Genomic DNA, 132,505 nt, shown 5'->3' with positions numbered 1-132,505 from the left:
ATGCAGAGAGAAAATCACATCAAACACTTATCATCAACACAGTAGACCTATAGTACTTTAAAAACTCACCTCACTGTGATGATCAATTTGAAGAAGGAAGTTCAACAGCAGGTTGAAACCGTGTAAAACATGGTTGTTGTGGATGTTGTTTCAAAGCCTAACACAACGAAATGGACAGCGCTTTCTAAGGTGATGATTCATTCAAAACACCCACAACCATATTAGAGCTGATGCATATGCATAGGCTTATGAGCCCAAGACTGAAAGAAAAACCTGAATTAAAATTACGATTGTGCAATTATACAATACACAGCCATACAAATGGCAGAAACACATACAACACAACTGATTTAAGATGTCGTTGGTACATAATTGGTCTAGCCTATACTGCAAAATGTAACTCATTTGAGTAATGGCCTTTGAGTGTGGACTGTATTATTATGCATACTGGATGGACTGGTTACCTGATGCTACACTCCAACATGAGTCTGGGAGAGGACGTATAGCCCTAGGCGATGCTGTTGGTTCATTGATTGTGCAGGGCATCTTACAGTTAGCCTACAATTAGTGCATTTGTATTTTATTTTGAATAGTCTAGTAATTCATTGGGTGACACATTACCTTTAGCTATACAGAATATCTCAGCACCATGCGTTTCCATCTCCTCCTCTCTGTCCTTTATTCGTTTCTCGAGCGCGCAGACGGCCTGTCAACAATTTTGTGAAATATGTTTAGTTGCAAAAACATATTACTATTGATGTTCCCGAACAGGTTTCACTTGGTTTCCCAAATGAAGCACTGGGTAGCTGCAGGAACAATGTTGGAGAGCCCATGGCATACAGAGCCCCTGGCATACAGAGCCCCTGGCATACAGAGCCCATGGCATACAGAGCCCATGGCATACAGAGCCCCTGGCATACAGAGCCCATGGCATACAGAGCCCCTGGCATACAGAGCCCATGGCATAGGCATACAGAGCCCCTGGCATACAGAGCCCCTGGCATACAGAGCCCCTGGCATACAGAGCCCCTGGCATACAGAGTCCATGGCATACAGAGCCCCTGGCATACAGAGCCCCTGGCATACAGAGCCCATGGCATACAGAGCCCATGGCATACAGAGCCCATGGCATACAGAGCCCCTGGCATACAGAGCCCCTGGCATACAGAGCCCCTGGCATACAGAGCCCATGGCATACAGAGCCCCTGGCATACAGAGCCCATGGCATACAGAGCCCCTGGCATACAGAGCCCCTGGCATACAGAGCCCATGGCATACAGAGCCCCTGGCATACAGAGCCCATGGCATACAGAGCCCATGGCATACAGAGCCCATGGCATACAGAGCCCATGGCATACAGAGCCCCTGGCATACAGAGCCCCTGGCATACAGAGCCCCTGGCATACAGAGCCCATGGCATACAGAGCCCATGGCATACAGAGCCCATGGCATACAGAGTTTTGGCGGAATATCACTTCTCGGGCAGCCAGAGCATGCTCTTCAAACAGGAATATCACCTGTCAGGCAGCCAGAGCATGCTCTTCAAACAGGAATATCACCTGTCAGGCAGCCAGAGCATGCTCTTCAAACAGGAATATCACCTGTCAGGCAGCCAGAGCATGCTCTTCAAACAGGAATATCACCTGTCAGGCAGCCAGAGCATGCTCTTCAAACAGGAATATCACCTGTCAGGCAGCCAGAGCATGCTCCTCAAACAGGAATATCACCTCTCAGGCAGTGAGAGCATGCTCCTCAAACAGGAATATCACCTGTCAGGCAGCCAGAGCATGCTCCTCAAACAGGAATATCACCTCTCAGGCAGCACATGACCCACTATATAACTGAAGTAGCCTACAAACCGGGCCGGTAGGAAAGCACATGACCCACTATATAACTGAAGTAGCCTACAAAACGGACCGGTAGGAAAGCACATGACCCACTATATAACTGAAGTAGCCTACAAAACGGACCGGTAGGAAAGCACATGACCCACTATATAACTGAAGTAGCCTACAAAACGGACCGGTAGGAAAGCACATGACCCACTATATAACTGAAGTAGTCTACAAAACGGACCGGTAGGAAAGCACATGACCCACTATATAACTGAAGCAGTCTACAAAACGGGCCGGTAGGTAAGCACATGACCCACTATATAACTGAAGTAGCCTACAAAACGGGCCGGTAGGAAAGTTCGCGGCCTCCATTCGCTATTTGACTGCATACAAAGGACATTTATTTTCCCCCCTGCTCTGTTCCCTCCCATTTGGGCCATTCTAAACTAATGTGGCATATAAATAAAGACAAGATTCAATTGAGAATAGTTTGATGGGTGAAAATATGATCACTTGATGAGAAAACAGCTGTGCAGCCTGAGGCAAGGAACAGAGCACCACTTTTTTGCTACTTTCTCAAATCATCGATAGTCTATAGTCACATTATGCAGCCCATATATGTTTTGATTCTCAGGTGTGTATCATTCACAACTAAAGTTGCCAAATAACTCAAAATCTAGCATACATATAGGACCTGTTTCAAATGATCACTTTTATGCTCAACATAGCTTCTTAATATGCGCACTCGCATGGAGCATAGATAACATAGCACTACAGCAGGCCAACTCATATGGATGCAGTCTATCACAGTGCCATCCGTTTTGTCACCAAAGCCCCATATACTACCCACCACTGCGACCTGTACACTCTCGTTGGCTGGCCCTCGCTTCATACTCGTCGCCAAACCCACTGGCTCCAGGTCATCTACAAGACCCTGCTAGGTAAAGTCCCCCCTTATCTCAGCTCGCTGGTCACCATAGCAGCACCTACCTGTAGCACGCGCTCCAGCAGGTATATCTCTCTGGTCACCCCCAAAACCAATTCTTCCTTTGGCCGCCTCTCCTTCCAGTTCTCTGCTGCCAATGACTGGAACGAACTACAAAAATCTCTGAAACTGGAAACACTTATCTCCCTCACTAGCTTTAAGCACCAGCTGTCAGAGCAGCTCATAGATTACTGCACCTGTACATAGCCCATCTATAATTTAGCCCAAACAACTACCTCTTTACCTACTGTATTTATTTATTTATTTTGCTCCTTTGCACCCCATTATTTCTATCTCTACTTTACACTTTCTTCCACTGCAAACCAACCATTCCAGTGTTTTTTTTATTTATTAAAAAAATATATATATATATTTTATTTTATTTTATTTTTTACTTGCTATATTGTATTTACTTCGCCACCATGGCCTTTTTTATATTTTTATTTATTTATATATATATTTTGTTTGCCTTCACCTCCCTTATCTCACCTCACTTGCTCACATTGTATATAGACTTATCTTTTTCACTGTATTATTGACTGTATGTTTGTTTTACTCCATGTGTAACTATGTGTTGTTGTATGTGTCGAACTGCTTTGCTTTATCTTGGCCAGGTCGCAATTGTAAATGAGAACGTGTTCTCAATTTGCCTACCTGGTTAAATAAAGGTGAAATAAATAAATGTAAAAAAAAAAATCTGTTCTTCGGGAAAAAAAAATTCATATCATAACGTTTCTTTAGACCTGATTAAAATATATAATGGATGTATTGTGATGGTGTATATTACATTTATTTATTATACTTTTTAAAACGTAGATGTTACAAACGCGCCCATCAGCGGCTTGTATGCGTGGAGGCCGACAGATGCTAAACATGTTTCATGTTGTTAATTAACAATCAATTACAGTGAGACCGGCAGTCTTTTGCATGACAATAACCGTCTGACAAAATGTCATGACTGCCACAGCCCTAGTTGAGTCATGTCTGCTAACTTTGTTGTCTCTGGGTGTCTTGTCTCCTCCACCCTCTTCCTCCACAGGCATGTTCCTGGCTGACATCATTGAGAAGTACTTCGTATCGCCGACCCTCTTCAGGGTCATCCGATTGGCTCGAATCGGCCGCATCCTGCGTCTGATCAAAGGGGCCAAGGGCATAAGGACTTTACTCTTTGCCTTGATGATGTCACTTCCTGCCCTGTTCAACATCGGCCTCCTGCTCTTCCTGGTGATGTTCATCTTCAGCATCTTCGGAATGTCCAACTTCGGCTACGTCAAACACGGGGCCGGGATAGACGACATGTATAACTTTGAGACCTTCGGGAACAGCATGATCTGCTTATTCATGATCACCACGTCTGCAGGCTGGGATGGTCTCTTGCTCCCCATCCTCAACTACCCTCCTGACTGTGACCCAACCATGGAGAACCCAGGTGCACCGTCTACAGGCAACTGCGGCAACCCCTCAGTTGGCATATTTTTCTTTGTCATGTATATCATTATTTCCTTCCTTGTCGTAGTCAATATGTACATCGCCATCATCTTAGAGAATTTCAGTGTAGCAACAGAAGAGAGCGCCGACCCGCTCAGTGAAGACGACTTTGAGACCTTCTATGAAATTTGGGAGAAATTTGACCCCGCCGCTTCCCAGTTCATCACCTTCGCAAAACTGGGTGACTTCGCAGACACCCTGGAGCACCCTCTCCGCGTTCCCAAACCCAACACCATCGAGCTGATCGCCATGGACATGCCCATGGTCAGCGGCGACCGCATCCACTGCCTGGACATCCTGTTTGCCTTCACCAAACGCGTGCTGGGCGACAGCGGCGAGCTGGACATGCTACGCACGCAGATGGAGGAGCGCTTCGTGCAGGCCAACCCCTCCAAGGTGTCGTACGAGCCCATCACCACGACACTGCGCCGGCGCCAGGAGGACATATCCGCACGCTGCATCCAGAAAGCCTACCGTGCTCACCTCCTCAAACGGGGCTTCATCTGCAAGCGCAGGCCCAAGACCAAGCTGGAGAACGGAGGGACCAACAACCAGGAGAAGAAAGAGAGCACAGCCTCCACCGCATCTCTCCCCTCCTACGACAGCGTGACCAAACCTGACAAGGAGAAACAGGAGGAGAACGAGGGAGAGAGGAAAGAGAAGGACAGAAATCAAAAAGATGAGCGGGAATCTAAATTTTAGTCAGGCTTCAGTCACTGTCATTATTACAATACTACACACAGCCAGAAGGAACTCTGAGCCCAACAAACAGACAAATGTATAAAAAATATAATTTGTAAGTTTGCAAGCAAATTCTTTTACGAAAACTACAATTTCATTTTTTACAGACTTCAATTTAACACAAAATGAAGGATCGAGATTCGGCATTGGATAGTTAGGGTCAGTTGAAGCAAAACACAGATGGCGGTGTACATGTTGCCCACGATAAGAATTTAGTTAGGACACCATTATTATCACGAAAGGATTTTACTGCCTGATAATACATTTCTTCTTTATTTCTTGGAAATAATGTGAGGAAGAACCACGATAATATAAATAATTATCAATAATAACTCAATAATAGTGTGCCCGCCATTGACATCCTATATATGAATATATATGTTCAGGATCATCGAAAAGAAGGGAGAAACCTCTGCAAACAAGATGGAGGGAGATTTATTGGAGCAAAGAGTCTCTGACTGCCAGAACCCTGTGTGGACGAGCCCCTGCTGCGAAATGTCCACCACTATGGGAGCACCTCAGGAGAGGAACGGGTCGGAACCTATGTTACAGAACCTTCTAGAACTGTTCTACTACGCAGTCTGACATGGTCTCTGTAACATCCACTTCCTGCACTGTCGTTCTTATCAACTTTTAAATACGAAGAATGAACGTTTAGAGAAAGAAAGAAAACAGAACAGCCGACAAAGTTTTTACTTTGTCAGTTTGTGCTGAAAATACTTATATCTTTACATTATTTGAGCAGCAAAAAAAAAGAGAAAAAATAACATTTAGCCCATGTCACACTAGTCTCTTTTCATCTTCTCTCGCTTTGTTATACTAACATTATGAAAAATACATTTTCTACATGGGCTTTCATACTGTCACACTGGGTAGGGGGCACAAGTCAGTGTTTAGACTTGGGCTGAAGAAGGGTGGGGACTCGCTCTGACCGACTGAGTCTCAGATAAATTATTGTGCTCGTTCAATGCATAGATATGACTTGCATGAAGGCATGTTTTGATCAGGAAGCATGCATGATGTAATCATAGTCCACAAGACACTAATTATCTTACTACTCTAATGGCTTGACCATACGTTTGAGGCAGTCCACTGGAAAAATGTTTATGAGAAATATAACTGGAAAATGATTGCTATATATGACACATACATGTCTATATATACAATATTGACGGAATAAAGTGGTGTGACCTACCGTTCACTATAATGTTGCTTTTCAACTGCCAGACCCATCTTTTTATGACGTCCATTGGGATTTTAAGTGAGGATGTAGTTTCACCCTCAGAGGCAAACCTCTATTCTGGCACATTTAAGAAAAACACAAACTATATCTTTTTTTTCTTTTTCTGAGAGGGACAAGCATAGTTGCTGCTGAGTTCTATCAGGAATATATCTTCAGAATGAGAATGAGGATGCAGAGATTTAGAAGACACTTTTCAGACCATTCTAAAGAAACCTAATCTGGGCCTTATTAAGAGACCTTGGTTTTTGCATCAAATGTTTACTACCCTTACCTTTGTTGCTACGGTTACCACCCTTACCTGTGGTCTCCAACCAACTCCCTCTTGTTGTTGTTGTGGCAGTATGAACAGGCAATGTTTGATGCCATATCCTGTATATCCATATCCTGTATATCCATATCCTGTATATCCATATCCTGTATATCCATATCCTGTATATCCATATCCTGTATATCCATATCCTTCACAGATCAATGTCAGTTAAAATTCTAAAATTCTCCTCCAATGCTTTGTCTGTCTGCAGACAGGGAAGAGCGAGACTTGTATCAGTAGGACTGTAGGGGGAGGATGATGGGAGATGTTGAAACAGCTGATATACTGATGCTTCCATAGATCCTTTCTTCTGGTTTTTATTTGATTCACTTCTGTCCTCTGTCACTCAGTCAGTTCCCTGTTAGACTATCGTTCACTGTGACCCAGTGGCACATCGATAGCCTTTTCTAGACACTTTGAGTTGCCAGCTCTGAAGTTTGTAGATGTCCTCTGATGCAATGCAATCCTTCTCAGAAGAAAGTTTGAATTTCAAGCAGTGTGAATGTATGTGGCATAGTAGTTCGTATCCCAGAGAAAAATCTGCCGATTTTGCTCCTGTAAGTCTCTCTGGATAAAACCGTCTGCTAAATGACTAAAATGTAAATGTAAAATGTAGTTCATCTATAAAGCAGCATAGAGACATAAAAGTGACATAGAAGTATGAGTGTACATAGAGGGGACCATGGAGGGTACATAGAGCAGCAGGACATGCTCAGCCACTCCTGGCATGATGTACTAAAGGACTGAAAGACGGTCGGCCATCGAAGGCTTAAGGGTTGTACTGTGGAGAATAGAAATATATCTGATTGGATAGACTTATTCAGGGAGGTGGGGGATGGTATAACAAAGGACCAAAGGAGAGACTTAACAGAACCTCTCCTGGACCCTCCACAGTTTCTAGCCTGACTGCCATGAATGAAAATGATCAGAGAAAGTCAAGATGGCATCCGGAGCAGCAGGGAAAATAGTGCTTATGTCTTCAGCAGGAGTGAGTGCTGAAAGTCCCATGTTTGTCAGTATATCATTGCGCTTTGTGGGACCTCTTCAACACTGTGTATAGTGTGTGGATGTTGGACCCAGGCTTGCATCATCATGTCATGTGCTAGCAGTCTATTATTTGATTGGTCACCTAGCTGTCTGTTTGATAAATTAAGAATCTGCCTGGGGATGCAAGAAGGTCAGAGTGACGTGACCCGTCCAACCGTCGTTTCTCACAGATCTTCTCTGTCTCTGCAGAATAAAATTCAATTAGACTTTTAGCAGATAGGCCTCGTATGATCAACTCGTATCAAGTCATGATTCATGATTCACAGTAGAATCGGGCCTTTAAGAAAATGTAAGGCAGCTTTGAAGCTACTCAAATGAAACGAGAGCGAGCGCTAGGCTAGGCCGGGCCAAAGAGATGATTTAGATCCCTGTGAGTGACAGGCAGGTGAGACAAGTTGAGACATAACAATAACAGTTCCTCTTAAAGGTATTTGCAGTTTTTTTTCTACACAGGAGTGATGTAATGGTCGTTCATCTATACAAACAAACGGATGCCTGGTCAGACAACAACATAGTATCTAGGGACGCACCATTGAAGCCATCATGGTGTGTTGAACACTGCCTGTACCCGTACCTGATATCCCCATGTTTGTCTATTATTACTATCTAGAGGTCTGTTTACAATATGAAGACATGTCTACAGATAACGTCCGTCTGTTTGACTGCTGCACACTTTAAACCAAATACATTCCCGATTTGATCGATCAATGACGTTACAACCATAAGAGCAAACAATGCCATCCAGTTTCAGCCCGTGCTCATTTTGGATGTCATGTTTTAGATGAATGATGTATTGATCAATGAATTTACTTGGAGAAATAAAATGAACAAAAATAAGAAATATACATGTATGTGCTGTGCAGGCTATGATGACACAATCACTGGAAAAGAATGAACTTTTTAAAAGAAACTATAAATAATGTACTATATTATTTTATTTTATCGGCATGCTTTGTTGTGTTTTTTTGTAAATAGTGAATTTTAAAGAGCTACCAGTAATAATCTAAATGAAACAATAACAGTATAGAACAGCTTCCAGATATGCACCTTTGCCACATTTGTTCCTTTTGGGATTTTTTGTTGTTGACACTTTTCACTTTGTTGACGAAAATTGAATGAAATATAGATATTATATAATACACAAAGATATATACATATATGTCTATATATATATGTCTATATGTACAGTGCCTTCTGAAATGATTCAGACCCCTTGACTTTTTCCACATATTGTTACGTTACAGCCTTATTCTACAATTGATTACATCGTTTTCCCCCCCTCATCAATCTACACACAATAACCCTTAATGACATCACAACACCCCTTAATGACATCACAATACCCCATAATGACATCACAATACCCCATAATGACATCACAATACCCCATAATGACATCACAATACCCCATAATGACATCACAATACCCCATAATGACATCACAACACCCCTTAATGACATCACAATACCCCATAATGACATCACAATACCCCATAATGACATCACAATACCCCATAATGACATCACAATACCCCATAATGACATCACAATACCCCATAATGACATCACAATACCCCATAATAACAAAGCAAAAACAGGTTTTTAGAAAATGTTGCTAATTTATTTAAAATAAAAACTGAAATATCACATTTACACAAGTCTTCAGACCCTTTACTCAGTATTTTGTTGAAGCACCTTTGGCAGCGATTACAGCCTCAAGTCTTCTTCTATGACGCTACAAGCTTGGCACACCTGTACTTGGGGAGTTTCTCCCATTCTTGTCTGCAGATCCTCTCAAGCTCTGTCAGGTTGGATGAGGAGCGTCGCTGCACAGCTATTTTCAGGTCTCTACAGAGATGTTCAATCCGTTTTAAGTCCGGGCTTTGCCTGGCCACTCAAGGACATTCAGAGACTTGTCCCAAAGCCACTCCTGCATTGTCTTGGCTGTGTGCTTAGGGTCATTGTCCTGTTGGAAGGTGAACCTTCACCCCACTCTGAGGTCCTGAGCGCTCTAGAGCAGCTTTTCATCAAGGATCTCGCTGTACTTTGCTCCACTCATCTTTCCCTCGATCCTGACTAGTCTCCCAGTCCCTGTCGCTGAAAAACATTCCCCCAGCATGATGCTGCCACCACCATGCTTCACCGAAGGGATGGTCCCAGGTTTCCCCCAGACATGACGCTTCACATTCAGGCCAAAGAGTTCAATCTTGGTTTCATCAGACCAGATAATCTTGTTTCTCATGGTCTGAGAGTCTTTAGGTGCCTTTTGGCAAACTCCAAGCGGGCTGTTATGTGCCTTTTACTGAAGAGTGGTTTCCGTCTGGCCACTCTACCATAAAGGCCTGATTGGTGGAGTGCTACAGAGATGGTTGTCCTTCTGGAAAGTTCTCCCATCTCCACAGAGGAACTCTCGAGTTCTTGGTCTCCTCCCTGACCAAGGCCCTTCGCCCCCGATTGCTCAGTTTGGCCGGGCGGCCAGCTCTAGGAAGAGTCTTGGTGGTTCCGAACTTCTTCCATTTAAGAATGATGGAGGGCACTGTGTTCTTGGGGACCTTCAATGCTGCAGAATTTTTTGGGTACCCCTCCCTAGATCTGTGCCTTGACACAATCCTGTCTCTGAGCTCTACGGACAATTTATTTGACTTCGTAGCTTGGTTTTTGCTCTGTCATGCACTGTCAACTGTGGGACCTTATGTAGACAGGTGTGTGCCTTTCCAAATCATGTCCAATCAATTTAATTTACCACAGGTTGACTCCAATCAAGTTGTAGAAACATCTCAAGGATGATCAATGGAAACAGGATGCACCTGAGCTCAACTTTGACTCTCATAGCAAAGGGTCTGAATACTTATGTAAATAAGGTATGTTTTTATTTTTTTTATAAATGTGCCAAAAAATGTAACAACCTGTTGTCGCTTTGACATTATGAGGTATTGTGTGTAGATTGCTGATGATTTAAAAAAAATATTATCCATTTCAGAATAAGGCTGTAACGTAACAAAATGTGGAAAAAGTCAAGGCATCTGAATACTTTCCGAAAGCGCTGAATATACATATTACAAAATAACACTGTTTGTTTGTCACATTTGATTGATGTGTAACACGTTCAGTCTAAAACTGGTTGGTATTCAGCACCCTACTGTATGTGTTGGGAAATAGCTGATACATTGTCACTGGAGCTGCTGCCATGGATTGTAGCCTGATATTACCATGATGATGAGAGGTTTATGCTACCAGCACATTTCTCACTGTTTTCTGCAAACTTGTCAAACTTTTTTCAACTGCAATAAACAGAAAAGAACAGAAAAGAACATTCACACAGACACACAGCAATTCAACCTGACTAATCAGTCATTTGTCCCAATTAGATAGTCCGTTGGGTGTGACTGCCTCTTCCAGTGAAGATGGCATCTATCCCAACCAAGGCCTAGTATCTACCCATACATCCACAAGGCCTAAAAGACCTAGTATCTACCCATACATCCACAAGGCCTAAAATACCTAGTATCTACCCATACATCCACAAGGCCTAAAAGAACTAGTATCTACTCATACATCCACAAGGCCTAAAATACCTAGTATCTACCCATACATCCACAAGGCCTAAAATACCTAGTATCTACCCATACATCCAAGGCCTAAAAGACCTAGTATCTATAGATACATACAAGGCCTAAAATACCTAGTATCTACCCATACATCCAAGGCCTAAAAGACCTAGTATCTACCCATACATCCAAGGCCTAAAAGACCTAGTATCTACCAATACATCCAAGGCCTAAAATACCTAGTATCTACCCATACATCCAAGGCCTAAAATACCTAGTATCTAAAGATACATCCAAGGCCTAAAAGACCTAGTATCTACCCATACATCCACAAGGCCTAAAAGACCTAGTATCTACCCATACATCCACAAGGCCTAAAATACCTAGTATCTACCCATACATCCACAAGGCCTAAAATACCTAGTATCTACCCATACATCCAATGCCTAAAAGACCTAGTATCTATAGATACATCCAAGGCCTAAAAGACCTAGTATCTACCCATACATCCACAAGGCCTAAAATACCTAGTATCTACCCATACATCCACAAGGCCTAAAATACCTAGTATCTACCCATACATCCAAGGCCTAAAAGACCTAGTATCTACCCATACATCCACAAGGCCTAAAAGACCTAGTATCTACCCATACATCCACAAGGCCTAAAAGACCTAGTATCTACCCATACATCCACAAGGCCGAAAAGACCTAGTATCTACCCATACATCCACAAGGCCTAAAAGACCTAGTATCTACCCATACATCCAATGCCTAAAAGACCTAGTATCTATAGATACATCCAAGGCCTAAACGACCTAGTATCTATAGATACATCCAAGGCCTAAAAGACCTAGTATCTACCCATACATCCACAAGGCCTAAAAGACCTAGTATCTACCAATACATCCAAGGCCTAAAATACCTAGTATCTACCCATACATCCAAGGCCTAAAAGACCTAGTATCTAAAGATACATCCAAGGCCTAAAAGACCTAGTATCTACCCATACATCCACAAGGCCTAAAAGACCTAGTATCTACCCATACATCCACAAGGCCTAAAATACCTAGTATCTACCCATATATCCACAAGGCCTAAAATACCTAGTATCTACCCATACATCCAATGCCTAAAAGACCTAGTATCTATAGATACATCCAAGGCCTAAAAGACCTAGTATCTACCCATACATCCACAAGGCCTAAAATACCTAGTATCTACCCATACATCCACAAGGCCTAAAATACCTAGTATCTACCCATACATCCAAGGCCTAAAAGACCTAGTATCTACCCATACATCCACAATGCCTAAAAGACCTAGTATCTACCCATACATCCACAAGGCCTAAAAGACCTAGTATCTACCCATACATCCACAAGGCCGAAAAGACCTAGTATCTACCCATACATCCACAAGGCCTAAAAGACCTAGTATCTACCCATACATCCAATGCCTAAAAGACCTAGTATCTATAGATACATCCAAGGCCTAAAAGACCTAGTATCTACCCATACATCCACAAGGCCTAAAAGACCTAGTATCTACCCATACATCCACAAGGCCTAAAATACCTAGTATCTACCTATACATCCACAAGGCCTAAAATACCTAGTATCTACCCATACATCCAAGGCCTAAAAGACCTAGTATCTACCCATACATCCACAATGCCTAAAAGACCTAGTATCTACCCATACATCCACAAGGCCTAAAAGACCTAGTATCTACCCATACATCCACAAGGCCGAAAAGACCTAGTATCTACCCATACATCCACAAGGCCTAAAAGACCTAGTATCTACCCATACATCCAATGCCTAAAAGACCTAGTATCTATAGATACATCCAAGGCCTAAAAGACCTAGTATCTACCCATACATCCACAAGGCCTAAAAGACCTAGTATCTACCCATACATCCACAAGGCCTAAAATACCTAGTATCTACCTATACATCCACAAGGCCTAAAAGACCTAGTATCTATCCATACATCCACAAGGCCTAAAAGACCTAGTATCTACCCATACATCCACAAGGCCTAAAAGACCTAGTATCTATCCATACACCCAAGGCCTAAAAGACCTAGTATATATAGATACATCCAAGGCCTAAAAGACCTAGTATCTACCCATACATCCACAAGGCCTAAAATACCTAGTATCTCTCCATACATCCACAAGGCCTAAAAGACTTAGTATCAACCCATACATCCACAAGGCCTAAAAGACCTAGTATCTATCCATACATCCAAGGCCTAAAAGACCTAGTATCTACCCATACATCCACAAGGCCTAAAAGACCTAGTATCTACCCATACATCCAAGGCCTAAAATACCTAGTATCTACCCATACATCCACAAGGCCTAAAAGACCTAGTATCTACCCATACATCCTCAAGGCCTAAAAGACCTAGTATCTACCCATACATCCACAAGGCCTAAAATACCTAGTATCTACCCATACATCCACAAGGCCTAAAATACCTAGTATCTACCCATACATCCACAAGGCCTAAAAGACCTAGTATCTACCCATACATCCACAAGGCCTAAAAGACCTTGTATCTATAGATACATCCAAGGCCTAAAAGACCTAGTATCTACCCATACATCCAAGGCCTAAAAGACCTAGTATCTACCCATACATCCACAAGGCATATTAGGCTTATCTATATACTGTAACCACCCTACACACACTAGGATCTAGTACACCTTTCCACATACACAAGATTTGGTCCAATCAATCTATCTCTCTATCTACCCATAAATACAGCCACACGGTCTAGTCCAATCAATCTATCTCTCTATCTACCCATAAATACAGCCACACGGTCTAGTCCAATCAATCTCTCTCTCTACCCATAAATACAGCCACACGGTCTAGTCCAATCAATCTCTCTCTCTACCCAAAAATACAGCCACACGGTCTGGTAGGCCTAACTACCCATCTCCATCCATACAGCCACACGGTCTGGTAGACCTAACTACCCATCTCCATCCATACAGCCACACGGTCTGGTAGGCCTAACTACCCATCTCCATCCATACAGCCACACGGTCTGGTAGGCCTAACTACCCATCTCCATCCATACAGCCACACGGTCTGGTAGGCCTAACTACCCATCTCCATCCATACAGCCACACGGTCTGGTAGGCCTAACTACCCATCTCCATCCATACAGCCACACGGTCTGGTAGGCCTAACTACCCATCTCCATCCATACAGCCACACGGTCTGGTAGGCCTAACTACCCATCTCCATCCATACAGCCACACGGTCTGGTAGGCCTAACTACCCATCTCCATCCATACAGCCACACGGTCTGGTAGGCCTAACTACCCATCTCCATCCATACAGCCACACGGTCTGGTAGGCCTAACTACCCATCTCCATCCATACAGCCACACGGTCTGGTAGGCCTAACTACCCATCTCCATCCATACAGCCACACGGTCTGGTAGGCCTAACTACCCATCTCCATCCATACAGCCACACGGTCTGGTAGGCCTAACTACCCATCTCCATCCATACAGCCACACGGTCTGGTAGGCCTAACTACCCATCTCCATCCATACAGCCACACGGTCTGGTAGGCCTAACTACCCATCTCCATCCATACAGCCACACGGTCTGGTTGGCCTAACTACCCATCTCCATCCATACAGCCACACGGTCTGGTAGGCCTAACTACCCATCTCCATCCATACAGCCACACCATATCAATGCAATTACAGTTCAACACTTCAACAATGTCTGATACTTTGTGCTTCAAACATCTCTCACCTTTACTTTGAAGGGTTTGTTTCTAATCTAGTGTTATAACTCCTCTCATTGGCATGTGCCTTTTTCAGCTTTTTTGTGTTTTTTTTGGAAGATGATGATACCACACTTAAATGTTTCAAACTGTGGAAGGAGGGAATGGGGTGGTGTGGGTGTGTGTGGGGGGGGGGGGGGGGGGTCGTTAATTTGAAAAGAATGAAGGACAACGTATATCAGGGACTCGAGGCTACCAAACAGCATCATTTGTCCATACGATACGATGAGAGGGGTCAGAACTGATACTGCCGGGGATCAGATTATCTTAACTATTAACAAATACCTGCCTTCTTCTCTTCATCCTCAAGATAGACTTTTGATGTTACCTTACAAAACAGCAATCCAACTCAAAACAGCAATCCAACTCAAAACAGCAGTTTCTTGTGGTCATGTGTGTCACCTTGTGAAAAAGCAGCTTGCCTTCTATATCTCTGTTCTTTCCATCTGAAATTTATTTTTGTATTATTATTAAAATAATGAAATAATGGGGACTTTTCTTTTTTTAGCATATAGATTTATTATTAACTTTTTTATTATTTTTTGCTGAAAAATCAAACATTTCAAACTGTCGTTTATCATTTGAACGCTGTTATATTAAAGATACATACAGTATGGTGTTAGTGATACACAACCATTTGGACTCTTAGTAAGAACTCATGAAAGATTGTCTTCATTTGAACACAAACATTTGTATGACCAATAAAGCAGCCTTCCATTTACAAACTGTATCGTCTCTGGGTTCTTTTAACTGGAGATCAGGATTCACAATATCTCTTCTATGGGAAGACTTCTACAATATTGTGATGTATTTAATCAATGGGTTGATATTCAGAATATTTCAGGATATCTACAGTATAGAAGACTATAATATTGTGATTCTTCACTCATTTTATTTACAGTAGGCAACATTTAAAGCACTTTTGGTGCAAATTTTTATATTAATGTATTTTGATATATATATTTTTTTGACTTTACAATATGACAGGAACGATAGCCTAGCACTTAGAATTAGTAAATGTAATTGAATTCTAATTCAATGCCCTGCACTCTATCGCCCTTCTGTGTGTATTAGCCCATACACTCCTGTGGATGTTATTAGCGTCGGACAACAACAAGGGACATGGAGCTAGGTGTGGTATACAGTAGCTTAGCAGCTAACAGTCCTTTGACTTTCAGCCAGCCCTTTGAAATGTAATGGCTGTATTGAATTTGTTAACAACATCCCCCCCACAGCCATACGACCAAAGAGCATTATGTTTGTGAGTCCATCTGTACAGACATGGTGCTGCTTCTCTCTATGGTTCACTGTAAAGAAACAGTGAGAAATACTGTAGCCCAATGGTCCGGGATTGCTATCACCCCCCCTCAAATGGCACCGTAGCTATTCCCTTTATAGTGCACTACTTTAGACCAGGGCTCAGCACCCTATTCCCTATATAGTGTACTACTTTAGACCAGGGCTCAGCACCCTATTCCCTATATAGTGCACTACTTTTGACCAGGGCTCAGCACCCTATTCCCTATATAAAAGTAGTGCACTATAAAGGGAGTAGTGTGCCATTTGGGACGTAGATCTGTGTGAACAGGTCTGAGAAACTGGATGCTGGGATATGTTGACCAGGAAGTTTTTCTCATCGCCTGAAGGAAGCGGGGAAATACATTTAGGAGGAGATGAAGGACGATGATGATGATGATGATGATGGGGTTGTATATGTCTGATGTAGAAGAGTTAACATCCACACAGACAGTACAGGTCTATTAAGCAGGTAGCCTAGCAGGCAGCCCAGCGGTTGGGCCAGTAACCGAAAGGAAGCTGCTTCGTTTACCCGAGCCAACAAGTTAAACATCTGTCGATGTGCCCTGAGCAAGGCACTTAACCCTCATTTGCTCCAGGGGTGCTGTACTATTATGGCTGACCCTGTAAAACAACACATTACACTGCACCTATCCAGTGTATGTGACAATACAAAATATTTTATTCAATTGTTTTATTGACTCTGTTTATGTGTAGGTGGTACTGTACCCCTCCCATTCTCTCTTTCTCCCTGTCCCCTCTCTCTCTCTCTCTCCTCCTCTCTCCCTCTTTCCCTGTCCCCTCCCTCCCTCTCTCTCCCTCCTCCTCTCTCCTTCCTTGTCCCCTCCCTCCCTTTCTCTCCCCCCTCATTCCTCCTTCTTCCCTGTCCCCTCCCTCTCCCTCCTCATCTCTCCTTCTTCCCAGTCCCTTCCCTCTCTCTCTCCTTTCTCTCTCATTCTCCCTTTCCACTCCCTCCTACTCTCTCCTTGTTATCTCTCTGTCTCCTTGTCCCCTCCCACTCTCTCTCCTTCTCATCTCTCTGTCTCCCTGTCCTCTCCCTCCATCTCCATTTTTTTCACCATCACAAAATGTTCTCGCCATGCCTGGATCGCTCTTGAAGTCACATGGTCTCCCCCTGCTCAGCTCAGCTCTGTTCAGCTTTTCTTCTTCCCCCGCTTCTCCTCTTCTCCTCTCCCCCTCTCCTGTTCTTCTCCTCCCCTCCATCTCTTTCTCTCTGTCTCACAGGGTTTTTTCTATGTGGAATTTTCTCCATTCTTCCAGACAAATATGCGTGTGGAACCCGGTCTTTCTCTTCCTTCGCCTCTCTTTCACTCTGCCAGAGAGAGAGAGCGGCAGAGAGAGAGAGAGAGAGGGAAAGGGAGCGGGAGGCAGTGGTGGAGCGGAACACTGCCGAAAAATGAATGCAGCAGAGCAGACTGACTCTGCAGCCCACTCCCTGCCTGCAGTCCACACACACACACACACACACACACACACACACACACACACACACACACACACACACACACACACACACACACACACACACACACACACACACACTAGGACATTACCACAGCACTGGAACATTACCACAGCACTGGGACATTACCACAACACTGGGACATTACCACAACACTAGGACATTACCACAGCACTGGGACATTACCACAACACTGGGACATTACCACAACACTAGGACATTACCACAGCACTAGGACATTACCACAGCACTAGGACATTACCACAACACTGGGACATTACCACAGCACTAGGACATTACCACAACACTAGGACATTACCACAGCACTGGGACATTACCACAACACTGGGACATTACCACAGCACTAGGACATTAGAATAGCACTGGGACATTAGAATAGCACTGGGACATTAGAATAGCAGTGGGACATTACTATAGCACTGGGACATTAGAATAGCACTGGGACATTAGAATAGCACTGGGACATTAGAATAGCACTGGGACATTAGAATAGCACTGGGACATTAGAATAGCACTGGGACATTAGAATAGCACTGGGATATTAGAATAGCACTGGGACATTAGAATAGCACTGGGACATTAGAATAGCACTGGGACATTAGAATAGCACTGGGACATTAGAATAGCACTGGGACATTAGAATAGCACTGGGACATTAGAATAGCACTGGGACATTAGAATAGCACTGGGACATTAGAATAGCACTGGGACATTAGAATAACACTGGGACATTAGAATAGCACTGGGACATTATAATAGCACTGGGACATTAGAATAGCACTGGGACATTAGAATAGCACTGGGACATTAGAATAGCACTGGGACATTAGAATAGCACTGGGACATTATGATAGCACTGGGACATTAGAATAGCACTAGGACATTAGAATAGCACTGGTACATTAGAATAGCACTGGGACATTACTATAGCACTGGGACATTAGAATAGCACTGGGACATTAGAATAGCACTAGGACATTAGAATAGCACTGGGACATTCCTCAGACACCGCCTGGCATAGAGGTCCTGGATGTCAGGAAGCTTGGCCCCAGTGATGAACTGAGCCGTATGCACTATCCTCTGTATTGCCTTGCGGTCGGAGGCCGAGCAGTTGCCATACCAGGCAGTGATGCAACCAGTCAGGATGTTCTCGATGGTGCAGCTGTAGAACCTTTTAAGGATCTGAGGACCTATGCCGAATCTTTTCAGTCTCCTGAGGAGGAATAGGTTTTGTCGTGCCCTCTTCACGACTGTCTTAGTGTGTTTGGACCATGATAGTTTGTTGGTGATGTGGGCACCAAGGAACTTGAAGCTCTCAACCTGACCAACTTCAGCCTTGTTGATGAGAATGGGGGCGTGCTTGGTCCTCCTTTTCCTGTAGTCCACAATCATCTCCTTTGTCTTGATCACGTTGAGGGAGAGGTTGTTGTCCTGGGACCACACGGCCAGGTCTCTGACCTCCTCCCTATAGTCTCATCGTTGTCTGTGATTAGGCCTACCACTGTTGTGTCATCGGCAAACTTGATGATGGTGTTGGAGTCATGCCTGGCCATGCAGTCATGAGTAAACAGGGAGTACAGGAGGGGACTGAGCATGCACCCCTGAGTGGCCCCAGTGTTGAGGATCAGCGTGGCGGATGTGTTGTTACCTACCCTTACCACTTGGGGTCGGCCTGTCAGGAAGTCCAGAATCCAGTTGCAGAAGGAGATGTTTAGTCCCAGGGTCCTTAGATTATTGATGAGCTTTGAGGGCACTATAGTGTTGAATGCTGAGCTGTAGTCAATGAATAGCATTCTCACATAGGTGTTCCTTTTGTCCAGGTGGGAAAGGTCAGTGTTGAGTGCAATAGAGATTGCATTGTCTGTGGATCTGTTGGGGCAGTATGCAAATTGAAGTGGGTCTATGGTTTCTGGGATAATGATGTTGATGTGATCCATGACCAGCCTTTCAAAGCACTTCATGGCTACACATGTGAGTGCTACGGGTCGGTACTCATTTAGGCAGGTTACCTTAGGGTTCTTGGGCACAGGGACTATGGTGGTCTGCTTGAAACATGTTGGTATTACAGACTCAGTCAGGAATAGGTTGAAAATGTCAGTGAAGACACTTGACAGTCGGTCAGCGCATGCTCGGAGTACACGTCCTGGTAATCTGTCTTGCCCTGCGGCCTTGTGGATGTTGACCTGTTAAAAGGTCTTACTCATATTTGCTACGGAGAGCATGATCACACAGTCATCCGGAACAACTGATGCTCTCATGCATGTTTCAGTGTTACTTGTCTCAGAGCGAGCATAGAAGTAATTTAACTCGCCTGTCACTGGGCAGCTCGCGGCTGTGCTTCCCTTTATAGTCTGTAATAGTTTACAAGCCCTGCCACATCCAACGAGCGTCGGAGCCGGTGTAGTACGATTCAATCTTAGTCCTGTATTGACGCTTTGCCTGCTTGATGGTTCGTCAGAGGGTATAGCGGGATTTCTTATAAGCTTCCGGGTTAGAGCCCCGCTCCTTGAAAGCGGCAGCTCTACCCTTTAACTCAGTGCGGATATTGCCTGTAATCTATGGCTTCTGTTTGGGGTATGTACGTACGGTCACTGTGGGGACGACGTCATCGATGCACTTATTGATGAAGTCAGTGACTGATGTGGTGTACTCCTCAATGCCATCAGAAGAATCCCAGAACATATTCCAGTCTGTGCTAGCAAAACAGTCCTGTAGTTTAGCATCTGCTTCATCTGACCACTTTCTTGTTGACCAAGTCACTGGTGTTTCCTGCTTTAGTTTTTGCTTGTAAGCAGAAGTCACGAGGATAGAATTAGGGTCAGATTTGCCAAATGGAGGGCGAGGGAGAGCTTTGTACGTGTCTCTGTGTGTGGAGTAAAGGTAGAGTTTTTTCCCCTCTGGTTGCACATTTAACATGCTGGTAGTAATGAGGTAAAACATATTTAAGTTTCCCTGCATTGAAGTCCCCGGCCACTAGGAGTGTCACCTCTGGATGAACGTTTTCCTGTTTGCTTATGGCCGTATACAGCTCATTGAGTGAGGTCTTAGTGCCAGCATCGGTTTTTGGTGGTAAGTAGACAGCTACGAAGAATATAGAATGAAACTCTCTTGGTAAATAGGCGAGAAAAACCACAAGACTTCCTTATATTTCATGCACAAGCTGTTGTTTACAAATATATATTAGAACAGAGAAGAGGCGACTTCGGGATGCTGGCCTTCTAGGTAGAGTTCCTCTGTCCAGTGCCTGTGTTCTTTTGCCCATATTAATCTTTTATTTTTATTGGCCAGTCTGAGATATGGCTTTTTCTTTGCAACTCTGCCTAGAAGGCCAGCATCCTTTCAAAAACAAGGACATTTCTAAGTGACCCCAAACTTTTGAACGGTAGTGTACATAGACCACCCCTTGTCTTACGAGAGGCCGCTGTTCTATCCTGCCGAAAAAGCGTAAAACCCGCCAGCTGTATGTTATTCATGTCGTCATTCAGCCACAACTCAGTAAAACATGATATTACAGTTTTTAATGTCCCATTGGTAGTTCCCTCTCTCTTTCTCTCGTGCTCTGTCTCATGGTCCTCCCTGCGTCCTCCTGTGTCTCTCCCCAGGGAGCTGTGTAGGGGAACCTGGGTAGAAGAGGGGGTAGAGGAGGGGGTAGCCGGGAGTTGGGTACAGGATGGGTGTAGTCGGGAGTGGGGGTAGAGGGAGGAGGTAACTGGGAGGGGGGTAGACCTTGCTTCCCCCTCCCCCCTATATCTTCACCCCCTCTGTTCTTCTACCCCCTCCCTCCCACCTGCTCCCTCCCTCCATCTCTCCCTCCTTCCATCAGTGGATAATGCAATTGAATCACCACTAGTCATTCCTTTCTTTAGATATCACTATTCAGCCTTTCTTAGAACAGAATATAGAGTAACATGGATGATAGCCTTCAATAATTCCTGTGGCGGGAAGACATGATTCATGTTTTCAGTGTATTTACTAGGAATGCACATGTTGTTACTCACTCCCCCACACAGCGTTTCTAGGCTAGATTTCCAAGCCAACACCTATGTGATGGTGAGGAGCTGTGGTTCTGTATTTGGTGCCTGGTGTGTCATGTGAAGAGCAAGGCTGCCCCCTACTGGTTAGGTGATGTAAGTGTGCTGAATACTGAATCTAGTGGGCTGTTCTCATATGCTAATTTACCAACAGCCCTTTCGTCTCTAGTGGATCCCATTTTAGATGACCTAATAGGCTATATCTCAATTAATATCCTATCTCATCTCCTTCTCAGTCATATCGGAGGAGGTAGTCTAATTTCCCTCCCCTTGGACCTCCTTCCTCTCCAATGCTTTTTGAGAAGGAGGACTTGAGTACAAGCTCATGTCTCGGTCCCAGCTCGTTTCAATGTGTATCGCGTAAATTCCTTGCTACAGCGCGATTGAAATGTAAAGGTAATTTCCGATTGAGAGGATATATCTAGTGTCTCTGCGAACACGGAAACATTGTGATTGAATAGAACCCTAGATATATAACACATGTAAAACCTACAATAATGTGTAACAGACTCTATCAGACTTTGTTGAAATTATTCAGCTTTCTTCCATAAATACAGATTCAGTTACTAATTTCATGCTCCAAATTAAATACCTCTCACAGTAAATATTTAAATATTCAATTTTCATAATGCAGTATCATCATCCAATATAAACCCTTATTTTAATTTATACAGATGTATACAAACATTTTAGATTTCTCTATCTCTGACCAAACTGTCCTTCCAATTTGATTGATGTGGATTCTGTGGTCCTATTTGAAAACCAAAATGGTAACATGGCTTTTAATGAAGAGTTACCGTAAGTTGTTAGACCTGGAGGTTTACGTTCTGTGGCATTCCAAACTCCATTTCTGTTATTATTTTCATGTTCATATTTCAGATGATCAACTCCTTGCTGTAGAAAATCAGAGCAGCCTGTTTGCACAGAGTGCACAGCCTACAATACAATTCAGAAATAATGTCCAGGATTCTGTGTAATTTACCACAACATAAACCAAAGACAGTTTCCTGTCTTATTTTTTTTATTTCCCGTTGGTAGAAGGTCCTGTTTTATGATACTGTCCATCACAGGAGGTTGGTGGCACCTTAATTGGGGAGGAGAGGCTCGTGGTAATGACTGGAGCGGAATTAGTGGAATGGTATCAAATACATCAAACACATGGTTTCCATGGTTTCCAGGTCTTTGATTCCATTCCATTTGCTCTGTTCCGGCCATTATTATGAGCCGTTCTCCACTCAACAGCCTCCACTGCTGTATATGATGTTAAGTAGCTAGGAAACGTCCTTGTGGCACTTCTGGTGGTGTCTGGGTCTTCTCACACCCCCTCTAGGTTGAGGGGAAGCTCCTTGCATCTACAGGTCAACATGGAAACATCTCTTTCAATTACAATGTAATAACCAAATACTCAACCTAAAAAACGACAGAAAACTAATGTAGATCTTTTGCAATAATTTTGACAAACAAAAGTCAACATATATACCTTAATTATACACAATTCGAGAATATAAGGTAATATCTGCAACAGAGTTATTGACTTTGTTCTGTATCATGTTCTCTACCTATAAAGTACTCCAAAAAAATGTGCCTGCATCATTCTAACCAATCAGGGATCGGAACTTTACTATCATCTTTTTGCAGATAGAACCATCTAATTCTAAGATCACGAATTGTCATATACAGTTGAAGTCGGAAGTTTACATACACTTAGGTTGGAGTCATTAAAACTCGTTTTTCAACCACTCCACAAATTTCTTGTTAACAAACTATTGTTTTGGCAAGTTGGTTAGGACATCTACTTATGCACGACACAAGTAGTTTTTCAAACAATTGTTTACAGACAGATTATTTCACTTATCATGTATCACTGTATCACTGTATCACATCATGTATCACTGTATCACATCATGTATTCACTGTATCACAATTCCAGTGGGTCAGAAGTTTACATACACTAAGTTGACTGCCTTTAAACTGCTTGGAAAATTGCAGAAAATTATGTCATGGCTTTAGCTTCTGATAGGCTAATTGACATCATTCGAGTCAATTGGAGGTGTCCATGTGGATGTATTTCAAGGCCTACTTTCAAACTCATTGCCTCTTTGCTTGACATAATTGGAAAATCAAAAGAAAATCAGCCAAGACCTCAGAAAAAAATTTTGACCTCCACAAGTCTGGTTCCTCCTTGGGAGCAATTTCCAAACGCCTGAAGGTACCGCGTTCATCTGTACAAACAATAGTACACAAGTATAAAAACCAAAAACCCACGCAGCCGTCATACCTCTCAGGAAGGAGACGCGTTCTGTCTCCTAGAGATGAACGTACCTTGGTACGAAAAGTGCAAATCAATCCCAGAACAACAGCAAAGGACCTTGTGAAGATGCTGGAAGAAACAGGTACAAAAGTATCTATATCCACAGTAAAACGAGTCCTATATCGACATAACCTGAAGGCCGCTCAGCAAGGAAGAAGCCACTGCTCCAAAACCACCATAAAAAAGCCAGACTACGGTTTGCAACTGCACGTGGGGACAAAGATCGTACTTTTTGGAGAAATGTCCTTTGGTCTGATGAAACAAAAATAGAACTGTTTGGCCATAATGACCATCGTTATGTTTGGAGGAAAAAGGAGGAGGCTTGCAAGCCGAAGAACATCATCCCAACCGTGAAGGCCGGGGGTGGCAGCGTCATGTTGTGGGGGTGCTTTGCTGCAGGAGGGACTGGTGCACTTCACAAAATAGATGCCATCATGAGGAGGAAAGTTATGTGGATAAATTGAAGCAAAATCTCAAGACATCAGTCAGGAAGTTAAAGCTTGGTCGCAAATGGGTCTTCCAAATGAACAATGACCCCAAGCATACGTCCAAAGTTGTGGCAAAATGGCTTAAGGACAACAAAGTCAAGGTATTGGAGTGGCCATCACAAATCCCTGACCTCAATCCTATAGAAAATGTGTGGGCAGAACTGAAAAAGGAGGAGGCCTACAAACCTGACTCAGTTACACCAGCTCTGTCAGGAGGAATGGGCCAAACTTCACCCAACTTATTGTAGGAAGCTTGTGGAAGGCTACCGAAACGTTTGACCCAAGTTAAACAATTTAAAGGCAATGCTACCAAATACTAATTGAGTGTATGTAAACTTCTGACCCACTGGGAATGTGATGAAAGAAATACAAGCTGAAATAAATCATTCTCTCCACTATTATTCTGACATTTCACATTCTTAACATAAAGTGGTGATCCTAACTGACCTAAAACAGGTACATTTTACTAGGATTAAATGTCAGGAATTGTTAAAAACTGAGTTTAAATGTATTTGGCTAAGGTGTATGTAAACTTCCGACTTCAACTGTATATATATATTCTAACAACATTTATCTTAACCCTGGAGTGAACATCGTTCTGTTCACACTGGTATTTTCAAATCGGAGCAAGACTTTTAATCTAATTCAAACCAGGGTAAAAATGTGAAAACATTGGTGTTGAGCTTGTGCAGAGATGAAAGGGTTTAATATGACTAAATTACTTTGGTACCTTCTGTGTTGGGGAAACCCAGGTTGTTCAAGCTGAATATGTCACCTCTGCACACTGGTAGACACCGACCGATACAACACACATTTAACAGTTGCTTCCCCTCTTTTTATATCCTGTCCATACTATTGCACGGACTACCTACCTGAAACGTACTGTGATGGCTCAGATATAAATTATCTTCATTGTCCTACCTAGAACACATCCATAATGATCCAACAACTATGGTGGATGTGTGAACAGATCAGTGCAGCTTGGCATGGTTCTGCTCGACAGAGTGGTTTGAAAAGTGTACACGGTCAGTCGCATCATCAACAGCTAGCCTGCTTTACGATCCTCGGATTCTGACTGTCTATCTGTGGTGTGCTGCTAGCAGAATGTCAGTGCCCTTACTTCTCTCGGTTGGTGCTGGTCAGCCACTGTATGAAGTCTTTAGCCTTGATCTTATCCAGGTAGTGGGTGTAGTCATTGGTGAAAGTTCCGTCTGAATGTCTTTTGAAGCTGTTGATGCCATTCTGTCCTCTCTGCAGCTCATATGTACGCCACCTGGGAGGAACAAAGCGTGATGAGGGGCCACAGTGTTTAGTCTCCTTATGATGTGCATGTTAATAATTACTTGAATAGAGTCCATTTTTGGAGATTTTAAAACAGAATATTTTTCAATCAGGATATTTCGATTATTAAATTGGAATTTCAATTTACACCCTGGATGAACTGACTGGATTGAAATTACCCAAACACTGATGTTGCAAAGAATCTGCCAGTTAGAATGTTACAGGAAAATAAACCTTCATTATTATTCAGTAATTTCAACTTAGCAAGGTAACTAACTAGATAAGATAGTTAAGATAAGATAATCATTGAGATAATATAGATAAGACAGATAAGCATTGAGATAAGATAATATAAGATAAATAAGCATTGAGATAAGATAAGATAGGTAAGCATTGAGAGTAGCCTAAGGTGTTACCCTGATTGGCTGGCTAAGGCTTTGTCCTCCAGCACCATCTCATCAGTACCAGGACAGAGCAACAGAAGCAGCAGACACCACACTGAACCACACATCCCTGGCTCTGGGTCTGGTCACGTCCCCTCACTGGAGAAACAGGGAGAAGAGCATGAGCAAATCACATTAACCTAGCCTGAGTCTTGAAGACTTGTGTTGGCTCCCCAAGCGAATGCGTAGGCTTTATCCCAGTGGGCTAACACAGTCTTGTGGTTCACAGATGACCCAAATTCAAACCCAGTCGATCAAACAAACATGCAGTCAATGGATGAGTTTTAAACCTGACCTTTTAGAATGTACAGCAGCAGAAGAGGTCCTTGGAAGTCTTCCTCTAGCCTATGTTGCTTGGGTGCATGCAAGAGGAACCGCTGGGTGCTGAAGTCTATTGTAGTGAACACACGGCCCCAAAACCCTATCTGGGAGAAAGAGGTACTCCACACACTACCGTAGCTTCAAGAGACTTTGAGAGAGAGGGGCTTCTTTTCACCAACCACTGGAGATCTGTCATCCTCCCTGTCACTTTATAAGGAGACCAGGTGTCTTCCTGTGACAGCTAGGTCAACTCCCACACTGTTGGATCCACAAGTGGCTCTTAACACTATCCTCAGACCATCGCTCTCTTTTTCTCTCCCTCTTTCTCATTATAGTAGTCCACATGATGCTCTGGAGAGCCCCCCTCTCTCTCTCTATCTCTCGTTTCCCCGTCCCCCTCTCTCATTATGGTGGAAGTTATTGAGTCTTTGGAACCTGTTTGAGGTGACCTCTCCATACAGGTCAATGAGTCAGAGGTTTCTGTCAGTGACAACTGTCACTCATACAGCAGGTGTGAACATGGCACGTAGAGATAGAGATGGATAGAGGACGCACTTGCCGCAAAGCCTCTTTTAGCATGGGCAGCACCGTTTGGACTTCCTCAATGTTAAAGTAGTCAACTTGGTGAGACTTGCAGTGGGTTAAGGAGGGATCACAGAATTCCATCCATGTCACCAGGATGGATCAGACAATTAATTCAACAGAATAATGGCAGTAAATCACCAACCTGGCTTTAGTCCTGTTGAGATGACAAACTCCAGGTGGTGGTATGCACAATTTCAGTTTGTTTATGAACTGTCAATAGACTCAAAGAAATATTTGAAGTGAAGACAGTTAAAATGGAGATGGCGTTCATTATGCTGTCATAGAAGCCATCATAGCAAAGATACAGTCGGTGTGTCCTCTTTCCCATCTCTATGTTGACCTGTCACGCCTACTCCCCCTCTCTGGTGCTCATTGTCGCCGGTTTACTCATTATTACGCACACCTGCCACCATCGTTACGCACATCTGCGCTTCATGAGGCGCATGTGGACTCCATCACCTTCCTGATTACCTCCCCTATATCTGTCATTCTTTTTGGTTCTTTCCCCAGGTGTTATTGACTCTTTCTGTTTCATGTCTGTATGCTTTTCGTGTTTATTGTTTTGTACGATGTTCTATTTATTAGAAAAGTTGCACTTCCTGTACTTGCTTCCCGACTCCCAGCGTACACGTTACAGTACATGACTCCAGCAGCATCAGAGTGTGTAGGTTTAGAGAAGATTATAGTTGAAACCTTTAAATCTTATAATAGTTTCTTCCGACATACGTTCAAATGTAATACATGTCAAACTAAGTACCTGGCCAGTGCGCACTGGCTAGATTTTTGCTCAAGGTGGCGCTGTGAGAACATAGCCGGAAGGTAAGGAGGCACAGTTTCCCCTTGCTGCTCCATAGGCAAGCACCAGGGTCTTGAAGATGATACATGCTTCGACTGGGAGCCAGTGGAGTGTGTGGAGGAGCGGGGTGACATGGGAGAACTTAGGAAGGTTGAACACCAGGCGAGCTGCAGCGTTCTGGATAAGTTTCAGGGGTTTGATGGCCCAAGCGGGGAGCCCAGCTAATAGAGAGTCGGAGTAGTCGAGACGGGAGATGACAAGTGCCTCGATTAGGACCTGCGCCACTTCCTGTGTGAGAAAAGGTTGTACTCTACAGATGTTGTAGAGCAGGAACCTGCAGGAGCGAGTCACTGCGTTGATGTTTGCAGAGAATGACAGGGTGTGGTCCAGGGTCACGCCAAGGTTCTTTGAACTATGGGAGGGTGACACTGTGGAGTTGTTACCCATGATGGAGAGGTCTTTGAGCGGGCAGGCCTTTCCTGCGAGCAAGAGCAGCTCCGTCTTGTCCAGGTTGAGCTTGAGGTGGTGGGCCGACATCTAAGCTGAGATGTCTGCCAGACACGCAGAGATGCTTGTCGCCACCTGGGTGTTAAAAGGGGGGAAGGAGAAGAGTGGTTGAGTGTCATCCTCATAGCAATGATAGGAGAGGCCATGTGAGGATATGACAGAGCCGCATTGCTTTGTGTAAAGAGAAAAGAGGAGAGGGCCTAGAACCGAGCCTTTGGGGACACCAGTAGTGACAGCACGTGGTGCAGACACAGATCTTGCCATGCCACCTGGTAGGACCGACCTGCCAGGTAGGATGCAATCCAGTAGTCGGCAGAGATGGCCAACCCTGAGAGGGTGGAGAGGAGATTCTGATGGTTCACAATAATGCCTTGCAATCTGGAGGGTGGCCTTTTGCTTTCCCCCAATGGTCCAAATGTGGAATTCGTACCCTTACCGATATCATGGACAGTAATGGTTTGAGAACATTCCAAGATTTGAAAGGCACACACACATTACCTGGCCTTTTTCTATATTTACAACATAGGTCAGCTATTCTGGCCTATGGAGTCCCTTGGGAAACCCAACTACCAAACCATCTAATGATGGGATTTATAAATAAATTATCTGGGCTTCCGAAAGGACTGATCTCTATGATATATTCTGAACAAAAATATAAACGCAACATGCAACAATTTCTAAGCTTTTACTGTGTTACAGTTCATATAAGGACATCAGTCAATCGAAATAAATTCATTAGGCCCTAATCTATGGATTTCACATGACTGGGAATACAGATATGCATCTGTTGAAGACAGATACCTTTAAAAAATAACTAGGGGTGTGGATCAGAAAACCAGTATCTGGTGTGACCACTATTTGTCTCATGCAGCGCAACACATCGTCTTTGCATAGAGTTGATCAGGCTGTTAATTGTGGCCTGTGGAATGTTGTCCGACTCCTCTTCAACGGCTGTGCCAAGTTGCTGGATATTGGCGAGAACTGGAACACGGTGTCGTACACGTCGATCCAGAGCATCCTTAACGTGTATAATGAGTGACATGTCTGGTGAGTATGCAGGCCATGGAAGAAATTGGGCGTTTTCAGCTTCCAGGAATTGTGTACAGATCCTTGCGACATCGGGCTGAAACACAAGTTGATGGTGGCGGATTATTGGCACAACAATGGGCCTCAGGATCTCGTCATGGTATCTCTGTGCATTCAAATTGCCATCGATAAAATGCAATTGTGTTCGTTGTCCATAGCTTATGCCTGCCCATACCATAACCCCATCGCCACCATGGGGCACTCTGTTCACAACGTTGACATCAGCAAACCGCTCGCCCACACGATGCCATAGAGGGGGTTTGCAGTTGTGAGGCTGGTTGGACGTACTGCCAAATTCTCTAAAACAGCTTATGGTGGAGAAATTATTTAAATTCTCTGACAACAGCTTTGGTGGACATTTCCGCAGTCAGCATGCCAATTGCATGCTCCCTCAAAACTTGAGACATCTGTGGCATTGTGTTTTGTGACAAAACTGCACATTTTAGAGTGGCCTTTTATATTAGGTGCACCTGTGTAATGATCATGCTGTTTAATCAGCTTCTTGATATGCCACACCTGTCAGGTGGATGGATTATCTTGGCAAAGGAGAAATGCTCACTAAATGCTCATACCTACTGTAAAATATGGTTGTGGATCTTTGATGTTATGGGGCTATTTTGCTTCCACTGGTCCTGGGGCCCTTGTTAAGGTCAACAGCGTCATGAACTTTACCCAGTACATGGACATGTGCCTCTGCAAGGAGGCTGAAGCTTGATAAGTGGATATTCTAGCAAGACAATAACCTCAAGCACACATCAAAATCCACAAACAAATAGTTAGTTGACCACAACATTTACATTTTGCAATGGTCATCTCAGTCTCTGAACTTGAACTCCATTGAAAAGCTGTGGTTTGAATTGAAGAGGCCAGTCCATAAGGGCAGACGAAGGATATCAAGGATCTGGAAAGATGATGTGTGGAGGAATGGTCTAAAACCCCTCCCATAAAACTTTTCAGAAAAAATGGTTCTGAAACCAATAGACAAAATATACACACCGAATATAGACCAAAGGATTTACTCATATTCTACATATAAGATAGATACAGTAAAAACATAACAATTAAACATAATTAGAGAGTATTGTTATTGAGTATTTGAGATGTAGTGGCATTTGACAAACACAGGCGCTTTTGAAGATTTGCCATGGTGTTCTTAAAACATTATTTGGCACTGTTGGTCATTAATTTTAATAATTTTTCAGTATTTAGTTCCTTAGAAAGGTCAAGACCTAGTTTCAATCAGATCAAGCGTCAACTCGCACTAGTCGACACCCACATAGCTGTTGTTTTGGGGGGTGTGTCCAAAACAACGTTTGAGACGTCAAGTTGGGGAGCACCTGCTCTTGTGGTCAATGTCACGAAGCAACACCTTTTCCACCCTCGTTTGAAGTTCAGAAGGATGGCTATGTAGAAAATATAAAATCATGACATCAGTCTTATCGAGGTGTAGATTACATCACACATGCCAGTGTTTGAACTTGTAACATAGCTGCGCAGGATTTCTACTAACGCAACTCAGTGCAGCCAATGACATTGTCCGCAATAGGTATAACACCGGTAGCCGCTTGAGGATTTGACAGCTCTAACGCAGTTCCACCACCGCCAAAACAATAGCTATGTGGGTGTTGGCTAGCGCGGAAATGATTGAATCTGATCTAGTCCCAGGTCTCCTAGTGGTCTCTCAGTTGTGTCGCAGGCTGCAACTCTTCATCTGTCACTCATTAGTCTCCTCTCTACGACCCCAGGGTTGGGCCTGTGATGATGTCAGGGGTTAAGGGTTGTATGAGGTCAGGCCTGGTTCCTGTCACATGACGCAGGACTGCAACAGGCCACACACTCCTCAGCAGTAATTGGGATAAGAGTCAACCCAGATGGCTGTGGTTTACCCACCTCTGTCTCTGTGTATGTGTGCCGTATAGCCTGCAGCGTGAGAAGTACCACAAACAGACAGAAACTCCAGGGTCATATTTATTAGGCACCAAATGGAAGAAAACGTAAAGGACTAATTGGACTTGATCAATAAGAAACCCACACTTCTGTTGCATACCTTAAGGAATAGGACTTATCTGTCAATGCTTAAGTAACGCTTCCCCTCATCCTCCTCCTGCTGCTCCTCCTCCCCTTCCTCATCCTCTTCCTCCTCCCCTTCCTCATCCTCTTCCTCCTCCCTTCCTCTCATTCTCCCCTTGTTTGGAGCTCCTTGCCCCTGGGTCTCATCCACTGTAGCACCAGCAGCTGAGTCTGTACTGAGTTTCTTTGTGTGTTTGTGTGTCAGTTATACATCATTAAAGTGCAATCATGCTTCCTTCCCTCCTGTCTGCTTGGTGCTCCCAGTACATGTCTTCTTTCCCTCCTGTCTGCTTGGTGCTCCCAGTACATGTCTTCTTTCCCTCCTGTCTGCTTGGTGCTCCCAGTACATGTCGTCTTTCCCTCCTGTCTGCTTGGTGCTCCCAGTACATGTCTTCTTTCCCTCCTGTCTGCTTGGTGCTCCCAGTACATGTCGTCTTTCTCTCCTGTCTGCTTGGTGCTCCCAGTACATGTCTTCTTTCCCTCCTGTCTGCTTGGTGCTCCCAGTACATGTCTTCTTTCCCTCCTGTCTGCTTGGTGCTCCCAGTACATGTTTTTCCAGATATTCACCACCAGCTAGCAGTGCTACCCTCCAGCTGGCTCAAGTGCTAGGGAACGGTTTGAATGCACTTAGGCCTCCCCTGGCCAAGGTGAAATAAAAGCTTGGGTCAGTATCTGACCTCTCGAATATTGATGAGGACTTATTTTCATAAGCAATACTACGATTTGTCTGTAAATAAACAAAACAACAGCAGTTTACTGTTCCTAAATATGATATCAACTGACTTTTACTTCCCAACTGTCAAAAGATTCCATCAGAGAGTTTATCAGAGCAGCCGCCAGCCAGGTTGTCGTTCAGGTTTCAGTCTTCAGTAACCTACATCGAAGACACACACACACACATCTCACCAATATGTCAATACCTATAGGCTACCTTATGTTCATTTCAATTGATATAGATATAGATTTTCCAGGAGCACATCACAGTCACAGCATTACCAATTCTGATTCTATTTTATTTCACTACATGCTGGGTGAAATAGGGTGAACATATCCCTGCTGCTTTATCAAGGACAAGATGACTATAAAATATAAGATTTGTTTTTGGCAAACTTTGCTACAGATATAGACCTACCCTCACAACTGTTCATTCTCTTTTATTCTATAACACCAGTTGTATTTGAACTGCCCTCTCCTTGCTCTCTGTTATTCTGTAACATCAGTTGTAGGGGTAGTGTGGTGCTGTAGGAGTAATGTGGGAACTGTAGGGGTAGTGTGGGGACTGTAGGGGTAGTGTGGGGACTGTAGGGGTAGTGTGGGGACTGTAGGGGTAGTGTGGGGACTGTAGGGGTAGTGTGGGGACTGTAGGGGTTGTGTGGGGACTGTAGGGGTAGTGTGGGGACTGTAGGGGTAGTGTGGGGGCTGTAGGGGTAGTGTGGGGACTGTAGGGGTAGTGTGGTGCTGTAGCAGTAGTGTGGGGACTGTAGGGGTAGTGTGGGGGCTGTAGGGGTAGTGTGGGGGCTGTAGGGGTAGCGTGAGGGCTGTAGAGGTAGTATGGTGGCTGTAGGGGTTGTGTGGGGGCTGTAGGGGTAGTATGGTGGCTGTAGGGATAGTGTGGGGACTGTAGGGGTAGTGTTGGGACTGTAGGGGTTGTGTTGGGGCTGTAGGGGTTGTGTTGGGGCTGTAGGGGTAGTGTGGGGACTGTAGGGGTTGTGTGGGGGCTGTAGGGGTTGGGGTAGTGTGGGGGCTGTAGGGGCAGGACTGGTTGCTGCTTTGGCCCTGGGAGTCGCTGTATACCTTACTTCAAAATAGACTTGATTGCTTGCAGCTGGCAGCTCTATCTTACCATGTGTCAAGTCTCTCCTCTGATGTCAACCTCTGATGTCAACATTGTCCAGGCCATGCTGTTCTGCATGGCCTGGAAAATGGAAGTGCAAGAAGCAGCACTGAGCTGGAGAAAGGTGGAGAGAGAGAGGGAAGGGGGAAAAGGTTAGGGGTAGAGGTGGACAGGGAGAGGGAAGTGGGGAGAGGTGAAGCGAAAGAAGGACAGAGAGGGGGGGGGGGGGGGGTCAGGCTACACCTTATTTTCACATACAATGTGAATTAAGAAATGATCCTTTGTTGATGAAATCATTGCGAGGTCTGTACGTTCGTTCGTACGTTAGTCACACTCAATATCAGCACTTGGCCGATTTGGACAAAACTTGGGTGAACGATGTGTCCTGCCATAGAGATCCAGCATTTAAAGAATTACACTGATTGGCCCAAGGCGGGAGCTATAGTAATTAACAGACATTTGATAGCCACATGCGATATCTCATTTGGGCCAATGGGGGGCGCTGCATCATTCTTGGGGGACGTCATGTTAGCTGTTATCTTGTTTTAGTGTGGTTGTTGTTGTTGTCACATTAATATGTTTCATGTTTTTGTGAGGTTGTTGCGAGGCCTCATTGTATCTCTCCTCTCCTCTCCTATCCTCTGTCAGTATTATGAGTTAATATGATGGTGGATCATTAGCATATTTTATTATCTCATTATAAACTCTACTCGCCTAATTACCTCCAATTAACAACAATTATTGACTTCCTGCTTCCTGTTAGCCGAGAACCAATCAGAAGACAACAACAACACTCCATGGGAGGATAGATATTAAGGTCATAGTTCTCACTCTAACACTTAGACTGACACCGTCACCGTGGCCAGGGACAACAGGCCGTGTTTCTGGACGTTGTCTGCTGTACACATTAGAGATCCATTAACACAACAGATCTCCCCTGATCTTCAAACACATCTCGTTATCCATTACCAGACTTAGGCCTATAGTCTGGTTAGTGAAACAATGGTGAGAGCAGCGGTTAGTCTGGTTAACCAGAGACCAATAGCCTTCATGGATTTATAGTAATAAGTGTAGAAAGGGTGGATTAGTAAATGCTGTCTTACAAAGTCTTGGTGTTCTTTGGTATTCTTTGATCAGATGAAGTCAACCACATTGTCATACAAGCTGTAACCAGGCCTATAGCCTTCATGGACTAATACAATTAGTTTGTAATGTCTTAGACATTCTTGGTATTCCTTGGTACTCCTGTGTGGTGTTCACGGCATTCAAGGAACACTGTCTGTTGCTGCCTCGCTTTCAAAACAAGGTGCCATCGCTGCCTCGCTCTCCATCCATGGTGCCATTTCTGCCTCGCTCTCCAACCAAGGTGCAGTTGCTGCCTCGCTCTCCAACCAAGGTGCAGTTGCTGCCTCGCTCTCCAACCAAGGTGTAGTTGCTGCCTCGCTCTACAACCATGGTGCAGTTGCTGCCTCGCTCTCCAACCAAGGTGCAGTTGCTGCCTCGCTCTCCAACCAAGGTGCAGTTGCTGCCTCGCTCTCCAACCAAGGTGCAGTTGCTGCCTCGCTCTCCAACCAAGGTGCAGTTGCTGCCTCGCTCTCGAACCAAGGTGCAGTTGCTGCCTCGCTCTCCAACCAAGGTGCAGTTGCTGCCTCGCTCTCCAACCAAGGTGCAGTTGCTGCCTCGCTCTCCAACCAAGGTGCAGATGCTGCCTCGCTCTCCAACCAAGGTGCAGTTGCTGCCTCGCTCTCCAACCAAGGTGCAGTTGCTGCCTCGCTCTCCAACCAAGGTGCAGTTTCTGCCTCGCTCTCCAACCAAGGTGCAGTTGCTGCCTCGTTCTCCAACCAAAGTGCAGTTGCTGCCTCGCTCTCCAGCCAAGATGCAGTTGCTGCCTCGCTCTCCAGCCAAGATGCAGTTGCTGCCTCGCTCTCCAACCAAGGTGCAGTTGCTGCCTCGCTCTCCAACCAAGGTGCAGTTGCTGCCTCGCTCTCCAACCAAGATGCAGTTGCTGCCTCGCTCTCCAACCAAGATGCAGTTGCTGCCTCGCTCTCCAACCAAGATGCAGTTGCTGCCTCGCTCTCCAACCAAGGTGCAGTTGCTGCCTCGTTCTCCAACCAAAGTGCAGTTGCTGCCTCGCTCTCCAGCCAAGATGCAGTTGCTGCCTCGCTCTCCAGCCAAGATGCAGTTGCTGCCTCGCTCTCCAACCAAGGTGCAGTTGCTGCCTCGCTCTCCAACCAAGGTGCAGTTGCTGCCTCGCTCTCCAACCAAGATGCAGTTGCTGCCTCGCTCTCCAACCAAGATGCAGTTGCTGCCTCGCTCTCCAACCAAGGTGCAGTTGCTGCCTCGCTCTCCAACCAAGGTGCAGTTGCTGCCTCGCTCTCCAACCAAGGTGCAGTTGCTGCCTCGCTCTCCAACCAAGATGCAGTTGCTGCCTCGCTCTCCAACCAAGGTGCAGTTGCTGCCTCGCTCTCCAACCAAGGTGCAGTTGCATAGAAGGGACAATAGAGAGAACTGAAGAGAAGAGAATATTAATCCACTCTTGAAGAACAACGGGAAGTATAATACAAAAACGATTCTAAATGATTATAATTTAAACTAACAAATGTTTGCATTTAACCTTCAGCACTCTTTCTCCACTCACCAACCTCTACAAGGTTACAATTAGGTCTGTTCTGTGTAAGTGTGTTTATGTTTCTAACAGCTGGGGAAACAATTATCCTTGATGGCGGGCTGAAGGACGGCCACTAACCACAGAGCTGTGGGCAGAACACAGCTATACATCATTATTAGACTATTACTAATCATACAGTCAACACCACACACACACACACACACACACACACACACACACACACACACACACACACACACACACACACACACACACACACACACACACACACACACACACACACACACACACACACACACACAGTATTCTACAAGGACTCACACACATCTTATAGCTCAGTTTAGATGTTGACATTACTGCTATCCCTAACCCTATCTTCAACCACAACCTTAACCCTAACTAATAAGTGACTGACCGATTTCAGAGTTAGCTGTTATCGTTACCGATTGCCTTTCAGTTTGGATTGCAGGTTCTTGAAAGATGGCTTACAGAAACTTTAATTCACCATTTTTTGTCACACTTTTTTGTCACACTATATAGAATTTGTTAGATTCACTTGTATATCAGTCAGTTTTTTTATTGATTCAGTCAGTGAAGAAATAGAGTTGAGGCAGTATGGGAAGCGTTGTTGTTTACATAGTGTGACAGGGATGGATGAGCTCAGTGCTCTGGTTTCTCTGGGGGTATACTCTGTGATCCTGCAGCTGTCTCTGGGTCTGCTACTGCTGCTGCTGATGCTGCAGCTGTCTCTGGATCTGCTACTGCTGCTGCTGCAGCTGTCTCTGGATCTGCTACTGCTGCTGATGCTGCAGCTGGATCTTTGAGCTAAGTATGTAAAAAAATATCCAGCAACTCTTGGGAGAACAGTGGAAGAAACTGAGATTTATTTGAACAATAAATCATTATTTTATAAACTTCCATTGACAGTTAGTTGCTGGATAGTTGTTCCATCTTCATCTTCACTGTTCATGTAGCTTGGTTTGAAAGTAGTTTTCTTTTTTTTCTCTTTACTGTCTTTCTGATCCCCAAGAGCACTGAGAGAATGAACACATTCTCAAAACACAAGAACCGATAAAAAAACTGACCAAGACAATATATCTGACTATAATTCTATCCTCTGATTCCTGCTTACAAGCAAAAACTAAAGCAGGAAGTACCAGTGACTCGCTCGATACAGAAGTGGTCAGAACCATCAAACAAGCAAAGCGTCATTACAGGATTAAGATTGAATCCTACTACACCGGCTCTGACGCTCGTTGGATGTGGCAGAGTCTGAAAACTATTACGGATTACAAAGGGAAACGCGAGCCTACCAGACGAGCTAAATGCCATTTCTCACTTCGAGGCAAACAACACTGAAGCATGCACGATAGCACCAGCTGTTCTGGATGACTGTGTGATAACGCTCTCGGTAGCTGATGTGAACAAAACCTTTAAACAGGTCAACATTCACAAAGCCGCTGGGCCAGACGGATTACCAAGGCGTGTACTCAAAGCATGCGCCGACCAACTGTCAAGTGTCTTCACTGGCATTTTCAACGTCTCCCTGACCGAGTCTGTAATACCTACATGTTTCAAGGAGGCCACCATAGTCCCTGTGCCCAAGGAAGGGAAGGTAACCTGCCTAAATGATTACGGCCCCGTGGCACTCACGTCGGTAGCCATGAAGTGCTGTGAAAGGCTGGTCATGGCTCACATCAACAGCATCCTCCCGGACACCCTAGACCCACTCCAATTCGCATACCGCCCCACCAGATCCACAGATCACGCAATCTCTATCGCACTCCACACTGCCCTTTCTCACCTGAACAAAAGGAACACCTATGTGAGAATGCTGTTCATTGACTACAGCTCAGCATTCAACACCATAGTGCCCACGAAGCTCATCACTAAGCTAAGGACTCTGGGACTAAACACCTCCCTCTGCAACTGGATCCTGGACTTCCTGGCGGGCCACCCCCAGGTGATAAGAGTAGGCAACAACACGTCTGCCACGCTGATCCTTAACACTGGGGCCCACCAGGGGTGTGTACTTAGTCCCCTCCTGTATTCCCTGTTCACCCACAACTGCGTGGCCAAACACGACTCCAACACCATCATTAAGTTTGCTGATGACACAACAGTGGTAGGCCTGATCACCGACAACAATGAGACGGCTTATAGGGAAGAGGACAGAGAACTGTCAGTGTGGTGCCAGGACATCAACCTCTACCTCAATGGGAGCAAGACAAATTGGCTGATCGTGGACTACAGGAAAAGGCGGGCCGAACAGGCCCCCATTAACATTGACGGGGCTGTAGTGGAGCGGGTCGAGAGTTTCAAGTTCCTTGGTGTCCACATCACCAACGAACAATCATGGTCCAAACATACCAAGACAGTCGTGAAGAGGGCACGACAAAACCTTTTCCCCATCAGGAGACTGAAAATATTTGGTATGGGTCCCCAGATCCTCAAAAGGTTTTACAGCTGCACCATCGAGAGCATCCTGACCGGTTGTATGACCGCCTGGTATGGCAACTGCTTGGCATCTGACTGTAAGGCGCTACAGAGGGTAGTGCGAATGGCCCAGTACATCACTGGGGCCAAGCTTCCTGCCATCCAGGACCTGTACAATAGGAGGTGTCAGAGGAAAGCCCATAAAATTGTCAGAGACTCCAGTCACCCAAGTTATAGACTGTTTCTCTGCTACTGCACAGCAAGCGGTATCGGAGCGCCAAGTATTGGACCAAAAGGCTCCTCAACAGCTTAAGACTACTGAACAATTAAGAAAATCGTCACCGGACAATTTACATTGACCTCCTCCCTTTTTGTACACTGCTGCTACTCGCTGTTTATTATCTATGCATAGTCACTTCACCCCTACCTACATGTACAAATTACCTCAACTAACCTGTATCCCCACACATTGACTCACTACCGGTACCCCCTGTATATAGCCTCGTTATTGTTATTGTTACTTTTTATTATTACTTTTTATTTTAGTCTACATGGTAAATATTTTCTTATCTTCTTGAACTGCACTGTTGGTTAAGGACTTGTTAGTAAGCATTTCACGGTAAAGTCTACACTTGTTGTATTCGGCGCATGTGACAAATAAAGTTTGATTTGATTGGATTTTGATATCTTGATCTATGCTTTTTTCTGCCAGGTTGGACATGGAGCATGGCGGCAGTAGGTCTACTGCCTAATTACAAATCCATGTTACTGATGTGCCAAAATGTAATTAGTGTTTTGAATCATTAAATGATTTTTTCATCAATTGGAGTGACTTCACTGACCTTAACGTTGAGGTCAGTCCAGGATATGGATGTAGAGTGAGGTAAGAAGGAGCCATGTTGTCATTCCAGCATCTTCTGGAATTGGAACTCTTTAACAATCCAATTGAAATGCGAAATGGGAACACCTGATCCATAACACTTATGTCATGCAAGGCCATGGTTGAGTGATAAATCTTCCGGCACATGTATGAAGCTCCCGACCGGAGTTCAATCCCTGCATCGACCCTTCCCACTGTTTCTCCCACCGGCCTGTATCCTCTTCTCCTGTTATATCTGTCTGAATAAAGTGTCGTAATGTCCTGAAAAAAATGTATTAAAAAATGACTGACAATGCTACAGTTCAATATTGACACATTTCTGTTTAATAGTGTGATACTCTTCTCTTAACATAGTCTTTTCTGAGGTAGACCATTATTACAGTTCAAAAACATTATTACAGTTCAAAAACATTGTTATCAGTTTGAAAACAGACATAAAAAAAACAGACATGAAATCAATACTTCATGTACAATATGTTGCAAAATGAGGTAGAAATGGTTACAGAAAATGTACAAGAACCAAAAACAAAGTCACTGTAATAATAGATTAAAAACAGCTAACAAAAGGCTATTTTGTTGGACAAACTGTTTTCGTATTTTTTATTTCCTCATTGGCTTTATAAAGACAAAACACTGATTACAAACAGGTGTATTGTAGACGTGATGGACTTCAGTGATATGAACACAAAATCCTAACATGCTGCTGCATTGGTGAAACAATTTCTCCACATGTAGGAATCGCATTTGAAACTTTGGCATTATAGCGTTATCCCAGATCAATTCAGGACAGGGCTTTCTCTCTCAGTATTTCTGTTCAATCTGAGACTATTTAGTGACTATCCTCTGACTATTTAGTCATATTGGGTGACTATTCTGTGATAATCAGTTTATCACCAAGTCTTTTTCCAAGAAATCAGTCAGACATTGTGAGCTCATTGTACTTTAAAAGGGCTACCTCACCCAATCATCAATACCTTCTAATGATCTGAGCTGTTCCTGCTAATTAACTCGGACTGATAACATCAAGCATATATGTTTAGCGAGGTAATCCATTAACTAAAAACAACTAAACAACTGACAGAAAAATTAACAAAATAACTATGTTCTTCTAAATCTACATGTTTGACAAACATGGACGTTTTGGGGAATCTGAGCCTGGTGAAATGGCTGAAAGATGTTTAACGAATCACATTGACTAATTGTAGTATAGATATAGGCTGCTATTCATGAACTAAACTCTCATTACCTCTGTTTTAAACTATGACAGTTGGCCTCAAGCCCCAGGCCCTGCCTGATATGCAACACCTCTATCTGAAAGCTAATTATAACAGCCTTTAATGATTATTATCAATTATGTATCTTAATGTAGTTGCATGTAAATGATTACATATTTAACCCATCTCTCAGTACCGTCCTAAGGCTGAGTTCTCCTGCTTAGTTTAAAGATGTATTTTTAGTTTATTAGACTTGGCACCCATGGCACCCTATTCCCTATATAGTGCACTACTTTTGACCAAGGCCCTGGTCAAAAGTAGTGCACTATAAAGGGAATAGGGTGCCATTTGAGACAAAGTGATCAATATGTGCCTGAACCCTGGGGTCAGTGTGTTTGACCCGGCTGTATGGCGTGACTGAAGACACCAGCTGTACTGAGGACACTGGGAGGCCAGAGTGGTGATATATCCAATCAGAGCAATGCCACTCCAAAAGAAGGAGGGAGGGGGGGGGGGTGATACTACCATAATGAGATTGCATTGGTGGGGGGGGGGGGGGGGAAATAAGAACATTACATCATCCTCCAGCGCGCCTCCAGTCTACATAACTATGGTAACAGACCAATATTCACGACATCGCGTCAGTACCGAACTGAACTGAATGACCTCATGTTTCCAGACTGTTGTTAAACAGAGTGGTAGAGATAGCACAACCCTGTGAATAAGTTTTCCTCTGGATCGTCTACATGTTATATCTAGTATATATCTAGCATTCAACTGAAATGTGTCTTGCGCATTTAACCCAACACCTCTGAATCAGAGAGGTGAGGGGGGGCGACCTTAATCGTCATCCACGTCTTCAGCACCAGGGGAACAGTGGGTTAACTGCCTTGCTCAGGGGCAGAACGACAGATTTTTACCTTGTCAGCTCGGGGATTTGATCCAGCAACCTTTCGGTTACTGGCCCAATGGTCTAACAACTAGGCTACTCTCTTTTTATTGTTAGACATCATCTTCAGGTCCATTTTCTGGTCCATTTTCTATTTTCTTCTGTTATATCTTGTCTGTGTCCAGGTTTGAAATATAAGTGTAATTTAAATGTGTGCCTTTTCTTTATATCTTTCAATGAAGATTTGCATCTATTACAATAAAATATGTATATAACATTCCTTTGTGAATAGTACATGTAAACACAATGCTTTGGGTTGATTTGTAAACAGTTTGTCCAACAAAAAATGTGTATTTTCTGTGTTCAACATAACACTTCATAAACACAACCAGCCTTCCGCCAAAAAAATCGACATTCAAATTTAAAAACATGTATTTATATTCATATATAATAATAAAACCATTGATTTTATGGCGTCAAATATCCTGTGAAATACCTGAATTACATTCAATGTTACTCTTTGTAGCATTTTCAAGTTTCTCCCCAAAGGTATATGCACAGACAGCTGCAGTGTGTATGCAACAGGACTCTGTTAGGGTTCTTCTCTTTTTCCTCCCCCTCTTTCTCTCCTCCTCTTTCTCTCCTCTTCCTTCTCTCCTCCTCTTTCTCTCCTCCTCTACTCTCTCCACCAAGACCTGAAGATTGCATACATTCTTTATTTCAAATTTCTGAGGTAAAGACATTTTTCCTGAGCATTTCAAACAAGACTTCCGCCATCTTGCCTTGCTGTGCCTGTCTGTGTTATACGCTATATTAAAGCAACATCCAAGGAGCTGCCATCTTGCCTGGCTGGGCCTGTGTGTGTTATACGCTGTATTAAAGCAACATCCAAGGAGTTGCCATCTTGCCTTGCAGTGCCTGTGTGTGTTATACGCTGTATTAAAGCAACATTCTCAGGAACTGGTGAACGAGGAATGTGTGATAAATCAACATTCAAATAAATGTGTGGACATTATGCTTATGTCTTTGAATTATAGTGTTGTATATTTAAGCAATAAGGACCGAGGAGGTGTGGTATTTGGCCGATATACCACGGCTAAGGGCTGTTCTTAGGAAATACGCAACGCATATTGGCCATACAGTATACCAGAAACCCCCGAGGTGCCTTATTACTATTATACACTGGTTACTAACGTAATTAGAACAGTCAAATTAAATGTTTGTCATACCCGTGGTATACAGTCTCACGGCTTTCAGCCAATCAATATTCAGGGCTCGAACCACCCAGTCTATAATCAAATACAGCCCAGTCTCATGACCAATACGTTCCATTTCAACGTTTTGAAGTTTGATTATAGTAATGGTCAGGATGTCATGATTTTGGTGAGAAGCTATGTTTTAAGTCAATAACACATAAGAGACGATGAGCTACTATTGATATTTTTGGGTAAAAAAAAAAAAAGTTATTAAAATAGATCCTAAGCTCTTTTCACACCCAAATGACCAATAATGATGCTAAAAAAGGTGATAAAATAAGGTAATGAAATCTAAAACACCACAGGAGAGGACTGGTAATGAATAAGGTAATGACATCTAAAACACCACAGGAGAGGACTGGTAATGAATAAGGTAATGACATCTAAAACACCACAGGAGTGGACTAGTAATGAATAAGGTAATGACATCTAAAACACCACAGGAGAGGACTGGTAATGAATAAGGTAATGACATCTAAAACACCACAGGAGAGGACTGGTAATGAATAAGGTAATGACATCTAAAACCCCACAGGAGAGGACTGGTAATGAATAAAGTCCTGAGAGTAGCAGTCAGTCGACAGGGGGTTCTCCCAACCCTGGGTCCTGTTCATTAGGGCAAACGTTTTAAAAAGATTTGCAATGGAAAACAAAAATGTGTGTTCTATGTTGGACGAGTCCAGGTAGTCCTGCCCCTATTCAGTCTGTTTTGCAACGGAAATCGAAAATACGTTTTTCTTATTGGACAAATCCAGGTTGTTCCTTCCCTGTTTCTGTATGTTTTATTTTGTTTGGTGCCTCATGAACAGGACCCTGATTATCCATTTCCTTGGACCATGTCACCTTGACAACACATTACTGATTTATGTCTTGGATAACGAATAACCAGGATCTTTGGATGGAATCCTAACTCACTATCGAGATGCACGTTGCGCTCAACTCGGCTTTGTGTAAAAAGCATCTGGCAGGCCCACGTGGTAGCGCTTGGCGAAGCTCCGATGCACAGCATCCTGGAGCAGGTCCGGCCTACCGGTGGCACACACCATGATCACCAGCCCAGCTCCCGCCGACCCTAACTCCATCTGGGCCTTCTCCAGGGCAGATAGCAACACCTGCCTCAGCCCCTCCTCCTTCTCCATAGCCTCCACCTCACTGAGCAGCACCACGGAGGGCTGCCTCGACCCCGCCACCTGCAGTGTGGCCCCCAGGATCCCCTCAGCCTCAGCCTTGCCTTTAGAGGCTAACATGGCCCCGCTGAGCCTATAGAAGGAGGCCCCAAGCTGGGAGGCCATGGAGCGTGCTAGGGTGGTCTTCCCGCCTCCCCGGGGGCCGAATAACAGAACGGTGGCTGGGGGGCGGACAGCGGGGCTGGGCCTAAGACAGGGCCACAGCAGCTCCTCCTCCAGGGCAGCCTTGACGTGGGTCAGCCCAGCCAGCTCCCCCCATAGCAGGGCCGGGCTACAGTCCAGCACCTCCCCGTTGACTAGATCCAGAAGCCTGCGGTCTGGGCTCTTCAGGCTGCCCGACTCCCCTGGTCCAGACCCAGGCTGGCCCTGGCCATGCAGGGAGGGGAGTTTATTGTTGTGGGCCAGGGAGGAGTGGTGCTGCTGTTGGGTGAAGCCCTGGTTCTCTGACCCCCCTCCTCCTCCTACGTTCTCCCCAGTCATCCCTGCTGGTGGGCTGTAGTCCCCTGCTAAAGCCACCCTGTACGGAGGGGACACGAGGGGCTGGGAGGAGGGCTTACTGGGCTTGAAGGCCTGGGGATCTGTGCTGCCCGCGGTGAAGCCACTGTTTTCTTTATCTCCCACTCTGTAGGGAGAGAGAGAGTCCCCTCCTCCGGGCTTCACTGGGTCGTAGCCTGTATACTTACTGTATCTAGAGCCATCCTCCTCCTCGTCTAATGACATCTCAAACGCCTTCCTCTTCAACCCACCTCCGGATTCCTGGTAGCCGTAGCTACCCCCGACCACGGTGGGACGGGAGGGGAGGGGAGTGGGGGCGGCCAGCCCCGGGGGTAAGTACCCTGCAGAGGGGTGGCTGTAGGTGGGGCCCAGGCCGGGCTGGTGGGGGTAGCTGCTGGGGGGGTAGTTGTAGACCGAGGTGGAGAGGGAGTAGCTGGGCAACAGGGTGGGTGTGGGCTGGAGGGGGTGTTGGAGGGAGGCAGGGGGCAGTGCTGAGGGGGGTTGGGGGCAGTAGCCAGGCGAGACGTAGGTACCGTTGTAGCTGGGGCGGTTGTAGTCACCTGAGTGAGAGCCAGAGGAGGAGCTGCTACCACTATAACAAGACTCTGAGAGGTTACTGTTGACCCCCAACATATTGCTGGCCCCTGGTGGCCCTGCTGATGTGGCCCCGGCCTTCGGGCCCGACAGACCGTCCAGGGACCCGGGATAGAGCCCCTCTGCACTGTGGCTCAGGGGCCAGGGTTCCAGCTCAGTCTTGAGGCCAATAAGGCCCCCGAAAGCCCCTGGCTCTGGGTAGGTCCCTACAGTGGGCCCCGGTGGACGGTCGTATGGCAAGTCTAGAACATCACAGTACTTCTCTGCGTAGCTCTTCAGCAGGTTGGAGGCGGTGAGGGCTGAGATGTCATCATTGGCCCAGGCGTAGCCGTGGGCGGAGCCACCTCGGCCGTGGGCGCGGCCAGCGGCGTAAAGCTCAGACTTGTGGGCCGGTGAGGAGGTGGTGGAGGACACATCCAGGTGCTGCTCAGGCCACTGGCTGAGGGACTGGGCATGCTCCGGGTTCCAGTGCATCTTATACAGGCCTGGAGGAGAGGACACAGACAGAGAGACACCACGTTATATACTGTAAGGCGCTGCTTAAAAACTCAAACGCACCGGTAGAATTGTCAAACGTTTGCCTGCTGGGCCAGACGGATTACCAGGACGTGTACTCCGAGCATGCCCTGACCAACTGGCAAGTGACTTCACTGACATTTTCAACCTGTAATACCTACATGTTTCAAGCAGACCACCATAGTCTCTGTGCCCAAGAACACCAAGGTAACCTGTCTAAAATGTACCCGCAGCACTCACATCTGTAGTCATGAATTGCTTTGAAAGGCTGGTCACGGCTCACATCAACACAGTTATCCAGGAAACACTAGAACCAACTCCAATTTGCATACATCCCCAACAGATCCACAGATGACGCAATCTCTATTGCACTGGTGCGGGCTGTGTTAGTAGTGGTGTGGGCTGTGTTAGTAGTGGTGTGGGCTGTGTTAGTAGTGGTGTGGTCTGTGTTAGTAGTGGTGTGGTCTGTGTTAGCACTGGTGCGGGCTGTGTTAGTAGTGGTGTGGTCTGTGTTAGTAGTGGTGTGGGCTGTGTTAGTAGTAGTGTGGGCTGTGTTAGTAGTAGTGTGGGCTGTGTTAGTAGTGGTGTGGGCTGTGTTAGTAGTGGTGTGGGCTGTGTTAGTAGTGGTGTGGGCCGTGTTAGTAGTGGTGTGGTCTGTGTTATTAGTGGTGTGGGCTGTGTTAGTAGTGGTGTGGTCTGTGTTAGTAGTGGTGTGGGCCGTGTTAGTAGTGGTGTGGTCTGTGTTAGTAGTGGTGTGGGCTGTGTTAGTAGTGGTGCAAGCTGTGTTAGTAGTGGTGTGGTCTGTGTTAGTAGTGGTGTGGTCTGTGTTAGTAGTGGTGTGGTCTGTGTTAGTAGTGGTGTGGGCTGTGTTAGTAGTGGTGTGGTCTGTGTTAGTAGTGGTGGGGGCCGTGTTAGTAGTGGTGTGGTCTGTGTTATTAGTGGTGTGGTCTGTGTTAGTAGTGGTGTGGTCTGTGTTAGTAGTGGTGTGGTCTGTGTTAGTAGTGGTGTGGTCTGTGTTAGTAGTAGTGTGGACCGTGTTAGTAGTAGTGTGGTCTGTGTTATTAGTGGTGTGGTCTGTGTTAGTAGTAGTGTGGTCTGTGTTAGTAGTGGTGCAGGCTGTGTTAGTAGTGGTGTGGTCTGTGTTAGTAGTAGTGTGGGCTGTGTTAGTAGTAGTGTGGGCCGTGTTAGTAGTAGTGTGGGCCGTGTTAGTAGTGGTGTGGTCTGTGTTAGTAGTGGTGTGGTCTGTGTTAGTAGTAGTGTGGGCTGTGTTAGTAGTGGTGTGGTCTGTGTTAGTAGTAGTGTGGGCCGTGTTAGTAGTGGTGTGGTCTGTGTTAGTAGTGGTGTGGGCTGTGTTATTAGTAGTGTGGGCTGTGTTATTAGTGGTGTGGGCCGTGTTAGTAGTGGTGTGGGCTGTGTTAGTAGTGGTGTGGTCTGTGTTAGTAGTAGTGTGGGCTGTGTTAGTAGTGGTGTGGTCTGTGTTAGTAGTAGTGTGGGCCGTGTTAGTAGTGGTGTGGTCTGTGTTAGTAGTGGTGTGGGCTGTGTTATTAGTAGTGTGGGCTGTGTTATTAGTGGTGTGGTCTGTGTTAGTAGTGGTGTGGTCTGTGTTAGTAGTAGTGTGGGCCGTGTTAGTAGTGGTGTGGTCTGTGTTAGTAGTGGTGTGGTCTGTGTTAGTAGTGGTGTGGGCTGTGTTATTAGTAGTGTGGGCTGTGTTATTAGTGGTGTGGTCTGTGTTAGTAGTGGTGTGGGCTGTGTTAGTAGTGGTGTGGTCTGTGTTAGTAGTAGTGTGGGCTGTGTTAGTAGTGGTGTGGTCTGTGTTAGTAGTAGTGTGGGCCGTGTTAGTAGTGGTGTGGTCTGTGTTAGTAGTGGTGTGGGCTGTGTTATTAGTAGTGTGGGCTGTGTTATTAGTGGTGTGGTCTGTGTTAGTAGTGGTGTGGTCTGTGTTAGTAGTAGTGTGGGCCGTGTTAGTAGTGGTGTGGTCTGTGTTAGTAGTGGTGTGGTCTGTGTTAGTAGTAGTGTGGGCCGTGTTAGTAGTGGTGTGGTCTGTGTTAGTAGTGGTGTGGTCTGTGTTAGTAGTGGTGTGGTCTGTGTTAGTAGTAGTGTGGGCTGTGTTAGTAGTGGTGTGGTCTGTGTTAGTAGTAGTGTGGGCTGTGTTAGTAGTAGTGTGGGCCGTGTTAGTAGTAGTGTGGGCCGTGTTAGTAGTGGTGTGGTCTGTGTTAGTAGTGGTGTGGTCTGTGTTAGTAGTGGTGTGGGCTGTGTTAGTAGTGGTGTGGTCTGTGTTAGTAGTAGTGTGGGCCGTGTTAGTAGTGGTGTGGTCTGTGTTAGTAGTGGTGTGGGCTGTGTTATTAGTAGTGTGGGCTGTGTTATTAGTGGTGTGGGCCGTGTTAGTAGTGGTGTGGGCTGTGTTAGTAGTGGTGTGGTCTGTGTTAGTAGTAGTGTGGGCTGTGTTAGTAGTGGTGTGGTCTGTGTTAGTAGTAGTGTGGGCCGTGTTAGTAGTGGTGTGGTCTGTGTTAGTAGTGGTGTGGGCTGTGTTATTAGTAGTGTGGGCTGTGTTATTAGTGGTGTGGTCTGTGTTAGTAGTGGTGTGGTCTGTGTTAGTAGTAGTGTGGGCCGTGTTAGTAGTGGTGTGGTCTGTGTTAGTAGTGGTGTGGTCTGTGTTAGTAGTGGTGTGGGCTGTGTTATTAGTAGTGTGGGCTGTGTTATTAGTGGTGTGGTCTGTGTTAGTAGTGGTGTGGGCTGTGTTAGTAGTGGTGTGGTCTGTGTTAGTAGTAGTGTGGGCTGTGTTAGTAGTGGTGTGGTCTGTGTTAGTAGTAGTGTGGGCCGTGTTAGTAGTGGTGTGGTCTGTGTTAGTAGTGGTGTGGGCTGTGTTATTAGTAGTGTGGGCTGTGTTATTAGTGGTGTGGTCTGTGTTAGTAGTGGTGTGGTCTGTGTTAGTAGTAGTGTGGGCCGTGTTAGTAGTGGTGTGGTCTGTGTTAGTAGTGGTGTGGTCTGTGTTAGTAGTAGTGTGGGCCGTGTTAGTAGTGGTGTGGTCTGTGTTAGTAGTGGTGTGGTCTGTGTTAGTAGTGGTGTGGTCTGTGTTAGTAGTAGTGTGGGCTGTGTTAGTAGTAGTGTGGGCTGTGTTAGTAGTAGTGTGGGCTGTGTTAGTAGTAGTGTGGGCTGTGTTAGTAGTGGTGTGGTCTGTGTTAGTAGTAGTGTGGGCCGTGTTAGTAGTGGTGTGGTCTGTGTTAGTAGTGGTGTGGGCTGTGTTATTAGTAGTGTGGGCTGTGTTATTAGTGGTGTGGTCTGTGTTAGTAGTGGTGTGGTCTGTGTTAGTAGTAGTGTGGGCCGTGTTAGTAGTGGTGTGGTCTGTGTTAGTAGTGGTGTGGTCTGTGTTAGTAGTGGTGTGGGCTGTGTTATTAGTAGTGTGGGCTGTGTTATTAGTGGTGTGGTCTGTGTTAGTAGTGGTGTGGGCTGTGTTAGTAGTGGTGTGGTCTGTGTTAGTAGTAGTGTGGGCTGTGTTAGTAGTGGTGTGGTCTGTGTTAGTAGTAGTGTGGGCCGTGTTAGTAGTGGTGTGGTCTGTGTTAGTAGTGGTGTGGGCTGTGTTATTAGTAGTGTGGGCTGTGTTATTAGTGGTGTGGTCTGTGTTAGTAGTGGTGTGGTCTGTGTTTGTAGTAGTGTGGGCCGTGTTAGTAGTGGTGTGGTCTGTGTTAGTAGTGGTGTGGTCTGTGTTAGTAGTAGTGTGGGCCGTGTTAGTAGTGGTGTGGTCTGTGTTAGTAGTGGTGTGGTCTGTGTTAGTAGTGGTGTGGTCTGTGTTAGTAGTAGTGTGGGCTGTGTTAGTAGTAGTGTGGGCTGTGTTAGTAGTAGTGTGGGCTGTGTTAGTAGTAGTGTGGGCTGTGTTAGTAGTGGTGTGGTCTGTGTTAGTAGTGGTGTGGTCCGTGTTAGTAGTAGTGTGGTCCGTGTTAGTAGTAGTGTGGGCCGTGTTAGTAGTAGTGTGGGCCGTGTTAGTAGTAGTGTGGTCTGTGTTAGTAGTGGTGTGGTCTGTGTTAGTAGTGGTGTGGTCTGTGTTAGTAGTAGTGTGGTCCGTGTTAGTAGTAGTGTGGGCCGTGTTAGTAGTAGTGTGGGCCGTGTTAGTAGTGGTGTGGTCTGTGTTAGTAGTGGTGTGGTCTGTGTTAGTAGTAGTGTGGGCTGTGTTAGTAGTGGTGTGGTCTGTGTTAGTAGTAGTGTGGGCCGTGTTAGTAGTGGTGTGGTCTGTGTTAGTAGTGGTGTGGGCTGTGTTATTAGTAGTGTGGGCTGTGTTATTAGTGGTGTGGTCTGTGTTAGTAGTGGTGTGGGCTGTGTTAGTAGTGGTGTGGTCTGTGTTAGTAGTAGTGTGGGCTGTGTTAGTAGTGGTGTGGTCTGTGTTAGTAGTAGTGTGGGCCGTGTTAGTAGTGGTGTGGTCTGTGTTAGTAGTGGTGTGGGCTGTGTTATTAGTAGTGTGGGCTGTGTTATTAGTGGTGTGGTCTGTGTTAGTAGTGGTGTGTTCTGTGTTAGTAGTAGTGTGGGCCGTGTTAGTAGTGGTGTGGTCTGTGTTAGTAGTGGTGTGGTCTGTGTTAGTAGTGGTGTGGGCTGTGTTATTAGTAGTGTGGGCTGTGTTATTAGTGGTGTGGTCTGTGTTAGTAGTGGTGTGGGCTGTGTTAGTAGTGGTGTGGTCTGTGTTAGTAGTAGTGTGGGCTGTGTTAGTAGTGGTGTGGTCTGTGTTAGTAGTAGTGTGGGCCGTGTTAGTAGTGGTGTGGTCTGTGTTAGTAGTGGTGTGGGCTGTGTTATTAGTAGTGTGGGCTGTGTTATTAGTGGTGTGGTCTGTGTTAGTAGTGGTGTGGTCTGTGTTAGTAGTAGTGTGGGCCGTGTTAGTAGTGGTGTGGTCTGTGTTAGTAGTGGTGTGGTCTGTGTTAGTAGTGGTGTGGTCTGTGTTAGTAGTAGTGTGGGCCGTGTTAGTAGTGGTGTGGTCTGTGTTAGTAGTGGTGTGGTCTGTGTTAGTAGTGGTGTGGTCTGTGTTAGTAGTAGTGTGGGCTGTGTTAGTAGTGGTGTGGTCTGTGTTAGTAGTAGTGTGGGCCGTGTTAGTAGTGGTGTGGTCTGTGTTAGTAGTAGTGTGGTCTGTGTTAGTAGTAGTGTGGTCTGTGTTAGTAGTAGTGTGGTCTGTGTTAGTAGTAGTGTGGTCTGTGTTAGTAGTAGTGTGGTCTGTGTTTGTAGTAGTGTGGGCCGTGTTAGTAGTAGTGTGGGCTGTGTTAGTAGTAGTGTGGTCTGTGTTAGTAGTAGTGTGGGCCGTGTTAGTAGTGGTGTGGTCTGTGTTAGTAGTGGTGTGGTCTGTGTTAGTAGTGGTGTGGACCGTGTTAGTAGTGGTGTGGTCTGTGTTAGTAGTGGTGTGGTCTGTGTTAGTAGTGGTGTGGTCTGTGTTAGTAGTGGTGCAGGCTGTGTTAGTAGTGGTGTGGGCTGTGTTAGTAGTGGTGTGGTCTGTGTTAGTAGTAGTGTGGGCTGTGTTAGTAGTGGTGTGGGCTGTGTTAGTAGTAGTGTGGGCCGTGTTAGTAGTGGTGTGGTCTGTGTTAGTAGTGGTGTGGTCTGTGTTAGTAGTGGTGTGGTCTGTGTTAGTAGTAGTGTGGGCCGTGTTAGTAGTGGTGTGGTCTGTGTTAGTAGTAGTGTGGGCCGTGTTAGTAGTGGTGTGGTCTGTGTTAGTAGTAGTGTGGGCCGTGTTAGTAGTGGTGTGGTCTGTGTTAGTAGTGGTGTGGTCTGTGTTAGTAGTGGTGTGGTCTGTGTTAGTAGTAGTGTGGGCCGTGTTAGTAGTAGTGTGGGCTGTGTTAGTAGTAGTGTGGTCTGTGTTAGTAGTAGTGTGGTCTGTGTTAGTAGTAGTGTGGTCTGTGTTAGTAGTAGTGTGGTCTGTGTTAGTAGTAGTGTGGGCCGTGTTAGTAGTGGTGTGGTCTGTGTTAGTAGTGGTGTGGTCTGTGTTAGTAGTGGTGTGGGCTGTGTTAGTAGTGGTGTGGTCTGTGTTAGTAGTGGCACAGGCTGTGTTAGTAGTGGTGTGGTCTGTGTTAGTAGTAGTGTGGTCTGTGTTAGTAGTGGTGTGGTCTGTGTTAGTAGTAGTGTGGGCTGTGTTAGTAGTAGTGTGGGCTGTGTTAGTAGTAGTGTGGTCTGTGTTAGTAGTGGTGTGGTCTGTGTTAGTAGTAGTGTGGTCTGTGTTAGTAGTAGTGTGGGCTGTGTTAGTAGTAGTGTGGGCCGTGTTAGTAGTGGTGTGGTCTGTGTTAGTAGTGGTGTGGTCTGTGTTAGTAGTGGTGTGGTCTGTGTTAGTAGTGGTGTGGTCTGTGTTAGTAGTAGTGTGGTCTGTGTTAGTAGTGGCACAGGCTGTGTTAGTAGTAGTGTGGGCTGTGTTAGTAGTAGTGTGGTCTGTGTTAGTAGTGGTGTGGTCTGTGTTAGTAGTGGTGTGGTCTGTGTTAGTAGTGGTGTGGTCTGTGTTAGTAGTGGTGTGGGCTGTGTTAGTAGTAGTGTGGGCTGTGTTAGTAGTAGTGTGGTCTGTGTTAGTAGTGGTGTGGTCTGTGTTAGTAGTGGTGTGGGCTGTGTTAGTAGTAGTGTGGGCTGTGTTAGTAGTAGTGTGCTCTGTGTTAGTAGTGGCACAGGCTGTGTTAGTAGTAGTGTGGGCTGTGTTAGTAGTAGTGTGGTCTGTGTTAGTAGTGGTGTGGTCTGTGTTAGTAGTGGTGTGGGCTGTGTTAGTAGTAGTGTGGGCTGTGTTAGTAGTAGTGTGGTCTGTGTTAGTAGTGGCACAGGCTGTGTTAGTAGTAGTGTGGGCTGTGTTAGTAGTGGTGTGGTCTGTGTTAGTAGTGGTGTGGTCTGTGTTATTAGTAGTGTGGGTTGTGTTAGTAGTGGTTTGGTCTGTGGTGTGGTGATGGCGATGATAGTATGGACCCTATAGACCCTATGGAGGAGGAGAGAGAGAGGAGGGAGAGAGACAGATAGGGGGGAGAGGGACTTCTACGCCATTAAAAGGAACATCGTGGGGGGAGAGGGAGAAACAGAGAAACAGAAAGAGAGAGAGAGGAGGAGAAACACTGAGAAAAAGAGAGAGAGAGAGAGAGAGAGAGAGAGAGAGAGAAGGAGAAATACTGAGAAAAAGAGAGAGAGAGCGAGAGAGAGAGAAGGAGAAACACAGAAAGAGAGAGAGAGAGAGAGAGAGAGAGAAAAAGAAACAGAGAGACAAAAGAGAGAGAAGGAGAAACACAGAAAGAGAGAGAGAGAGAGAGAGAAGGAGAAACACTGAGACAAAAGAGAGAGAGAGAGAGCGAGAGAGAGAGAGAGAAAAAGAAACAGAGAGATATGAATTTTGGATTTATTAGGATCCCCATTAGCCGACACCAATGGCAACAGCTAGTCTTACTGGGGGCCGACGTATAACGAAAAGACATTACAGAGAAAAGACTTTAGAATATAACATACATTTAAAAACATGAACATGTAGTGTGTGTGTGTGCATCTATCAGTTACACATACTGTACATGGCAATACAAACACACAAAAAGTAGGTCACATCGGAGAGAGGCGTTGTGCCACGAGGTGTTGCTTAATTTGTTTTTTTAAACCAGGTTTGCTGTTCACTTGCGCTGTGTAAGACGAAGGGAATTCCATGCACCCATGGCTCTGTATAATACTGTACATTTTCTTGAATTTGTTCTAAACCTGGGGCTTGTGAAAAGACCCCTGGAGGCAAGTCTGGTAATTGTTTGTGTCAGTACTGTGTGTAAGTTGACTATGCAAACAATTTGGAATTTCCAACACATTAATGTTGCCAATAAAAACAAGAAGTGGCGCAGTCAGTCTTTTCTGAACTAGTATTAATATCAGCCTCTGATTACAATGAAGAGCAAGACGTGCCACTCTGTTCTGGACCAGCTGCAGCTTAACTAAGTCTTTCACTGCAGCACTTGGTCATATGACTGGACAATAATCAAGATAAGATAAAACTAGAGCCTGCAGGACTTCCTTTGTGGAGTGTCTTTATTATGCACAGAAAAAAAAGTATCTTTATTATGCACAGACCTCTACCCATCTTTACAACCATTGAATCAATATTTATTGACAGTTTACAATCTACGCTAACGCCAAGCAATTTAGTCTCCTCAACTTGTTCAACAGCCACACCATTCATTACCAGAGTCAGCTGAGTTCTAGAACTTAGGGAATGATTTGTACCAAACACAGTGCTCTTAGTTTTAGAGATATTCAGGACTAGTTCATTTCTGGCCACTCATTCCAAAACAGACTAAAACTCTTTGTTAAGGGTTTCAGTGACTTCATTAGCTCTGGTTGCTGATGCGTATATGGTTGAATCATCAGCATACATGGACACACATGCTTTGTTTAATGCCATTGACAGGTCATTAGTAAAAATAGAAAAGAGTAGAGGGCCTAGAGAGCTGCCCTGTGGTACACCACACTTTACATGTTTGACATTAGAGAAGCTTCCATTAAAGTAAACCGTTTGAGATCTATTAGATAGATGGCTCTGAATCCACGATATAGCAGTTTGAAAAGCCATAACACATATGTTTTCTCAACAACAGGTTATAGTAAAAAATATCAATGGCTGCACTGAAGTCTAACATCACAGCTCCCGCAATCTTATTATTATCACTTTCTTTCAACCAATCATCAGTCATTTGTGTCATTGCAGTACATGTTGAGTGTTCTTCACTATAAGCATGCTGAAAGTCTGTTGTTAATTTGTATTGTTTTTGGTCAGACACTATTTTTTTCAACAGTTTGCTAAGAGCTGTTAGAACCAGTAAAGGCCACTTTACCACTCTTGGGTAGCAGAATGACTTTGGCTTCCTTCCAGGCCTGAAGACAAAGACTTTCCTCTAGGCTCAGATTAAAGATATGACAGATAGGAGTGGCTATGGAGTCAGCTAACATCCTCAGTAGCCCTCCATCTAAGTTGTCAATGCCAGGAGGTATGTCATTAATGATCGATAACAATACTTTTTCCACCTCTCCCACACTAACTTTACATAATTCAAACTTTCAATGCTTTTCTTTCAGTATAATTTTTTTTATGCATGAGTACGATGGCTCACTGTTTGTTGTTGGTATTTCCTGCCTAAGTTTGCCCACTTTGCCAATGAAGTAATCATTCAAATAATTGGCAACATCAAATTGTTTTGTGATGAATAAGCCATCTGATTCGATGAAATTCTGCCCATAATTTCATTTAAAGTACTCCAAGGTTTTTCCCCATCATTCTTTATATCATTGATATTGGTTTCATAATACAGTTTATAATTTTTTGTTGTTGAGTTTAGTAACATCATTTCTCAAGTTGCATTAAGTCAGCCAGTCAGATGTGCAGCCAGACCTATTAACCTCTCCTTTTGCCCCATCTCTTTCAACCACACAGTTTTTCAGTTCCTCATCAATCCATGGAGCCTTAACAGTTCTAACAGTCAGTCTCTTAACAGGTGCATGTTTATCAATAATTGGAAGAAGCAATTTCATAAATTAATCAAGTGCAGCGCCTGGATGCTCCTTACTAATCACATCAGACCAGCAAATATTTTTAACATCATCCACAGAAGAGTCACATCAAAATCTTTTGTATGATCTCTTATTCACTATTTTACGCCCAGCTGTTGGGACTTTGGCTTTCCTGGATATAGCCACTATACTGTGATCACTGCATCCAGTGGTTACGGATACAGCTTTAGAACAAAGTTCTCCAGTATTAGTAAACATGTGATCAATACATGTGGATGATCTTGTTCCTGTAGTGTTTGTAACCCTCCTGGTAAATTGATTAATAACCTGAACCAGATTACAGGCACTGGTTACAGAGAGAAGCTTCCTTTTGAGCGGACAGCTTTATGAAAACCAGTCAATATTCAGGTCCCCAAGAAAGTAGACCTCTGTTTACATCACATACACTATCAAGCATTTCAAACATATTATTTAGATACTGACTGTTAGCACTTGGTGGACTATAGCAACACCCCAAAAGAAAAGGCTTTAGATGTGCCAAGTGAACCTGCAACCACAACACTTCAATAACACTTGACATAAGATCTTCTCTAAGCATTACAGGGATATGGCTCTGAATACACTGTATACAGCAACACCTCTCCCATAAGCATTCCTGTCTCTTCTGTAGATGTTATATCCTTGTATTTATACTGCTGTATCATCAAATGAATTATCTAAGTGTGTCTCAGAAACGGCTAATATATTCATGTTATCTGATGCTAATATATGAAGTTATTGATTTCATGAACCTTATTTCTAAGACTACATATAATAATATGGGCTATTATCAGCCCTTTCCTGGGTCGCTTATCAGCGATAGACATAATATGGAAAAGAGCAAACAAAGCAAGAGAAAAAAATATACATTCAGCAGTCCATTAGACAGTTGGTGTGTGTAAGTGTGTGTGCGTGTGTGCGTGTGTGCGCGTGTGCGAGTGTGTGTGTGTGTGTGTGTTTGCGTGCGTGTGTGTGTGTGTGTGTGTGTGTGCTACGAGGTTGAAGCTACGAACCCATAGGCTTGGCTCTCATCCCTTCCAGGCTTTTGAGAAGGAGGGTGGACAATGAGCCTGTCATAGTGGATATAAGCAATGTCCCCACAGCTAGCTTTTCCTTGAACCTCAGGAACTTGACCACTATCGGACTGGGCCTATCACCTGGGCCTATCACCTGGGCCGGTGGTGGGTTTTCCAGTCCTGTGGGCGTGCTTCACCTCAATCTTCCTGTGGTCCATCTTCAGTTTCTCCAGGATACTTTCCCTCACTTTGTCCTCAGACTCCGTCCAGGCCTCATGTGGAGATTCTGCAATTCCGTCCACAACCATGTTGTTCCGCCTTGATTACCCCTCGAGATAGTCTGATTTCTTTGTCATTGTTATCATGGATTCACATACAGAACTGATGTCCTCTCTCAATGATTTCTGTCACCTTGCCGTTCTCCTGTTTAAACTCATTGAGCTGACCCTGGGAGAACTGCAAACTGGTCTTCAGGTATGGACCTCTCTGGTCAGGTCCATTCTTTTATTAGTTGACTGCACCGGTATTTGGACAAAACACTTGAAGCTATTTTGTTTTTGTTGTAACAACTGCTTGTAGAACTATTTTTGTTCATTTGAAAGATCCTTCACCTGTGATCGAGAGATACCACTGTCCTCAACGGTACTCCCACCGGCTTTGGTGTTTGTCATGGTAACAACAGTAGGTTATGCTGTTAATCCTCGCAGTTTCAGACAGGGCAGGTCGCTGGGAATATTGAAAACAACAACAACAACAACAACAAAAATATCAGGCGTCTAGACAGCCACAAGCCCGAGACAATCCTCTGTCCCAGCTACAAAGGCTAACCTCCCGCGGGCTGCGCTCAAGCCCTCAGGACAACCCTGGTAGCTTGATAGGCAGCTAGCTAGCAGCTAGGCTAGCTGCTATACCAAACAGCTTCTCAGACCCGGCCTTGGTCAGCAGGATCACTGGACAAATAGTAGCGTCCCAGCAACTGATGCCAACCATGTCGCTGGATCCAAACTCAAAAGGGAGCTAGCTATAACCAAACTTTTTCAAATGACTTTCAAAACTTTCCAAAACAACAAACCGAGCTCTTCCTCGTCTCGCGTTCAACAGGAAGTGACGACAGGAAGTGAGAGAGAGAAAAAGAAAGAAAGAGAAAGAGTAAGAGAGAGAGAGCGAGAGAAAGAGAGAGAGAGACTAAGTGAGAGAGAAAGACTGAGAGAGAAAGAGAAAGATTTTTTTTACTCAGGTCATTCCCATCGGTAGCAGGCAGCAGGACTAAACCAGGCAGCAGGACTAGACCAGGCAGCAGGACTAGACCAGGCAGAAGGACTAGACCAGGCAGAAGGACTAAACCAGGCAGCAGGACTAGACCAGGCGGCAGGACTAGACCAGGCAGAAGGACTAAACCAGGCAGCAGGACTAGACCAGGCAGCAGGACTAGAACAGGCAGCAGGACTAAACCAGGCAGCAGGACTAGACCAGGCAGCAGGACTAGAACAGGCAGCAGGACTAGAACAGGCATCAGGACTAAACCAGGCAACAGGACTAGAACAGGCAGCAGGACTAAACCAGGCAGCAGGACTAGACCAGGCAGCAAGACTAGACCAGGCAGCAGGACTAGACCAGGCAGCAAGACTAAACCAGGCAGCAGGACTAGACCAGGCAGCAAGACTAGACCAGGCAGCAGGACTAAACCAAGCAGCAAGACTAGACCAGGCAGCAAGACTAGACCAGGCAGCAGGACTAGACCAGGCAGCAGTAGGCAGTTTGTTAGCCGCCTAAGGCTCAATAATGGAGCCAGTGTGTGACAGAGATGGATGGGAGCCCAGGGGAACTCATAAACCTGCAGTGGACAGAGGGAGGGAGTTGTCCTCTAGTTGCTCTCTCTCTGTCTGATTCTGTAATTAGATTTAGTTCTGTAGAGCAGCAGCGTTTCTATTCCCTCCACAATAACCTGAACAGGTTTTAATCTACATGTCTGCTAGTCCCAGATTAATCCACCGTGGACCCAAGGTAGGCACATGGAGGGAGGATGCTAAGATCAGCAGGAGGAAATCAGGACAATGTAGATGGACTAGTGGGTTTTAGTTATGTAGTATTTCAGGCTGTCACGCCCTGACCTTAGAGATCCTTTTTATGTCTCTATTTTGGTTTGGTCAGGGCGTGAGTTTGGGTGGGCATTCTATGTTTTGTGTTCTATGTTTTCTATTTCTGTGTGGTTGGCCAGGTGTGGTTCTCAATCAGAGGCAACTGTCTCTCGTTGTCTCTGATTGAGAACCATACTTAGGTAGCCTTTTCCCACCTGTGTTTTGTGGGTAGTTGTTTTCTGTTTTGTGTCTGCACCAGACAGAACTGTTTCGGTTTCGTTCGTTCTCTTTGTTGTTTTTTTGTAATTCAGTGTTCAGTTTTATGAATAAATCATGAACACTTACCACGCTGCGCTTTGGTCCACTTCTTCTTCAGATGGCCGTTACACAGGCACAGAGACCTCTCAGTGAACTGTTCATAATCACACAAGATTATTGGTAAAAAAAAACGTTTAGAAAAGTTATAGGCAGTAACAACTACAGTATTATGAAACAGAGATTCTCTCAGTCTCAGCTGTTTTGGATGCTTACTGAGAGAAGATATCTGCTTTACTGTGTGAATGGAAGAGTATGCAGCCCAGTCCGGCAGACAAATGACCAATTGACCTCATGGGTGGAATGTTATTTCTATAATTAATAATTCATTTTAAAAAACTGCAGAAAATCCAGTGTTTCTATGTCAAACGGTTTTGTTATATATCAGTGTTCTGTGATGTATATAAAGTGTAATATTGGGATACAAACTCTAAATGTAATACATTTCAACTCTATATCTGACATGGTACAGGTGTCTTCTTTTTTTAAAGACATAACCATGTGTGTGAGGTGTATACTTTTGTTTCAATGTAGATTTGTTTAAGACTACCAAGAAACACTCTGTGTGACTCTGATTTAGCCCACTGCAGTTAAAGGGAAGGTTCACCCGTTTTGAATGTTATATTGTTTTTGTGAACTTCTGAGTGATATTCTATCTATTTTCTGGGTCATTTCATGTTATGTGTATCTGAGTTATTGGCGTTCAAGCAGGCAGAAATCAGTCCGGTGTGACGTAGCACCGTGATAAAGTCTCTCTCATTACACTGGAAGTTAATAGGAATATGACTTTCAGATGGTGAAAACGTCTATCATACATGTCAGATTTCAATACTGGCCAATGTCATAACTCAGGAGGACATTTTCTCTTGAATTAGCCATTGATCATATTTTTGCGAAATTCCTACCTTGAGAAATGTTTTATTTAACAGAGGATCTAGGACATGTTTCCTATTTGTCTGCCTCTTTAGTCCAGGGTGCATTGCATGGTGCCGTTGCCAGAGATATTATAGAAAGGAGATAGGAATTCAATGAATGAAGGAACGCATAACACCCCACCCAGCAGACTGTCGACTAATCGCGTTCACGTTGTCATGCTGCGTCACGTGTTGCTAAGCTAATCATCACGCACTCCCTTCTCAAAGTCAGTGTATATGTCGAGAAACGTGCCTTTTCCCCTCGTATGTACGGTGTCACGATTCCAAAGCAATACGATACTACAGATGGCAAGTTCATTATCTCACATCTCGTAAAAGATTTGTAATGTTGTACTTCTTGTTGACAAAATGTCTATTTGTTTTTTGAGCTAGCACCCAATAGACTCCCATTAACTCCTTAAAGGAGAGCTCCCCTTGTCCCAGAATCAGCGAAGATGAAGGGGAGGAAACAGGTTAAAGAAGGATTTTTAAGCCTTGGGACAATTGAGACATGAATTGTGTGCCAGTCAGAGGGTGAACGGGCAAGACAAAAGATTTAAGTGCCTTTGAATGGGGTATGATAGTAGGTGTCGGGCGCACTGGTTTGAGGGTGTCATGAACTGCAACGCTGCTGGGTTTTTCTTGCTCAACAGTTTCCCATGTGTGTCAACAATGGTCCACCATCCAAAGGACATCCAGCCAACTTGACACAACTGTGGGAAGCATTGGGGTCAACGTGGTCCAGCATCCAATGGACATCCAGCCAACTGGACTCAACTGTGGGAAGCATTGGGGTCAACGTGGTCCAGCATCCCTGTGGAACGCTTTAGACACCTTGTAGAGTTGAAAGCAACTCAATAGTAGGAAGGTGTTCTTCATCTCTTGTAAAAAGAAAGTCCTTCCTCAATATCTTTACTACATCTTCACATGGCAGTGCACCCTGTGCAGGATGGCTGATAAGGAACTTCTGGGTGTTTGCATACTTGCCTATGCGTGTGTGTGTGTGTGTGTGTGTGTGTGTGTGTGTGTGTGTGTGTGTGTGTGTGTGTGTGTGTGTGTGTGTGTGTGTGTGTGTGTGTGTGTGTGTGTGTGTGTGTGTGTGTGTGTGTGTGTGTGTGTGTGTGTGTGTGTGTGTGTGTGTGTGTATATATGTCCTCTCTCAGCCCCCTTAGAGAGGGAAGAAACAGATGTTCCCTACTGACCGTTTTAGTAATACTGTCTCTGAGTCTCTCCAGTCATTGTGATAGCTGCTCGTCCACCATACATCCTCTCTGGTCCCTCGGCCCTGCCGTGTGTGCGTGTGTGTGTCGTCCACCACTCGGACCATCCTGTTGGCTCTGAGACAAAGCCTAGAGGATCCCATTGTCAGCAAGCTGCCTGAGGTCTAATTATGGAAATCTTATTAATCTATTCAGCAGCAGCTAGCCCTCTGACAGCCTTTGTTCCTGCAAGGGATTTATTGAAGGACCTGTGTGTGTGTGAGTGTGTGTGTGTGTGTGTGTGTGTGTGTGTGTGTGTGTGTGTGTGTGTGTGTGTGTGTGTGTGTGTGTGTGTGCGTGCGTGCGTGCGTGCGTGCGTGCGTGCGTGCGTGCGTGCGTGCGTGCGTGCGCGTGCGTGCGTGTGTGTGTGTGCTGCGGCCTCCTTTTGTAGGGTAGAGGAGCCTCCTCAACTGATATTAGCTTTATTTGGGGAGGCAAAGAGGAGAGGGTTTTAAGAGCTGAGGAGTGTCAGGTAGGTGGGTCAGGGTCATATTCACTAGACACCAAACGGAAGAAAACACACCAAAATGAGTTGGGACTACCTGAACTTTATTTTGCAGTTGCAAAATATTTTTCCATGGTTTGTTACATGTGCTCTAATCACAGGGCCATTCATTGATCTGGTATTCCTCATTTCCCTAGGGCACAATGGCTTGACTGAGTGAAACTGGGAGCTTTAGAGTCGTGATGGTGGACTGGAGCGGAACTCTCAGTCAGTGTGTTGTGGTTTTCTCTGAAGCAGAGATTGAAACTTGAGCTTGGCAGGGAACCTAGTGCTGGAGTGTCCCGGTGCTGTTACACTGCTCCCCTGGGGCTCTCCCTCCTCTCCTCTTCTCCCTCCTCTTCTCCCTCCTCTCCTCTTCTCCCTCCTCTTCTCCCCCCTCTCCTCTTCTCCCTCCTCTCCTCTTCTCCCTCCTCTCCTCTTCCCCCTCTCCTCTTCTCCCCCCTCTCCTCTTCTCCCTCCTCTCCACTTCCACCTATCATCTCCGCTGGCCGCAGAGGAAAGGAGGGGAGAGGAGAGGATGGACAGGAGAGGAGAGAGGAGAAGAAGCAGTTTCTAAACAACAATAGCTCTCCCTGGATCAATCCAGTCAGCCTGTATTCAGGGAGAGAGAGACACAGTCTACCTCCACCCCCACCTTACCTACCAAACCCTGTAAACTAGCTACTTCCTTTACCACCCCCACCCAACCCATTAAAACCCTGTAAACTAGCTATGTCCTGCACCAACCCCATCTTACCTACCAAACCCTGTAAACTAGCTATGTCCTGCACCAACCCCATCTTACCTACCAAACCCTGTAAACTAGCTATGTCCTGAACCAACCCCAGCTTACCTACCAAACCCTGTAAACTAGCTATGTCCTGAACCAACCCCAGCTTACCTACCAAACCCTGTAAACTAGCGATGTCGTCCACCACCCACACCTAACCCACCAAACCCTGTAAACTAGCTATGTCCTGAACCAACCCCAGCTTACCTACCAAACCCTGTAAACTAGCGATGTCGTCCACCACCCACACCTAACCCACCAAACCCTGTAAACTAGCTATGTCCTGAACCAACCCCAGCTTACCTACCAAACCCTGTAAACTAGCTATGTCCTGAACCAACCCCATCTTACCTACCAAACCCTGTAAACAAGCTATGTCCTGAACCAACCCCACCTAACCCACCAAACCCTGTAAACTAGCTATGCCCTCCTCCACCTCCACCTAACCTACCAAACACTCGTAATCAAATGTTTGCAGAGTGCATGAAGCCTCTCTCCCTACAAACTCAGATGTGGGTTGAAGAGCTGTTTATTAAATCAGGGGCGCAACTTTGGTTTATCCAGTCGGAGTATCACTCCAAACAGCCTACCCGACCGCTCGGAGATGTCCGCATGGTCCTTAAGCACACCGTTGACTTGTTTTGTATCACATTCCAATGATTCAACATTACAATGATCACATTCCAATGATACAACCGGTGGGGACAAAAATGTAATTTCAGACATGTCCCTCCGTCCCCTGTGGAAGTTGCGCCCCGGTATTAAATGGACAGTATCTTTCTTTGATGTACCAACTAACTTATTCCTCTCAATTCTGCCGGGGCGGCAGGTAGCCTAGTGGTTAGAGCGTTGGGCCAGTAACCAAAAGGTTGCTAGATTGAATCCCTGAGCTGACAAGGTAAAAATCTGTCATTTTGCTCCTGAACAAGGTAGTTAACACACTGTTCCTAGGCTGTCATTGTAAATAAGAATTTGTTCTTAACTATAAATGTCACTCTGTCTGTGTGTCTGTCAAGCAGATGACAGACATTCCCTGGGAGAATTTACAGCTCAAACATGTTCTGAGACGGTCTGAATGATCCTAACAGTTTGTTCCCCGCAGCCCCAAACAGAACACTACAGAGGGAGAAGAGTCCAGTCCAGTTCTTTATAGATTGTAACTCACTGTGGACTAGAGGTATTTATGGAATTCAAATTGGACAATCTGTTTCTGAAACAGTCACATTTAAACCATCTGAAGCACAATGCTCTGAGCTCAAACTGTGTGCTGGAAATGTAAATCACTTGTACAGAGATACACAGATGAGAGAGAGACATTGTAAGTGAGAGTGAGAGATAGTGAGAGAGAGAGAGAGAAAGGGTAAGAGAAAGAGAGAGAAAGGGTAAGAGAAAGAGAGAGAGAGAAAAGGGTAAGAGAGAGAGAGAGATAGTGAGAAAGGGTAAGAGAGAGAGAGAGAAAGGGTAAGAGAAAGAGAGAGAGAGAAAATGGTAAGAGAGAGAGAGATAGTGAGAAAGGGTAAGAGAGAGAGAGAGAAAGGGTAAGAGAAAGAGAGAGAGAGAAAAGGGTAAGAGAGAGAGAGAGATAGTGAAAAAGGGTAAGAGAGAGAGAGAGATAGTGAGAAAGGGTAAGAGAAAGAGAAAGGGTAAGAGAGAGAGAAAGGGTGAGAGAGAGAGTGAGAGAGAAAGGGTAAGAGAAAGAGAGAGAGAAAAGGGTAAGACAGAGAGAGAGATAGTGAGAAAGGGTAAGAGAGAGAGAGAGAAAGGTTAAGAGAGAGAGAGAGAGAAAGGGTAAGAGAGCGAGAGAGAGAGATTGAGAGAGTGAGTGTGACAGAGGCTGTATTTGCCCTGACAAATTACAAATGTGTGGCTTAGATACAGCAGTTTGGCCACCCAGTGTGTTGGTCATTTAACTACTGTAATGTCTTCCGTCAACACCCAGTGTGTTGGTCATTTAACTACTGTGATGTCTTCCGTCAACACCCAGTGTGTTGGTCATTTAACTACTGTAATGTCTTCAGTCAACACCCAGTGTGTTGGTCATTTAACTACTGTAATGTCTTCAGTCAACACCCAGTGTGTTGGTCATTTAACTACTGTAATGTCTTCAGTCAACACCCAGTGTGTTGGTCATTTAACTACTGTAATGTCTTCAGTCAACACCCAGTGTGTTGGTCATTTAACTACTGTAATGTCTTCAGTCAACACCCAGTGTGTTGGTCATTTAACTACTGTAATGTCTTCAGTCAACACCCAGTGTGTTGGTCATTTAACTACTGTAATGTCTTCCGTCAACACCCAGTGTGTTGGTCATTTAACTACTGTAATGTCTTCAGTCAACACCCAGTGTGTTGGTCATTTAACTTCTGTAATGTCTTCCGTCAACACCCAGTGTGTTGGTCATTTAACTACTGTAATGTCTTCAGTCAACACCCAGTGTGTTGGTCATTTAACTACTGTAATGTCTTCCGTCAACACCCAGTGTGTTGGTCATTTAACTACTGTAATGTCTTCAGTCAACACCCAGTGTGTTGGTCATTTAACTACTGTAATGTCCTCAGTCAACACCCAGTGTGTTGGTCATTTAACTACTGTAATGTCTTCCGTCAACACCCAGTGTGTTGGTCATTTAACTACTGTAATGTTCTCAGTCAACACCCAGTGTGTTGGTCATTTAACTACTGTAATGTCTTCCGTCAACACCCAGTGTGTTGGTCATTTAACTACTGTAATGTCTTCAGTCAACACCCAGTGTGTTGGTCATTTAACTACTGTAATGTCTTCCGTCAACACCCAGTGTGTTGGTCATTTAACTACTGTAATGTCCTCAGTCAACACCCAGTGTGTTGGTCATTTAACTACTGTAATGTCTTCAGTCAACACCCAGTGTGTTGGTCATTTAACTACTGTAATGTCTTCCGTCAACACCCAGTGTGTTGGTCATTTAACTACTGTAATGTCTTCAGTCAACACCCAGTGTGTTGGTCATTTAACTACTGTAATGTCTTCAGTCAACACCCAGTGTGTTGGTCATTTAACTACTGTAATGTCTTCAGTCAACACCCAGTGTGTTGGTCATTTAACTACTGTAATGTCTTCAGTCAACACCCAGTGTGTTGGTCATTTAACTACTGTAATGTCTTCAGTCAACACCCAGTGTGTTGGTCATTTAACTACTGTAATGTCTTCAGTCAACACCCAGTGTGTTGGTCATTTAACTACTGTAATGTCTTCCGTCAACACCCAGTGTGTTGGTCATTTAACTACTGTAATGTCGTCAGTCAACACCCAGTGTGTTGGTCATTTAACTTCTGTAATGTCTTCCGTCAACACCCAGTGTGTTGGTCATTTAACTACTGTAATGTCTTCAGTCAACACCCAGTGTGTTGGTCATTTAACTACTGTAATGTCTTCCGTCAACACCCAGTGTGTTGGTCATTTAACTACTGTAATGTCTTCAGTCAACACCCAGTGTGTTGGTCATTTAACTACTGTAATGTCCTCAGTCAACACCCAGTGTGTTGGTCATTTAACTACTGTAATGTCTTCCGTCAACACCCAGTGTGTTGGTCATTTAACTACTGTAATGTCCTCAGTCAACACCCAGTGTGTTGGTCATTTAACTACTGTAATGTCTTCCGTCAACACCCAGTGTGTTGGTCATTTAACTACTGTAATGTCTTCAGTCAACACCCAGTGTGTTGGTCATTTAACTACTGTAATGTGTTCCGTCAACACCCAGTGTGTTGGTCATTTAACTACTGTAATGTCTTCAGTCAACACCCAGTGTGTTGGTCATTTAACTACTGTAATGTCTTCCGTCAACACCCAGTGTGTTGGTCATTTAACTACTGTAATGTCCTCAGTCAACACCCAGTGTGTTGGTCATTTAACTACTGTAATGTCTTCAGTCAACACCCAGTGTGTTGGTCATTTAACTACTGTAATGTCTTCCGTCAACACCCAGTGTGTTGGTCATTTAACTACTGTAATGTCTTCAGTCAACACCCAGTGTGTTGGTCATTTAACTACTGTAATGTCTTCAGTCAACACCCAGTGTGTTGGTCATTTAACTACTGTAATGTCTTCAGTCAACACCCAGTGTGTTGGTCATTTAACTACTGTAATGTCTTCCGTGGTATTGGATTGGTTCTCCACACCTTGTTATTGGATTGGTTCTCCACACCTTGTTATTTGATTGGTTCTCCACACCTTGTTATTTGATTGGTTCTCCACACCTTGTTATTTGATTGGTTCTCCACACCTTGTTATTTGATTGGTTCTTCACACCTTGTTATTTGATTGGTTCTCCACACCTTGTTATTTGATTGGTTCTCCACACCTTGTTATTTGATTGGTTCTCCACACCTTGTTATTTGATTGGTTCTCCACACCTTGTTATTGGATTGGTTCTCCACACCTTGTTATTGGATTGGTTCTCCACACCTTGTTATTTGATTGATTCTCCACACCTTGTTAATGGATTGGTTCTCCACACCTTGTTAATGGATTGGTTCTCCACACCTTGTTAATGGATTGGTTCTCCAAACCTTGTTATTTGATTGGTTCTCCACACCTTGTTATTTGATTGGTTCTCCACACCTTGTTAATGGATTGGTTCTCCACACCTTGTTATTGGATTGGTTCTCCACACCTTGTTATTGGATTGGTTCTCCACACCTTGTTATTTGATTGGTTCTCCACACCTTGTTAATGGATTGGTTCTCCACACCTTGTTAATGGATTGGTTCTCCACACCTTGTTAATGGATTGGTTCTCCACACCTTGTTATTTGATTGGTTCTCCACACCTTGTTAATGGATTGGTTCTCCACACCTTGTTAATGGATTGGTTCTCCACACCTTGTTAATGGATTGGTTCTCCACACCTTGTTAATGGATTGGTTCTCCACACCTTGTTAATGGATTGGTTCTCCACACCTTGTTAATGGATTGGTTCTCCACACCTTGTTATTTGATTGGTTCTCCACACCTTGTTATTGGTTTGGTTCTCCACACCTTGTTATTTGATTGGTTCTCCACACCTTGTTAATGGATTGGTTCTCCACACCTTGTTATTGGATTGGTTCTCCACACCTTGTTAATGGATTGGTTCTCCACACCTTGTTATTTGATTGGTTCTCCACACCTTGTTATTGGATTGGTTCTCCACACCTTGTTATTTGATTGGTTCTCCACACCTTGTTAATGGATTGGTTCTCCACACCTTGTTATTGGATTGGTTCTCCACACCTTGTTATTTGATTGGTTCTCCACACCTTGTTAATGGATTGGTTCTCCACACCTTGTTATTGGATTGGTTCTCCACACCTTGTTATTTGATTGGTTCTCCACACCTTGTTATTTGATTGGTTCTCCACACCTTGTTATTGGTTTGGTTCTCCACACCTTGTTATTGGATTGGTTCTCCACACCTTGTTATTTGATTGGTTCTCCACACCTTGTTAATGGATTGGTTCTCCACACCTTGTTAATGGATTGGTTCTCCACACCTTGTTATTGGTTTGGTTCTCCACACCTTGTTATTGGATTGGTTCTCCACACCTTGTTATTTGATTGGTTCTCCACACTTTGTTATTTGATTGGTTCTCCACACCTTGTTAATGGATTGGTTCTCCACACCTTGTTAATGGATTGGTTCTCCACACCTTGTTATTGGTTTGGTTCTCCACACCTTGTTATTGGATTGGTTCTCCACACCTTGTTATTTGATTGGTTCTCCACACCTTGTAATTTGATTGGTTCTCCACACCTTGTTAATGGATTGGTTCTCCACACCTTGTTAATGGATTGGTTCTCCACACCTTGTTATTGGTTTGGTTCTCCACACCTTGTTATTGGATTGGTTCTCCACACCTTGTTATTTGATTGGTTCTTCACACCTTGTTATTTGATTGGTTCTCCACACCTTGTTATTGGTTTGGTTCTCCACACCTTGTTATTTGATTGGTTCTCCACACCTTGTTAATGGATTGGTTCTCCACACCTTGTTATTGGATTGGTTCTCCACACCTTGTTAATGGATTGGTTCTCCACACCTTGTTATTTGATTGGTTCTCCACACCTTGTTATTGGATTGGTTCTCCACACCTTGTTATTTGATTGGTTCTCCACACCTTGTTAATGGATTGGTTCTCCACACCTTGTTATTGGATTGGTTCTCCACACCTTGTTATTTGATTGGTTCTCCACACCTTGTTATTTGATTGGTTCTCCACACCTTGTTATTGGATTGGTTCTCCACACCTTGTTATTTGATTGGTTCTCCACACCTTGTTATTTGATTGGTTCTCCACACCTTGTTATTGGTTTGGTTCTCCACACCTTGTTATTGGATTGGTTCTCCACACCTTGTTATTTGATTGGTTCTCCACACCTTGTTAATGGATTGGTTCTCCACACCTTGTTAATGGATTGGTTCTCCACACCTTGTTATTGGTTTGGTTCTCCACACCTTGTTATTGGATTGGTTCTCCACACCTTGTTATTTGATTGGTTCTCCACACCTTGTTATTTGATTGGTTCTCCACACCTTGTTAATGGATTGGTTCTCCACACCTTGTTAATGGATTGGTTCTCCACACCTTGTTATTGGTTTGGTTCTCCACACCTTGTTATTGGATTGGTTCTCCACACCTTGTTATTTGATTGGTTCTCCACACCTTGTAATTTGATTGGTTCTCCACACCTTGTTAATGGATTGGTTCTCCACACCTTGTTAATGGATTGGTTCTCCACACCTTGTTAATGGATTGGTTCTCCACACCTTGTTATTGGTTTGGTTCTCCACACCTTGTTATTGGATTGGTTCTCCACACCTTGTTATTTGATTGGTTCTCCACACCTTGTTATTTGATTGGTTCTCCACACCTTGTTATTGGATTGGTTCTCCACACCTTGTTATTTGATTGGTTCTCCACACCTTGTTATTTGATTGGTTCTCCACACCTTGTTATTTGATTGGTTCTCCACACCTTGTTAATGGATTGGTTCTCCACACCTTGTTATTTGATTGGTTCTCCACACCTTGTTATTTGATTGGTTCTCCACACCTTGTTAATGGATTGGTTCTCCACACCTTGTTATTGGTTTGGTTCTCCACACCTTGTTATTGGATTGGTTCTCCACACCTTGTTAATGGATTGGTTCTCCACACCTTGTTAATGGATTGGTTCTCCACACCTTGTTATTGGATTGGTTCTCCACACCTTGTTAATGGATTGGTTCTCCACACCTTGTTATTGGTTTGGTTCTCCACACCTTGTTATTGGATTGGTTCTCCACACCTTGTTATTGGATTGGTTCTCCACACCTTGTTATTTGATTGGTTCTCCACACCTTGTTAATGGATTGGTTCTCCACACCTTGTTAATGGATTGGTTCTCCACACCTTGTTATTGGATTGGTTCTCCACACCTTGTTAATGGATTGGTTCTCCACACCTTGTTAATGGATTGGTTCTCCACACCTTGTTATTTGATTGGTTCTCCACACCTTGTTATTGGATTGGTTCTCCACACCTTGTTATTGGATTGGTTCTCCACACCTTGTTATTTGATTGGTTCTCCACACCTTGTTATTTGATTGGTTCTCCACACCTTGTTATTTGATTGGTTCTCCACACCTTGTTATTTGATTGGTTCTCCACACCTTGTTAATGGATTGGTTCTCCACACCTTGTTATTTGATTGGTTCTCCACACCTTGTTATTTGATTGGTTCTCCACACCTTGTTATTTGATTGGTTCTCCACACCTTGTTATTGGTTTGGTTCTCCACACCTTGTTAATGGATTGTCAACATTGCAGAACCAATTACATTTTTGAAAACTTAAGTTGACCGTTTTATTTGAGAAAATAAAGACAAATGTCAAGGTCAAAATGATTGACACCCTGGATCTAGTACTTGGTTGAAAAAAACAGCAATCTCCCAGCCAAACCACAACTGTGCTTCACCATAGAAACGCCAGTCTCCCAACCAAACCACAACTGTGCTTCACCATAGAAACGCCAGTCTCCCAACCAAACCACAACTGTGCTTCACCATAGAAACGCCAGTCTCCCAACCAAACCACAACTGTGCTTCACCATAGAAACGCCAGTCTCCCAACCAAACCACAACTGTGCTTCACCATAGAAACGCCAGTCTCCCAACCAAACCACAACTGTGCTTCACCGGACAGCAGTGTCACAGAGAGAAACAGACGGACTGCATGGAATCATTGATCTAAAAATCACCTAGCATCCCAATTAACTACTCTAACACAATGAAGTACTCTAACACAATGAAGTACTCTAACACAATGAAGTACTCTAACACAATGAAGTACTCTAACACAATCAACTACTCTAACACAATGAAGTACTCTAACACAATGAAGTACTCTAACACAATTAACTACTCTAACACAATGAAGTACTCTAACACAATGAAGTACTCTAACACAATGAAGTACTCTAACACAATCAACTACTCTAACACAATGAACTACTCTAACACAATCAACTACTCTAACACAATGAACTACTCTAACACAATGAAGTACTCTTACACAATGAAGTACTCTAACACAATGAACTACTCTAACACAATGAACTACTCTAACACAATGAAGTACTCTAACACAAGGAAGTACTCTAACACAATGAACTACTCTAACACGATGAAGTACTCTAACACAATGAAGTACTCTAACACAATGAAGTACTCTAACACAATGAACTACTCTAACACAAGGAAGTACTCTAACACAATGATTGTGTTGCAGTTTTAAAGCTTCTCTGCTCCTCTGTAGTTTGTCAGACAGTATTAGAAAACCTTTCATTTATTGGTAAGATCTACTACCGTAAGTTCATATCGAAGTCCATGTCACAGACAACACTGCATTGCATAGTAAGAACCTCATACCAACGGTTAAGCATGGTGGTGGTAGTGTGATGGTTGGGGGTTGCTTTTCTGCCTCAGGACCTGGACGACTTGCCTCCATAGAAGGAACCATGAATTCTACTCTGTATCAGAGGACTCTACAAGAGAATGTCAGGCCATCCTGCCATCTGTCTGTGAGCTGAAGCTAAAGCGCAGCTGGGTCATGCAGCAAGACAATGATCCAAAACACACAATCAAGTCTACATGAATATTTGAAGTTTTGGAATGGCCTAGTCAAAGTCCAGACCTAATACTAATTGAGATGTTGTGGCAGGACTTTCAAGCAGTTCAAACCACAAATGTCTCTGAGTTACAGCAGCTCTATATATGGAAGAGTGGGCTGAAATCCCTCCACAGCAACATGAGAGACTGATCAAATGTCTCTGAGTTACAGCAGCTCTATATATGGAAGAGTGGGGCAAAATCCCTCCACAGATGTGAGAGACTGATCAACAACTACAGGAAGTGTTTGGTTGCAGTCATTACAGCTAAATGTGGCATCACCAGTTATTGAGTGTCAGGAGGCAACTACTTTTTCACACAGGAGAATTGGGTGTTGCATAACTTTGTTTCTGAAATAAATGAAAAAGTATGTAATTGTTGTGTTATTTGTTCACTCAGGTTCCCTTTATCTAATATTAGGTTTTGGTTGAAGATCTGATAACATTCAGTATAAAAACAGATGCAAACGTACAGAAAATTAGAAAGGGGGCAAATACTTTTTCACGGCCCTGTAGGTGACAGACAGTGTGACGACTCATATGGTTTTCTCTCAGCTTCCCAGAAGGTTGCTGCTTATGCTGATGCTGCTGCAGATGAACAGAAACATCTAAACACTGGGACCTAAAAATACACACTGTGCAGGAGGGTTGGTCGATTCCATTTCCTGTCAGTTCCAATTCCAATTCAGCTCAATGCTTTTCAATGAGGAAAATCTGGATATGGAATTTGGTTGACTTTTTAATTTACTGGAATTGAAATGGAATTGACCCCAACCCTGCTGTGCAGCTACTATTCAATATGAAATGGATAAACAAAATAAAATGACATGATTAAAAATGACAGTATTTGATCTTAATGAATGTTCCTACAGCAGTTTGTTTTGAATGGAAAAGCACTTAAGTACTTCCTGGTTTTTGTTTAAACGTTGATTAAAACACGGAGAAATACTGCTGATATTGTGTGTGCAGCAAAAGTGAATCTCATGTATGATCGTCAGTCTGTATTTCACAGTCTCCATTTCAACGCTCTCTAAAAAACTCTAACTCCTCTGAAGTAAATATCTTAGATATGTCACTGTGCTTCGTGCTTGTAGTTTAGGAAACAACTGTTCCCATCCCCCGTGCCTGCTGCCCTGCTACACTAACCTAACGCACGTCCACAAATGGTCAGCCACTTATCCCCCCTCCCCTTTAACAAAAACAGGGTCCCTATATATATATATATGTGTGTGTGTGTGTCCACTAATATATCAAAGAACAGCTGCCTGAAGGCTCTGTGATGACAACTCACCCCTTCCATCTGTCTCCCTCCTCCTCCTCCTCCCTTATTCTCAACCCTCTCTTCCCCCTACAGTCTTTACCTCTTCCTCTCCTCTACAGCTCTGCTCTATCTTTTCCTTCCAATCTCCTCTCTCCCCCTCCTTACAAGCTATCTATTTCTTTCTCTCCCCCATATAATCTATCCCTCTCTCCCCCTCTTTATAATCTCTCTCTCCCCTCTTTATAATCTTGCTCTCTCTCTCTCTTTCTCTCCTCTCTTTATAATCTATCTATATACCTCTTTCTTTCTCTCTCTCCCCCTCTTTATAATCAATATCTCTCTCTTTCTCTCTCTCCCCCTCTTTATAATCAATATCTCTCTCTTTCTCTCTCTCCCCCTCTTTATAATCTTTCTCTCTCTTTCTCTCTCTCTCCCTCTTTATAATCTCTCTCTTTCTTTCTTTCTCTCTCTCCCCCTCTATAATCTGTCTCTCTCCCCCTCTTTATAATCGATATCTCTCTCTTTCTCTCTCTCCCCCTCTTTATAATCTATCTCTCTCTTTCTCTCTCTCTCCCTCTTTATAATCTCTCTCTCTTTCTTTCTTTCTCTCTCTCTCCCTCTTTATAATCTCTCTCTCTTTCTTTCTTTCTTTCTTTCTCTCTCTCCCCCTCTTTATAATCTCTCTCTCTTTCGTTCTCTCTCTCCCCCTCTATAATCGGTCTCTCTCCCCCTCTTTATAATCTCTCTCTCGCTCTCTCTCTTTCTCTCCTCTCTTTATAATCTATCTATATATCTCTTTCTTTCTCTCTCTCCCCCTCTTTATAATCTGTCTCTCTGTTCTCCTTTTCTCTCTCCCCTTCTTTATAATCTCTCTCTCTCCCTCTTTATAGTCTATCTCTCTGTTCTCTATCTCTCTCTCTCCCCCTCTTTATAATCTGTCTCTCTGTTCTCTATCTCTCTCTCTCCCCCTCTTTATAATCTGTCTCTCTGTTCTCTATCTCTCTCTCTCCCACTCTTTATAATATATCTATCTCTCTCTTTCTCTCTCTCCCCCTCGTTATAATTTATATCTCTCTCTCTTTCTCTTTCTCCCCCTCTTTATAATTTATATCTCTCTCTCTTTCTCTCTCTCTTTCTTTCTTTCTCTCTCTCTCCCTCTTTATAATCTATCCTCTCTCTGTCCCTTCCCTTTGGTCTGACCACATGGACACCATCTCTAGGATGTGTTGTTGCTCTGACCACATGGACACCAGCTCTGGGATGTGTTGTTGATCTGACCACATGGACACCAGCTCTGGGATGTGTTGTTGATCTGACCACATGGACACCAGCTCTGGGATGTGTTGTTGCTCTGACGACATGGACACCAGCTCTGGGATGTGTTGTTGCTCTGACCACATGGACACCAGCTCTGGGATGTGTTGTTGCTCTGACCACATGGACACCAGCTCTGGGATGTGTTGTTGCTCTGACCACATGGACACTAGCTCTGGGATGTGTTGTTGATCTGACCACATGGACACCAGCTCTGGGATGTGTTGTTGATCTGACCACATGGACACCAGCTCTGGGATGTGTTGTTGATCTGACCACATGGACACCAGCTCTGGGATGTGTTGTTGATCTGACCACATGGACACTAGCTCTGGGATTACATCCGGCGCCGAAAAGAGATGGCCGCCTCGCTTCGCGTTCCTTGGAAAATATGCAGTATTTTGTTTTTTTATGTGTTATTTCTTACATCGGTACCCCAGGTAATCTTAGGTTTCATTACATACAGTCGGGAGGAACTACTGAATATACGATTAACGTCAACTCATCATCATTCCTACCAGGAATATGACTTTCCCGAAACGGATCCAGTGTTTTGCCTTCCACCCAATACAATGGATCTGATCCCAGCCGGCGACCCTGTGCGACGCCGTAAAAGGGGCAAACGAGGCGGTCTCCTGGTCAGGCTTCGGAGACGGGCACATCGCGCTCCACTCCCTAGCATACTACTCGCCAATGTCCAGTCTCTTGACAATAAGGTTGATGAAATCCGAGCACGGGTAGCATTCCAGAGAGACATCAGGGATTGCAACGTGCTCTGCTTCACGGAAACATGGCTAACTCAAGAGACGCTAACGGAGTCGGTGCAGCCAGCTGGTTTCTTCATGCATCGCGCCGACAGAAACAAACATCTTTCTGGTAAGAAGAGGGGCGGGGGGGTATGCCTTATGATTAACGAGACGTGGTGTGATCATCATAACAACACACAGGAACTCAAGTCATTCTGTTCACCTGATCTAGAACTCCTCACAATCAAATGTCGACCGCATTATCTACCAAGGGAATTCTCCTCGATCATAATCACAGCCGTATATATTCCCCCCCAAGCAGACACATCGATGGCCCTGAACGAACTTTATCTGACTCTTTGTAAACTGGAAACCACACACCCTGAGGCTGCATTCATCGTAGCTGGGGATTTTAACAAGGCTAATCTAAAAACAAAACTCCCTAAATTCTATCAGCATATCGATTGTGCTACCAGGGCTGGAAAAACCCTAGATCATTGTTATACTAATTTCCGCGACGCATATAAGGCCCTCCCCCGCCCCCCTTTCGGAAAAGCTGACCACGACTCCATTTTGTTGATTCCAGCCTACAAACAGAAACTAAAACAACAAGCTCCCGCGCTCAGGTCTGTTCAACGCTGGTCCGACCAATCTGATTCCACGCTTCAAGACTGCTTCGATCACGCGGATTGGAATATGTTCCGCATTGCGTCCAACAACAATATTGACGAATATGCTGATTCGGTGAGCGAGTTCATTAGGAAGTGCATTGACGATGTCGTACCCACAGCAACGATTAAAACATTCCCAAACCAGAAACCGTGGATTGACGGCAGCATTCGCGTGAAACTGAAAGCGCGAACCACTGCTTTTAACCAGGGCAAGGTGACCGGAAGCATGACCGAATACAAACAGTGTAGCTATTCTCTCCGCAAGGCAATCAAACAGGCTAAGTCCCAGTACAGAGACAAAATCGAGTCGCAATTCAACAGCTCAGACACAAGAGGTATGTGGCAGGGTCTACAGTCAATCACGGATTACAAAAAGAAAACCAGCCCCGTCGCGGACCAGGATGTCTTGCTCCCAGACAGGCTAAACAACTTTTTTGCCCGCTTTGAGGACAATACAGTGCCACTGACACGGCCCCCTACCAAAACCTGCGGGCTCTCCTTCACTGCAGCCGAGGTGAGTAAAACATTTAAACGTGTTAACCCTCGCAAGGCTGCAGGCCCAGACGGCATTCCCAGCCGCGTCCTCAGAGCATGCGCAGACCAGCTGGCTGGTGTGTTTACGGACATATTCAATCAATCCTTATCCCAGTCTGCTGTTCCCACATGCTTCAAGAGGGCCACCATTGTTCCTGTTCCCAAGAAAGCTAAGGTAACTGAGCTAAACGACTACCGCCCCGTAGCACTCACTTCCGTCATCATGAAGTGCTTTGAGAGACTAGTCAAGGACCATATCACCTCAACCCTACCGGACACCCTAGACCCACTCCAATTTGCTTACCGACCCAATAGGTCCACAGACGACGCAATCGCAACCACACTGCACACTGCCCTAACCCATCTGGACAAGAGGAATACCCATGTGAGAATGCTGTTCATCGATTACAGCTCAGCATTTAACACCATAGTACCCTCCAAACTCGTCATCAAGCTCGAGACCCTGGGTCTCGACCCCGCCCTGTGCAACTGGGTCCTGGACTTCCTGACGGGCCGCCCCCAGGTGGTGAGGGTAGGTAACAACATCTCCACCCCGCTGATCCTCAACACTGGGGCCCCACAAGGGTGCGTTCTGAGCCCTCTCCTGTACTCCCTGTTCACCCACGACTGCGTGGCCATGCACGCCTCCAACTCAATCATCAAGTTTGCGGATGACACTACAGTGGTAGGCTTGATTACCAACAACGACGAGACGGCCTACAGGGAGGAGGTGAGGGCCCTCGGAGTGTGGTGTCAGGAAAATAACCTCACACTCAACGTCAACAAAACAAAGGAGATGATTGTGGACTTCAGGAAACAGCAGAGGGAGCACCCCCCTATCCACATCGACGGGTCAGTAGTGGAGAAGGTGGAAAGTTTTAAGTTCCTCGGTGTACACATCACGGACAAACTGAATTGGTCCACCCACACAGACAGCGTCGTGAAGAAGGCGCAGCAGCGCCTCTTCAACCTCAGGAGGCTGAAGAAATTCGGCTTGTCACCAAAAGCACTCACAAACTTCTACAGATGCACAATCGAGAGCATCCTGTCGGGCTGTATCACCGCCTGGTACGGCAACTGCTCCGCCCACAACCGTAAGGCTCTCCAGAGGGTAGTGAGGTCTGCAGAACGCATCACCGGGGGCAAACTACCTGCCCTCCAGGACACCTACACCACCCGATGTCACAGGAAGGCCATAAAGATCATCAAGGACAACAACCACCCAAGCCACTGCCTGTTCACCCCGCTATCATCCAGAAGGCGAGGTCAGTACAGGTGCATCAAAGCAGGGACCGAGAGACTGAAAAACAGCTTCTATCTCAAGGCCATCAGACTGTTAAACAGCCACCACTAACATTTAGCGGCCGCTGCCAACATACTGACTCAACTCCAGCCACTTTAAAAATGGGAATTGATGGAAATTATGTAAAAATGTACCACTAGCCACTTTAAACAACGCCACTTAATATAATGTTTACATACCCTACATTACCCATCTCATATGTATATACTGTACTCTATATCATCTACTGCATCTTGCCATCTTTATGTAATACATGTACCACTAGCCACTTTAAACTATGCCACTTTATGTTTACATACCCTACAGTACTCATCTCATATGTATATACCGTACTCTATACCATCTACTGCATCTTGCCTATGCCGTTCTGTACCACCACTCATTCATATATCTTTATGTACATATTCTTTATCCCTTTACACTTGTGTGTGTATAAGGTAGTAGTTGTGGAATTGTTAGGTTAGATTACTTGTTGGTTATTACTGCATTGTCGGAACTAGAAGCACAAGCATTTCGCTACACTCGCATTAACATCTGCTAACCATGTGTATGTGACTAATAAAATTTGATTTGATTTGATTTGGTTTGTTGTTGATCTGACGACATGGACACCAGCTCTGGGATGTGTTGTTGCTCTGACCACATGGACACCAGCTCTGGGATGTGTTGTTGATCTGACGACATGGACACCAGCTCTGGGATGTGTTGTTGCTCTGACCACATGGACACCAGCTCTGGGATGTGTTGTTGCTCTGACCACATGGACACCAGCTCTGGGATGTGTTGTTGATCTGCACACATGGACACCAGCTCTGGGATGTGTTGTTGATCTGACAACATGGACACCAGCTCTGGGATGTGTTGTTGCTCTGACCACATGGACACCAGCTCTGGGATGTGTTGTTGCTCTGACCACATGGACACCAGCTCTGGGATGTGTTGTTGATCTGCCCACATGGACACCAGCTCTGGGATGTGTTGTTTTGGGTTAGCACACAACACAAAAAAGCAAAAAAAGCTCACTTTAACTGATTGTTGTGTAACAACAAAAATATGAATATAACGTTGTTACCAGTGTAGTTACAATGTTACTACACAGATATCGGAGCAACTCAATGATGTTGTGATGTGTTTTACCATACCTATGCTTTTACATTACAAATGGTCAGCTAACTGCATAACTGATGAAGGTAGGTGTGTGGTAATTGACTAATTAGTCACCATAGCGTGAACTGTTCTGGCTGAATTCTGCTGTCTCAGGACCGTTGTGAACTCTGAGTGTATCTTAACTGGGCCCTTACTGGTAGTGGAGATGTCCTTAATGAGCTGATGAACCCAGGGAGAGGGAAGCCTGGTTGTGCTGACATAGACCTAGGTGCCCCAACCCTACCTGATCTCTGGACATAAAGACACTCATACACATGCAAAACCACACAAAATGAAAGAACAGACACATTAACATATGTGCACACACACACACACACACACACACACACACACACACACACACACACACACACACACACACACACCATCCCCCTCACCATCTCTATCTCCATGCTGCCACAGCTGTACCCCTCACGATCTCTATCTCCATGCTGCCACAGCTGTACCCCTCACCATCTCTATCTCCATGCTGCCACAGCTGTACCCCTCACCATCTCTATCTCCATGCTGCCACAGCTGTACCCCTCACCATCTCTATCTCCATGCTGCCACCGCTGTCCCCCTCACCATCTCTATCTCCATGCTGCCCCCGCTGTCCCCCTCACCATCTCTATCTCCATGCTGCCACAGCTGTACCCCTCACCATCTCTATCTCCATGCTGCCACAGCTGTCCCCCTCACCATCTCTATCTCCATGCTGCCACAGCTGTACCCCTCACCATCTCTATCTCCATGCTGCCACAGCTGTACCCCTCACCATCTCTATCTCCATGCTGCCACAGCTGTACCCCTCACCATCTCTATCTCCATGCTGCCACAGCTGTACCCCTCACCATCTCTATCTCCATGCTGCCCCCGCTGTACTCCTCACCATCTCTATCTCCATGCTGCCGCCGCTGTACCCCTCACCATCTCTATCTCCATGCTGCCCCCGTTGTACCCCTCTCCATCTCTATCTCCATGCTGCCACAGCTGTACCCCTCACCATCTCTATCTCCATGCTGCCACAGCTGTACCCCTCACCATCTCTATCCCCATGCTGCCACAGCTGTACCCCTCACCATCTCTATCTCCATGCTGCCACAGCTGTCCCCCTCACCATCTCTATCTCCATGCTGCCACAGCTGTACCCCTCACCATCTCTATCTCCATGCTGCCACAGCTGTACTCCTCACCATCTCTATCTCCATGCTGCCACAGCTGTACCCCTCACCATCTCTATCTCCATGCTGCCACAGCTGTCCCCCTCACCATCTCTATCTCCATGCTGCCACAGCTGTACCCCTCACCATCTCTATCTCCATGCTGTCACAGCTGTCCCCCTCACCATCTCTATCTCCATGCTGCCACAGCTGTCCCCCTCACCATCTCTATCTCCATGCTGCCACAGCTGTCCCCCTCACCATCTCTATCTCCATGCTGCCACAGCTGTACCCCTCACCATCTCTATCTCCATGCTGCCACAGCTGTCCCCCTCACCATCTCTATCTCCATGCTGCCACAGCTGTCCCCCTCACCATCTCTATCTCCATGCTGCCACAGCTGTCCCCCTCACCATCTCTATCTCCATGCTGCCACAGCTGTACCCCTCACCATCTCTATCTCCATGCTGCCACAGCTGTCCCCCTCACCATCTCTATCTCCATGCTGCCACAGCTGTCCCCCTCACCATCTCTATCTCCATGCTGCCACAGCTGTCCCCCTCACCATCTCTATCTCCATGCTGCCACAGCTGTCCCCCTCACCATCTCTATCTCCATGCTGCCACAGCTGTCCCCCTCACCATCTCTATCTCCATGCTGCCACAGCTGTACCCCTCACCATCTCTATCTCCATGCTGCCACAGCTGTACCCCTCACCATCTCTATCTCCATGCTGCCACAGCTGTACCCCTCACCATCTCTATCTCCATGCTGCCACAGCTGTACCCCTCACCATCTCTATCTCCATGCTGCCACAGCTGTCCCCCTCACCATCTCTATCTCCATGCTGTCACAGCTGTACCCCTCACCATCTCTATCTCCATGCTGCCACAGCTGTACCCCTCACCATCTCTATCTCCATGCTGCCACAGCTGTCCCCCTCAACATCTCTATCTCCATGCTGCCACAGCTGTACCCCTCACCATCTCTATCTCCATGCTGCCGCCGCTGTAAACCCTCACCATCTCTATCTCCATGCTGCCGCCGCTGTAAACCCTCACCATCTCTATCTCCATGCTGCCACAGCTGTCCCCCTCACCATCTCTATCTCCATGCTGCCACAGCTGTACCCCTCACCATCTCTATCTCCATGCTGCCACAGCTGTCCCCCTCACCATCTCTATCTCCATGCTGCCACAGCTGTCCCCCTCACCATCTCTATCTCCATGCTGCCACAGCTGTACCCCTCACCATCTCTATCTCCATGCTGCCCCCGCTGTCCCCCTCACCATCTCTATCTCCATGCTGCCACCGCTGTCCCCCTCACCATCTCTATCTCCATGCTGCCACCGCTGTCCCCCTCACCATCTCTATCTCCATGCTGTCACAGCTGTACCCCTCACCATCTCTATCTCCATGCTGCCCCCGCTGTCCCCCTCACCATCTCTATCTCCATGCTGCCACAGCTGTCCCCCTCACCATCTCTATCTCCATGCTGCCACAGCTGTACCCCTCATACCCCTCCTCTCCAACCGGGTCCTCTCACTATAGAAGAAAACACCTGCTCTGAAAATCCAGGACACACAGAACACACAAGTGCTTTCCTTTTTCAATATGCCTAAACTGTCGACCAGTTTGACACTCTCGCTTTATAGAGAGACCAACCTAGGGCACAATGAGAAACAGAGATTCTTGGCAGATATACGTGGGAGCCATGCTGTAACCTAGTCCTATGGGGGGCCTTGTAAAAGTCAGCTCGGCCCTCATGAGTCAAGTCAGCCCGGCCCTCATGAGTCAGTAATTTACAGAGAGGATAGAAAACAAGAAAACAAGAGTGAAGGAGAATGAGAGAGAGAGACCGAGACAGAGAGAACGAGAGAATAACGAAACGAGAAAACGAGAGAGGAAAGACAGACAGAGAGTGGGTTCACAGAAAGGAGAGTTACAAAATCTGCTGGAGCTGAAGGCTTGAAGCTGAAGGCTTAAAGCTGAAGGCTTGGAGCTGAAGGCTTGGAGCTGAAGGCTTGGAGCTGCCCCACTCTACTCTAAGTCAGGCCAGGCAGGCACATGTGTGTCGGTGTGTTGAAAAGAAAAGGTATCCCTCCACCAGCAGTGGGGGCCCCCAGCAACAAGGGTTAGGGCACTCCTGGGCTACCGGCCTGGGACTGATTTAGGAGCCTGTTTGAAGTGCAGATTACAGATTCTTTGCACCAAATCCCTCCAGGAGTATCCATGGACCCTGGAATCTCTCTCAGGTTTCATTCAGGTCCGGCCCTAGCTGGCAGGCCCAACTTGGGGTCTTCTGGATGAGAGATAGAGAGCCAGGAGCCAGGGGGTAGGAACAACGGCCGGACGGACACACAGAGGGGACATGAGGGAACAGATGAGGTGAATAGAAGGTAAGCTCTCTATGAGGAAAGAGTGTATCTCAGCTCTGTGTGTGTGTGTGTGTGTGTGTGTGTGTGTGTGTGTGTGTGTGTGTGTGTGTGTGTGTGTGTGTGTGTGTGTGTGTGTGTGTGTGCGTGCGTGCGTGCGCGCGCGCGCGCGCGTGCGTGCGTGCGTGCGTGCGTGTGTGTGTGTGACTTAGCAGTGCTTTGAGTCAGAAGTAACATAAGAATGTAGAAATATTTATCGTCCCCACAAAGAAAATTCTGACATGTAGGTGAGATTGTTCACATGTACATTAACCTTCCGTTTCACATGATTTGTGTCCAGAAGAATCGTGATGAAAGGGTTAATTAAATAACAAAAGCAGGAGTGTCACAATGAACGCTGAGAGAGAGAGACTAAAATACTATAAAGAATGCAGTGTTTTAGTAACAGGGGGAGAGGTAGGGAGAGAGAGAGAGAGAGAGGGGGAGAGGTAGGGAGAGGGGGAGGGGGAGAGGTAGGGAGAGAGAGACACCTCTCGCTCTGTGTCAGTGGTCTCAGATACCATAAGCACGGTGACTAACTCCACTGTGTGTGCTCTCCTATGATCTCACTGTCCAGAAAGAGACACACTAGCAACCTGTTACCAACACTTCACACCATTCACAACCACAGCAGTACACAACACAACAGTTATTCTAATGAAACAACCTCAAGCTATAGCTACAGTACAAGAAAACCTGTAGTGTGTGTGTACAGGCAGAGCCAGCCGAGACCATTTCAGACAAAGCCCAGGATCTGGTGCGTTGAAGGAGTCCAGTGAAGGAAAGCAGTGTTCCGGAGTCTAGAGGCATTCAAAGGTATTCTAAACATCCCACCAATACTTTGTGACATTCTTGGATCTACATGTTCTGAAGAGAGCAGAGGAGACTGTTGATTGGTCGGTCAGTATGTATGGTCTGCCTGATGGAAGTCAGTTCACAACAGTTCCATCAGTTCACAACAGTTCTATCAGTTCACAACAGTTCCATCAGTTCACAACAGTTCCATCAGTTCACAACAGTTCCATCAGTTCACAACAGTTCTATCAGTTCACAACAGTTCCATCAGTTCACAACAGTTCTATCAGTTCACAACAGTTCCATCAGTTCACAACAGTTCCATCAGTTCACAACAGTTCCATCAGTTCACAACAGTTCCATCAGTTCACAACAGTTCCATCAGTTCACAACAGTTCCATCAGTTCACAACAGTTCCATCAGTTCACAACAGTTCCATCAGTTCACAACAGTTCCATCAGTTCACAACAGTTCCATCAGTTCACAACAGTTCCATCAGTTCACAACAGTTCCATCAGTTCACAACAGTTCTATCAGTTCACAACAGTTCCATCAGTTCACAACAGTTCTATCAGTTCACAACAGTTCCATCAGTTCACAACAGTTCTATCAGTTCACAACAGTTCCATCAGTTCACAACAGTTCCATCAGTTCACAACAGTTCTATCAGTTCACAACAGTTCTATCAGTTCACAACAGTTCCATCAGTTCACAACAGTTCCATCAGTTCACAACAGTTCCATCAGTTCACAACAGTTCCATCAGTTCACATCAGTTCCATCAGTTCACAACAGTTCCATCAGTTCACAACAGTTCTATCAGTTCACAACAGTTCCATCAGCTCACAACAGTTCTATCAGTTCACAACAGTTCCATCAGTTCACAACAGTTCCATCAGTTCACAACAGTTCCATCAGTTCACAACAGTTCCATCAGTTCACAACAGTTCCATCAGGATCTACCGATTTAATTACCACATCATAAGACTATAAATAATATGTTCTATTAAATCAGCTAGGGAGGGCCATTGCAAAAATAAAATAAATGAAGTTTGATATAATGATAAATAAGGTCAGTGAACTTAGTGATCTGGATGTTTCTTCTGTTGGCGTCATGACTGGTGTATTTTCAACATCAAGAAAACAAATCAACTAGGAGAAAAAACAAGAAATTCACAAATACGTCACTGGCTCTAATTGCAAGGTTTGTCCAGTTTAAATTCGCATTACCTCGCTCCCACGTACATCCCACCAACACCACATACATCCCACCAACACCACATACATCCCACCAACACTACGTACATCCCACCAACACCATGTACATCCCACCAACACCACGTACATCCCACCAACACCACGTACATCCCACCAACACCACGTACATCGCACCAACACCACATACATCCCACCAACACCACATACATCCCACCAACACCACGTACATCCCACCAACACCACGTACATCCCACCAACACCACAAACATCCCACCAACACCACAAACATCCCACCAACACCACGTACATCCCACCAACACCACATACATCCCACCAACACCACATACATCCCACCAACACCACATACATCCCACCAACACCACATACATCCCACCAACACCACAAACATCCCACCAACACCACATACATCCCACCAACACCACGTACATCCCACCAACACCACGTACATCCCACCAACACCACGTACATCCCACCAACACCACATACATCCCACCAACACCACATACATCCCACCAACACCACAAACATCCCACCAACACCACAAACATCCTACCAACACCACAAACATCCCACCAACATCACGTACATCCCACCAACACCACGTACATCCCACCAACACCACGTACATCCCACCAACACCACATACATCCCACCAACACCACAAACATCCTACCAACACCACAAACATCCCACCAACATCACGTACATCCCACCAACACCACGTACATCCCACCAACACCACGTACATCCCACCAACACCACGTACATCCCACCAACACCACATACAGTGGGGAGAACAAGTATTTGATACACTGCCGATTTTGCAGGTTTTCCTACTTACAAAGCATGTAGAGGTCTGTCATTTTTATCATAGGTACACTTCAACTGTGAGAGACGGAATCTAAAACAAAAATCCTGAAAATCACATTGTATGATTTTTAACTAATTAATTTGCATTTTATTGCATGACATAAGTATTTGATCACCTACCAACCAGTAAGAATTCCGTCTCTCACAGACCTGTTAGTTTTTCTTTAAGAAGCCCTCCTGTTCTCCACTCATTACCTGTATTAACTGCACCTGTTTGAACTCATTACCTGTATAAAAGACACCTGTCCACACACTCAATCAAACAGACTCCAACCTCTCCACAATGGCCAAGACCAGAGAGCTGTGTAAGGACATCAGGGATAAATTGTAGACCTGTACAAGGCTGGGATGGGCTACAGGACAATAGCCAAGCAGCTTGGTGAGAAGGCAACAACTGTTGGCACAATTATTAGAAAATGGAAGAAGTTCAAGATGACGGTCAATCACCCTCGGTCTGGGGCTCCATGCAAGATCTCACCTCGTGGGGCATCAATGATCATGAGGAATGTGAGGGATCAGCCCAGAACTACACGGCAGGACCTGGTCAATGACCTGAAGAGAGCTGGGACCACAGTCTCAAAGAAAACCATTAGTAACACACTACGCCGTCATGGATTAAAATCCTGCAGCGCACGCAAGGTCCCCCTGCTCAAGCCAGCGCATGTCCAGGCCCGTCTGAAGTTTGCCAATGACCATCTGGATGATCCAGAGGAGGAATGGGAGAAGGTCATGTGGTCTGATGAGACAAAAATAGAGCTTTTTGCTCAAAACTCCACTCGCCGTGTTTGGAGGAATAGAAGGATGAGTACAACCCCAAGAACACCATCCCAACCGTGAAGCATAGAGGTGGAAACATCATTCTTTGGGGATGCTTTTCTGCAAAGGGGACGCTTTTCTGCAAAGGGGACAGGACGACTGCACCGTATTGAGGGGAGGATGGATGGGGCCATGTATCGCGAGATCTTGACCAACAACCTCCTTCCCTCAGTAAGAGCATTGAAGATGGGTCGTGGCTCGGTCTTCCAGCATGACAACGACCCGAAACACACAGCCAGGGCAACTAAGGAGTGGCTCCGTAAGAAGCATCTCAAGGTCCTGGAGTGGCCTAGCCAGTCTCCAGACCTGAACCCAATAGAAAATCTTTGGAGGGAGCCGAAAGTCCGTATTGCCCAGCGACAGCCCCGAAACCTGAAGGATCTGGAGAAGGTCTGTATGGAGGAGTGGGCCAAAATCCCTGCTGCAGTGTGTGCAAACCTGGTCAAGAACTACAGGAAACGTATGATCTCTGTAATTGCAAACAAAGGTTTCTGTACCAAATATTCAGTTCTGCTTTTCTGATGTATCAAATACTTATGTCATGCAATAAAATGCAAATTAATTACTTAAAAATCATACAATGTGATTTTCTGGATTTTTGTTTTAGATTCCTTCTCTCACAGTTGAAGTGTACCTATGATAAAAATTACAGACCTCTACATGCTTTGTAAGTAGGAAAACCTGCAAAATTGTCAGTGTATCAAATACTTGTTCTCCCCACTGTACATCCCACCAACACCACAACATCCCACCAACACCACAACATCCCACCAACACCACAAACATCCCACCAACACCACATACATCCCACCAACACCACAACATCCCACCAACACCACATACATCAGAGCAGTGGTAGCCTGAACCATACCACCAACACCACATACATCCCACCAACACCAAAAACATCCCACCAACACCACATACATCCCACCAACACCACAACATACTACAGAGGAATAGAAAATGATTTATATTCCAAACCATTATGAAGTTATACTTTGTAAATGGCTCATTCTGTTAAATGTGTCCCTTTTGTCTTGTAACTATCAGGCCAATAAAGCTCCTTTCAGAGGAGATAAAGAGAAAAGGGCTCTTGAGACGCAGACAGACGGAGCAGCCCCATGCTGCCCGCTAGACAATGCTGTTGTGGAGAGGTAGAGAGGTAGAGAGGAGGAGAGGGAGAGAGGTAGAGGGATGGAGAGGAGGAGAGGGAGAGAGGTAGAGGGATGGAGAGGAGGAGAGGGAGAGAGATAGAGAGATAGAGAGATAGAGAGGAGGAGAGGGAGAGAGGGAGAGAGGGAGAGAGGTAGAGAGATAGAGACGAGGAGAGGGAGAGAGGTAGAAAGGAGGAGAGGGAGAGAGGTAGAGAGGTAGAGAGATATAGAGGAGAGGTAGAGAGATAGAGACGAGGTGGGAGAGCTAGAGGGGGAGAGGGGAGAGAGAGGAGGGGTGAGGGGGAGAGGGGGAGAGAGGAGGGGTGAGGGGGAGAGGGGGAGAGAGAAAAGGGCTGAGGGGGAGAGAACCAGAGCAGTGGTAGCCTAAACTCTGAACCAGAGCAGCGGTAGCCTGAACTCTGAACCAGAACAGTGGTATCCTGAACTCTAAACCAGAGCAGTGGTATCCTGAACTCTGAACCAGAGCAGTGGTATCCTGAACTCTAAACCAGAGCAGTGGTATCCTGAACTCTGAACCAGAGCAGTGGTAGCCTGAACTCTGAACCAGAGCAGTGGTATCCTGAACTCTGAACCAGAGCAGTGGTATCCTGAACTCTGAACCAGAGCAGTGGTAGCCTGAACTCTGAACCAGAGCAGTGGTATCCTGAACTCTGAACCAGAGCAGTGGTATCCTGAACTCTGAACCAGAGCAGTGGTATCCTGAACTCTGAACCAGAGCAGTGGTATCCTGAACTCTGAACCAGAGCAGTGGTATCCTGAACTCTGAACCAGAGCAGTGGTATCCTGAACTCTAAACCAGAGCAGTGGTATCCTGAACTCTAAACCAGAGCAGTGGTATCCTGAACTCTAAACCAGAGCAGTGGTATCCTGAACTCTAAACCAGAGCAGTGGTATCCTGAACTCTGAACCAGAGCAGTGGTAGCCTGAACTCTGAACCAGAGCAGTGGTAGCCTGAACACTACAGGGTCTAGTGTCTGCGAGTTTGAGTTTTTTCCTTTCAATTAAGACATAGACAACCAGTTGAGGGGAGTTCCCTACTAATTAGTGACCTTCATTTATCAATCAGGCTCAAAGGAGTAGTGAAAACTCGCAGACACTAAGCTCTCCGTGGACTGAGTTTGACACCTGTGATATAGTGTATGGTACTTACTATATATTACTATAGGGGGCAATGGGGCTCAGCATTCTGTGATAAAGGTGTGAGTGTATGGTACTTACTATATATTACTATAGGGGGCAATGGGGCTCAGCATTCTGTGATAAAGGTGTGAGTGTATGGTACTTACTATATATTACTATAGGGGGCAATGGGGCTCAGCATTCTGTGATAAAGGTGTGAGTGTATGGTACTTACTATATATTACTATAGGGTGCAATGGGGCTCAGCATTCTGTGATAAAGGTGTGAGTGTATGGTACTTACTATATATTACTATAGGGGGCAATGGGGCTCGGCATTCTGTGATAAAGGTGTGAGTGTATGGTACTTACTATATATTACTATAGGGGGCAATGGGGCTCAGCATTCTGTGATAAAGGTGTGAGTGTATGGTACTTACTATATATTACTATAGGTGGCAATGGGGCTCAGCATTCTGTGATAAAGGTGTGAGTGTATGGTACTTACTATATATTACTATAGGTGGCAATGGGGCTCAGCATTCTGTGATAAAGGTGTGAGTGTATGGTACTTACTATATATTACTATAGGGGGCAATGGGGCTCGGCATTCTGTGATAAAGGTGTGAGTGTATGGTACTTACTATAGGGGGCAATGGGGCTCGGCATTCTGTGATAAAGGTGTGAGTGTATGGTACTTACTATATATTACTATAGGGGGCAATGGGGCTCGGCATTCTGTGATAAAGGTGTGAGTGTATGGTACTTACTATAGGGTGCAATGGGGCTCAGCATTCTGTGATAAAGGTGTGAGTGTATGGTACTTACTATATATTACTATAGGGTGCAATGGGGCTCAGCATTCTGTGATAAAGGTGTGAGTGTATGGTACTTACTATATATTACTATAGGGGGCAATGGGGCTCAGCATTCTGTGATAAAGGTGTGAGTGTATGGTACTTACTATATATTACTATAGGGGGCAATGGGGCTCAGCATTCTGTGATACAGGTGTGAGTGTATGGTACTTACTATATATTACTATAGGTGGCAATGGGGCTCAGCATTCTGTGATAAAGGTGTGAGTGTATGGTACTTACTATATATTACTATAGGGGGCAATGTGTCTCAGCATTCTGTGATAAAGGTGTGAGTGTATGGTACTTACTATAGGGGGCAATGGGGCTCAGCATTCTGTGATAAAGGTGTGAGTGTATGGTACTTACTATATATTACTATAGGGGGCAATGGGGCTCAGCATTCTGTGATAAAGGTGTGAGTGTATGGTACTTACTATAGGGTGCAATGGGGCTCAGCATTCTGTGATAAAGGTGTGAGTGTATGGTACTTACTATATATTACTATAGGGGGCAATGGGGCTCAGCATTCTGTGATAAAGGTGTGAGTGTATGGTACTTACTATATATTACTATAGGGGGCAATGGGGCTCGGCATTCTGTGATAAAGGTGTGAGTGTATGGTACTTACTATATATTACTATAGGGGGCAATGGGGCTCAGCATTCTGTGATAAAGGTGTGAGTGTATGGTACTTACTATAGGGTGCAATGGGGCTCAGCATTCTGTGATAAAGGTGTGAGTGTATGGTACTTACTATATATTACTATAGGGTGCAATGGGGCTCAGCATTCTGTGATAAAGGTGTGAGTGTATGGTACTTACTATATATTACTATAGGGGGCAATGGGGCTCAGCATTCTGTGATAAAGGTGTGAGTGTATGGTACTTACTATAGGGGGCAATGGGGCTCAGCATTCTGTGATAAAGGTGTGAGTGTATGGTACTTACTATATATTACTATAGGGGGCAATGGGGCTCAGCATTCTGTGATAAAGGTGTGAGTGTATGGTACTTACTATAGGGGGCAATGGGGCTCAGCATTCTGTGATAAAGGTGTGAGTGTATGGTACTTACTATATATTACTATAGGGGGCAATGGGGCTCAGCATTCTGTGATAAAGGTGTGAGTGTATGGTACTTACTATATATTACTATAGGGGGCAATGGGGCTCAGCATTCTGTGATAAAGGTGTGAGTGTATGGTACTTACTATAGGGGGCAATGGGGCTCAGCATTCTGTGATAAAGGTGTGAGTGTATGGTACTTACTATATATTACTATAGGGGGCAATGGGGCTCAGCATTCTGTGATAAAGGTGTGAGTGTATGGTACTTACTATATATTACTATAGGTGGCAATGGGGCTCAGCATTCTGTGATAAAGGTGTGAGTGTATGGTACTTACTATATATTACTATAGGGGGCAATGGGGCTCAGCATTCTGTGATAAAGGTGTGAGTGTATGGTACTTACTATAGGGGGCAATGGGGCTCAGCATTCTGTGATAAAGGTGTGAGTGTATGGTACTTACTATATATTACTATAGGGGGCAATGGGGCTCAGCATTCTGTGATAAAGGTTTGAGTGTATGGTACTTACTATAGGGTGCAATGGGGCTCAGCATTCTGTGATAAAGGTGTGAGTGTATGGTACTTACTATATATTACTATAGGGGGCAATGGGGCTCAGCATTCTGTGATAAAGGTGTGAGTGTATGGTACTTACTATATATTACTATACGGGGCAATGGGGCTCAGCATTCTGTGATAAAGGTGTGAGTGTATGGTACTTACTATATATTACTATAGGGTGCAATGGGGCTCAGCATTCTGTGATAAAGGTGTGAGTGTATGGTACTTACTATAGGGGGCAATGGGGCTCAGCATTCTGTGGAGCTGGTCTCAGTTAGAAGGAGAGTAGTTCTGTCAGAGGAGAGCAGTAACCAGCCAGGTCCAGGTTAACATCTGTCTGCCTGTTGTCCATCACTGTTTGGGGCTGCCAGTACTAATACGTTACAACACTCTAACCCTGTAGAAGGAGATGAGAGACAGTTACAGATCCACAATGTCTTTGGACAAAATGTTTTTATTGAGGAGGGGACTGTGGATCTGTGTACGTCCGACCATCTGTTAGTTTGAATGTTAGTCACACACGATATCTCAAACAGCACTGGGCCGAGAGGGGGGGGGGCTCATTCATGGGGATGACACGTTGACTGTTGCCTTGTTTTATTTAAATCGATTTAAACAGGGAAATCCCATTGGGAGCCCTGCACACAATCATACAAATTCACAACATTTACAAATCCAACTCGATATTAAACACCTACAATATTTACAAGCAATTTATGAAATGTATCTTACAAAACACGATTATGAAAAATATACCCATTCCTCAGTAAAACGGTAATCAACCAGCCGACCAAACTGCCCTAGCAGCCCCGGAACATTCCACTTTAGAGAGTTTTGGAGATCATTCCACACGCACTCACACACATGTATAAAAGCAAGTACGAGTGTAAGTACACACAAACACACGCCAATACACAGGCATCAACTAACCACACACACGCCAATACACAGGCATCAACTAACCATTTCACACACTCCAATACACAGGCATCAACTAACCGTTTCACACACTCCAATACACAGGCATCAACTAACCATTTCACACACTCCAATACACAGGCATCAACTAACCATGTCTCACACACCAATACACAGGCATCAACTAACCATTTCACACACGCCAATACACAGGCATCAACTAACCGTTTCACACACTCCAATACACAGGCATCAACTAACCATGTCTCACACACCAATACACAGGCATCTACTAACCACACACACACCAATACACAGGAATCAACCTTACATTTCACACACACTAATCTAAACACACAACATAAATAAACACCAGCAGCCTACAAGTTTAACACACACACACGTCCACACGTCCACATTAACACCCGCTGTCTCCCAGACTGAGTCACACACATGTCCACATTAACACCCACTGTCTCCTAGACTGAGTCACACACGTCCACATTAACACCCGCTGTCTCCCAGACTGAGTCACGCACACGTCCACATTAACACCCGCTGTCTCCCAGACTGAGTCACACACACACACGTCCACATTAACACCCGCTGTCTCCCAGACTGAGTCACACACACACACGTCCACATTAACACCCGCTGTCTCCCAGACTGAGTCACACACACACATGTCCACATTAACACCCACTGTCTCCCAGACTGAGTCACACACACACACACACGTCCACATTAACACCCGCTGTCGCCCAGACTGAGTCACACACACACACGTCCACATTAACACCCGCTGTCTCCCAGACTGAGTCACACACACGTCCACATTAACACCCACTGTCTCCCAGACTGAGTCACACACACACACGTCCACATTAACACCCGCTGTCTCCCAGACTGAGTCACACACACACACACACGTCCACATTAACACCCACTGTCTCCCAGACTGAGTCACACACACACATGTCCACATTAACACCCACTGTCTCCCAGACTGAGTCACACACACACACACACACACATGTCCACATTAACACCCGCTGTCTCCCAGACTGAGTCACACACACACATGTCCACATTAACACCCACTGTCTCCCAGACTGAGTCACACACACGTCCACATTAACACCCACTGTCTCCCAGACTGAGTCACACACACGTCCACATTAACACCCGCTGTCTCCCAGACTGAGTCACACACACACACGTCCACATTAACACCCACTGTCTCCCAGACTGAGTCACACACACACATGTCCACATTAACACCCACTGTCTCCCAGACTGAGTCACACACATGTCCACATTAACACCCACTGTCTCCCAGACTGAGTCACACACACGTCCACATTAACACCCGCTGTCTCCCAGACTGAGTCACACACACACATGTCCACATTAACACCCACTGTCTCCCAGACTGAGTCACACACACACACACACGTCCACATTAACACCCGCTGTCGCCCAGACTGAGTCACACACACACACGTCCACATTAACACCCGCTGTCTCCCAGACTGAGTCACACACACACACGTCCACATTAACACCCGCTGTCTCCCAGACTGAGTCACACACACACACACACGTCCACATTAACACCCACTGTCTCCCAGACTGAGTCACACACACACATGTCCACATTAACACCCACTGTCTCCCAGACTGAGTCACACACACACACACACACACATGTCCACATTAACACCCGCTGTCTCCCAGACTGAGTCACACACACACATGTCCACATTAACACCCACTGTCTCCCAGACTGAGTCACACACACGTCCACATTAACACCCACTGTCTCCCAGACTGAGTCACACACACGTCCACATTAACACCCGCTGTCTCCCAGACTGAGTCACACACACACACGTCCACATTAACACCCACTGTCTCCCAGACTGAGTCACACACACACATGTCCACATTAACACCCACTGTCTCCCAGACTGAGTCACACACATGTCCACATTAACACCCACTGTCTCCCAGACTGAGTCACACACACGTCCACATTAACACCCGCTGTCTCCCAGACTGAGTCACACACACACACGTCCACATTAACACCCACTGTCTCCCAGACTGAGTCACACACGTCCACATTAACACCCACTGTCTCCTAGACTGAGTCACACACGTCCACATTAACACCCGCTGTCTCCCAGACTGAGTCACACACACACACACATTAACACCCACTGTCTCCCAGACTGAGTCACACACACACACGTCCACATTAACACCCACTGTCTCCCAGACTGAGTCACACACACACACGTCCACATTAACACCCGCTGTCTCCCAGACTGAGTCACACACATGTCCACAGTCACACCCACTGTCTCCTAGACTGAGTCACACACGTCCACATTAACACCCGCTGTCTCCCAGACTGAGTCACACACATGTCCACAGTCACACCCACTGTCTCCTAGACTGAGTCACACACACGTCCACATTAACACCCGCTGTCTCCCAGACTGAGTCACACACATGTCCACATTAACACCCGCTGTCTCCTAGACTGAGTCACACACACGTCCACATTAACACCCGCTGTCTCCCAGACTGAGTCACACACATGTCCACATTAACACCCGCTGTCTCCCAGACTGAGTCACACACACGTCCACATTAACACCCGCTGTCTCCCAGACTGAGTCACACACAGCGGTACAAATGCTGTCACATATATCGGCACCGTTGCACAAATGACTATTTCTTCTAAAATAAGTTGAAATTGGTATTTAATAAGTTGAAATGTGTATTTGTTTGATTTTACGTGTGTATTTGTTTGATTTTACGTGTGTATTTGTTTGATTTTACATGTGTATTTGTTTGATTTTACGTGTGTATTTGTGTGATTTTACGTGTGTATTTGTTTGATTTTACATGTGTATTTGTTTGATTTTACGTGTGTATTTGTTTGATTTTACGTGTGTATTTGTTTGATTTTACGTGTGTATTTATGTGATTTTACATGTGTATTTGTGTGATTTTACGTGTGTATTTGTGTGATTTTACATGTGTATTTGTTTGATTTTACATGTGTATTTGTTTGATTTTACGTGTGTATTTGTTTGATTTTACGTGTGTATTTGTTTGATTTTACATGTGTATTTGTTTGATTTTACGTGTGTATTTGTTTGATTTTACGTGTGTATTTGTGTGATTTTACGTGTGTATTTGTTTGATTTTACATGTGTATTTGTTTGATTTTACGTGTGTATTTGTTTGATTTTACATGTGTATTTGTTTGATTTTACATGTGTATTTGTTTGATTTTACGTGTGTATTTGTGTGATTTTACATGTGTATTTGTTTGATTTTACGTGTGTGATTTTACGTGTGTATTTGTGTGATTTTACGTGTGTATTTGTGTGATTTTACGTGTGTATTTGTGTGATTTTACATGTGTATTTGTGTGATTTTACATGTGTATTTGTGTGATTTTACGTGTGTATTTGTTTGATTTTACGTGTGTATTTGTGTGATTTTACATGTGTATTTGTGTGATTATACATGTGTATTTGTTTGATTTTACATGTGTATTTGTGTGATTTTACATGTGTATTTGTGTGATTTTACATGTGTATTTGTTTGATTTTACATGTGTATTTGTTTGATTTGCATTTTCACAGGACAAAGAAGAAGAAGAATCTAAACCAAAATGTTGAGTTTTCACTTCCGAGTCACATGTGTCCTGGACTAAGTTATTCACAATTCAAATACATTTTGTAGGACACAATGATTCTCATTTACTGTGTCGTTTACATCACCTGTCAAAGTTGCAGGTGGCCCCGGGGTAAAAATTGGCATTTACCCATTGTGTTTAATAGGAAAAAGAGCATTCTGCTCCATTGCACTCAATTGTAAAGTGCTACGGGTGCCACTATATTTGACCACATCAATATTCATTAGCCTGAGGCAGACAGGAATGGACACAGTGAGGCTGTGGTCAGAGAGCAGGGCTTTAAAGAGAGCCTTCTAAATCTGACTCCCTCACAAAAACAACCAGAAGACAACTGCTCTGTGCGTTGGCTGAGACCCCTGCTTTCTGTGCGTTGGCTGAGACCCCTGCTTTCTGTGCGTTGGCTGAGACCCCTGCTTTCTGTGCGTTGGCTGAGACCCCTGCTTTCTGTGTGTTGGCTGAGACCACTGCTTTCTGTGCGTTAGCTGAGACCAGTGCTTTCTGTGCGTTGGCTGAGACCACTGCTTTCTGTGCGTTAGCTGAGACCAGTGCTTTCTGTGTGTTAGCTGAGACCACTGCTTTCTGTGCGTTGGCTGAGACCCCTGCTTTCTGTGCGTTGGCTGAGACCCCTGCTTTCTGTGCGTTGGCTGAGACCCCTGCTTTCTGTGCGTTGGCTGAGACCCCTGCTTTCTGTGCATTAGCTGAGACCAGTGCTTTCTGTGCATTAGCTGAGACCAGTGTTTTCTGTGCATTGGCTGAGACCAGTGCTTTCTGTGCGTTGGCTGAGACCCCTGCTTTCTGTGTGTTGGCTGAGACCACTGCTTTCTGTGCGTTGGCTGAGACCAGTGCTTTCTGTGCGTTAGCTGAGACCAGTGCTTTCTGTGCGTTGGCTGAGACCACTGCTTTCTGTGCGTTGGCTGAGACCCCTGCTTTCTGTGTGTTAGCTGAGACCACTGCTTTCTGTGCGTTAGCTGAGACCCCTGCTTTCTGTGTGTTAGCTGAGACCACTGCTTTCTGTGTGTTGGCTGAGACCCCTGCTTTCTGTGCGTTGGCTGAGACCCCTGCTTTCTGTGTGTTAGCTGAGACCACTGCTTTCTGTGTGTTAGCTGAGACCACTGCTCTCTGTGCGTCAGCTGAGACCCGTGCTTTCTGTGCGTTAGCTGAGACCAGTGCTTTCTGTGCGTTGGCTGAGACCAGTGCTTTCTGTGCGTTGGCTGAGACCAGTGCTTTCTGTGCGTTGGCTGAGACCCCTGCTTTCTGTGTGTTAGCTGAGACCACTGCTTTCTGTGCGTTGGCTGAGACCCCTGCTTTCTGTGTGTTAGCTGAGACCACTGCTTTCTGTGCGTTGGCTGAGACCCCTGCTTTCTGTGCGTTGGCTGAAACCCCTGCTTTCTGTGTGTTAGGTGAGACCACTGCTTTCTGTGTGTTAGCTGAGACCACTGCTCTCTGTGCGTCAGCTGAGACCACTGCTCTCTGTGCGTCAGCTGAGACCAGTGCTTTCTGTGCGTTAGCTGAGACCTGTGCTTTCTGTGCGTTGGCTGAGACCCCTGCTTTCTGTGCGTTGGCTGAGACCAGTGCTTTCTGTGCGTTGGCTGAGACCCCTGCTTTCTGTGCGTTGGCTGAGACCAGTGCTTTCTGTGCGTTGGCTGAGACCAGTGCTTTCTGTGCGTTGGCTGAGACCCCTGCTTTCTGTGCGTTGGCTGAGACCAGTGCTTTCTGTGCGTTGGCTGAGACCAGTGCTTTCTGTGCGTTGGCTGAGACCACTGCTTTCTGTGCGTTGGCTGAGACCAGTGCTTTCTGTGCGTTAGCTAAGACCACTGCTTTCTGTGCGTTAGCTAAGACAACTGCTTTCTGTGTGTTAGCTGAGACCACTGCTTTCTGTGCGTTAGCTGAGACCCCTGCTTTCTGTGCGTTAGCTAAGACAACTGCTTTCTGTGTGTTAGCTGAGACCACTGCTTTCTGTGCGTTGGCTTAGACCAGTGCTCTGTGCGTTAGCTGAGACCACTGCTTTCTGTGCGTTAGCTGAGACCACTGCTCTGTGCGTTAGCTGAGACCACTGCTTTCTGTGCGTTAGCTGAGACCAGTGCTCTGTGCGTTGGCTCAGACCAGTGCTCTGTGCGTTGGCTGAGACCAGTGCTTTCTGTGCGTTAGCTGAGACCACTGCTCTGTGCGTTAGCTGAGACCACTGCTTTCTGTGCGTTAGCTGAGACCAGTGCTTTCTGTGCGTTAGCTGAGACCACTGCTCTGTGCGTTGGCTGAGACCACTGCTTTCTGTGCGTTAGCTGAGACCACTGCTCTGTGCGTTAGCTGAGACCACTGCTTTCTGTGCGTTGGCTGAGACCACTGCTTTCTGTGCGTTAGCTGAGACCACTGCTCTGTGCGTTAGCTGAGACCACTGCTTTCTGTGCGTTAGCTGAGACCAGTGCTCTGTGCGTTGGCTGAGACCACTGCTTTCTGTGCGTTGGCTGAGACCAGTGCTTTCTGTGCGTTAGCTAAGACCACTGCTTTCTGTGCGTTAGCTAAGACAACTGCTTTCTGTGTGTTAGCTGAGACCACTGCTTTCTGTGCGTTAGCTGAGACCTGTGCTTTCTGTGTGTTGGCTGAGACCCCTGCTTTCTGTGCGTTGGCTGAGACCCCTGCTTTCTGTGCGTTGGCTGAGACCCCTGCTTTCTGTGTGTTGGCTGAGACCACTGCTTTCTGTGCGTTAGCTGAGACCAGTGCTTTCTGTGCGTTGGCTGAGACCACTGCTTTCTGTGCGTTAGCTGAGACCAGTGCTTTCTGTGTGTTAGCTGAGACCACTGCTTTCTGTGCGTTGGCTGAGACCCCTGCTTTCTGTGCGTTGGCTGAGACCCCTGCTTTCTGTGCGTTGGCTGAGACCCCTGCTTTCTGTGCGTTGGCTGAGACCCCTGCTTTCTGTGCATTAGCTGAGACCAGTGCTTTCTGTGCATTAGCTGAGACCAGTGTTTTCTGTGCATTGGCTGAGACCAGTGCTTTCTGTGCGTTGGCTGAGACCCCTGCTTTCTGTGTGTTGGCTGAGACCACTGCTTTCTGTGCGTTGGCTGAGACCAGTGCTTTCTGTGCGTTAGCTGAGACCAGTGCTTTCTGTGCGTTGGCTGAGACCACTGCTTTCTGTGCGTTGGCTGAGACCCCTGCTTTCTGTGTGTTAGCTTAGACCACTGCTTTCTGTGCGTTAGCTGAGACCCCTGCTTTCTGTGTGTTAGCTGAGACCACTGCTTTCTGTGTGTTGGCTGAGACCCCTGCTTTCTGTGCGTTGGCTGAGACCCCTGCTTTCTGTGTGTTAGCTGAGACCACTGCTTTCTGTGTGTTAGCTGAGACCACTGCTCTCTGTGCGTCAGCTGAGACCCGTGCTTTCTGTGCGTTAGCTGAGACCAGTGCTTTCTGTGCGTTGGCTGAGACCAGTGCTTTCTGTGCGTTGGCTGAGACCAGTGCTTTCTGTGCGTTGGCTGAGACCCCTGCTTTCTGTGTGTTAGCTGAGACCACTGCTTTCTGTGCGTTGGCTGAGACCCCTGCTTTCTGTGTGTTAGCTGAGACCACTGCTTTCTGTGCGTTGGCTGAGACCCCTGCTTTCTGTGCGTTGGCTGAAACCCCTGCTTTCTGTGTGTTAGGTGAGACCACTGCTTTCTGTGCGTCAGCTGAGACCACTGCTCTCTGTGCGTCAGCTGAGACCAGTGCTTTCTGTGCGTTAGCTGAGACCTGTGCTTTCTGTGCGTTGGCTGAGACCCCTGCTTTCTGTGCGTTGGCTGAGACCAGTGCTTTCTGTGCGTTGGCTGAGACCACTGCTTTCTGTGCGTTGGCTGAGACCAGTGCTTTCTGTGCGTTGGCTGAGACCAGTGCTTTCTGTGCGTTGCCTGAGACCCCTGCTTTCTGTGTGTTAGCTGAGACCACTGCTTTCTGTGCGTTGGCTGAGACCAGTGCTTTCTGTGCGTTGGCTGAGACCAGTGCTTTCTGTGCGTTGGCTGAGACCAGTGCTTTCTGTGCGTTGGCTGAGACCCCTGCTTTCTGTGTGTTAGCTGAGACCACTGCTTTCTGTGCGTTGGCTGAGACCCCTGCTTTCTGTGTGTTAGCTGAGACCACTGCTCTCTGTGCGTCAGCTGAGACCAGTGCTTTCTGTGCGTTAGCTGAGACCTGTGCTTTCTGTGCGTTGGCTGAGACCCCTGCTTTCTGTGCGTTGGCTGAGACCAGTGCTTTCTGTGCGTTGGCTGAGACCACTGCTTTCTGTGCGTTGGCTGAGACCAGTGCTTTCTGTGCGTTGGCTGAGACCAGTGCTTTCTGTGCGTTGGCTGAGACCCCTGCTTTCTGTGCGTTGGCTGAGACCAGTGCTTTCTGTGCGTTGGCTGAGACCAGTGCTTTCTGTGCGTTGGCTGAGACCACTGCTTTCTGTGCGTTGGCTGAGACCAGTGCTTTCTGTGCGTTAGCTAAGACCACTGCTTTCTGTGCGTTAGCTAAGACAACTGCTTTCTGTGTGTTAGCTGAGACCACTGCTTTCTGTGCGTTAGCTGAGACCCCTGCTTTCTGTGCGTTAGCTAAGACAACTGCTTTCTGTGTGTTAGCTGAGACCACTGCTTTCTGTGCGTTGGCTTAGACCAGTGCTCTGTGCGTTAGCTGAGACCACTGCTTTCTGTGCGTTAGCTGAGACCACTGCTCTGTGCGTTAGCTGAGACCACTGCTTTCTGTGCGTTAGCTGAGACCAGTGCTCTGTGCGTTGGCTCAGACCAGTGCTCTGTGCGTTGGCTGAGACCAGTGCTTTCTGTGCGTTAGCTGAGACCACTGCTCTGTGCGTTAGCTGAGACCACTGCTTTCTGTGCGTTAGCTGAGACCAGTGCTTTCTGTGCGTTAGCTGAGACCACTGCTCTGTGCGTTGGCTGAGACCACTGCTTTCTGTGCGTTAGCTGAGACCACTGCTCTGTGCGTTAGCTGAGACCACTGCTTTCTGTGCGTTGGCTGAGACCACTGCTTTCTGTGCGTTAGCTGAGACCACTGCTCTGTGCGTTAGCTGAGACCACTGCTTTCTGTGCGTTAGCTGAGACCAGTGCTCTGTGCGTTGGCTGAGACCACTGCTTTCTGTGCGTTGGCTGAGACCAGTGCTTTCTGTGCGTTAGCTAAGACCACTGCTTTCTGTGCGTTAGCTAAGACAACTGCTTTCTGTGTGTTAGCTGAGACCACTGCTTTCTGTGCGTTAGCTGAGACCTGTGCTTTCTGTGCGTTGGCTGAGACCCCTGCTTTCTGTGCGTTGGCTGAGACCAGTGCTTTCTGTGCGTTGGCTGAGCCCCCTGCTTTCTGTGCGTTGGCTGAGACCAGTGCTTTCTGTGCATTGGCTGAGACCAGTGCTTTCTGTGCGTTGGCTGAGACCCCTGCTTTCTGTGCGTTGGCTGAGACCAGTGCTTTCTGTGCGTTGGCTGAGACCAGTGCTTTCTGTGCGTTGGCTGAGACCACTGCTTTCTGTGCGTTGGCTGAGACCAGTGCTTTCTGTGCGTTAGCTAAGACCACTGCTTTCTGTGCGTTAGCTAAGACAACTGCTTTCTGTGTGTTAGCTGAGACCACTGCTTTCTGTGCGTTAGCTGAGACCCCTGCTTTCTGTGCGTTAGCTAAGACAACTGCTTTCTGTGTGTTAGCTGAGACCACTGCTTTCTGTGCGTTGGCTTAGACCAGTGCTCTGTGGGTTAGCTGAGACCACTGCTTTCTGTGCGTTAGCTGAGACCACTGCTTTCTGTGCGTTAGCTGAGACCAGTGCTCTGTGCGTTGGCTCAGACCAGTGCTCTGTGCGTTGGCTGAGACCAGTGCTTTCTGTGCGTTAGCTGAGACCACTGCTCTGTGCGTTAGCTGAGACCACTGCTTTCTGTGCGTTAGCTGAGACCAGTGCTTTCTGTGCGTTAGCTGAGACCACTGCTCTGTGCGTTGGCTGAGACCACTGCTTTCTGTGCGTTAGCTGAGACCACTGCTCTGTGCGTTAGCTGAGACCACTGCTTTCTGTGCGTTGGCTGAGACCACTGCTTTCTGTGCGTTAGCTGAGACCACTGCTCTGTGCGTTAGCTGAGACCACTGCTTTCTGTGCGTTAGCTGAGACCAGTGCTCTGTGCGTTGGCTGAGACCACTGCTTTCTGTGCGTTGGCTGAGACCAGTGCTTTCTGTGCGTTAGCTAAGACCACTGCTTTCTGTGCGTTAGCTAAGACAACTGCTTTCTGTGTGTTAGCTGAGACCACTGCTTTCTGTGCGTTAGCTGAGACCACTGCTTTCTGTGCGTTAGCTGAGACCACTGCTTTCTGTGCGTTAGCTGAGACCAGTGCTCTGTGCGTTAGCTGAGACCAGTGCTCTGTGCGTTGGCTGAGACCACTGCTTTCTGTGCGTTAGCTGAGACCACTGCTCTGTGCGTTAGCTGAGACCACTGCTCTGTGCGTTGGCTCAGACCAGTGCTCTGTGCGTTAGCTGAGACCAGTGCTCTGTGCGTTGGCTGAGACCACTGCTTTCTGTGCGTTAGCTGAGACCACTGCTTTCTGTGCGTTAGCTGAGACCACTGCTTTCTGTGCGTTAGCTGAGACCAGTGCTCTGTGCGTTAGCTGAGACCAGTGCTCTGTGCGTTAGCTGAGACCACTGCTCTGTGCGTTAGCTGAGACCACTGCTCTGTGCGTTGGCTCAGACCAGTGCTCTGTGCGTTAGCTGAGACCAGTGCTCTGTGCGTTAGCTGAGACCACTGCTTTCTGTGCGTTGGCTGAGACCCCTGCTTTCTGTGTGTTAGCTGAGACCACTGCTTTCTGTGCGTTGGCTGAGACCCCTGCTTTCTGTGCGTTGGCTGAAACCCCTGCTTTCTGTGTGTTAGGTGAGACCACTGCTTTCTGTGTGTTAGCTGAGACCACTGCTCTCTGTGCGTCAGCTGAGACCACTGCTCTCTGTGCGTCAGCTGAGACCAGTGCTTTCTGTGCGTTAGCTGAGACCTGTGCTTTCTGTGCGTTGGCTGAGACCCCTGCTTTCTGTGCGTTGGCTGAGACCAGTGCTTTCTGTGCGTTGGCTGAGACCCCTGCTTTCTGTGCGTTGGCTGAGACCAGTGCTTTCTGTGCGTTGGCTGAGACCAGTGCTTTCTGTGCGTTGGCTGAGACCCCTGCTTTCTGTGCGTTGGCTGAGACCAGTGCTTTCTGTGCGTTGGCTGAGACCACTGCTTTCTGTGCGTTGGCTGAGACCAGTGCTTTCTGTGCGTTAGCTAAGACCACTGCTTTCTGTGCGTTAGCTAAGACAACTGCTTTCTGTGTGTTAGCTGAGACCACTGCTTTCTGTGCGTTAGCTGAGACCCCTGCTTTCTGTGCGTTAGCTAAGACAACTGCTTTCTGTGTGTTAGCTGAGACCACTGCTTTCTGTGCGTTGGCTTAGACCAGTGCTCTGTGCGTTAGCTGAGACCACTGCTTTCTGTGCGTTAGCTGAGACCACTGCTCTGTGCGTTAGCTGAGACCACTGCTCTGTGCGTTAGCTGAGACCACTGCTCTGTGCGTTGGCTCAGACCAGTGCTCTGTGCGTTAGCTGAGACCAGTGCTCTGTGCGTTAGCTGAGACCACTGCTTTCTGTGCGTTGGCTGAGACCCCTGCTTTCTGTGTGTTAGCTGAGACCACTGCTTTCTGTGCGTTGGCTGAGACCCCTGCTTTCTGTGCGTTGGCTGAAACCCCTGCTTTCTGTGTGTTAGGTGAGACCACTGCTTTCTGTGTGTTAGCTGAGACCACTGCTCTCTGTGCGTCAGCTGAGACCACTGCTCTCTGTGCGTCAGCTGAGACCAGTGCTTTCTGTGCGTTAGCTGAGACCTGTGCTTTCTGTGCGTTGGCTGAGACCCCTGCTTTCTGTGCGTTGGCTGAGACCAGTGCTTTCTGTGCGTTGGCTGAGACCCCTGCTTTCTGTGCGTTGGCTGAGACCAGTGCTTTCTGTGCGTTGGCTGAGACCAGTGCTTTCTGTGCGTTGGCTGAGACCCCTGCTTTCTGTGCGTTGGCTGAGACCAGTGCTTTCTGTGCGTTGGCTGAGACCAGTGCTTTCTGTGCGTTGGCTGAGACCACTGCTTTCTGTGCGTTGGCTGAGACCAGTGCTTTCTGTGCGTTAGCTAAGACCACTGCTTTCTGTGCGTTAGCTAAGACAACTGCTTTCTGTGTGTTAGCTGAGACCACTGCTTTCTGTGCGTTAGCTGAGACCCCTGCTTTCTGTGCGTTAGCTAAGACAACTGCTTTCTGTGTGTTAGCTGAGACCACTGCTTTCTGTGCGTTGGCTTAGACCAGTGCTCTGTGCGTTAGCTGAGACCACTGCTTTCTGTGCGTTAGCTGAGACCACTGCTCTGTGCGTTAGCTGAGACCACTGCTTTCTGTGCGTTAGCTGAGACCAGTGCTCTGTGCGTTGGCTGAGACCACTGCTTTCTGTGCGTTAGCTGAGACCACTGCTTTCTGTGCGTTAGCTGAGACCACTGCTTTCTGTGCGTTAGCTGAGACCAGTGCTCTGTGCGTTAGCTGAGACCAGTGCTCTGTGCGTTAGCTGAGACCACTGCTCTGTGCGTTAGCTGAGACCACTGCTCTGTGCGTTGGCTCAGACCAGTGCTCTGTGCGTTAGCTGAGACCAGTGCTCTGTGCGTTAGCTGAGACCACTGCTTTCTGTGCGTTGGCTGAGACCCCTGCTTTCTGTGTGTTAGCTGAGACCACTGCTTTCTGTGCGTTGGCTGAGACCCCTGCTTTCTGTGCGTTGGCTGAAACCCCTGCTTTCTGTGTGTTAGGTGAGACCACTGCTTTCTGTGTGTTAGCTGAGACCACTGCTCTCTGTGCGTCAGCTGAGACCACTGCTCTCTGTGCGTCAGCTGAGACCAGTGCTTTCTGTGCGTTAGCTGAGACCTGTGCTTTCTGTGCGTTGGCTGAGACCCCTGCTTTCTGTGCGTTGGCTGAGACCAGTGCTTTCTGTGCGTTGGCTGAGACCCCTGCTTTCTGTGCGTTGGCTGAGACCAGTGCTTTCTGTGCGTTGGCTGAGACCAGTGCTTTCTGTGCGTTGGCTGAGACCCCTGCTTTCTGTGCGTTGGCTGAGACCAGTGCTTTCTGTGCGTTGGCTGAGACCACTGCTTTCTGTGCGTTGGCTGAGACCAGTGCTTTCTGTGCGTTAGCTAAGACCACTGCTTTCTGTGCGTTAGCTAAGACAACTGCTTTCTGTGTGTTAGCTGAGACCACTGCTTTCTGTGCGTTAGCTGAGACCCCTGCTTTCTGTGCGTTAGCTAAGACAACTGCTTTCTGTGTGTTAGCTGAGACCACTGCTTTCTGTGCGTTGGCTTAGACCAGTGCTCTGTGCGTTAGCTGAGACCACTGCTTTCTGTGCGTTAGCTGAGACCACTGCTCTGTGCGTTAGCTGAGACCACTGCTCTGTGCGTTAGCTGAGACCACTGCTCTGTGCGTTGGCTCAGACCAGTGCTCTGTGCGTTAGCTGAGACCAGTGCTCTGTGCGTTAGCTGAGACCACTGCTTTCTGTGCGTTGGCTGAGACCCCTGCTTTCTGTGTGTTAGCTGAGACCACTGCTTTCTGTGCGTTGGCTGAGACCCCTGCTTTCTGTGCGTTGGCTGAAACCCCTGCTTTCTGTGTGTTAGGTGAGACCACTGCTTTCTGTGTGTTAGCTGAGACCACTGCTCTCTGTGCGTCAGCTGAGACCACTGCTCTCTGTGCGTCAGCTGAGACCAGTGCTTTCTGTGCGTTAGCTGAGACCTGTGCTTTCTGTGCGTTGGCTGAGACCCCTGCTTTCTGTGCGTTGGCTGAGACCAGTGCTTTCTGTGCGTTGGCTGAGACCCCTGCTTTCTGTGCGTTGGCTGAGACCAGTGCTTTCTGTGCGTTGGCTGAGACCAGTGCTTTCTGTGCGTTGGCTGAGACCCCTGCTTTCTGTGCGTTGGCTGAGACCAGTGCTTTCTGTGCGTTGGCTGAGACCAGTGCTTTCTGTGCGTTGGCTGAGACCACTGCTTTCTGTGCGTTGGCTGAGACCAGTGCTTTCTGTGCGTTAGCTAAGACCACTGCTTTCTGTGCGTTAGCTAAGACAACTGCTTTCTGTGTGTTAGCTGAGACCACTGCTTTCTGTGCGTTAGCTGAGACCCCTGCTTTCTGTGCGTTAGCTAAGACAACTGCTTTCTGTGTGTTAGCTGAGACCACTGCTTTCTGTGCGTTGGCTTAGACCAGTGCTCTGTGCGTTAGCTGAGACCACTGCTTTCTGTGCGTTAGCTGAGACCACTGCTCTGTGCGTTAGCTGAGACCACTGCTTTCTGTGCGTTAGCTGAGACCAGTGCTCTGTGCGTTGGCTCAGACCAGTGCTCTGTGCGTTGGCTGAGACCAGTGCTTTCTGTGCGTTAGCTGAGACCACTGCTCTGTGCGTTAGCTGAGACCACTGCTTTCTGTGCGTTAGCTGAGACCAGTGCTTTCTGTGCGTTAGCTGAGACCACTGCTCTGTGCGTTGGCTGAGACCACTGCTTTCTGTGCGTTAGCTGAGACCACTGCTCTATGCGTTAGCTGAGACCACTGCTTTCTGTGCGTTGGCTGAGACCACTGCTTTCTGTGCGTTAGCTGAGACCACTGCTCTGTGCGTTAGCTGAGACCACTGCTTTCTGTGCGTTAGCTGAGACCAGTGCTCTGTGCGTTGGCTGAGACCACTGCTTTCTGTGCGTTGGCTGAGACCAGTGCTTTCTGTGCGTTAGCTAAGACCACTGCTTTCTGTGCGTTAGCTAAGACAACTGCTTTCTGTGTGTTAGCTGAGACCACTGCTTTCTGTGCGTTAGCTGAGACCACTGCTTTCTGTGCGTTAGCTGAGACCACTGCTTTCTGTGCGTTAGCTGAGACCAGTGCTCTGTGCGTTAGCTGAGACCAGTGCTCTGTGCGTTGGCTGAGACCAGTGCTTTCTGTGCGTTAGCTGAGACCACTGCTCTGTGCGTTAGCTGAGACCACTGCTCTGTGCGTTGGCTCAGACCAGTGCTCTGTGCGTTAGCTGAGACCAGTGCTCTGTGCGTTGGCTGAGACCACTGCTTTCTGTGCGTTAGCTGAGACCACTGCTTTCTGTGCGTTAGCTGAGACCACTGCTTTCTGTGCGTTAGCGGAGACCAGTGCTCTGTGCGTTAGCTGAGACCAGTGCTCTGTGCGTTAGCTGAGACCAGTGCTCTGTGATTTAGCTGAGACCAGTGCTCTGTGCGTTGGCTCAGACCACTGCTCTGTGCGTTGGCTGAGACCAGTGCTCTGTGCGTTAGCTGAGACCAGTGCTCTGTGCGTTAGCTGAGACCAGTGCTCTGTGCGTTAGCTGAGACCAGTGCTCTGTGCGTTAGCTGAGACCAGTGCTCTGTGCGTTGGCTGAGACCAGTGCTCTGTGCGTTGGCTGAGACCAGTGCTCTGTGCGTTGGCTGAGACCACTGCTTTCTGTGCGTTAGCTGAGACCACTGCTCTGTGCGTTAGCTGAGACCACTGCTCTGTGCGTTGGCTGAGACCAGTGCTTTCTGTGCGTTAGCTGAGACCAGTGCTCTGTGCGTTGGCTGAGACCACTGCTTTCTGTGCGTTGGCTGAGACCAGTGCTTTCTGTGCGTTAGCTAAGACCACTGCTTTCTGTGCGTTAGCTAAGACAACTGCTTTCTGTGTGTTAGCTGAGACCACTGCTTTCTGTGCGTTAGCTGAGACCACTGCTTTCTGTGTGTTAGCTGAGACCACTGCTTTCTGTGCGTTAGCTGAGACCAGTGCTCTGTGCGTTAGCTGAGACCAGTGCTCTGTGCGTTGGCTGAGACCAGTGCTCTGTGCGTTGGCTCAGACCAGTGCTCTGTGCATTATCTAGGGCTGTAAAGACTGCATTCTCATGAGACTTACTGTAACACAATAAGGCAATAGAAGTAGTCAAAATAATGAGAAACGATGTTTCCTACAACAACAACATTTGACCCACAGCATTCTGACTGACTTATTTTCCAGTTTTCAGATATACTCTTGATACAAATGAAAGGACATTTCAAAACAAGGACCTTACATTTTTGTTTTGCTCTACTGTCCAGGATAAATAAGCCAAGCATTTCTGGGAAATCATGTACTCAGATGAAATGTCTTATAATCCCTGCTGCAATTTCTATATTTGTTGATCTAACATGACTTTAGCCTCTCCAACAGGACTGTCAGCTCACAGAGCATTGAACAGATCCTACATAAAAATGGCAAACATTCATGTCTCAAAAGATGCACATATTCAAAATACTTGGTCCTCAAAACATAATGGATAAATTCCACATCCTGTTTCAGACCAGCTAGAAGAGTCTTGAAAAAGGTATGTTAAAAGTCAGAATGAACATGTGCAATTTTCCGTTACATACAGGACTAGAAGACAATGATAATATATATATTTTTAAAAGTAACCAATTTTTTGAACAACTTCATTCCATGAATATCCAAAATCTGTAATGTGGATTTTTAGCATGTTTCATCAATGCGATAAAAAGCGTGAAACTCTTCGTAAAGCGGTCCAACCATTACCATCCAATCATATGGAAGGGAATATTATGCAGTGAACACATCGCACGGCTGTCCCGGAACAATGGACTGCACAAGGCTTCTGTCTGGAGTGGGTTGAACTGATTTACCTTCTCCAGACACACACACACATCTCTACATTAACTTTTATAAGTACACTCATTTCTAAATTGCTTTGAAATTAACAGATCTATTTATACACTTCTAGAAATATTAAATAGTGCAGACGATGAGAAGGATTTATAGAAAGAGAGATTGGCAGAAAACCCTACAGGGACTAAACAGATGGACAGATAGACAGAAGACCAGGAGATGTTGAGCTTGGGAATGTACATAGTGGCCAGCGGCCAAAGACAAGTCCACGCTTCCTGTACTTCCTTCACACCCACAGAGATAGAGCCAAGTCAAACAGACACAGACAGACAGCAGCCAGCTCCTACCACGCTACAGTAGAAACACAGCACAGCGCGGCGGTCACAACACTTCAACACTGAAGACAGAGGAGAGAGAAGCTGTTCTTACCTATTCATGCCTGCAGATTCTCTTTCTGTCTGAACGCAGCAGTTAGATAATCCTGTGGGGCAGAGAGCAGAGAGCAGACCTTGTGTTCACCGCTGCCCTTTTTTTTCTCCATGTATGGGACACAACTCAACTATCCCTCTCCCTCCCTCCCTCTCTCCCTCCTCTCTCTCTCTCTTTCTAGCTCTGCCTGCCAGTGACAACAGAGTGCACACACACAATTCCCCTCCCCCATCGCCCCCTCCCTCCCTCCCTCCCTCCCTCCCTCCCTCCCTCCCTCCCTCCCTCCCTCCCTCCCTCCCTCCCTCCCTCCCTCCCTCTTTATGTTAAAGGTATTTAAGCAGGGAGAGAGAATGAGAGGGGGGGGGGGAGTTGACCAATCATGCTTTGAGAGAGAGAGAGAGAAGGAGAGAAGAGAAGAGGAGAGGAAAGAGGGTTGGAGGGAATTGAGTTTTGCCCAGGATAATTAGCTAGGGGCATGGGGGTCAGGGGGTACAGAGAAGGGTAATGAGGTAAGGGGAAGAGTGCTTACAGATTTGGGTGGGAACACTCTCATTTAACTCCCCTCAGTGTTGTGTCCCGAGATAAAATACTTATAGTCCAGATTGTTATTTTCTTTCATCCGCAGGAAATGACAATTCATGGAATTCATTCACAAATATGATTTTGGTCATAGACATGCCAAACACTATAAAATAAAACTGATTGCAAATCTCTTCAAATCAATATCCTTATTTGTTATACTGTAATAACAGCTCAATCCATAACCCAACTCACCTGAACACTTTAAGCTCAACAGTTGTTTCTTTAATGTTTGTGTCTCTATTTGTAGTTTGGACATTACGGTAAAGGGAGGACAGAAGGAAAATAATGTTCAATGGATGTGATATTCTCATAGCACACTTTATGTTCTGGGTTCCATGGTCACTGACCGCTCTGTCTCTTAGTCTCTCTGTCTCTCCCTCCCCCAGCTGTGTGTCTGGTTTAAGAGTCACACCAAGGGCCACATGTCCAGCAGAGCTCCTCCTGTTACACACAGACGCTAAACTCCTCTCATACACACATCCATCCCCACCACATTACCACACACACATCTATCCATCCCCACCACATTACCACACATCCATCCCCACCACATTACCACACACACATCTATCCATCCCCACCACATTACCACACATCCATCCATCCCCACCACATTACCACACACACATCTATCCATCCCCACCACATTACCACACATCCATCCCCACCACATTACCACACATCCATCCATCCCCACCACATTACCACACACACATCTATCCATCCCCACCACATTACCACACATCCATCCCCACCACATTACCACACATCCATCCCCACCACATTACCACACATCCATCCCCACCACATTACCACACACACATCCCCACCACATTACCACACATCTATCCATCCCCACCACATTACCACACATCCATCCCCACCACATTACCACACATCCATCCCCACCACATTACCACACATCCATCCCCACCACATTACCACACACACATCCCCACCACATTACCACACATCTATCCATCCCCACCACATTACCACACACACATCTATCCATCCCCACCACATTACCACACACACATCTATCCATCCCCACCACATTACCACACATCTATCCATCCCCACCACATTACCACACACACATCTATCTATCCCCACCACATTACCACACACACATCTATCCATCCCCACCACATTACCACACACACATCTATCCATCCCCACCACATTACCACACATCCATCCATCCCCACTACATTACACACACACACACACACACACACACACACACACACACACACACACACACACACACACACACACACACACACACACACACACACACACACACACACACACACACACACACACACACACACACACACACACACACACACACACACACACTCACACACACACACACACACACAGACACGCACACACACACGCACAGACACGCACAGACACACGCACAGACACACGCGCACACACACGCAGAGACACACGCACAGACACACGCACAGACACAGAGACACACACACACAGAGACACAGAGACACACACCGAGCATACATAGTGTGAGTGGCTGGCTGGATATAAAGGGGATACGGCGCTATTGTATGTTTGGTGTTCAGACCCCAGGATCTCAAACCCTTCATCATGCCTCAACATGAAAATCATTTGTTTACTGCAAAAGAGCTGCATTATTGTTAAATGGCCGTATTATTCATCACATGACATTGGTTCCTCTGGCATCATTTATAGAGGCTTTCGTTAAGTAAAATAACCTTACAGCCGGTTCAAAGTAGGCTTCCCCTTGGAAGTTATTAACTACCGTAAGTAACCTCACAAAACAGTCTATGGAGCAGACTAAGCAATGTATTTGGCTTGTATTCTATGTGAATATAGGAACAACATCTCTCTGGTTGATCCACTGGCTGGGCTGATTGAACTTCTATGGGGATGGAAGGTGTGGTTTGGTGAATGGATGAGGTTGTTGATAGAAAGAGGAGTGCCTCTCTTCTCTCCTCCTCTATCACTCTCTCCTCTTCTATCACCTTCTCCTCCTCTATCACTCTCTCCTCTTCTATCACTCTCTCCTCTTCTCACGCTCTCCTCTTCTATCACTCTCTCCTCCTCTCTCACTCTCTCCTCTTCTATCACTCTCCTCCTCTTCTATCACTCTCTCCTCTTCTCACTCTCTCCTCTTCTATCACTCTCTCCTATTCTGACTCTCTCCTCCTCTATCACTCTCTCCTCCTCTATCACTCTCTCCTATTCTATCACTTTCTCCACTATCCTCTTCTATCACTCTCTCCTCTTCTATCACTCTCTCCTCTTCTATCACTCTCTCCTTCTCTCTCACTCTCTCCTCTTCTATCACTTTCTCCTCCTCTATCACTCTCCCCTATTCTATCACTTTCTCCACTATCACTATCCTCCTCTATCACTCTCTCCTCTTCTCACTCTCTCCTCCTCTATCACTCTCTCCTCCTCTCTCACTCTCTCCTCTTCTATCACTTTCTCCTACTCTATCACTCTCTCCTCTTCTATCACTCTCTCCTCTTCTCACTCTCTCCTCTTCTATCACTCTCTCCTCTTCTCACTCTCTCCTCCTCTATCACTCTCTCCTCCTCTATCACGCTCTCCTCTTCTATCACACACTCCTCCTCTCTCCTCTTCTATCACTCTCTCCTCCTCTATCACTCTCTCCTCCTCTATCACTATCTCCTCCTCAATCACTCTCCCTTCCTCTATCACTCTCTCCTCTTCTATCACAGGAGAGAGGAGGAGAGAGTGATAGAGGAGGAGAGAGTGATAGAGGAGAAGAGAGTGATATAAGAGGAGAGAGTGATATAGGAGGAGAGAGTGATAGAAAGGAATAGGGTGATGTAAGAGGAGAGAGTGATAGAGGAGGAGAGAGTGATAGAAAAGGAGAGAGTGATAGAGAGAGTGATAGAAAAGGAGAGAGTGATAGAGAAGGATAGAGTGATAGAGGAGGAGAGAGTGATAGAAAAGGAGAGAGTGATAGAGGAGGAGAGAGTGATAGAGGAGGAGAGAGTGATAGAAAAGGAGAGAGTGATAGAGGAGGAGAGAGTGATAGAGGAGGAGAGAGTGATAGAAAAGGAGTGAGTGATAGAGGAGGAGAGAGTGATAGAGGAGGAGAGAGTGATAGAGGAGGAGAGAGTGATAGAGAAGGAGAGAGTGATAGAGAAGGAGAGAGTGATAGAGGAGGAGAGAGTGATAGAGGAGGAGAGCGTGATAGAAAAGGAGTGAGTGATAGAGGAGGAGAGAGTGATAGAGGAGGAGAGAGTGATAGAGGAGGAGAGAGTGATAGAGGAGGAGAGAGTGATAGAGGAGGAGAGAGTGATAGAGGAGGAGAGAGTGATAGAGGAGGAGAGAGTGAGAAGAGGAGAGAGTGATAGAAGAGGAGAGAGTGATAGAAGAGGAGAGAGTGATAGAGGAGGAGAGAGTGATAGAGGAGGAGAGAGTGATAGAGGAGGAGAGAGTGATAGAGGAGGAGAGAGTGATAGAGGAGGAGAGAGTGAGAAGAGGAGAGAGTGATAGAAGAGGAGAGAGTGATAGAGGAGGAGAGAGTGATAGAGGAGGAGAGAGTGATAGAGGAGGAGAGAGTGAGAAGAGGAGAGAGTGATAGAAGAGGAGAGAGTGATAGAGGAGGAGAGAGTGATAGAGGAGGAGAGAGTGATAGAGGAGGAGAGAGTGATAGAGGAGGAGAGAGTGAGAAGAGGAGAGAGTGATAGAAGAGGAGAGAGTGATAGAGGATGAGAGAGTGATAGAGGAGGAGAGAGTGATAGAGGAGGAGAGAGTGAGAAGAGGAGAGAGTGATAGAAGAGGAGAGAGTGATAGAGGAGGAGAGAGTGATAGAGGAGGAGAGAGTAATATTGCGTTCATAATGCTGAGGCTGCAGTGTGGACACAACCAGCATGCTGAGCTCAGCACTACTGGGGCACCAAATGAGGACTATAGGCTACTTCACAACCCCGAGGCAAAAGAGAGGGCTGTGAGAGAGAGAGAGGGAGACAGAAAGAGAGAGAGAGAGAGAGAGAGGAAGGAAGGGGAGAAGAGAGGGATGAGAGTGACGGGGAAAGAGAGAGAGGGAACAGGCCTTCTATGCCATCAAAAGGAACATCAATTTGACATCACAATTAGGATCTTGCTTAAAATACTTGAATCAGATATAGAATCCATTGCCCTTTATGATTGTGAGGTCTGGGGTCCGCTCACCAACCAAGAAATCACAAAATGGGACAAATACCAAATATCCTCCGTGAACAACGTAAATCCCCAAATAATGCATGTAGAGCAGAATTTGTCCAATACCCACTAATGATCCAGAAAATTCTACAACCAGCTAACAAAGTAATTCCCAAACCTTCCATAACAAAGCTGCATCATAACCCGGCCGTGATTGGGAGTCCCATAGGGCGGAGCATTATTAGCTCAGCATCGTCCGGGTTTGGCCGGGGTAGGCCGTCATTCTAAATAAGAATTTGTTCTTAACTGACTTGCCTAGTTAAATTAATTTTAAATCATTTAAAAAAAAAAGCCATCACCTACAGAGATGAACCTGGAGAGTAGTCCCCTATTCTCAATACAATTAGACCCAACCAAATCATGAGAAAAAATATATATAATTTCTTGACACATTGAAAAGAATTAACAAAAAAACGAAGTCAACTAGAATTCTATTTGGCCCTAAACAGAGAGTACACAGTGGCAGAATACCTGACCACCGTGACTGACCCAAAATTAAGAAAATCCTTGACTATGTACAGACTCAGTGAGCATAGCCTTGCTATTGAGAAAGGCCGCCGTAGGCAAACCTGGCTCTCAAGAGAAGACAGGCTATGTGCACACTGCCCACAAAATGAGGTGGAAACTGAGCTGCACTTCCTAACCTCCTGCCCAATGTATGACCATATTAGAGAGACATATTTCCCTCAGATTACACAGATCCACAAAGAATTCGAAAACAAATCCAATTTTGATAAACTCCCATATCTACTGGGTGAAATTCCACAGTGTGCCATCACAGCAGCAAGATTTGTGACCTGTTGCCACAAGAAAAGGGCAACAGTGAAGAACAAACACCACTGTAAATACAACCTACAGTATATTTATCTGTTTAATTATTTTTTCTTTCATACTTCAACTATTTGCACATTGTTATAACACTGTACATACACAATAATATAATTACGAATGTAATGTTTCCTGTTCGTACATTTTTTATTGTATATTTCCCTTGTTGATTTCCTGTCAATTTCACTTGCTTTGGCAATGTAAACATCTGTTTCCCATGCCAATAAAGCTCTTTGAATTGAATTGAATTGAATTGAGAGAGAGAGAGAGAGAGAGAGAGAGAGAGAGAGAGAGAGAGGGGGGGAGAAAGAGAGAGAGAGGGGGAGGAGAGAGGAAGAGAGAGAGCGAGAGAGAGGGGGAGGAGAGAGGAAGAAAGAGAGACACTCCTATGCAGACCAGCTCTGTGCAATATGAGGGTGTTTGACAGGTGTCAGTCTCAAAAGTAACTCTAAAGACTCCCATTCCTCCCTCTTTCACATCTCACCACGTCACACTGTAGGACATGGCTTTGAAACACCACAGAGCTTGTGAGGGATTCTCACAAGTCAAGACATTAGGCATTTTATGTTATCTTCTTTTCCATATAATAAAAAACATTAAGACATTAAGCAAGGTAGGAGAATTGAACTGTTACTGCAAGCTTAGAGATCTGCTTTGGGCTGTTTGACTTAACGGAGATAGAGGTGAGAGGGTCAACACTGTGTCAGGCGGCATGTCAACAACATGCTAGTGTTATTATTTCTCACTGCAGGGCATGTCAACTCAACACCTCTGCAGCAGGTTGGCTAAGTTCTTTCTGGACTTTGTTAGAGGGTTTGTGTGTGTGTGTGTGTGTGTGTGTGTGTGTGTGTGTGTGTGTGTGTGTGTGTGTGTGTGTGTGTGTGTGTGTGTGTGTGTGTGTGTGTGTGTGTGTGTGTGTGTGTGTGTGTGTGTGTGTGTGTGTGTGTGTGTGTGTGTGTGTGTGTGTGTGGTTTCCAATCTGAGATGTTTTAGTGTATTTGTATTTATTATGGATCCCCATTACTCTTCCTGGGCTCCGGCCAAATTAAGGAAATTTATACAATTTTAAAAACATTACAGTACATTCACAACACACTGTGTGCCCTCAGGCCCCTACTCCACCACTACCACATATCTACAGTACTAAATCCATGTGTACGTGTGTGTATAGTGAGTATGTTATCGTGTGTGTGTATATGCATGTGTCTGTGCCTATGTTTATGTTGCTTCAAAGTCCCCGCTGTTCCATAAGGTGTATTTTTATCTGGTTTTTAAATCTGATTCTACTGCTGGCATCAGTTACTTGATGTGGAATAGAGTTCCATGTAGTCATGGCTCTATTTAGTACTGTGTGTCTCCCATAGTCTGTTCTGGACTTGGGGAAGGTGAAGAGACCTCTTGTGGCATGTCTTGTGGAGTATGCATGGGTGTCCGTGCTGTGCGCCAGTAGTTCAAACAGACAGCTTGGTGCTTTAAACATGTCAATAACTCTCACAAATACAAGTAGTGATGAAGTCAATCTCTCCTCCACTTTGAGCCAGGAAAGATTGGCATGCATATTATTAATATTGCCAGCAGCATACCACCCTGCATACCACTGCTGGCTTGCTTCTGAAGCTAAGCAGGGTTGGTCCTGGTCAGTCCCTGGATGGGAGACCAGGTGCTGCTGGAAGTGGTGTTGGAGGGCCAGTAGGAGGCACTCTTTCCTCTGGTCTAAACAAAGATCCCAATGCCCCAGGGCAGTGATTGGGGACACTGCTCTGTGTAGGGTGCCGTCTTTCGGATGGGACGTTAAACGGGTGTCCTGACTCTCTGAGGTCATTAAAGATCCCATGGCACTTATCGTAAGAGTAGGGGTGTTAACCCCGGTGTCCTGGCTAAATTCCCAATCTGGCCCTCAACCATCACGGTCACCTAATAATCCCCAGTTTACAATTGGCTCATTCATCCCCCTCCTCTCCCCTGTAACTATTCCCCAGGTCGTTGCTGCAAATGAGAACGTGTTCTCAGTCAACTTACCTGGTAAAATAACGGTAAAATAAATAAAAATAAAAAATTAGCTCTCTGTGCACATCCAAGGGCCAGCCATGCTGCCCTGTTCTGAGCCAATTGCAATTTTCCTAAGTCCCTTTTTATGGCACCTGACCACACGACTGAACAGTAATCCAGGTACAACAAACAAAACTGGGGCCTGTAAGACCTGCCTTGTTGATAGTGTTGTTAGGAAGTTAGAGCAGCACTTTATTATGGACAGACTTCTCCCCATCTTAGCTACTGGTGTATCAATATGTTTTGACCATGACAGTTTACAGCCCAGGGTAACTCCAAGCAGTTTAGTCACCTCAACTTGCTCAATTTCCACATTATTTATTACAAGATTTAGTTGAGGTTTAGGATTTAGTGAAGGACTTACCTCAAATACATTGCTTTAAGTTTTAGACATGTTTAGGACTTACTTATTCCTTGCCACCCACTCTAAAACTAACTGCAGCTCTTTGTTAAGTGTTACAGTCATTTCAGTCGCTGTAGTAGCTGACATGTATAGTGTTGAGTCATCCGCATATATAGACACACTACTCAAAGCCAGTGGCATGTCGTTAGTAAAGACTGAAGAAAGTAAGGGGCCTAGACAGCTGCCCTGGAGAGATTTCCTGATTCTACCTGGAATATGTTGGAGAGGCTTCCATTAAACAACACCCTATGTGTTCTGTTAGACAGGTAACTCTTCATCCACAATATAGCAGGGGGTGTAAAGCCATAACACATACGTTCTAACAAAACAGCCCCCACAATCTTTTTATTATCAATTTCTCTCAGGGAATCATCGGTGCTTGACTTGTTGCATGTCCTTCCCTATAAGCATGCTGAAAGTTTGTTGTCAATTTGTTTACTGTGAAATAGCATTGTATCTGGGCTTTACTATTCTTAGGTAGCGGAATGACTTTTGCTTCCCTCCAAGCCTGGGGGCACACACTTTCTAGTAGTCTTACATTTAAAATATAGCAAATAGGAGTGGCAATATCATCCGCTATTATCCTCAGTCATTTTCCATCCAAGTTGTCAGACCCCGGTGGCTTGACATTGTTGATAGACAACAATCATTTTTTTCGCTTCTTCCACACTGACTTTACGGAATTCAAAATTACAAAGCTTCTCGTTCTTAATTTGGTCAGATATACTTGGATGTGTAGTGTCAGCGTTTGTTGCTGGCATGTCATGTCTAAGTTTGCTAATCTTTCCAATTAAAAAGTATTTGGCAATATCCGTTGGTTTTGTGATGAATGAGCCATTTGATTCAATGAATGATGGAGCGGAATTTGCCTTTTTTCCCAAAACTTAATTTAAGGTGCTCCAAAGCTTTTTAATATCATTCTTTATGTCATTTATCTTTGTTTCAAAATATAGTTTCTTCTTCTTTTAATTCAGTTTAGTCACATGACTTCTCAATTTGCAATATGCTTGCCAATTGGTTGTGCAGCCAGACTTATTTGCCATTCCTTTTACCTCATCCCTCTCAACCATACCATTTTTCAATTCCTCATCAATCCACGGGGATTTAACAGTTCTTACATTCATTTTCTTAATGGGTGCATGCTTATTAGTAACTGGAATTAGCAATTTCATAAATGTGTCAAGTGCAGTGTCTGTTTGCTCCTCATTACACACCACAGACCAGCACATATTCTTTACATCAACAACACAGGAATCACTAACACACTTATTGTATGACCTCTTATACACTATATTAGGGTCAGCCTTTGAAACTTTAGTTTTCCTAGATATGGCTATTATATTGTGATCAGTACATTTGATGTATCTGCATACTGCTTTCAAGCTAATTTCTACAGCATTAGTAAAGATGTGATGATGATTTCATTCCTGTGCTGTTTCTAACTACCCTGGTAGGTGGACTGATAACCTGAACCAGGTTGCAGGCACTAGTTACTGTTTGAAGCTTTTTTTTGAGTGGGCAGCTTGATGAAAGCCAGTCAATATTTAAATCATCCAGAAAATGTACCTCTCTGTTGATATCACATACATTATTAAGCATTTCACACATGTTATCCAGATACTGTCAGCACTTGATGGTCTATAGCAGCTTCCCACCAGAATGTGCTTTAGGTGAGTCAGATGAACCTGTAGCCATATTACTTCAACAATATTTAACATGAGATCCTCTCTAATCTTTACAGGAATGTCGTTCTGAATATTGCCAGCAACACCTCCACCATTGGCATTTCTATATTTTCTGTAAATGTAATAACCTTGTACTGCTACCACTGTATCATCAAAGGTTTTATCTAAGTGAGTTTCAGAGACAGTCAGAATATGAATGTCATCTGTTACTAGCAAGCTATTGACTTCATGAACCTTGTTTCTTAAGCTACATATGTTAACGTGGGCTATTTTGAGCACTTTTCTTCTGGGATGCTTACTTGCTTTCATTGCTTTACTGGAAAGCTTAGCAGAAGTATATATGCTCATGTTATTTATGTTAGTGCAGGGTGAGCTGCACACAGTGGATTTGGGTGGATCCCATCCTACTTATAAAATGTGTTTTGTTTCCAAAAGGTATAAAAATTGTCAACAAAAGTTACACTCATTGAGCTGCAATAATCACATAGCCAGTTGTGAAGAGAAAGAATCCTGCTAAAGCGTTCAATTCCACGATTCAGAGAGAGCGCTGGGCCAGATATGATTCAGAGAGGACACAGGGCCAGATATGATTCAGAGAGGGCACAGGGCCAGATAGGATTCAGAGAGGGCACAGGGCTAGATATGATTCAGAGAGGGCACAGGGCCAGATATGATTCAGAGAGGGCACAGGGCCAGATATGATTCAGAGAGGGCACAGGGCCAGATAGGATTCAGAGAGGACACAGGGCCAGATATGATTCAGAGAGGACACAGGGCCAGATATGATTCAGAGAGGACACAGGGCCAGGTATGATTCAGAGAGGGCACAGGGCCAGATATGATTCAGAGAGGGCACAGGGCCAGATATGATTCAGAGAGGGCACAGGGCCAGATATGATTCAGAGAGGGCACAGGGCCAGACATGATGGGTATTTTGTTAGTGTCTAGCAGAGTCAACCAGCTCTTTAAAATCCAGTTTCATCTGTTCAGAGCTGCCCATCATAATGTCATTAAAACCCTCATGGACGACGATAAAATCGATTTCCAAGTCCTGAAGTGATACATTCGGGAGAGGCTTAGTAATGTGATTTACTCGAGCTTGGGGATTGGACATTGTTTTTGCACCAGGAACGGTCACATTTCTTACCATGAAGCAGTGGTGGAAAAAGTACCCAATTGTCATACTTGAGTAAAAGTAAAGATACCATAATAGAATAAGACTCAAGTAAAAGTGAAACTCACCCAGTAAAATACTACTTGAGTAAAAGTCTAAAAGTATACATGTACTTAAGTATCAAAAGTAAAAGTACAAATAATAAAAAAAATCCTTATATTAAGCAAACCAGACGGCAAAATGTTCTTGTTTTTTAAATGTACATTTTGCCGGGGATCACGGCTGGCGAGAAGGATGAGGAAATCCACCCATTCCCACGCTTCACAGGCATCGGAGAACCCTTTTTGGACGGGCAAAAGGCAGGATAACTTGAGCCCGTTGCTCTCGGTGCCTGGTGCAGGCCTCCGACAGCCCTGCTTGATCCAGAGCAAGGACGGAAAGTTGCCGATGTCAACTTTGAAATCGTAATAGTAGGCACTGCGGCCGCAGACACAGGCACCCCCAGCGACGAAGGTGCAGGAAGATCAGGCTCCAGGACGTCGAAACTAATCGTTGTTTGTATCCCCTCCGGGCCTCTCCTAGGGAGTGTTTGCCGGAGCCTCTGTCTTCGGTTTCCACGGCTCGTGACATGCGGCCATCGTTGAATGCCTTGCTCCTCTTGCTGTGCTCCTTTGACTCCGCTATTAGATGGGGGAGCTCCGGGCAACACCGGCCAATTGGATAGTGACAAACGACAAGGCAGAGATGCATCCAACAAGCGCAAACACCATCCAGCCACCGGTGTAGAAAATGTAAACATTCCACTCTGCGTTTTCCCTAGTTTTCTATGTAGGTTGGCGACCTGCGTGATCAAGGAAGCCACCTCAAGTTTATAATCCTCGGCAATCAAACAGTTGCCACAGTTTGTCCAGAAACAAAGCGTAGTAGATACAGCTCCTTCAGCACTGGAAACATTCATTTATTTCTCCAGACAAAGAGGGTTCCATTGCAAAACTCATCTGGTACCAACTTCGATAGCGTGATGGCTAGCAGTTTAGCGTCTCTGTTAAGCAGGCTATCAACTGTCTGTTAAGCGGGATGTTAAAAGCTAACCGCATCGCAGAATCCACGCAAACACAAGTTCGGTATTCGTTTTAATGAATAGCGGTTTTGTTTTAATCAAAAATAACAAACCGAGTGATTCCAGCCTACAGTTGCACACTCTGAGTGTGATTTCTAATCTGAGATGTTTTAATGTGTGGTTTGTATCTGAGATGTTTTAATGTGTGGTTTCTAATCTGAGATGGTTTAATGTGTGGTTCATAATCTGAGATGGTTTAATGTGTGGTTTGTAATCTGAGATGTTTTAATGTGTGGTTTCTAATTTAAGATGTGTTAATGTGTGGTTTCTAATTTAAGATGTTTTAATGTGCGGTTTCTAATCTTAGATGGTTTAATGTGTGGTTTCTAATCTGAGATGGTTTAATGTGTGGTTTGTAATCTGAAGTGTTTTACTGTGTGGTTTGTAATCTGAGATGTGTGTGTAATATTTTTTATTTATTTAACTAGGCAAGTCAGTTAAAAGCAAATTCTTATTTACAATGACAGCCTACCGGGGAACAGTGGCTTGTTCAGGGGTAGAACAACAGATTTTTACCTTGTCAACTCGGGGATTCAATCCAGCAACCTTTCGGTTACTGGCCAAATGCTCTAACCACTAGGCTACCTGCCGCCCCCAAAATAAGGAAAGAGCTCCAACTTGTGAATGGTTGAGAATGTAGACCTGGTTACAGATGGCCTGGTAATCTTTTTGGCAACAGACAACAGCTCAGTACAAGAGAGACGGAAGGTGGAATAATGTCCCGTTTTCATCCAGGACTGTCCCAAAATAAGAGCCACCTATTATTAGAGCTGTGTTCGGGAACTAACAAGAATGACGCTCGAATCCCACCAATCCCCCACTGACCATGCTTCAAACTATCAGGTGTGAAGGTAAGACCAGACAACATTGAATTAATAAAGGTTTAATATTCCAACAGGGGAAGGCAATAGACAGGTCAAGGCAGGATTTGATTTGAGCTGTGGAAGTGAGTGCTGGGGGTTTACCAGAGATCAGGGTAGTAGGAGGGGAGAAACCCTACCCCAGCCCCAGTTGCTTGTCCAGGGTTTGGTAGAGGGTGGTGGTGGTAGAGGTGGAGGGGAGACATACCATACACACAGTGAGGAACACGCACACACACACATGCACACACACACACACACACACACACACACACACACACACACACACACACACACACACACACACACACACACACACACACACACACACACACACACACACACACACACACACACACACACACACACACACACACACACACACACACACACACAGAGAGTAACACACACACACAAATACACACAGACACGCACAGCGAGTAACACACATGCATACACACAGATACATACACACAAATACACACACACAGCAAGTAACACACATGCACACACAGACACACACCCACATATGGCACACACACACAGGAGGAGGAGGTGGGTCATTGGGATTATTGCAGGGCGATTCAGCTGTTTATTATTCCTTCTGTAACATCTGAACCTGGAGAATGAGCCTGGAGCTCATAAAAAATTACATAAAAAAAACTTTTACTGGCAACCGTGGTGATACCAAATGGCCGAGAGAGAATGATTATGCTTCAGAAAGAAAACATGTGTGTTTAAGTTAAAAAATTTGAAAACAAAATGGGCGGCAGGTAGCCTAGCAGTTAATAACTTCTTATGGCTGCAGTGGCAGTATTAAGTAGCTTAGATGAAAGGTGCACAGAGGTGCCCATAGTAAACTGCCTGCTCCTAGGTCCCAGTTGCTAATATATGCATATTATTCATATTGGATAGAAAACACTCTGAAGTTTCTAAAACTGTTTGAATGATGTCTGTGAGTATAACAGAACTCATATGGCAGGCAAAAACCTGAGAAAAAATCCAAACAGGAAGTGGGAATTCTGAGGCTGGTCGATTTTCAACCAATATCCTATTGAAATCACAGCGAGATATGGATGAGTTTGCACTTCCTACGGCTTCCACTAGATGTCAACAGTCTGTAGAACCTTGTCTGATGCCTCTACTGTGAAGGGGGGCCAAATGAGAGGGGAATTAGTCAGGTCTGCCATGACCTGACCATGCTCTAACCATGCGCGTTCACATGAGAGGGAGCTCTGTTCCATCGCTCATCTGAAGTCAATGTAATTATCCGGTAGGAACATTATGCAAGATTTATGTTAAAAACATTCTAAAGATTGATTCAATACATCGTTTGACATATTTCTACGGACTGTTACGGAACTTTTGGACATTTCGTCAGCTTTTAGTGAACGCGCTTCCTGACGTTGGATTTGTTTACCAAACACGCTAACAAAAATAGCTATTTGGACATAAATGATGGACATTACCGAACAAAACAAACATTTCTTATGGAAGTGGGAGTCCTTGGAGTACATTCCGACGAAGATCAGCAAAGGTAAGTGAAGATTTATAATGCTTTTTATGAGTTTTGTTGACTGCACAATTTGGCGGGTAACTGTATGGCTTGCTTTTGTGGCTGAACGCTGTTTTCAGATGATTGAATATTGTGTTTTGCCGTAAAGCTTTTTGAAATCTGACACAGCGGTTGCATTAAGAACAAGTGTATCTTTAATTCTATGTAAAACATGTATCTTTCATCAAAGTTTATGATGACTATTTATGTTATTTGACGTGGCTCTCTGCAATTTCTCCGGATATTTTGGAGACATTTCTGAACATGGCGCCAATGTAAACTGAGGTTTTTGTATATAAATATTAACTTTATCGAACTAAACATATATTATTGTGTAACATGAAGTCCTATGAGTGTCATCTGATGAAGATCATCAAAGGTTAGTGATAAATTTTATCTCTATTTCTGCTTTTTGTGACTCCTGTCTTTAGCTGGAAAAATGACTGTGTTTGTCTGTAATTTTGCAGTGACCTAACATAATCGTTTTGTGGTGCTTTCGCTGAAAAGCCTATTTGAAATCGGACACTTTGGTGGGATTAACAACAAGATGACCTTTAAAATGATATAAGATACATGTATGTTTGAGGAATTTTAATTATGAGATTTCTGTTGTTTGAATTTGGCGCCCTGCACTTTCACTGGCTGTTGTCATATCGATCCCGTTAACAGGATTGCAGCCATAAGAAGTTTTAAGAGCGTTGGGCCGGTAACCGAAAAAGATTTCTGGTTCGACTCACCGAGCTGACAACGTGAAAAATTTGTTGATGTACCCTTGAGCAAGGCACTTTACCCTAACTTCTCCTGTAAGAGGTTCTGTTTAAGAGTGTCTGCTGAATGACCAACCTTTAAGATAACCACATAGCTAGAGGCAGTGACCAGGGCATGCTGCACATCGACTATCTCTATATTGTTTCTAGATGGAACTGATAAAGGAGTCGATTACTTTCCAGCGTTGGGATTTCTTGCTGTCGTTGTTAAGACGACAACACTTGTTGTTGATGTGTAGAGCAGGTTATCAAACTCATTCCATGGAGAGCCTAGTGTCTACTGGTTTTTGGTTTTTCCTTTCACTGCCTAGCCTGTCCATCTTTGGGTAACAGGATTGACGTATTATGCTCTACCCGCTCAGTTTTACACCACAAAACACCAGAAAATGCCCCAAAACAGTAGAGTCAGCTCACCTGCTGGAACTCTGTGATTTGGAGATTAGATGTTCAATGTTTCTTTCTGATTTTTAATTTTTTTATTAATAGTTTCACCATATTAAAATGAGAGTTCAGTTCAGTTCAGGTAACAGAGTTGACCTTAAAAGGAGGGACAAATGTAAATTAATCACTAATGAATCAAATTAACTAAATAATAATCTTCAGAAATGACTTTGTCAAAGCAACAAAATAACGAGGGCTTTACAATGATGGTGAAACTTGGAGACATTTAGGAATTAAGTGGGTTAAAATCGTACTGGAAGTGATACAGGGTTGACTGAGGTCTATGTCAAAATGCTGAATTTTTACAGTTTAGTAAGCCTCTCTGATCATATATATCAAACAATTTAATTATCCATGTGGTCTATATTAATTAAAGGGCACTTTGTTTAAAGCTGCAATTTGTCACTTTTTGGGCAACCTGACCAAATTCACATAGAAATGTGAGTTATAGATCTGTCATTCTCATAGAAAGCAAGTCTAAGAAGCGGTAGATCTGTTCTATGTGAGCTATTTCTATCCTTTACCATGCTTAAGTTTGTTTTTGCGTCTTATACTTTAGGTTTTGTACACCAACAATATTTTGTGGTTATGCAAAATATGTTTCACAGCAGTTTTGATGGTACAGTGATTATCTACACTATACTTGCTTGTTTTGTCACATAAACTGATTTTAGGCAAACTGTTAGAATTTTAGCAACCAGGAAATGGCGGAGCGATTTATGCTTAGTGCATCTTTAATACAGCAAGCTTTGAAAATACAATTTCTACTTAAAATATGAAAAGGACACAATAGGCTCTCATTTCGTGGAATGACCCGTTGATAAAAATAAAAAAGATCTTTCCCAAACCTTGTTTAATTTCTCTTGAACTTCTACCCAGTGATGGTTTCCATGGATACAACACAACACTGAGGTTTCTGATGATTCTGTGAATGGAGCTGGAAGAGCAATTTTAATAGCTCAACAGAACTGAACTGGTTCATGTACATCAGTCCCCTTCAGCTTTCAGACCAGACCCCGAATGCTGGCCAGCACAGTGTATTGATGCGTGTCTAATGGAACCCTGTTACCTACATAGTGCACTCATTTTGATTAGAGCCCTATGAACCCTGGTCAAAAGTAGTGCAGCAGTTTTGGGACACATCCAGAGAGAGATAGAGCTTGATCCAGGCCCCTCGATGCAAGAAATCCAGCCCAGTCCCAGTTATGGCTGTAGTACGTCTCTCTGCTCTGGTGGACCAGATTAATAATTGATGGATGGCTATTTGGGAACTAAATTACATGGAGATTACTGGGACTGAGGCTGGGACTCATGCAGCAGAGCATGTCTCTCTGAGAAAATGGAGAGACCGATATACTGGCAGAGAAACTGGAGACTGGCAGATTGGCTGAAAGACTGTCAGATTGACTGAGAGACTGTAAGAGAGACCAAGAGACTGTCAGATTGACTGAGAGACTGTATGAGAGACTGAGACTGTCAGATTGACTGAGAGACTGTAAGAGAGACCAAGAGACTGTCAGATTGACTGAGAGACTGTCAGATTGTCTGAGAGACTGTCAGATTGAGTGAGGGACTGTCAGAGAGACTGAGAGACTGTCAGAGAGACTGAGAGACTGTCAAAAAGACTGTCAGATTGACTGAGAGACTGTCAGAGAGACTGAGAGTGTCAGATTGACTGAGAGACTGTCAGAGAGACTGAGAATGTCAGAGAAACTGAGAGAGTCAGAGAGACTGAGAGACTGAGAATGTCAGAGAGACTGAGAGACTGTCAGAGAGACAAATTAGAGATGAGAAGAAGGAGGGTAAGTGTCATTCAGAGTTGCCTCTGCATCTCTCTGCCTCTTTCTCCCCTCCGTCCGTCTGTTCCTCCCTCCCTCCCTTTGCCTTTGTCTTCAGGACATCCTGATATGACCTTCGTTTTCAACGATGGCATCTGTGTGTGCTGCTTTACTGAGGTTAGTGTTGTACCATGTTCCGCAATGTCTAGAATAGATCATTTCAATATTTTTTAATGCAAAATAACATGTATCTTACAATCTCTGTTGCATTCTTTTATTTGTGTGTGTGTTTCTGTGCGTGTGCACGTGTATGTGTGTGTGTGTTTTCCTTTTTCCTATAGTATCTGTATAATTTCATGTATCAGAGGCAGCTGGTCTGAAATAGGAACCATGATGAGAGAAGACAGACTGGGAATGTATATGCATTAATATTGTAATTTCTTCTCATTCATATAACATGGTTCCTTGAATTGAAATCAATGCCTTCCAGGGTAGCAGGCTATGACAAGCTGAATGTGAGATGTGGACTGAAGGAGAGGAGCTGAAGCATTTCTCTCTTTCTGTTGGTCAGCAAAGTGCTCAAAGAGGAAGAAAAAAGGAAAGAAACAGATAAAGCTGATCAAGAAGAAGAGAAATCATTCGCCTCAGAATGTGCTTTGTACGTCTGTCTACCCATGACGACAGTTGATTTTATTTACAGCTGTCAAGGTTGTGCGCTACTGGTGGAGAAGTCAGGTGCAGGAGAGCAGAGAGTTGTGAACAGGCGCACACTTTATTTAGGCAGAGGCAATAAAACAGACAGACGCCACTGCGTCAAAACCTCCAGCCAAAGGTAAAAAGTGCCATGCGCGAAATAGTCACAAAAATAAGCAAATGTTTAACAATTAAACATCCTTCATGAAATACCACAGAATACAGGGGAAAAACCAGCCTGGCGCGTAACATGAAACACGTAACAAAAACAATTCCACACAAAGACATGGGGGGGGGGGGGGGGAACAGAGGAATACATACATGCAGTGTGATTAGGGAATGTAAACCAGGTGTGCAGGGAACAAGACAAAACAAATGGAACAATGGAAAAATGGAGCGGCGATGGCTAGAAAGCCGGTGACGTCGACCCCCGAACGCCGCCCGAACAAGGAGAGGAGCCGACTTCGGCGGAAGTCGTGACATACAGCAATAATAAGGGTCGAACCTATATGATTCCTCTATCTTTAGATCTCTTTAGATGTCCAGGGCTTCTAGAACTGTCAATTGGTTCTAGAACTGTTCAGGGGTTCTAGAGCTGTCCAGGGGTTCTACAATTGTACAGGGTTCTATAACTATCCAGGGGTTCTAGAGCTGTCCAGAGGTTCTACAACTGTCCAGGGGCTCAGCCCTAACTCCCACTTCTGGTAATGGAAGTAGAAGAGGGACAGAATAAGAGCAGTTGTGACAGCCTGTGGGGATGTGAGAACTCCCATTCCCTTTTCAACCTGTATGAGTAGTACTCTAACAAGGGTTTAGAGCACACTGACATAAAGTGACTTGAGTTAGCTAATAGCCTAGTTTGGGACAACAGGCACCAGCAGCCTTACTCTACCACTGTCACAGTCCATCCAATATTGTGGATACTCTCTCTCTCTTTCTCTCTCGCTCTCTCTCCCCCATCATCACTCCACTGGGCAGTGTGGTCTTGCCTCTACCGTTATTACCGCTGCAGGGTCATTCCATCTCTCTCTCTCTCTCTCTCTCTCTCACACACACAATTATTGCCTTGTTTATAAGAAAACGTATATTGCTTCCCAATGGAGTCATACAGTGTCACAGGATGTGTGTGTGTGTGTGTGTATGTGTGTGTATATTTGTGTGCCGGCATGCACGTGTCTGTGATACTACCATATCCCTGGATGATATTCCTCCTAGCTGGTCACCTGCGTTCCTTCTCTTGACTAACATGGCTTTCCCATGAAGAGCAGATGGATCCTTTCATCTGTTAGATTGCATAGATATCAATTGTCTCTTTAAGAATAAAATCTATTTCTGATAAATTTCCCAGAAGTCCTCTCTGGCCTGGAACCATGAATCATGGTAAGGTGGAGTGAGGAGAGGAGCTGTTGATTATTGTAGTGGTCATAGTGACATCCCAAATGGCACAATATTCCCTATATAGTGCACTACTTTTGACCAGGTGCCATTTGAATGTAGTATGTAGGTCTACTCCAGCACGTCTGTCTGTCTGTCTGTCTGTCCTGTCCTGTCCTGTCCTGTCCTGTCCTGTTCTGTTCTGTTCTATTCTGTTCTGTTCTGTTCTGTTCTTGTCTTGTCTTTCCTAAAACAAATAATATTTTTTAGATCCATGCCAGCTAAGCCGCTAAACAACACATTAATTGCACTATAACGGTAATAAATGGTGCACACAAACCGTTATGGCCTACATAAAGCTGTCCCAACAGCAGAGCTTTCTTTTCAGCACAATGGAGTGAATCCTTACCGCCACTACACCTGGCTATCACCAAAGCGTGGTCTGACAGCGAAACAGTTCATTCAGCCTCATTTACTGACTTTTTAAATAACATAGCTGATATGGTGACCTGCTTAAACAAATGTGGTTTCTAGTGACAATCGACATGTACAAACTATGGCATAAGGGAACGTCGAGCAGATAAGAGACAGTCCGTAATTTCAATTAAGACAATAATGATCGAGCTAGGACTGACGTAGTCAATATAAGGGGTGGCAGGTAGCCTAGTGGTTAGAGCGTTGGGCCAGTAACCGAGCTGACAAGGTAAAAATCTGTCGTTCTGCCCCTGAACAAGGCAGTTAACCCACTGTTCCCCGGTAGGCCGCCATTGTAAATAAGAATTTATTCTTAACTGACTTGCCTAGTTAAATAAAGGTAAAATAAATAAAAAATATATCTATTTGTTCAGCACTTTTGAAATGTATAACGACAGAATTCAGAACATGGGCCTTTCTTACAGTATTCTCCCTGTACCCCAAGTCAGAACCGTAGGATAAATAAAGGGGGCATATAAGCAGACAATGAAAGCTCTTACAATATTCAATGATTACATTTCTCTTAAACAGGCTATAGGCTGTTGTGCACCGCCAAGTCAGAACAGGGGGGAAGGGACCAAATTATTCGGGTGAGGCACATGGGCTACTAACAGCTTACTACACAACATACACTTGGTATTACTTTCTTAGCTACAGTATAAATATATCCCTGGCATATTACATAATTTATGCAGCAGCATACAATACATTTTTGGACTCACCCTGTTGTGCTGTGCTCACTTGAACAGGAACGTGGCGCGGCGGTCCTTCTCTCTCTCTCTACAGTAGTTGTACCCTCATTCCATCTCTTCTCTTCTCCCCTCTCCCCTCTGTCTGTCCACTTCTCTTCCCTTCTCTTCTCTCCTCCCCCTTATCTCCTTCCCCTCATTCCCTCCCTCCCTCTCTCTCTCCTTACATTTGTCATTTTAGTTATTTAGCAGGCGCTCTTGTCCAGAGGGACTTACAGTAGTGAGAGCATACATTTTCATACATTTTCATACTGGTCCCCGTGGGAATCGAACCCACACCCCTGGCGTAAAAAGTGCCATGCTCTCCCTACATTTTGTCTTCAAGCTTTGTCATCTAAGTCTAGCATTCTCTGGATTGGTGCTTTCAAGACAACTGGGAACTCGGGAAAAAACAATGTTGAATCATGACGTCAGTGATCTTCAGGTCGGAGCTCTAGAAAAAGGCCAGAGTTCCCGAATTGGAATTTCGAGTTGGATGACCATTCAAAACGTATTTTGCTGTTCGTAGCAACAAAAAAATTGGAGATCTCATTTCTTTTGAACTCACTGAAGTCTGAGATTTCCCAGTTCCGTGTTCCACATTGTTTTGAACTCAGCAGAAGTCATGCTGGATTGACAGCATGGCCAATGTATTCAACCTTTTATGGCCCATGGTGTGTTGCAAGTGAATGTTATAATTTTAAGCTTGGAAAAGAGACCCTTAAACCCAGACTTGGACCAAACACCCTCTCCACTGAATAGCAGGCCAGTGATTGCATTGCAAACTTGCAGGTAGCCACTGATTCCTTCCAAATCACTCATTGTTGAATTTGCGATTTTCCAACATGTTGTGTAATGTTCATGTCCAATGGCCAATGAGCAACGATACGTTTTATCTATAATTTCTCTTCATATGATAAGGATTGAAAAGGATTTGCCAGTAGATTGTCGACTTGATTCATGATGATGACTGCTTGTCTAGCTTGCTAGCTAAGAGTTTGAAAGTATGATGTTCAATCAATCAATCAATCGAATGTATTTATAAAGCCCTTTTTACATCAGCCGATGTCACAAAGTGCTATACAGAAATGTTGACATGATCAGTCTAATCAAAGCTACGGTAGATATAATGTGATTTGACGTCATTTTATCTGTGGCCAATGACCTTGAGCCTTCTTGAAAGGGCACTTCTAAAGTAAATCTATGGCAGCACCCAAGGGGCTTTGAATTTTCTAGCTCTACCCTTAGACTTGGAGGTGACATAGTGTCCCCATGAGTGACAGAACACTGAGCCAATCACGGCGCAACTAGAGAACATTACCAACCCCTACTCTCCGTATATTCCGCTGGCTGCCCCACCACCACAGAAAACACTGATCTAGGCTGAAACACCTGCATTTTGGAGCTGCATTACCCAAGAAAGCAAAAAAGGGACCATGTAAATATGCGGCTTTAATAACTCAATGTTTTTTAGTTTAAAAAAATATATTTTTTGCAAACTGATATGTGACAGGTATTAATGACAAAATAATGTGCAAAACAGGCATATATTTGTTTTTAGCTAAACCGGTGGGGCTCTACCCCACCTGCCCTGAATGACAGGTCACCGTTTCTGTTTGTCTGGCTGTCTGTCTGTGACTGAACTGCAGCTATTTGAAGTGTTTCTACCATCAGATCTTGTGAGGAGGACACAGAAAGTTGAGCTGGCTAAAGTTAGCTCTGCTCTGAAAGTTTTTGTCTGTGTCTCAAATAGCACCTTATTCCCTATGTAGTGCACTACTTTGGACCAGAACCCTACCGGCCATTTGGGATGCAATCGTTGTTCAGCCTTTGGGTCATGAGAAAGAATCCATAGGAAGATGTCTGTCAGAAATCATGAACAAATTCATGCAATTTGTAGCTGACCTCTTTGGCAGTGAATAAATGCATGATATTATTTCAGGAAATTATATTCATTAAGTAATTGTTTTATGTATATTAATGTCAGTGTCAAGTTGCAAACCCCCACAGTACGCAAGGTCCTATTTTGCGTCAGTTATAATTTTTCATCAACCACTCGTTATTTATAGGACACATGAAAGGAGACCTACTGCTTAAAGTAATGCAACAAAGGTTTTTTGAAAGTAGCACTCACGAGCCAAAACTGGTCCCTGAAAATGGTGCAAAATTGTGCACAACGTCTTCTATTTCATATGACATGTTACGTCCTGCTTTTTAAAATATTGTTAAAAATCTGAATTCCAATTCGCACCATATGTGAGGAATTTGTATGTGCTTCTGATCCCATTCAACCTCTATAATAAGTGTTTACTTAGTATTATAGTTATGTAATAAAGTGTTTGAACCCACACACACACACACGCTGGCCAGCCTAACAGGGTACTCTATAATACATAACACCTTTGTGGATAATTGCATTTAATCACTTTCTTTCCTCCCTCGCTACCTCGCTTCCTTCTACAGCTCCGCTCTGCCTTTACAAAGTGTTCTTATCTCAATTCCAGTCTCAGTCACCTGGGGTGGAACCTCCCTCCCTCCCTACCCTCCATTCCAGTCTTCTCTGTGTGTTCCTTTGCCATTATTTGCTATTATTTGTTAAATGAATAATGTGTAGAGTGCGTGTGTGTGTGTTGTGTGTAGGATGTGTGTAGGATGTGGCAGTCATGACATTTTGTCAGCCGGTGATTGTCAAGCAAATAATCGTTGGTCTCACGGTAATTGACTGCTATTAACGTAAACACATTTAGCATCTCCTGGCTTCCACACATAGCCTTCAACTCATTGATGCAGACCTTTGGAACATCTACATTTTAATAAATATAATTTAATATAGTCTACACCATCACATCACCATCACATCATCATAAATCCATTCTTTATTTTGAACAGGTCTAAAGAAACATGATATGAAGAAAATGTCTATTTCAGAAGAACAGAATAGCATACTATGCGTTGTCCTTATGTTAGATCCTGATCTAGGTATGCCATATGGCTGTGGGCGACACTAGTTCATTTAGCAGACAAGATTTGCTTAAAATTCCGTGCCATTATTTTATAGTATGAAGAATACAATTGAACAAAGCTGAATAAAATAGACAGGTCATTTTCTCCAAATGATTTGAGGGAGTGCACACATGCAGCTATTCTGTGTTGAGCGGTTAACAAAGAAATAGGTCCTCCTATATGCTAATTTACAGTTATTTATGCTACTTTAGTTGTGATACAAACGTTGGGCTATATGTTTACATTTTTATTACATTGTATGGCTGCATGATGCAACTCTAATGATGGTTTGAAAAAAATTGTATGAAAGGCATGCGTTCTGTTTATTTTTTTTGCACAGGCTGCACACACTTCATCAGTCTCTCATTAAAAATTTGACAAGCACTTGATAATGTCTCGAATTTCCCGGCGGCATCCTCTTTGTGTGGCGGTAATGACCCCTAAAAAAATCCATGCCTTTTGCGGCCAGAGACCGTTGTGCCCTTGGGCTGAATATAATAATTATAATTCCCTTCTCCCTGCTGTGTGCTCCGAAGTGGCTCTCTCAGATATCTAAATTCTTATGAGCCAATGCCCATCACGTGATCGGGTCCTTCTCACAGGCATCTCACGTCTTTATCGAATTCCGAGGTGCACATTGAAGATGTTGGAACAACTGTCCACATTTATTTTTCGTCAGCCAACAAGATGAGAATGGCCTAACAAACAGCAAAAGCACTCGGCCTACTGTATGGCAATCTACAATCCCCCATAGCACAACAGTTGACCTATACTATTGGTCAACTTGTCCTTCTGTGCAATAAATAAATATTCCAAACATAGTCTGGGATAGTTGTGGGATGTGATAGATCCCAAATTAATACAACCACTAGCATTAAAAACATATGTTTAAAGCAATGAGACAGATGCAACAGATCAGAATGCTTAGCTCT

The 132,505-nt window shown here is 45.3% G+C and overlaps 3 protein-coding genes across 6 annotated transcripts in view; 1 reads left to right on the top strand and 2 right to left on the bottom strand.

Annotated features, from left to right (window-relative positions):
- LOC139557758 (sodium channel protein type 8 subunit alpha-like) overlaps positions 1-15,743 on the top strand; it is a 122,499-nt gene extending 106,756 nt beyond the window's left edge. For all 3 annotated transcript variants that reach the window (XM_071372921.1, XM_071372919.1, XM_071372920.1), the window contains exon 26: positions 3,860-15,743. In XM_071372921.1, coding sequence (XP_071229022.1) covers positions 3,860-5,010 — 1,151 coding nt within the window. In that variant the 3' untranslated portion in view covers positions 5,011-15,743. The remainder of the gene's footprint in view (positions 1-3,859) is intronic.
- A 7,077-nt stretch (positions 15,744-22,820) lies between these two features.
- LOC139557757 (pro-glucagon-like) lies at positions 22,821-27,163 on the bottom strand. The gene is made up of 4 exons (XM_071372918.1): positions 26,665-27,163; positions 26,343-26,468; positions 25,766-25,918; positions 22,821-23,198 (listed from the first exon to the last, which is right to left on the bottom strand). Exons 2-4 carry the CDS (start codon positions 26,435-26,437, stop codon positions 23,162-23,164), a joined length of 285 nt encoding a protein of 94 aa, XP_071229019.1. The 5' UTR covers positions 26,438-26,468; positions 26,665-27,163; the 3' UTR covers positions 22,821-23,161.
- A 14,125-nt stretch (positions 27,164-41,288) lies between these two features.
- Positions 41,289-108,017, bottom strand: fignl2 (fidgetin like 2). 2 transcript variants are annotated; one of them, XM_071372915.1, is made up of 3 exons: positions 107,887-108,017; positions 90,474-90,640; positions 41,289-45,633 (listed from the first exon to the last, which is right to left on the bottom strand). In XM_071372915.1, the coding sequence occupies exons 2-3, from the start codon at positions 90,496-90,498 to the stop codon at positions 43,808-43,810; spliced, it is 1,851 nt and encodes a 616-aa protein (XP_071229016.1). In that variant the 5' UTR covers positions 90,499-90,640; positions 107,887-108,017; the 3' UTR covers positions 41,289-43,807. The 2 variants fall into 2 exon arrangements, with proteins under 2 accessions (XP_071229016.1, XP_071229018.1); XM_071372917.1 differs by lacking the exons at positions 90,474-90,640; positions 107,887-108,017 and adding an exon at positions 87,796-87,820.
- Between the last annotated feature and the right edge of the window lie 24,488 nt (positions 108,018-132,505).

This window comes from Salvelinus alpinus, chromosome 28 (genome assembly GCF_045679555.1).
Source record: "Salvelinus alpinus chromosome 28, SLU_Salpinus.1, whole genome shotgun sequence".
In the NCBI taxonomy this organism is placed as follows: Eukaryota; Metazoa; Chordata; class Actinopteri; order Salmoniformes; family Salmonidae; genus Salvelinus; species Salvelinus alpinus.
This window is presented reverse-complemented; position numbering and strand designations above follow the sequence as displayed.

What these genes read in the sequence shown, in the direction of transcription:
- LOC139557757 (XM_071372918.1), bottom strand. Translation starts at nt 26,437, where the DNA reads ATGTGTGGTTCAGTGTGGTGTCTGCTGCTTCTGTTGCTCTGTCCTGGT. An exon ending in GCCTTAGCCAGCCAATCAGG is followed by an intron (nt 25,919 to 26,342) that starts GTAACACCTTAG and finishes TGTTCCTCCCAG; the next exon opens with GTGGCGTACATATGAGCTGC. An exon ending in ACCAGCACCAACCGAGAGAA is followed by an intron (nt 23,199 to 25,765) that starts GTAAGGGCACTG and finishes GTTGACCTGTAG; the next exon opens with ATGCAAGGAGCTTCCCCTCA.
- fignl2 (XM_071372915.1), bottom strand. Translation starts at nt 90,498, where the DNA reads ATGCTGAGCCCCATTGCCCCCTATA. An exon ending in GAGCCCCATTGCCCCCTATA is followed by an intron (nt 45,634 to 90,473) that starts GTAAGTACCATA and finishes CCTCTCCTCCAG; the next exon opens with GCCTGTATAAGATGCACTGG.